Genomic DNA, 144,179 nt, shown 5'->3' with positions numbered 1-144,179 from the left:
TGCCCTGATGTCCCCTCACACACACCCAGCCCTCTGCCCTGAGCCTTGACCCCCCCAACACCCAGCCCTCTGGCCTGAGCCCTGTGCCCTGCACACCCCCCATGCCCTGAGCCCTGTACCCCCGTCATACACACCCAGCCCTCTGCTTGACTCCTTCACCCCCCCACAACCCTAGCCCTGACTCTGGCACCCCCACACATACCCAGCCCCCCCCTGCCCTGACACCTGCACCCACTCACATGCCCCCAGCCCTCTGCCCTGACTTTTGCACCCCCCCACATACCCAGCCCCCCCACACCCCCTGCACTCCCCACATCCTGACTCTTGCACTCCCCACATCCCCACCCCCACCCTGAGCACCAAACGGGAGCTCCTGCACCCCTGCCCCACACATTCCCACCTGCACCCCTCGTACCAAATTGGAGCCCAGGTAAGTGCCCCACACCCAAACCTCCTGCCCCAACCCTGAGCCCCCTCCCTCATTCTAGCTCCTGGCCAGACCCTTCACCCCCAGCCCTGTGCTCAGTGCACTCCCACCCTCAGCTCAGTGCAGAGAGAGGAAGAGAATGGGCCAGAACCAGGGAGAAGGTAGGTACCCACTGTATGTGGGCAGGGCCGGGACCCCAGACTGGCAGCGGGCTGAGTGGGTCCGGCAGCTGGGCTCCCGGCTGGCGGATGGAACCCCTGAGTGGCAGTGGGCTCAGCCCACTGCCAGTCTGGGGTCCCAGCAGCCGGCCCCACACAGCCCATTGCCGGTCTGGGGTTCTGGCTGCCAGACCCTTGCCAGCTGGGGTCCCGTCCGCAGGCCCAGCTCAGCCTGCTGCCGGCCTAGGTGAACCTGCAACGGGCTGAGCGGGCCGGAGGCGTAAAATCAACATTTTAATTTAATTTTAAATGAAGCTTCTTAAATATTTTTAAAACCTTGTTTATTTTACAATACAATCGTTTTTAGTTATATAATATATAGACTTATAGAGAGAGATACCTTCTAAAAAACATTAAAATGTATTACCGGCACACGAAACCTTAAAGTGAATAAATGAAGATTCGGCACACCACTTCTGAAAGGTTGCCGACCCCTGATCTAAACATATCAGAGGAGAGGGAGCTTGCAAACAGTGCTTAAGGAATTGAAGGTAGCATGGTATATGAGCAGTCCAAGCTAGGAATGTTGATGGGGATTGAGTGTCAGAGCTGTGTACAGGGGCTTCTGAAAGGTCCAGATATCCTAAGAGCAGTGGTTTTTGGCCCACATTTTTGCCTGGATTCTTGGGCTGCATATGATTAGCAGGGTGTGAGCCCTACCAGTTCCCCAGCCTTACAGATTCCTCCCCATAGAAGGGGGCATATGCTGGATTTGCACAAAAACTAAACCTGTAGACTAACTAAATCTTTCAAGCAAGGCTCATTTATGTGTGTTTCAAGACATCAGAAAGGGAAGCATATTTTGTAGTCTTTTGGTTTTATTTTTGACCACTTGTTTATTGAAATTCCTTTAACAATGACTGGTATCTAATAGGAGTAGAGATCTCGATCTCTCTCTTCCTCCTCCTCCTCTCCTGCTCCCACAATCCAAGCAGCAGTAAAATGTATCAAATATTTCTGCACTCACAGTGCTCTTTATAAAACATATGTATTCCCTTAATGGAAAGTGTTGTCTTCCTAATTTATGTTCTTTGAATTTCATTCTCAAGTGGATTCTTTAAAGAACTATCTGTTTATATTTGTAATACAGTACGTCATATTGCACACAGCAGTGTGTGAACAGAAGGATATTCCATCCAGTACAAAAACAACAATTAAAATACTGGTTTCAGAGTAGCAGCCATGTTAGTCTGTATCCGCAAAAAGAACAGGAGTACTTGTGGCACCTTAGAGACTAACAAATGTATTTGAGTATAAGCTTTCCTGGGCTACAGCCCACTTCATTGTAATTTTTAGTTTTTTTAGGCCATCAGTTAAATGAAGGCATATGTATGCCCACACACTCTAAAGCAGGGGTGGGAAAACTACGGCCTGCATCCGGCCTGTCAGACGTTTTAATCTGGCCCTCGAGCTCCAGCTGGGGAGCAGGATCTGGGGCTTGCCCCTGCTCCGGTGCTCCAGCCGGGGAGCAGGGTTGGGGCTGCTCCGCTCCCGGAATCAGCAGCATGTCTCCCCTCCAGCTCCTACGCATGCTGCCCCCACCCCAAGTGCTGCCCCCGCAGCTCCCATTGGCCGGGAATTGCGGCCAATGGGAACTGAGGGGTCAGTGCCTGCGGACAGGGCAGCATGCAGCAGAGCTGCTTGGCCACGCCTCCGAGCTGCCTGGCTGCACCTCCATGTAGGAGCTGGAGGGGGACATGCCGCTGCTTCCAGGAGCCTCTTGAGGTAAATGCTGCCCGGAGCCTGCACCCCTGAGCCACCTCCCCCACACCCCAAACACCCTGTCCGAGCCCTGATCCCCCTCCTGCCCTCTGAACCCCTCAGTCCCAGCCCGGAGCACCTTCCTGCACCCCAAACCTCTCATCCCCAGCCCCACCTCAGAGCCAGCACAGCCAGCCAGAGTCTTCACCCCCCCTGCACCCCACCCTCAGTGCCCCAGCCTGGAGCCCCCTCCCGCACCCTGAACTCCTCATTTCTGGCCCCACCCCGGAGCCTGCCGCCAGAGCCCTCACCACCTCCTGCATCCCAACCCCAATTTCATGAGCATTCATGGCCCGCCACACAATTTCCATACCCAGATTTGGCCCTCAGACCAAAAAGTTTGCCCTTCCCTGCTCTAAAGGTTTAACAGCAGTTTCCCCTGAGCACTCCTCCTTTCAGCCAGTGCAGGAATTATACTCTTTAGATGCTGTCTAATCTTGGAGTTGGAAGGAAAGGTCACTTGCATGTCTTGCAGGCTTCAAAATCATATTACGTTGAAGGATATGGTAATAAAGCTGGCTGCTCTGGGAGTGGCTCAGGGCCCGCAGCGCCACGGGGTGGCAATCACATGGGCCGAATCCGTCCCGCGGATTGTAGTTTGCCCACCCCTGATGTAAACATTTTATATCTACATATTACGTTGAAGGAAAGTGGGACTTTCCTGGTCAGTTGCTTTCTGAGTGGCTGAAAAACTGGAAACTTGAACTTGGTATTTTAGAAATTCATAATGAGACCAGGCTTTTCTTGTCAGTGTAACATTGTGGGCCTCCTGGACAAACCTGTTATCATTTCTTCTCTTCTTTTATTTTTCCATATCTGTTTTGATTTTAGCTATTTGTTTCCTCTATAGTTCTGTTATTACAACATAGCTCAGCAGTTTGAGCCTTGGCCTGCTTAAACCGAGTGTTGTGAGTTCAATCCTTGAGGCAGCCACTTCAGGATTAGGGGCAAAATCAGTACTTGGTCCTGCTAGTGAAGGCAGGGGACTGGATGACCTTTCAGGGTCCCTTCCAGTTCTGTGAGGGGGGTGTATATATATATATATTTCTTTTTAGCTGTCGGATGTGATCTCCCAGTTACCTTTTTGTTTGCTGCTTTTTTCTCATTCCTCCTTTTCCTCCTCCCATACTATCCCCCTCCCCCACTGCATAAATAAGAATTTGCTCCATTTTCATGGTGATCCCATTAATTGTTACAGATCATCAAGGATCTTGGGCCATTAATTTGCTTCCTCTGGAGATTAAAAAAACGTGTTCGTGTGCTGTTTGGGAAGCCCTTCCTTTCACTCACCTATCCACTGAAATTACAGCTTTATCATGGCAGTCAAGTTTGAAACTGAGCAATTTGCTGCTTGTTGCAGTTTTCTTGAATATTAGGTGTTTTGACCGGATTGGGTAAGATTTGCTATTGTACAGTGGTGCAAATTGAAAGGGTAGCCTTTATCTTATTGTGATAGGATCCACTGTCTGATACTGCATAATAGAAAAATAGAGGTACAGAAAATAAGTACTGTATTGTGCTTTCGCTAAAGGAGGATATATGTAAACTGATTTCAACAACTGTACTTTCGTGGGACATGACTCCTGAGTATCCATTCCAGAAATTGTTGTAGTGCCGCAAGGCAGTGCTGGTCAATTAGAAATATCTTTGTCGGACCATCTTAACTTAATAAATATGCATATCCCATTAATAAGGCAATTGTTTTAGGGAATTAAGCTTTCAACATAAAAATGAACTTGTTAAATCTAAGTTTCTATTTAAAGATCGTGGGATTTTTACCTTTAAAAACCGCTGTAAATGTACAGCGTTCTTTAAAGCCCTTTGTGGTGTTTGATTAAATCCGTCAGATTCAATAGTTGTCTAAGCAACTAATTTCAGCTTGGTTTAAAGTGGGATTTTTATCTGTTTGACTATTTTTCTATCCTGTGCAGTAACAGATGGTTTGCACTTAGTTCAGTGAACCAAGTGAAAGAAGAACAGAACTTGCAGCAAATTACTGTTGATACTGCATTTTTATTCACACTCAGTGGGTTAAATGAACTTTCTGAATATTTAACTGAATGTTTACACTAACCCACTGTTACTGACTAAATATATATACAAGGTTCATTATGTGAAAAAGGTAGCATTTTCCCTTTTGTGTGTGTATGTATGGTGTATATTGTCTCTTTTTAAGTGAAGCACATTGTGGGGCTTTGCAATGTTAGCTTTCCAATGGAAGAGGAATTGCTATCACAGACTCAGGGTATTTTCTAGTGTAACTTATCTACAAATTGTACACAAATCCCACTTGCTTCAATTTGAGCTGCTCAAAATTGCACATAGTTCCAATGGCAGAAAATCCAACTATCTGAGACATCTCTGTGTACAGCTTGCATCCGAAGAAGTGGGTATTCACCCACGAAAGCTCATGCTGCAAAACGTCTGTTAGTCTATAAGGTGCCACAGGATTCTTTGCTGTGTGTACAGCTGTGTATCACAAAATCAGCTCCATTTCTCTCTCTGCTACTTGGTCTCTCCTTGCTTTTAGCCCATTATCTGTTTCTCTCTCCTGTCTGTGCATTGCCCTTTTCACCTAAGAAATCCCTTAGCCCCAAGTCACTAACCATTAGCCACACGGAGTACTTTGTTCCCAAAATAGGTGGGCCTGAGTATTTACCCACTTGTGTTCAGCTGTTCTGCAACAAAAAGGAACGTCAGACAGGTAACCTGACGGGAAATGTCTGTACCTACTGTGGGCAGATCTATGGTTCCAGGATTGGACTTCTGAGTCATCTCAGGACCCATATGTAAATCTGTGGTAGAAATCATCCTCGAATCAAGGGATCGCTGATGATAATGACTAAAGATCCTTTGGAACTGGCTTTTTGCTAGTCCCTATCCAGAGAAAAATAATGTTTAGTCCACACAACCTCATTTACCAAGTGTGGTTGCTGGAGCGAGCCTTTATGGGCTCATTAAGATCCCTCTAAGCATAACCATTTTTTATGGAGAGTTTCATATTGAGTTTTTATATCAATATTTTATAGCATGCATTTAATTAGCATCTTTGCCATAACTATACCATTGTATTGCCACATGTACTACACACTGAGGCCAGGGCTACACTGGGCGGGGTGTGTGTGTTCAAACTAAGGCCTGGTCTACACTAAGGGGGGGGGTTGAACTAAGGTACGTGACTTCAGCTACGCGACTAGCGTAGCTGAAGTCGAAGTACCTTAGTTCGGGCTACTCACCCGTCCAGACGCCACGGGATCGAAGTCCACGGCTCCAAGGTCAACTCCAAGTTCCGGAGTCGACCGGAGCGCGTGGGGAGTTCGAACTATCACGTCTTGATTAGATGCGATAGTTCGAACTCCGAGAAGTCGAACCCTCCGCGTCGACCTGCGTGGTAAGTATAGACCTACCCTTAGATACGCAACTTCAGCTACGCTATTCACATAGCTGAAGTCGAAGCATCTTAGTTTGACTTACCTTGCCATCCTCACGGCAGCGAGTCGACCGCCATGGCTACCCTGTCGACTCCGCTTACTCCTCCTGCCGAGGTGGAGTATGGGTGTCGATTCGGGGATTGATTATCTAGACGTGATAAATCGATCCCCAATACATCGAACACTACTCGCCGATCCGGCGGGTAGTATAGACATACCCTTAGCCTGATTTTGATCACCTTTCTACTGGTGCAAATCAGGAATAATTCTGAGATGCCAGCTGAGTTACTAGAGTTCAGAACAAGGCACACAATAGTTAAGCTTTGTCTACACTATACAGCTGTCTTTGGGGCAGGTGGGGGGGTATTTAAGCACCTGTGAATGACAAAAGTTTTGTCACTCAATTGCCAGTGTAGACAAAGCCTTAGTTTTTAAAAGGATCTATCTTATCTTTGCCACCAGTAATATATAATGTTCTGATAGAACAAACATTTCAGTGTAAAATCTTAGGGCTAGTCTACACTGGCAATGCTAAATCACTGCTGCAGCAGCGCTTTAACATGCCTTGTGTGGTCGCGGCACAGCACTGGGAGAGAGCTCTCCCAGCGCTCTAAAAAAAACACCTCCATGAGAGGTGTAGCTCCCAGCGCTGCTATCAAATCCGCTCTCACTCTTCTCTTCTGCACAATAAATAAGCCCCATTCCCTCAGTCTCTCCTCGCTAGTCATGTGCTCTAGCCACCTAATCATTTTTGTTGTCCTCCACCGGACTCTCTCCAACTTGTTCACATCCTTTCTGCAATGGGGCGGGGGAGGAGGCCCAAAACTGGATGCAATGCTCCAGATGTGGCCTCACCAGTGCCGAATAGAGGGGAATAATCATTTCCCTCAATCTGCTGGCAATGCTCCTACTAATGCAGCCCAATATGCCGTTAGCACACTGTTGACTCATATCCAGATTTTCATCCACTGTAATCCCCGGGTCCTTTTCTTCAGTTGATCCCCAGCCTTTAGCAGTGCATGAGATCTTCCATTCTAAGTGCAAGACACTGCACGTGTCCTTGTTGAATCTCATCAGATTTCTTTTGGCCAATCCTCCAATTTGTCTAGGTCACTCTGGGCCCTATTCCTATCCTCCAGAATATCTACCTCTCCCCCCAGTTTAGTGTCATCCATGAACTTGCTGAGGGTGCAATCCGTCCCATCATCCAGATCATTAATGAAAATGTTGAACAAAAACGGCCCCAGGACCAATCCCTGGGGCACTCTGCTTGATACCGGCTGCCAACTAAACATCGAGCTGTTGATCATTACCTGTTGAGCCTGACGATCTAGCCAGCTTTCTATCGACCTTGTAGTCCATTCATCCAATCCATACTTCTTTAACTTGCTGGCAAGAATAGTGAGACACAGTATCAAAAGCTTTGCTAAATTCAAGGTATATCATGTCCACCACTTTCCCCATATCTACAGAGCCAGTTATCTCATCATAAAAGGCAATCAGGTTGGTCGGGCATGACTTGCCCATGTTGAATCCATGCTCACTGTTCCTGATCACGTCCTCTCCTCCAAGCGCTTAAAAATGGATTCCTTGAAGACCTGCTCCATGATTTTTCCAGGGACAGAGTTGTGGCTGTAGTTCCCCAGATTCTATTTCTTCTCTTCTTAAAAGATGGGCACTATATTGCCTTTTTCCAATCGTCCGGGACCTCCCCCGATCGCCACGAGTTTTCAAAGATAATGGCCAATGGTTGTGCAATCACATCAGCCAACTCCCTCAGCACCCTCAGATGCATTGCATCCGGCCCCATGGACTTGTGCATGTCCAGCTTTTCTAAATAGTCCTTAACCTGTTCTTTAACCACTGAGGGCTGCTTACCTCCTCCCCATACTGTGCTGCCTAATGCATGACACATGCATCTTCAGAAACACCGGCCTGTATAGAAATCTCCAAGCAGGGACTTTCCAGACTAGAGGAATTTCAAGGGGTGATGTTGAAATGCCCATAGTGATCCTGCAAGACCCAATGTACCCCTTACTCCCATGGCTCATGAAGCCTTACACTGGAAACCTGGACAGCAGCAAGGAGTGCTTCAACAGGCTGAGCAGGTGCAGAATGACAGTTGAATGTGCATTTGGCAGATTAAAAGCATGCTGGCACTGTCTTTATGGAAGATTAGATCTAAATCAGGGAAATATTCCCATGGTCATAGCAGCCTGCTGTGTGCTGCATAATATTTGTGAGGCAACGGGTGAAAAGTTTCCCTAGGGTGGAGCATGGAGGCGCATTGCCTGGTGGCTAATTTTGAGCAGTCAGATACCAGAGCTATTCAAGGAGTGCAACAGAGGTTATTTGAATCAGGGTGGCATTGAGGCACCATTTTGACAATGAGCACCAGTAATGTGTCTTTCTATAAAGCATTCTGCCATGCTTTGTTAACTTGCCGTCTTGCATGAAAATTTTGATGATTGCTTCCTGACCATGATTTGTAGTCTGCAAATGTGCCAGATGCCACAGTGTATTAATTCCAGCAGCAACTACCGTCTGTAGGAGACAAATAAAGATTGATTGTGCAGGGACCAAAGCGGCACACAGGCGAGCAGCACAGGGACCCATCTGAAGCAGCAATAAACACAAAATGCTTGGTTAAAAGGGAGATAACACCAAAAGGCAGTCTCCTGAGGGAGGCTTTCATGGCTTTGTTTTACTCCAGCTATCATTTTGGAAGTTGTCCAAAGGCATAGAGTTAACGGGGTACTGCGACAGGCCGGGAAGATGCAAGGAATGTGTGGGAGGAGTTTGGGGAGGGCATGGCAAGCAGTTCTGTATGGGCTGCAGGGAGGAGTGAGCACACATGTTCTGCCTGCAGCGCGATTAGGGATTTCAGCATCTCCATTTGTGCCTCCATCATTTTTATCATCTGCTCCTGGCCCATTAAAATTTGCTCCTCACCCTCCTTCTTCTCCTATCTATTTAAAAATTTTCATTAACTCTCTCTGTCCATGCCCTGTGTTCTTGTTCTGTGTTTTCAGAGAATTGGAGCATCATCTGAAACATGTACTCCTTTAAATAAATATATGGAGATATATCTATCTCATAGAACTGGAAGGGACCTTGAAAGGTCATGAAGTCCAGTCCCCTACCTTCACTAGGCAGGACCAAGTACTGATTTTGCCCCAGATCCCTAAATGCCCCCCCACGATTGAACTCACAACCCTGGCTTTAAGCAGGCCAATGCTCAAACCACTGAGCTATCCCTTCCTTATTCTGTCTTTGTTGCTTCCTTATCATAATAGTAAAATACACCTGTTTCTCGTTGACTGTTGGCAAGCGCACAGCTCGACGAATGCCTTAAACTTGGTGAGTTCAGCCGGGGGGGTGGAGTGGGCGTTCAAGATGGGGCAAAGGGTCTTGGTGGTTTTTTAAGGGGATCACTGCAAGCAACTAGGGACAATATTGTAAACTCTGCCAACATTTTCCACAGGCAGGAGTCTTTGAAGCTGATATTTCACTCCTGAGGGTAAGCCAGGATACAAGGGTGCATCTCCTGAATGCATGCGGCTTCAGACCTGGTCACTGTGCTGCTTGCCTTTGTGCAGTTTTGGTTGCTACACAAGTAATTGCCAATTGGCACAAGAAAGTTTCCTACAACGGGGGAAGGAACAATGCAGCTCTGCCAAGGAACTTTCGGCACAGGATTGACGAGTACTTTCTGGAAAGTTGCCTAGATATCTCTCTGGAGGATTCCTGTGAAATCTTGGTGTGCATTAACACACTTCTACCCCATTGTGTAGCTGCACAAGGGAATGTGAAGCAGACGCAAACACAGCTAGTCTTGTACATTTCTATCCCTTAATCTAGCATATAACAAAACAAAGGACAGCTCTGCCTCATGTAACTGAGCAGCATCAACTCTAAATGATCACTTACCAGAGCTCCCCTCTCCTGTTTCATGCATGCCAGAGAAAGAGTGGTGGGATGGACTTGAACCCTCCAGGGTCGAGAAGAGGTCTGATTCACCATGATACCAGCTGACCCTGTTGCCTGTCCCATCTCATCGTCCAACTCCACTTCCTCATCCACCACTTTGTCCTTGGAGTTGAGTCTACTGGCTACTGTCTCCATCCCGCCTCACCCCTCTCGAAGTATCTATGGGGCTCTTGGCAGTGGAGGTGGGGTCGCCACAAGGATGGTGTCCAGCTCCTTAAAGAAGTGACAAATCTTCAGCACAGCACCCGAATGACGGTTTGACTCTCTTGCTTTCTGGTATGCCCGCCTCAGCTACATTATCTTTGCACAGCACTGATGCATGTCCCATTCATAGCCCTTATCTGACATGCCACAAGAAACCTGACTGTAGGTATCAAAGTTCCTATGGCTGGAGCAGAGCTAGGACTGCACAGCCTCCTCTCTCCAGAGACCCAGAAGATTAAAAAATTCTGGTGTGTTCCAAGTAGGAGAGCATTTGCTGTGTGGAGTCACCATGGTCAGCTGGGAAGATCTGATGTGAGCTCTCCGTGCCAAGCAAACAGGAAGTAGAATTTCATAAATTCCCAGCCCTTTAAAGGGGGAGGGGCAGATGACTGTTTACCTGGGTGCAAGGCAGCGGAGTTTGAACAGCTGACCAGAGCAGTCAGAATGGGCATTGTGGGACACTTCCTGGAGGCAATTTATGGTGACATAATCAAGCACAGTGTCTACACTGACACTTCGTTGATCTAACTTTGCTGCAAAAAGCTCTACACTGCTCATGGAGGTAGTTTTATTTTGTTGGCAAAGCAGGAGAGTTTTGTTGGAGGGAGGAGCATTGTAGTGTGTACATGAAGTGGGTTAGCGGCAGCCCCTCCCCCTCTGGGTCAGTGGGAGGCCACTCCACCTCACTACGTCGGGGGGCGTTGCTCACGGTTGGAGAATTAGCTGAGTCACTCTAGGCCTGTAGCTCTGGTCGACAGTCCGGATAGAGCGTTAGGTAGTTATGGTCTCTAGCCTGCAATCAGGGCAATGAAGGGTCGGTGGCTCAGACCTGTACTCAGGGGCGAGTGGCAAATAAACAGTTAGTAAGTCCAGCCCTTAGTCAGGGTGGGGCGGTACAGAGTCTGGGTCTTGGGCCTGCACTCAGGGCCGAGCAGCAAACAAATAGTTCAGAGCCCAGGCCCTTAGTCAGGGTGGGCATCAGGTCCTCCGGGCTCAGGCAGGGTTAGAGTACCCAATCACAGTCTAGGGCAGGAGTAGAGCACCCAACCACGGGCTGTGGGGAGCTCAGGCAGGAGCAGAGCCTAGTGTCTTCACTCAGTGGACTGTAGGTGGGGTAGCAGGAGGGACGCGGGGATGCTCAACTCCACCGCGTCCCAGCCCAGGGCCCTAACAGTGCCGGAGGGACTGCCACTGGGTCAGCAGGGATCCTCCCACAATACGTTAACCTGCTTGCAGGCTAGCTCTCAACCAGATAGTTGTCTAGTTCCCCTGGGCTACTTCCTATCCCCCCCTCCGGGCATACCTGGGTCTGTAAGGGGTCCTCTATGTCGTCTGGGTACAAGGCCAATGGCAGTCCCGGCAACTCCTCCTCAGCTTGGTCAGTGTGTGGCTCCGGCAGCGTCGGCAAGTCCTCAGCGCGGCAGGGATCCGTGGCAGTATCCCAGTTTGGAAGCGGGAAGGAGGCATCTGGCTCCGTCAGCAGCTGCAGCCCAACTGAGGTCGCAGACCCGGCTTTTGTTCTTCCTGTCCCACCCACTGACTTCTGGTGGGAGGGGTGAGTATGGCCTGGCTCCACCCACCAGGGCTCTGTGAGTGACCCGTCCGCCTCTGGGTCAGTGGGAGGCCATTCCGCCTCACTACAGTACACCTCCACTGCTTTGTTGATGAAAGCTGACTTTTGTTGAAAAAATTCTGCTATATGGTAAACTATAATAAACTCATTTGCCTATTTTAACTTTTGAAAAAGCCCTTAATTTTGAAATATTTCAGACTATTCAGTTGTTCTGTATTCTTTGAACTGCAAGTATTAAAGATGAATTTTTTTCCTTTTTGAAGAAATAAATGCTGATTTTCCTTCACCCCTGCAGTTTTGGAGCTCTCGCAGCCTGGGAACAGTGTTTAAACGTGGTTCCAGTTAAGCCACTTTTGTAACATATTGGCTTGCCAGAATGGATTGAGGCCAAACTATGTTGGAACTATGTTTTAAAACCTAGTTCTAAGCTAGAATCATTGCTAGAGAACTTGTTTGGTCCCTCCTGCCCTGGACCAGCCAAGTTGTGTTAGAAGCTGGGTTTACCTGGAACTGCGTTCAGACTCTTCACACGGTCCCTTCTGTTTACGTTTTAGAGTGAATGGAGCGTTAGCCAGATTACTATTATTCTGAGAAGTCACTGAAATAATTTATTTTCTAATACATATTATCTAATAATGGGTCATGCTTTTATTTGGTCTAGAAACTGAGCACTTTGGAGCCAAGAACTTTCTGATTTTTTTTTGTTGCCTTGTTAGTTCTTTCAAAAGCATTTAATCAAAAGCTGTCTGTACGGCCCTAGAAACCTTTTGATCCTCTAAAAACACAACAATTTTTATGCTGCAGTGGTTTATCTTCTCTTTGCTTTAAAAATACAACTTGCAGTATAAAAGGATGACTGCAGGGTATGATTTTTAACAGTTTGTGTAAAAGTGATTGTGGATCCTTTTCCCACAGTGAAAATGTCTAGACTTCTCTGAACCTTTCTAAAGCTGATATCCAGACAAATTAGTTCCATGAATTTGAACCACCTCAGCCTTAAGAATTATCCAAATAAATTGGATCACCAAGTCACTTTTACTTTTCACTATAATACAAAGTACTGCTCAGAAGCATCAGCTGTCAGATATGAAAAGAAAATTGCTTGTCAGCAACTGTCCAACTCTTTCTTTAAAAGGAAGGATTTAAGTTATTTGTTGGTTTGAGTTCTCTAGGATAGTTCTCAGTGAAGCAGGAATTCTGTTGCGTAATAATGTGGCCTGTATTATAGCTGAAACCAAATTTAAAGTCCTGTATAGGGGTAATTAACTGCTACAATCTAGACCATTCAGGAATGTAACTGCATTCAGTTACACTTTTAGTGAGGTATTCCATTAATTTTGATGTAGTCTTTCATGGGCAAGTATCATAATCCACTTCCTGATCTTTTATACTATTTACTATGCTAAACTTTTATACTATTTCAGAATGCATGCTAATAGACAGTAAAAGTTTACTGTTCTTTCATATTGAATGCGTCTCATCTGTTTTTCATTGTACATCTAAATATCCTTTCATTCCACATACTTTTGCTCATTTGTGCCTTCTTAGAATGACACTTACTAATCTCAGTGCATTTTGAATAATGAAACTCGTACTAAACCAGAACGGATGGACTTTGTCTTTTGAGATAGTCATGACTCGAATGTTCTTCAGTATTTTTCTGAGGAAATATTCTTTGAATAATTTATTTGATTTAGGACTAAGGTTTAGGAAGAGTTAGGCAAATTATTTCCAGCAAATTTATTCAGTTAATTAAAAAAAATTCTTTATTCCTTTATTCTGTTAGCAAGCTGTTTTCAAAGAGATTACAACTTTTACTTTTGCTAAATATTTTATCTGAACCTGTATTTCAGAACTTTCTGCGAGTACTGCTTTAAGCACTCACCAGTCTCACTTCAAGCTCTTTTCATTCTCTTACACAGTCTTAGATTTTGGTTGTGAACAAATGCAAAGTGGTGCACATTGTATAAAGGAATGAGACCATGTGGCATATTTCAGTGGAATCTACCCTTTGTAAACCAATGAAGCTTTGCAGCTCTAGCCCGCTCTCCCTTCTCTACAAATTCTGGTCCGTTGTTGGAAGTTATGGACATGATAAAACTGGCCAAAGGCATGCTTTTGGTAGTGACTCCGTTCTAATTCAGATAACCAGTTGAATGTGAGGTCTGCCACAAGAGAAGAGTTTGTACATGTTAATTGTATGAAGTAAGCACTATATTGGTTACATTTTGCATGACCTACCCTCCAGCTCCTCCCTACACAAACACCACAGTCCTGGGTTGAGGAAGGGTAAAGATTTCCTTAGTCTTTTAGGTCTGAAACAGAAGCCTTAGGCTCATGATGTTTAATATATTTAATATCGAAGAGTTGCTTGTAGAAGCATTTACAAAGAACACTTAGCTTGTCTGTTCCTGAGCCTAAAAAACATTCCAAGGAGCTTCCCTTGGTGGCAGAGGAGAAACAGAGTTTTTCATGTGCACCTTGCTGCAGAAATTAAAGAGTAAAATATAACTAGATTCAGATATAAAATTTTAAATGGAGGAAATTGTATAGTTTATCTACAAACTGGGAGATTTTTTGGGGGAAAACTCCTAAGATGGAGAGGATGATAGGTTGTCTTTACCTGTTGAACACTATACGGTATACAGATTCAAAGATAAAAATGTAGACTGCCCTTTGAAGAAAATCATTCAATCTTGCTTCTACGCAGGAGGAATAAGAGGGAAATGAAACCTGTGACAATAAGGCACTCTTAGAGTGGCTGGAGTACATAAAGAAATTTTGGATTTCCAGGTCAACAAATTAGTCTTCAGTTTCCTTTTTCATCTAGAATTGGATTTCTTGAAATGGGTGGGAAGCAGTGTGGCTATCCATGTTGTGTAGCCAGAACAACTCCTTATTTTTTTAATTTATTTATTTTTAGGGCTCTGACTCTTTAGGTTAAGGTCTCAAGGATTTTGCCAAAGGTAATGAGGTTCTTTACTTTTCTCAACAAGCAACAATACTCTGTCCTCTTCACATTCTTCAGTCTTTCCTTTTATCCTTCCTACAGGGAGAGAGTGAAGATCACAAGCACAACCTACCTCTAACTGAAAACATTTCTGATTATCCAGGTGGAGCCTCTAAGGGTATGTCTACACCGCAAGCCCGGGCCAGCTGACTCGGACTTATGTGGCTTGGCCTGCAGGGCTGTTTAATTACAGTGTAGGCATTTAGGCTTGGGCTGAAGCCTGGGCTTTAGGACCCTGTGGGGTGAGAGGGCCCCAGAGCACATACTGCAGCTTGAATCCGAATGTCTACACTGCAATTAAACAGCCCCTTAGCCTGATCCCTAAGAACCCTAGTCAGCTGGCACGGGCCAGCCAAGTGTGTAATTGCAGTGCAGACATACCTTCAACAGCTCAAATTGAGAGCAGAGTCAGATTATTCAAAACACAATGGGTGGCCATTGCTGTATCACTTCAGTCAACTCACAGAAAGCATTCAAATTTTATTAATAGGGTCTATTCAAATACCCTTTTAGAAATTGGGTGTGGGGATGTGTCAGGAATCTGCTGCCCTATGTGAGAGAGGGTCTGCCAACTGTGCCCTAAGAAAGTGTCCTGCTGGAAATGAAGAGCAGTCAGTTTACACCTCTAGGAGTCACCTTAAGAGGCCTTCTGTGGTCAGTTGCAGGCAGTACCAACAAGAGTTGGTCTTCCAACCCTTAAAAGGGCCAAGAACAGGTGGAGGCAAATCTCAGCCCAGCAGGATAGATAAAAAGGGCTGTCTGCTTCTACTGGGAACCAGTTCTAGAGTGAAGCCAGGACAGGGAAGGAAGGCTCTCTGCCCTAACCCAAGGAGCATTGGTCCAGTAAAGGGTTTAATTTTGTTGATATTGGTCTTGGATCTGTGTGAAGGATTAGTGTTGATATTATGGACTTTAATGCCCAGATGGCTATTTTGAGTTCAGATTTAATTAGTTTTCTATTAACCCCTGAAAGGGGACTGGATCGGGTGCTGGAGGGGTAGGCCACGAAAGCGGCAAACCATTGTGGAATCAAGACACAGAGGAGGTTATGATGGGGTCTACAGTCCCCACGCTCAAGCAGTGCGGGAAATAGAGCAATACTGGGCAAGGGAAGCCTTGCTCCTAGTGGAGGAACAGTTTAAAAGGATCCTGGTAGCCCATGGGGAGAATGAGCTGCATGTGGTACCAGGAAGGAAGGCTGATGTTGAGAGCTGTACCAGGAGCGGCAACAGCTTTGTGAAGGCTGCTTTAGCAGCAGGGACTTGGATTCCTCCTCACTTCCCTTCTTTGGGAGTTGAAAGTCCTAAGAGTGATTGACTGACTGAAGAGACCAAGGAGAGCCTGCTAAGCCAGCCCTTGCCCCAAACGGAGGCGCTCCAGACTGATAGGAAATGACATGAGGGGGGAGGGGAGGGACATAATTTTGGGTAGTTCAATAACTGGATTGGATACTTTGATTAACCCCTAGGGACCTGGGTCAGGACCCAGTGGAGTGGGAGAGCCTGGGTCCCTCTACCTTTGCCCCCTCCCCACTTTTGTAGTGACTGAACTCTTGGGGAGCAATCGGAGCATAAAGAGTTGATTGATGCTGCTGCCGGGGCCCCTCTAGGATGACTGAACTGGCAGAAACTTTAAGGCCACGAGCTGACCATTGGATAAGCTGCTTATCAGACCTTTCCATTACTGCACGGGTGCTAGAGAGAGAGAACCTCTGCAGCACCATGTCCGGCCATAAGGGGTGCTCTGGTTGTGAGTGCACACTATAACATGGGGGGAAAGTGGCCCTTAGGCCCAACACAGCAGATGATTCTTTCAAGTTCCATGTGTATCAGAGAGAGTGTCTCCATTTTTTTTTTGGCCTAATCCTTCTAATTATAGAGTTCCTGCCATGCTCTTAATCTTAAAACTCTAAAACTTATTTGTCTAAGATCCATGAATCTGTCAAAATCTGAGCATTTTATTTTATAGGAAGGACATAGGAGTGGAATACTTCTAAAACCTCACTAACTGGGTAGCTCAAGGGGTATACTGATGATTCCAACAAATCCTAAAGAGCCCCATGCCCTTATAATTATGATGCAATTTAACTCATTCTCGGGGGCCTCCCTGGGCAAAGAGGAGAGATTCTGTCAGAGGAACTTTGCAAGGAAACTGGTCGGTTATCTGTGGATTCTGCTCTCAGTACAAATAACGCATTTGTGTTTTGAACTCCATGTCTTGATACAAGTGTCTTCCTAAGCTTTCTCACTGTTTTGCATCTGAGCTTGCTATTCCAGATTGATAAGCGTCTGACGATGTAGGCAAGAGAATCTTTATGTATTCATGATGGTTTTTAATCTCATGTCCATCAAACTGAAACAATCCATCCTGTTGCTTACTGGTATGTAGGGCGATGGTGGTCGTGGTGGTGTTTGGGGTGGGTCTCCCTGTGTCGCTTCACCCTCTTATTCAAAGTTATCCTGGTATGTTTTTGAGTTGATTCAGTGCTAATTTTAAAATAGCCTGAGAATAGCCTGAAAGTTGGGAAATTGTAGGGAATTTGCCAAAAAACTTCCATCTCACATTTTTATAGAATGAGAATTGGGGAAATCTAAAGTACAACAATAACATAAACCAGTAAACTCTAAATAGAGTAGAAAGAGGAATTTTTTTCTTCCTTGATTTTTTCAGATCGCTCAGAGATTCCAAAATCTGGTGAATTCTGTTTTTTTTGTTTGTTTGTTTGTTTTTAGAATCTTTTTTGGATTTTTGGTGCTAAAAATGACTTTTCCAATTTCAAAAAGATCCTAATAATCAAACTTAGAAACATAGTTTTCTAAATGGCTTTGCAATGTTTTAATAATGGAAAAATTGGTGAATGTTAGAGAAGTAGTCAAATTGGGAACATTCAGAAAATGCTCCCTGTTTGAATACTTAGCTACCTTTCATTAAATACAGTACAATGCTACAGATACATAAAAAACAAAGGCCTTCCTCTTTTTTTTTTAGGCTGAAGTTTGTATTAAAATTGATATATTTAGTATTCATCTTAAACGCACTGTGTTGTGTTCTACTTTTCATATTCTTATTGTTGAAATAGAAGTTTGTTAAAAAAATCTACTTTTAGAGATTCCAAATGCATATCTTCAAATGCTGTAGGAATGGCTCATGGGATCACTCTATTTACTAAAGTGGAGAGGAGAGAATATTAAAATGCACGTTACTTTGTCTGATGCAATGAGTGTGTGTCAACCTTTAAACTCTCTAGAACTCAAATCGATAACTTCTGATTTGAATAGGAGACAAATAATGTATTTCCTAGCATCTCTTGACACTTGTCCAAAATCACCTCTTGCTGGATTACATATATGTTTTTGCCTGGGTCACCTAGTGCTCACATTGCTGATAGCTGCTCTTTTCATGTGACAAGATGGACTTTGACACAAGCTGATTATCTACCTAAAACTTACATTTTTGGCATGTGACATTGCTCAGATGTTTCTTTTAAATACAAGCTAGATATTTAAATGGATATAAATATTGATTCAGTAAAAGAAGGGCCATATTTTAATGGGCGGGTCATAACAATAGATGTGGGCACAGAAGGAAATTTGGATGCTATAATGGCTATGTAATGTCATGGAAAAAAAAAGAGTTAGGGAGAAACTTCTGATAGCAAAGCAAACTTTTGAAGAGGTGAGAAAGGTAGAATAATAGTGGACTGGAGGATTGTCTGAAGGGCATTTTTATTCTAGTCTTCATGGGAGACCATGTTTAGGGCTGAAAGAGGGTATACAAAGGATTTATTTTGTAGCAAATATATATGTGAAGGATTTTATAGTGAAGCTTTGTTCTTCCACACAGAATAGATGAGACTAGTCAGCAAAGAACAAAGCTTTAATTTACAAGAACAAAAAATCTATACAAAGCTGTCTAAAATAGAGGTTCCAGGAAGTAACTGGATAAATGAGAGCATAAGAACTATTAGAAATAGGGGGATTCCCCTTTATCCTTTTTACGGTGGAAGTTTGAATTTCTCTGCTTGAGATATACAGGTGGGGAAGAACAGCCTCTTGGCGTGGAACTGGCAAAACTGGTCAGACAGAATGATACAGAAGAAGAGAATACAGAGACAATCTACAGAATGTTTTTCCTATATTGGTAGATAACAGCTCAGGCAAAGAAACCAATGCAGAGAAGAAATGTAGTTTCAAAATGGGGTTGTATCCAGTACAATTGTAGCTGTGTTAATCCCAGGATATTAGAGAGGCAAGAGGCAAGCCACTCTACCTTGAATGGTCCCTTAGAATATATGATGACTACCAGAGCTGTCCCTAGGGTACGGTGAATCGGGGCGACTGCTCCAGGCCCCGCGCTTTTGCATGTGAACCACTGACTGGGGGAGGCTAGCCCTCTGTGCTGCCCCTTCCACCTGAGGGAGAGCATGCCGGGAGGGAGAGTGCGTGGCAGCGCTGCTGCAGCTTCCCCAGCCCCAGAGTGCCGGAGGGAGAGCGCACGGTGGCACTGCAGCGTCCCTAGCCCCAGAAAGGCAGGCAGCATGGCGGGCCCTGGGGTGAAATGTGAGTGGATCCGCACCTGGCTGTTTGGGGAGGCACTGCTTCCCCTTCCTGGCATGGTCGGTCCTGGAAGTGACGGGTCCTGGACACGACGGATTTGTCATTTCCGCCCCGGGCCCTGCACCCACCTAGGGATGCCCTGATGACTACTTATGTTAAACAATCTGTTCCATTTTGCATTTAGCTGTAGGGTGACCAGACAGCAAACCAGACAGTCAGGAAAAAATCGAGACAGAGGGTGGGGGTAATAGGAGCCTATATAAGAAAAAGACCCCAAAATTGGGACTGTCCCTATAAAATCAGGACATCTAGTCACCTTATTTAACTATGACACTTGGAGTACCTTTCCCACACCTGCAGAAGAGCTCCATGTGGCTTGAAAGCTTGTCTCTCTCACCAACAGAACTTGGGCCAATAAAAGATATTACCTCACTCACCTTGCTTCTCAAAATGAGATTCTTATTAGACCAGCTAACAGTGCTCTTAGATTGAGTGTGACATGCTGCCCCCTTTCCTAATCCCACATATAAGAGCTGTGTAGCAGATATGCATTACAGATCATTATCAAGAAGGGGATATAGATTGGTGTCTGGATTTACTACCCCCACAAAAACTCCGCTGGAATAACACAGAAGGGGAATGACAGAATGTTGTTTGACTAACCTAAATAAGCATAGTGGTTCACACCATCTATGGGTTTTTTTTCAAGTGGAAATTGAAGAAAAGAATATCAGTACATTTTATGTACTATAGCATTCTGTTAAATCATAGAATCATAGAATCTCAGGGTTGGAAGGGACCTCAGGAGGTCATCTAGTCCAACCCCCTGCTCAAAGCAGGACCAAACCCAACTAAATCATCCCATCCAGGGCTTTGTCAAGCCTAACCTTAAAAACCTCTAAGGAAGGAGATTCCACTACCTCCCTAGGTAACCCATTCCAGTTCTTCACCACCCTACTAGTGAAAAAGTTTTTCCTAATATCCAGCCTAAACCTCCCCCTCTGCAACTTGAGACCATTACTCCTTGTTCTGTCATCTTCTACCACTGAGAACAGTCTAGATCCATCCTCTTTGGAACCCCTTTTCAGGTAGTTGAAAGCAGCTATCAAATCCCCCCTCATTCTTCTCTTCTGCAGACTAAACAATCCCAGTTCCCTCAGCCTCTCCTCATAAGTCATGTGCTCCAGCCCCCTAATCATTTTTGTTGCCCTCCGCTGGACTCTCTCCAATTTATCCACATCCTTCTTGTAGTGTGGGGCCCAAAACTGGACACAGTACTCCAAATGAGGCCTCACCAGTGCTGAGTAGAGGGGAATGATCACATCCCTCGATCTGCTGGAAATGCCCCTACTTATACAACCCAAAATGCCATTAGCCTTCTTGGCAACAAGGGCACACTGTTGACTCATATTCAGCTTTTCGTCCACTGTAACCCCTAGGTCCTTTTCTGCAGAACTGCTGCCCAGCCATTCGGTCCCTAGTCTGTAGCAGTGCATGGGATTCTTCCGTCCTAAGTGCAGGACTCTGCACTTGTCCTTGTTGAACCTCATCATATTTCTTTTGGCCCAATCCTCTAATTTGTCTAGGTCCCTCTGTATCCTAGCCCTACCCTCCAGCGTATCAACCACTCCTCCCAGTTTAGTGTCATCTGCAAACTTGCTAAGGGTGCAGTCCACACCATCCTCCAGATCGTTAATGAAGATATTGAACAAAACCGGCCCCAGCACCGACCCTTGGGGCACTCCACTTGATACCGGCTGCCAACTAGACATGGAACCATTGATCACTACCCGTTGAGCCCGACCATCTAGCCAGTTTTCTATCCACCTTACCGTCCATTCATCCAGCCCATACTTCTTTAACTTGCTGGCAAGAATACTGTGGGAGACTGTATCAAAAGCTTTGCTAAAGTCCAGAAATAGTACATCCACTGCTTTCCCCTCATCCACAGAGCCGGTTATCTCGTCATAGAAGGCAATTAGGTTAGTCAGGCATGACTTGCCCTTGGTGAATCCATGCTGACTGTTCCTGATCACTTTCCCTTCCTTTAAGTGGTTCAGGATTGATTCCTTGAGGACCTGTTCCATGATTTTTCCAGGGAATGAGGTGAGACTGACTGGCCTGTAGTTCCCTGGATCTTCCTTCTTCCCTTTTTTAAAGATGGGCACTACATTAGCTTTTTTCCAGTCATCCGGGACCTCCCCCGATCGCCATGATTTTTCAAAGATAATGGCCAATGGCTCTGCAATCTCATCGGCCAACTCCTTTAGCACCCTCGGATGCAGCGCATCCGGCCCCATGGACTTGTGCTCGTCCAGCTTTCCTAAATAGCCCCGAACTACTTCTTTCTCCACAGAGAGCTGGTCACCTCCTCCCCATACCGTGCTGCAGAGTGCAGCTGTCTGGGAGCTGACCTTGTCTGTGAAGACAGAGGCAAAAAAAGCATTGAGTACACTAGCTTTCTCCACATCCTCTGTCACTAGGTTCCCTCCCTCATTCAGCAAGGGGCCCACACTTTCCTTGACTTTCTTCCTGTTGCTAACATACCATAACAAATCTTGCTCTTCATATGTGTGGTAGGAATTTAGAATTCATCCATTTCTGCACAAATCTTTTGCTGATTTAAAAAACAAAACAAAACTATTGAACAATGTTAATAATATAGTGGATGCATCAGACTGAAGAAATGGCTCACTATTCCACACTGTACTAATATGGGCAGGAAGTGGCTCCAGATGCTCTTTCAGAACTGGATGTCTTATTTTATACTTTTTCTCTTTTAATGATCTACCAAATGCTAGTGAGAACCTGGCACACAATTAAGAGATTATCCTAGTCACCATATTAACCCAGCAGGTATTGGATTTCAGAGGTTGTTGGGTCTTTGTTCAGGCTTTCAGTACGATGAAACCTCTTCCATGGCTGAATTTTCCACTGAGGTTACAATAGATCATCCTTCTGCCTTATAGGCCTGAAAAAGAAAATTCAAAGAATACTCTGGTTCTGCATACACATAGTATTGGAAGCAGTTGGAAATCTCTTCCTAGTAATACCCGATCTTTTCCTGGTGGTCTTCACTCGGACACAGAGTCAGTTTTCACTATTCTGGCAGATTTTTATAACCAGGTTCTGAAAGTGTACTAGAGGCTAATGCTTCTGTAGCTTACCTGGAAGACGGTTCATCTATTTTGGGAATAATGTCAGAACAGTTTCTTCCTTCTGATACGCCTTCTGTCCTAGTGTCAAATAGACACCCTTTTCCTGAATGCAGTGTGAATCTGGTTTCCAGTGTTTCATGTCTTCTTAAATACTCTTATTTGGTTTCTATCTCTATTTCCGGACATTAGTCAATTGCCATAGTAGCTGTGTATTAGGGCTAACCAGTGAGTGAAATAAGTATAGACAGGGTGATCTCAACCAAATGGGCACTTATAGGCACATTAGTATTCCCTCAGATGCAAAAAGATTGCTAGACTCCTTGCCCAATATTGCAGCTCTTTCCCTGCCCTCCATCGCACCTCTCCTTTGCTGCGCACAGCTGGCATGCAGTTGATGCAGTTCCCTAGTCGAAGCTAGCACAGCTGTATCTGCTTAATGCATGCCAATCAGTTGGCCATTGATTAGGATCCCGCTGTCCCCCTCACTGACACTATTTCCCCAGCTCACCTCTTTTATCTTGGCTGTCCTCCTTGGTTTGACCGCTTAAAACTTATCAGGAAAGAAGTTAATAGTCTCTTTATTCCCCCTCTGTCTCCCCGAGGGAGATGGAAGAAACAGGCATGCCCACCAGTGTTGTGCCCTGGGCTGGACCTTATGGGCCTGTAATTGGTCTAGTCAACCACCCATACTCCCGAGAATTGGATTTAATCATGGACATAATTATACGGGGGAACCTCCGGCTTTCAATTTTTTATTATTCTTTTTAAAAGCATGATAATTTAATCCAATCTCTGGGCTCTTTGGGGCCTGACACAGGATTTTTGAATACTTGGGGTTGGCAATATGGAGATCTTTGTGTGTGTGTGGTGTTTTTTTTTTTTAAAGGGGGTTTACACATTCTCTCCTCTTAGATTGTTATGGGATTTTTCTTCCCTTGTATCCCTCCATATATAGCAGTGACGCAAACAGAAGTTACTCTAGCTTTTAGATAGAGTAACCCCCAGCTGGAAAAGATAGTGAGCTAATTTAGTAAGAAAAGAAGGGTGAAATATCTTTAAGTGATAAAGAGGTGCTTCACTGATATTAATGGGAAGGTAGAGGTCAAGAGAAGACCTGGAAAGATACTGGAGTAGATTATTTAACAATCAGTTTGTAAACACCTAGAAGATAATTGGATTATGAATAGCCAACATGGATTTGTCAAAAATGAATCAGACCAAACTGACCTAATTTCCTTCTTTGACAGGTTTATTGGCCTAGTGGATAGGTGAGAAGCTGTAGAAGTGATATATCTTAATTTTAGTAAGGCTTTTGATACAGTCCCACCTGACATTCTCATGAGCAAACCAGGGAAATGTGGTCTAAATTACTACATAGTGGGTGCACAACTCAAAGCATAATTATTAATGATTCACTGTCAAATGGGGGGGAGGTATCAGTGGGGTCCCTTTGGGTCAGGTACTAGTCAATATTTTCATTAATGACTTGATAAAGTAATAGAGATTATGCTTATAAAATTTGCAGATGATGCAAAGATGGGAGAGGTTGCTAACACTTAGGAGGACAGGATTAGAATTCAAAGTGACCTTGACAAATTGGAGAATTGGTCTGAAATCAATAAAATAAAGTCCGTTAAGACACATGCAAAGTAGTACACATAAGAAGGAAAAATAAAATGTACAAGTAAAAAATGGGGAATAAGTGTCTAGTCAATAGTACTGCTAAAAAGGATCTGGGAGTTATAGTAGATCACAAATTGAATGAGAGTCAATAATGTGATGCAGTTGCAAAAAATCCTTATATCATTCTGGGGTGTATTAACGGGAGTGTTGTATGTAAGACATGGGAGGGAATTGTTCCTCACTGTTCAGCAATAGTGAGGCCTCAGCTGGAGTCCCATGTCCAGTTCGGTGCGTCACACTTTAAGAAAGTAATGAAATAATTGGAGAGAGTCCAGAGCAAAGCAACAAAAATGATAAAAGGTTAATTAAATCTAACCTAACAAATTTATTTGGGTCTAAGCTTTCGTGGGCTAGAACCAACTTCATCAGATGCATGGAGTGGAAAATACAGGAGCAGGTATAAATACATGAAAAAATGGGAGTTGCCTTACCAAGTGTGAGGTCAGTCTAACGAGACAATTCAATTAACAGTAGGATACCAAGGGAGGAAAAATAACTTTTGTAGTGGTAATGAGAGTGGCCTGTTTCAAACACTCGACAAGAAGGTGTGAGTAACAGTAGGGGGAAATTAGTATGGGGGAAATTAGGTTTAGGTTTTGTAATGACCCAACCACTCTCAATCTTTATTCAAGCCTAATTTGATGGTGTCCAGTGTGCAAATTAATTCCAATTCTGCAGTTTCACGTTGGAGTCTGTTTTTGAAGTTTTTTTTGTTGAAGAATTGCCACTTTGAGGTCTGTAATTGAATGACCAGGGAGGCTGAAGTGTTCTCCGTCTGGTTTTTGAATGTTATAATTCCTGATGTCAGATTTGTGTTCATTTATTCTTTTGTATAGAGACTGTCCAGTTTGGCCAATGTACATTGCAGAGGGGCATTGCTGGCACATGATGGCATATATCACATTGGTAGATGTGCAGGTGAATGAGCCCCTGATGGTGTGGCTGATGTGGTTAGGTCCTATGATGGTGTCCCTTGAATAGATATGTGGACAGAGTTGGCACATGGGTTTGTAGCAGGGTTTGGTTTCTGGGTTGGTGTTTTTGTTGTATGGTGTGTAATTGCTGGTGAGAATTTGTTTTAGGTTGGGAGGCTGTCTGTAGGCGAGGTCTGTGAGAGTGAGGGATCGTCCTTCAGGATAGGTTGTAGATCCTTGATGATGCGCTCAAGAGGTTTTAGTTGGGGGCTGTAGGTGATGGCTAGTGGCATTCTGTTACTTTCTTTGTTGGGCCTGTCTTGTAGTAGGTGACCTCTGGGTACCCTTCTGGCTCTGTCAATCAATTCTTCACTTCACCAGGTGGGTATTGTAGTTTTAAGAATGCTTGATAGAGATCCTGTAGTTGTTTGTCTCTGTCTGAGGGATCGGAGCAAATGTGGTTGTGTCTTAGAGCTTGGCTATAGACAATGGATCATGTGATGTGGTCTGGATGAAAGCTGGAGGCATGTAGGTAAGTATAGCAGTCAGTAGGTTTCGGTATAGGGTGGTATTTATGTGACCATCACTTATTAGCACTGTAATGTCTAGGAAGTGGACCTCTTATGTAGACTGACCAGCGATGGTCACAAAACTTTGGATGCATTTGTTACTGTCTCTGTATTATTCTACTTGTTACTGTCTCTGTAAATTGAAGATGATGGAGTGCCATATTGACTGGGCAGGAGAGTGATACATAGACTAACCTCAACTTTTTCTCTGTTTTGGTCCTGTCAGTGTTCCCAGTTTTAGATACCCAGGGAAGGAAATGTAATTTAAATAATTTCCTCTGTGGAGATCCGGAACATGTAGATATTTGTTAATTGTCTTAATAAGCATCATGATAGTATAGACCCAGTTTTGATCTCCCTAACATTGTTTTTGTTCTGTACTCTCCTGAAGTAATTCCATTGACAATGATAACAATTATTCATGATTCTCACCAATGTGAGATTTGAATTGGCTTGCTTGGCCTGATTCTCCACTGTTTTGCACCTTATTTAGTTACTTATACCAGTACAAAGTGCTACTCACCACAGTGGTACTTTTCAACCACCAATTTGCACAAGTTGAAAGTGGTTGAATAAGACAAAAGAGTGGTGAACCAGGCCTGTGTCTTTATCAAGTAATTTGTAGCTCATTGAAGTGTCTTTAAAGGAACTACTGCAAAGCCTTGTTATAAGCAATGCAGTACTGTGCTGCAAAGCTGAGTGCTCTGTACTCTCTGTAGCATATGCTATGTAAGCAGTGTGGAAAGTTGCAACACGTGGGTTTGGGTTAACAGGGAGTGAACTTGACACTACCTTTGCTCTACCACTTGGAAATTCCTGAGCAACTTCCCAATTTATTTCATGAGGTACAACATAAAAAGTATGGCCATGTGTACCTTGTAATGTGCTGCATGCTCTTGATGACACCAGTATTGCAACATCAGTCCTATACTTTATTCCCATACTTCCAAGTCGTTGAGAAAGTTGAAGACTTTTCAAAATATATTTAAGTGGAAAGTGGTAATGAATTTCATACCCTGATACTGATGCAGTAACTGTAGAGCTGCTATTTAAAGCAAAGAATGTATCTTGAAAACAGAACTCTCTGGCATTAGTTGCCTCAGTTATAAATAAATGCTAGATGCTAGGATTTATATGATCTTGAAGTAGATATTATATATTCATAATGCCATAATGGCTTGAATACCTACATTTAATGTCAAAGGTTAACATTCTAAAAAGGGTTCTTACTGGGACTTCGTAGATTTATAATTATGGTGATTTCATGTTGAAAGAAGCATGTGGGACTATAAATGATAATTTGTTTCCCTGCTAATATAGATTTTGATTTTTCAAGGTGTGAGGTACAGTGTGCCTTCACCTTCTGCTAACTTCAAGGGAAGTGGTGGGTGCCCAAAACCTTGCAGGATTAAATGCATTTTACAAAGCCCTCTATGATTTTATATGGGTTAATCCTCCCTCACAAGGTTGTTTTATTGCACTTTTTATTTGTGAGGATAACAATTACTGTGGGGAGATTTTCCCAATAATTTTTTTTTTTTTTGTAAAATACATTTACAAAAAAACATGTACTCTACCAAGGAGGAAAAATGCTATTTTCATATGAAATTCAGAGGAATTCCTCTCCATTTATACTAAATGTAGCCAGAATTTTGGGATGCTTATGTTGGTTTCCAATGTAAAACCCTTGTAGTTATTTCAAAATCAGCATTTAAGTGTGTCTTTTTCTGATTAATGCTTAGAAAGCAAAATGTACATCTGGGAATTTTTGGAGCAGATTAATTGTGACAGTGCATAACATTTAATCCTTGATACTTTTGCTCAGTTAAATAAACCAGCAGTTATGAGCAAGCATTATAGTTAAAGGTCTGTCAGTCAGCACTTCCATTATAAACTTCAAATTTTAGGGATTGATATGCAATCCATTTCTTAATTTGAGAGGTTCTTCATTTCCCTGAAACCATGGAAGCCTGGTAACCTGCTGGCCTAAGATTATTCCTTTTTTACTATTTCCATTATTTGGAGGTTTTTTTATTCCAAATAGACTGTTTCCGTTTCACGGAGTTTCTTTTTATCCGTGTGTATCTTCCTCCCACTGTGTTTATTGCTGATTTCATTATCCACTGATGATCGTGTGGTGGTTTATGCACATGTAGACAATATTATACATAGAAACTCTCAAATGTTATCTGAAAAAATATTTGGAGTAGGAACTTGGCCTATTGTATCTCATGTAAAATAAGTTGATGATTTAAGTTCTAGAAAAAAACATGGAAATCTGTTTGTAGTTTGATTTTTTTGTATGTGTTTTTTGGAGAGTATGGAAAGAAAGTAAATAGAATTCAAAGCCCAGCTTTAATTGAAATCTAAAATTGTGCTAATAGTTGATAGTAGTAAATAACATGTATGTCATTTGATAACTGTTTTAGTTGTGGGGGAAGGGTTGGAGAGTGAATAGGTACATAGGTGAATAGGGTTGGAGAGTGAATAGCTTCATGTTTCTGTGACTTACTTTAGCTCAATTGCAAAGTAAATTAAATAGAACCTGTACATCAATAAATATCTAAACCAGAACAAAAATAGATATGCATTAAAATTCAAGGAGCATAACTGCTGAGGCGTATGTAAATTCTGGTTGTAACGTGACAGCTTTTTTTTCTTTAAACACAGATCATCTAAAACAGGAGATTCTTGAAACCAGCTAAAGACACTTCAAGTTTTTAATATAATTGCATTTGTGGAAAATGATGATTATATTTCAGTTTGGGGCATTGTTATGTTTAGCTGAGATGTGCTCAGTATAACTTCTCATATGTTCTGAATTTGTATTTATGAATTGTGTGAAGCAATATAGATAGTGCATGCAACTCCATATGATGCAACTGTGCTTTTTGCTTGCAGACAGACTGTTCCTGCAAATGAGACTTGTTGAAACCTTCCTATAAAAATATTTTAAATAAACTTCACTCTGTTGACTTGAGATAAATGAAATGTGGAATACAAACAATGGGTACATCCGAAAGGTTCTCAGCTTTCTGTTTGTGGGAGCTTATAAAAGCTGGGGGTTTTGTTGTTGGATTTTTTTGGTCATAATACTGTGAGGTCATCTATATATGCATGGTATAAAAAAAGCAAGAGAATGTTAGCAAGTTGCATTTTTTAAAATTCAGCAAATAGAAGATGATTCATTATAAATATTTAATTGTAAAATTGTCCAGCAGTACACAGCTGTTTTATCTCATGAATAGGGCCCTTCCAAAGGGCCCTATTTCAGGGCTGGCCTTACCATGAGACAAACTGAGGTGGCCGCCTCAGGTGCCAGACTGTGGGGGGGCACCACTAGGACCCAGAGTGTAGAAAATTGTGTCTGCTGCTGGTGCATATGTATTCTCTCTGCTCAAGATGCACAGAAATGGTGGAGTGCTATGCTGGAGGAAGGCGGGCACAAGAGACATAACCGGCAGGCAGGAGAAAAGGTGAGAGGGAATAGGGTGACCAGATGTCCCGATTTTATAGGGACAGTACCGATTTTGGGGGCTTTTTCTTATATAGGCTCCTATTAGCCTCCACCTCCCTGTCCTGATTTTTCACATTTGCTGTCTGGTCACCCTCTGAGGGAATAACAGAAAGCATCAGGAGCTGCAGGGAGAGAGAGGAGGAGGGGCCTCTTATGTACCTCTCTAGGACCCACAGGAGCCTGGACTGATTAACACCAGCTTCTCAGGGAGCTTCCTGTTTCCTGCTGCTTCCGTGAACCCACATGAGGAGAACAGGCAGTCAACTGAAGTAGTAGGAGCCAGTTAGGCCCTTAAGACACTGATATCATCTCACTCAGGCCCTGCTAACAGCCTGCTTATTTAGGGTTACCATATGTCCATATTTTCCCAGACATGTCTGGCTTTTTAGTTGTTAATCGCCGTCCGGGAGGATTTTTTAAATATATAAAACCATCCAGAAAATATGGATGTATGATAACCCTACCCACTGCCCCTCTCTCCTCTTGGGGTGTCAGCTCGCTGCAGCCTGCGGATTGCAACCCCCCCACCCCAGTGCTGCTGCAACCCTGCGCACCATGGCTAGGAGCAGTGGCGTCTCTGCAGCCAGCTGCGGGTGTGGGGGACCCGCAGCCGCTTCTCCCTCCTCTGAGCATCTCCCATGGCTCTGGCAGAGCCTCAGTCTCCTCCCTCTACCCCAGCCGGGCAAGGAGTTTAGTTCCTTAGGTCTAGATGATCCAGGACTGTGGACCCACTTGAGCAGTAGCCTGAGGGATTTCCTTGTACTGCATGGGCCACAGCAAGTGAAAAACTTCATGTTCCCCAAAGACAATGAAAATAGAAGTTTCCATCCAACACGTTACTGGCGTGAAATCCCCAATGGTGACAAAGTGGAGAGGCCATGGCTTATGTACTCAAAAACCCAGAATGCTGCATACTGTTTTTGTTGCAAACTCTTCCAGTCTAATGTTCCAGCCACATTGAGTTCTACAGGAACAAAGGACTGGAAAAATCTGGCTAGAAATCTGGCATGCCATGAGAAGGCAGCAAATCACCAGAGAGCATTTCATAGGTGGAAAGAGCTTGAGATGAGACTAAGGTTAAAGGCCACCATAGATGATCAGCATCAAGAGAAGATTGCATCAGAGTCTCTTTACTGGCAAAATGTTCTGAAAAGGCTCATTGCCATTGTGAGAATGCTTGCTACCCAAAACCTAGCACTGCGGGGCACTTCAGATCAGCTGCATGTGCCAAACAATGGAAACTTCCTTAAAATTGTGGAGCTGATGGCTGAGTTTGATTCTGTACTCCAGGAGCATCTAAGAAGAGTCACCACCCAAGAAATGGACATACACCACTACCTTGGCAAAACAATTCAAAATGAGATCATACAGTTACTGGCAACAAAAGTCAAACAGAAGATTGTGGCAGATCTGAAGTCAGCAAGATATTACTCTGTTATTTTGGACTGCACACCTGACATCAGCTATACGGAACAAATGACTTTAATGGTGCGTTTTGTAACAACAACAGACCCTAGTGAAAATGTCCCTGCAATGGTGACTGTCAGAGCATTTTCTAGAATGTATTGACATTGATGATACTACAGGAGCTGGTATGACTAATGTGCTTCTTAAAAAGCTGGAAGATACGGGAATTGCGATAGCTGACATGAGAGGTCAGGGCTACAATAATGGTGCCAACATGAGAGGAAAGAACAGAGCAGTGCAGACACGGATCCGAGAGTTAAACCCTCGAGCTTTTTTGTCTCATGCAGTTCTCATTCATTGAACTTGTTGGTTAGTGATGCAGCTTCAGCTTCTAGTGAGGCTGCTGAATTTTTTAATGTAATTCAAAGCATCTATGTATTTTTCTCTGCATCAACTCATCGATGGCAAATTTTGAAGCAATATCTGGGAACATCCTTTCTGACACTGAAATCACTGAGTGCCACATGATGGGAAAGTGGAGTGGAGGCGATAAAGCCTATCAAACACCAAATTGGGAAGATAGATGATGCCATAGTTGCCATTATGGAGGATAATGCTATGACAGGAACTGTTCGTGGGAGAACAGTGGCAGAGGGAAATGGGATCACCAGAAACATACATAACTTCAAATTGTTATGTGGCTTAGTGTTGTGGCGTGACATACTGTCTGAAATTAATGTTGTAAGCAAGAGACTCCAAGGTGTTGACCTTGATATATTTGGAGTGACAGAACAGCTGGACAAAGCAAAGTCAGACCTACAGTCTTACTGGTCAGATGAGGGATTTCAAAACGTTCTGAAGAGTGCACAGAAATTGGCAGAGGAACTTGACACTGAAGCTATTTCCGCCCCCCATTTAAGAATACAAGAGTCACCGAAGAAGAAGACGACATTTTGATTACAAGGCATGGGATAATCCCATAAGAGACCCCAAGCAACAATTCAAAGTTGAATTCTTTAACCAGGTGCTAGATAGTGAAATACAGTCAGTTGAAGAACATTTCATGCAGCTCAAAGAACACAGCAGTATATTTGGTATGTTGTATGATATTCCAAAACTCCTCATTATACCTGAAGACCACCTACACCAGCAATGCAGGGCACTAGAGACAGTGTTGACACATGATGACATATGCGCTATTGATGCGAGTGATTTAGGTGATGAATTGAAAGCCATTTCAAGATACATTTCAGCAGGATCAACTCCAAAGGCTGTTCTGGAATATGTGCGCACAAATAAGATGACCACCCTCTTTCCAAATGCTTTTGTTGCTCTGCACATACTTCTAACACTTCCTGTAACAGTTGCCAGTGGAGAACTCAGCTTCTCCAAGCTGAAGTTAAAAACACATTCACGCTCCACAATGACACAGGAGAGGCTGGTTGGCCTTGCAATCATCTCAACACAGCATGAGCTGGCCTAGACTGTGGACCTCCAGCAGGAAGCAGTTCAAATCTTTGCAACCAAGAAGTCACGGAAAGCACCACTTTGATTATTCAAACAGATAAAAATGCCAGTGTTTTCTACGCAGACAATAAAAGTTAAATTTGCTGTTCAGGCATTTGAAAGTTAAGTGTTACTTAAAATTTTTGAACAAGGCATTTTAAGTTGTTTGTTCTCCTTTATTGGGGTAGGTAGCAGAGCAGTACCATGAGAGGAGTAGAACAGGAAGAAGGCAGAATTGAGACCTTCCAAAGTTTTGGCCCAAGCGAGGGGGTATGGGGGCATCATTTGAGCTCCTCGCCTCAGGTGTCAAACTGTTGTGGGCTGGCCCTGGTCCATTTTGGTCAATTTCATGGTAATAGGATTTTAAAAATTGTAAATGTAATGATTTCAGTCTTTTTAAATCTGAACTTTCATGGGGTTGTAATTGTAGATTAACAAGAGGGACTTAGACACCAAACTGTCACTTAGACACCAAACAGAAATAATTGCCATAATCCTTTTTCTCCTTTGAAGATGTGTATACAGTACTATCTGAAAGAGGTTTAAAATAATATGACCTAACACTAATGAGGAAATTAATTCAGGCTGATAACAGGAATAATTTCTGAACAGTGAGAACAATTACATATAGAAAAAAGACTTTCCAAGCAAGAATACCAAAGCCCACTATTGGACTTCTTATCCCTTTCAACGGAGGATTAAATTTTAGTGGAAATGAAGCATGGAAACATCCTAAATAATGAAATATGGAAGGGGATCAGATTAAATGGCCTTAGTGGTTTACTTTTTTATCCTAAAATCTGATTCTAGAGATGCTACAAAACTGTTTGCCGACAACTAAATCGATCCCTGAGACTGTGTTGCAATTCTTCTAAAATAAAAGTTTCTTGGTCATCATGTGATGGACAGCAGTGAGGTAGTATTGTAAGGATCTTTTCCCCCAAAATCATACTTGGTAACATAATGCAGGCTAGCCTCAGGGGTGGCTCCAGGCTCTAGTGCAGCAAGTGCGTCCCTGGGGCGGCAAGCCACGGGGGGCGGTGTGCTGATCGCCATGAGGGCAGGAGTCAGGCATTTCTCTGGAAGGTCCACTGGTCCTGCGGCTTTGGCGGCAATTTGGCAGAGGGTGCTGAAGGCTCAGGACCATCAGATCACCTGCAGAAACACCACCGAATCCACGTGACCAGCGGACCGCCTGCAGGCACGCCACCGAAGACCACCTGACTGCCGTGCTTGGGGCGGCAAAAAACATAGAGGCGCCCCTGGCTAACGTCCTTCCTATTTAAATTACAATTCTACTCTCAAGTGAATAAGAAGCATCCCTCCCCTCCTCCTTGCATGTTGTATAACTTTTCCCACTTACTTCCTTGAGAAGTTAAGTAAAGTAGTCATCGTTAACATTTTAAAAGGATCTCTGGAGCATATTCTCTTAATGCAGTCTTTCACTGTGTGAGATACCTTCTCCATTCATGTAATTACTTGTATGAGAATGCAGGAAAGGGAAGATGTCATGTGCTCTAGAGCACAATTCCCAAGTACCTTTGAATGTTTATTGTAGTAGATCAGTTGGATTCAGGGAGGTTAGTAGTTCCCGGTACTTCAAAATGGGAAATGGAGCCAACATTACAGAGAAAAATAAAAGTGTATGAAAAGTAAGGTTGTTGAGTCCATTAGATCACAAGAGTTTAAAGGCTTCATTCAAGGGGAAGGAAATGGCTGCCCTGGGATTTTTGGGAGACCTGCAAAACATTTTTTTCCTACCATGATCGTATCACTATACTGTACGAATGGCTGGCTTGAGGATTTGGTTCAGGGTTAGTGAGATATTTTCCTTATGCTTCTAAGTGACTCATATTATATAAAAAAATGTTCATACGGGATCTCTGGCTTTCCCCATGTCCTCTTGCTGTAGAAGTAGGAGAAGCTGCATGTGGAGAAGGAATCAGTCTCAGAGCCAGGAGTAGAATGCAGTAGTTAGGGTGACCAGATGTCCTGATTTTATAGGGACAGTCCCGATATTTGAGGCTTTTTCTTATATAGGAGCCTATTACCCCCCACGATTTTTCACACTTGCTGTCTGGTCACCCTAGCAGTAGTGCTTAAACCACTAGATCATGCTACCTTTCATGCTATTGAGCTGCTGCCCCTCCTTGCAGCTAAAGTTTGCCTATCCCATTGGGAAGGGTCTTGTGGTGGAAATTGTGAAGCAGTGCAGGCAGATATAAAGTCATTCCAGAAATCAAGGGAACAGTGACTACAGTTTCCTCAACTTCAGAGGCCTACCCAGGACTAGGGCAGGTGAAGTGGGAGTCATGAGTAGGGTTGCCAACTTTCTACTCACACAAAACCGAACAACCTTGCCCTGCCCCCTGCCCTTCTTATGAGGCCCCACCCATGCCCCGCCCCTTCTCCGAATTACCACCTCCTGCTCACTCCATCCCCCCCTCCCTCTGTCGCTCGCTCTCCCCACCCTCATTCACTCACTCATTTTCACCGGGTTGGCTCAGGGGACTGGGGTGTGGGAGAAAGGGAGGGAGGGCTCCGGCTGGGGGTGTGGGCTCCTGGGTGGGGCCAGAAATGAGGAGTTCAGAGTGCGGGAGAGGGCTCCAGGCTGAGGAAGTGGGTTGGGATGCAAGAGGGGGTAAGGGCTTCAGCTGGGGGTGCAGGCTCTGGGGTGGGGCTGGGGATGAGGAGTTTGGGGTGCAGGAGGGTGCTCCGGGCTAGGACTGAGGGATTCAGAGAGTGGGAGGGGGATCAGGGCTCGGGCAGGGTTTTGAGGAGCGGGGGAGGAGTGAGGGCTCCGGCTGGGGGTGAGGCCTGGGGTGAGGTGTTTTCTGTGCAGGAGGGGGCTCTGAGGGCTGAGGGGTTCAGGGTGCAGGAGGGGGCTCTGGGCTGGGACAGGAGGTTGGGGTGCAGGGGGTGTGAGGGCTCTGGCTGGAGGTGCAGACTCTGGGGTGGGGCTGGGGATGAGGGGTTTGGGGTGCAGGAGGGTGCTCGGGGCTGGGATCAAGCGGTTCGGAGGGTGGGAGGAGGATCAGGGCTGGGGTTAGGGTGCGGGGGCGGGGTGCAGGAATGCAGGCTCCGGGCGGCACTTACCTCAAGTAGTTCCCAGAAGCAGTAGATGTCTCCCCTCTGACTCCTACGTGGAGGTGCAGCCAGGTGGCTCTGCACGCTGCCCTGTCCTCAGGCGCCATCCCTGCAGCTCCATTGGCTGCAGTTTCTGGCCAGTGGAAGCTGTGGGGGCGGTGCTTGGGGCAGGGGAAGCGTGTGAAGCCCCCTGGCTGCCCCTACACCTAGGTGCCGGAGGGGGACATGCTGGCTGCTTCCTGGGAGCTGCATGGCGTGTAGTCTGGGGTCAAGGCCCCACAGATGGGGTGGGTCTCAGAGCACAGGCTCCAGCCCAAGCCCAAATGTCTACACAACATGAGCCCTGAAGAGCTCGAGTCAATTGACCTGGGCTCTGAGACTCAGGTCTGTAATTTGTTTATTGCAGCTGTTGATGTACTCTAGGTGCCTACAGGGGGTAGGCAACCCCTGAGTGGTGGTTTTGTGAAAGTCAGTGGTGCCTAAATAGTGGACTTATTGTGCCTAAAGTGACAGTTTGGTGTCTAAGTCCCTCTTGTTAATCTAGTCTCCAGTGCCTACCTCTGCTGCCTATAGCTTTGCCAAGCAGCAGTAGGGAATGGACTTGATTCTGGACAGTTTCACTCCTGCAGAGGGATTTTGAATAGGCTTGGTGAAACTGACTAGAGTCTTCATTTCAGTCTCCTGCTGCTTGGCAAAAGAGGCTATTGTGCTTTATTTTATTTATTTTCTATAGTGGGAGAGTTAGCTTTAACTTTGACTTTCTTGGCTTTCATCTGTTTGTGTCACAATCTTTGCTATTTAAACTTTCTTCTTACATTTATACTTTCAAACTTTACTCTGTTATAGATTTTGGTGCCCCCCTGCCCCATTCCCAAAAAAGTTTATTTTGAGAGTATAGCTTTAAATAGCTAGTTCCTCCCATGGGCTGCTTTATAAATCAGTGCTGTGGAGAGGAGTTGGGGACAGCACTGTGTGGCAATGTTACAAGCAGTTTCTGTAGGTCTCTTGGGAATATCTGGGATTCAGATGATGATATATAGTCCTGCTGTGTAACAGTTTGGGATATCTTGAAGGTCAGATTAAATGACCAGTACTGGGGGCCAATAGAGCTATTAAGAGTTTGTTCCTAAGGAAATCTGTTAATCCTTCTTTGTTACATTTGAAGCTGCACACTATCATAACTACTCCATGTGCTTGCCATAGTCTAGTAGTGTCAGTGTTTTATCAACAGATAATTGAGCTGCTATAAAATTTTTTGGAAAACGGAGCTGTGCCTAGCCATTTTTTGTTTTGTATGATTTTTCTTCTAAAAACAAACTGAAAAAAGAATTAAGGAAAACTTGAGAGAATTGGTAAGTGATAATTCTGTTTAATATAGTATGTACTATAGGTTAAAGTAGAATGTCAGCAGTCTGGTTAGATCGTAAGACAACAAAACAAACTGAAACCAATATTTTTCTTGTCTTTATATATGTGTAAAAGACATTACATTTTTTAAAAAGGTATGAGAATTACATTTATTTTCCTGGAAAGTTAGTCTTCCTCCCTATTTTAGAATTATCCTATTCTTATTATATAATTGTAATTATGTAAATCATAATTATTGAGCTTTATTAATTTTTTTCTCTTCAAAATTTGTATGTGTATGTGCTTTTAGACATCCACATAAATAGCATTGCTGTATATTCTCACACTGTAACTGATATTTCTTTGCAGGAACCTGGTATTATTTTCAGAATTGTGTGTGTGTTAAATCACATTCTAAAGAATTATTCTTAATTTTATACACATTTTTCATTGGCGTCTTAAACATTATGTGAATCCTTTTTTATGACTCTGAGTATGGGGGAGTTATTGGGAGCTTTAAAGAACTCCCCCATAAAAAGTGCAACCTGCAGCTTTAGTCACCATGTCAAAAGCAAATGCTTGCTTACACTTCCCGATTAATCCTTGGTATCCAGATAAAGAGAAACAGGTGAGGGTCAACTTAAGTTTGTTTAAAATGTTTGAGCCTTACTTTTATTTTTGGTGTAGTAAATTGTTAACAAGAGCCTCTTTCACCTTCTATTCACCCTGTTTGTGGGCTAGACTTTGTCATTCTTATCCATGTTGAATAGTACTTTATTCCACACTGAAAGTAGTCCACGGCAACTCATAGACTAAGGTACTGCTCTGCATGAGCAAGGTGCGTAAAATCTGGCCCCAAATGAATCATAGTTGTAATTGGTTTTGTCTGTGTGTATTTTGTTGTTTTATTTTTTAAATCAGGTATTTGTTTAGTTTCCTGTTTCCTGATCCTACAGTCTTTACTCAGGCAAAACTTCCACTGATGTCTCTGGGAGACTTCAGCCCAGAGATTTCATTGGGAGTTTTGTGTAAGAGCTGCAGGATTGGGCCCAGAGTGTATGTGTGAGGTGTCACAAGAAACCAGATGTAGTATCTGAATTAGAACCCTGCATGGGATTAGTGTAGAGCCCTGCAGCAGGACCGGGATCCCCCAGGTCTCACAGGAGTTGCTGTCAAAATAGCAGGAGTGGGATTAAAAATAGTCCCACGCAGGACTCTAGTCTGGATTGCTGATTGTCAGTGTGTGCATTCCATGGTATGAGGGCTCAGACTTGAATTTCCACTAAAGTCAGTCTGAGTTTTGGTTGCTCAGCATCTCATTGGAAGGACTCATCATTATGCAGAACTGAGCCCGTTCAGTATGTGCCATAAAAGTGAGATAATAATGACATTTCAATAGGATGGTTTATTGGTAATGTTGATTAATGCATTTGAAAATGTGAGAGTTTAGAAAACATTGGCTGGTGCTGCCATTCTCTTCTCTTTGAGGGATCCCTATTGCAGTAAGATGTTCATTATTTTAGTTTGGAGACTGCCTCTCAGCTTGCACAACTTGAAATTTTACTTAGTGGCTTTGAATCATTGTAGTTAAGAAGTGTCCATTATTGCTGTTCAGAATAAAAATTTTAATTTTAAGCCAACATGGATATAAAATCTTGGAAACCAATAATATTTTAAAAGCTTCAAGGAGGTCTGGCACATTTAAAACTGCAGTGAACTAATGCCCTGCTATTTTATTGAGTTTTGAAATAATGTGACATTTGAAAATTTTACTTGTGTTTTTTCTATCAAGAGCCTTAAAACTAAAATGTGGAAGTAACTGTGTATTTAATTATCCTGGTCGGTAGCTCCTAAGCATGGGATCGTGCTAGAAGATTACATCAGATCTCTAATACTTTATTAATCTAGACATGAAAAAGGTTTTTGGTGGTATTGCATTAATCTATTCATGCAACACTAGCCAATGATACTTCTTTGATGGTATCAGAATGATCTAAAATTACAAACTGAGTCATAACTTTTCCCTGGGTATGGCAATGGTTGCAGTCATGTTACAGCTGTTAGTATGAGTTTGTCATATAATATAATTCCAAGAAAAACACGGAGGGCAAGTTACGCTGGAATAACATGGCGTAATGGTGGGTAATTGAGATCAGACTCTGCCCAAGTAAATTCCTAATTTTATTTCTTATCTTTTACTGTATTCTGCTTCTATATTTCTTAGTCTTCTGGAAGAATGCTGCCCCTAATGGTAAAAGTGTTCAATGTAATACACGTGTATATATACCATAGTGTATGTACTCTAATACTTATTTTGTTCTCTAGTCTCTGTAGATGTCAATAATCCCAAACCAAGAAGGTAATAAAACAAGAGGTCATAGTTCTGCTGACTTCCAGTGCAAGACAACCTGCTTTTCACAAAGTGCTGCTGGCAAAGAAGATTTTGGTTATTAACTTACAAGGGTAGGCCCCGATCATGCAAACACTTATGCACATGCTCAACTTCACATACGCTGAGTAGTATGTGAAATTAAGCACATGCATAAGATTTTGCAGAATCAGCTCTTTAGATGTTTAAACCTTTACAGATTTATCAAGGCAGCCCCTTACAGCCGTTCTGAGAGATTATACCTACCAGATCAGTCAACGGCAATAGCAGTGAGGCTGCAACTCTGTGTTCATATTTAGGAAAGTTTAACCTCCCTCCGTCCCTTCCCCCCAGTACCCTAATCGTGGTGTCCCTTGGATTACTCCTGTGTTTCATTTCCAGTCTATGTGAGAGTCTCGTTTCACAAGTAAATCAGGATGCAATGGTTTTTTTTCTACTTTAAGTTATTCGCTGACCATACATTTCTAGACTCATGAACTAAAAATTCTTCAATAGCCTCAAACTCGTCTACATTGACAACATGTCAAAACTGCTGAAAGAAGCCTTCCCCCCACAAAATATAAAATATAAGAGCTTTCACTGCTTCATCCATCCCCTCTGGAAAAGCCTGAGTAAACAGGCTTGGTAACATACTCTCAAGCTTACAAACTCAGCTAGGTCAAGGGGTGAAGCAAATTTCACATGGGAGGTCCCTCCAGCAAGAATGTCCTCCTGCCTGGCCCTGGGGTATACAAACCTAAGAACTGTTGCCCGAAGCAGCTGATGATTCCAAGCGGAATATGGTTGCTAGGGAAGAGAGAGGTAGCCTCTAAGGGCAGGACCCAAACCACAAAGCACTTTGTAGGTCAAAACCAATGCTGTGAATTATAACTGGACTTCAGTGTGCAAACTGATTATTAGAGTGCATTACAGAAATTTAGTCGGCAGGTGTCAAAGACACAAGTAAGGTGGGGATGTCCAGATCTGAAAAGAATAGTGGTAACCTATTAGCACTAGATAAAGATAGCTGTAGTATAAAAAATATGTTTTCTATCTGAAAATTCAGATGCAGCCGGGTATGCAACAGGACCTTTAAACTGCAAATCTTGTTAACAAAGGGTAGCTGTACCTTCCTCAAAGGAGCAGAAAAGGTGGTAGAACAGAGTTCCATGACAGTCCAAGTGGGACAGCGCTTGAAGCAAAACAGTGGTCATCTAATTCACATAATCATACTCCTCTCTGGATCAATTCTTAGAAAAGCAAAGTGAACCACATGATCAATCATGTCAAAGGCAACTGATAAATTTGAAAGAACCAGGGTGAAATCATGACCCCATTGAAATCAATGGGAGTTTTGCCATTGAGTTCAGTGGGGCCAGAATTTCAGCCTCTTATCTTTATGCATTGCTGTAAGGATATTATATAACCCACAAGACCAGCAATAGATTGTGTTGTACCCAATGCTGGAACCAAACGGACAGGGTCATAGAGCTCTGAGGACTCCAATTAGTACCAAAACTAACTTGCCATAATCTCCTTTCTATCACGGATGCTAGGTCAAAAGCAAATCCTATTTGTCCTAATGAATTCTCCCTAATGATAGCTTGGAAATCTTAGCCAGGCAAAAGAAGCAAGCTCCTGAGATGCATCCAAGAAGCATATGTGTATTCTGGAAGCCATGATGAGTGTTTGCAAGGCGGAGATCTCCCTAATGACTCTGGCCACACTGCTTTCTATTCTTCTTCATAAAGGGAAGGATTTGAGACCTCCTGTGTTTAGAAGAGGCAATCCTAGAAGACTAGTGTCTCAGATTTTGTAAGTGATGCTGAAGATCAAGAATCAGGGTAGCTCCAACTACCTATGAGGAAGAATAACTATACTTCCCTTTTCCTCCTTACAATGAGATACACTAAAGTGGTTTTGCAAACTCTATTCCTCTCACTGTCCACATAAACTGGGTATTTTCCACTGCGGCTTGCACTAATGTAGCATTTTTAAGCACTGCTTTTGAAATGTATTTTGTACTGCTTGAAAGCAAATATATTCTAGAAAAATGTTTTGTTTGGCTAAGTTTCTACATTCCTTGTAGGGTAAATCATCATAATCATGTATAAAGAGATAGTTGCCTTGCCTTGTCAAGATGACAACAATGACAAAGAAAAGAGATTTTTTGATAGAATGGAGTTGACAAGCTGGCAGTGGTGCCAGAGACTGTAGTGGATAAGGGTAAGGTTAAGAGTTCTAGAAGGAAAGCAATGGTCCCTTCTACAGATTGACCTAAAATACTTGTTACTGCTTTGGAAAAGTGTCAACAATCCTAGTAGGAGGAAACACCACATTTTCAAAGTACTTACGGTATTTTGTCTAAATCCTGACACCAGTAAAATCCCTAGGAGTTTCAATATGATTGGAAGTAATATTATGAAGTGTGGTTTTTCTCTTGGAATATTAGACTAAATATTGGTCTAGGTAGAATTTTAAAAACTCTCTGATGAAAATAATACAGTATAAACTATTATTGGTTCTTTTCATGAGTTAGGAAAAAAGTAAAAAACACTATTAGTTCAGTGTGCAGTGTCTGAATCATAGAATCATAGAATATTGGGGTTGGAAGAGACCTCAGGAGGTCATCTAGTCCAACCCCCTGCTCAAAGCAGGACCAATCCCAAATAAATCATCCCAGCCAGGGCTTTGTCAAGCCGGGCCTTAAAAACTGTTAAGGATGGAGATTCCACCACCTCCCTAGGTAACCCATTCCAGTGCTTCACCACCCTCCTAGAGAAATAGTTTTTTCTAATATCCAACCTAGACTTCCCCCACTGCAACTTGAGATCATTGCTCCTTGTTCTGTCATCTGCCACCAATGAGAACAGCCTAGCTTCATCCTCTTTGGAACCTCCCTTCAGGTAGCTGAAGGCTGCTATCAACCCCCTCCTCAGTCTTCTCTTCTGCAGACTAAATAAGCCCAGTTCCCTCAGCCTCTCCTCGTAAGTCATGTGCCCCAGTCCCCTGATCATTTTCGTTGCCCTCTGCCGGACTCTTTCCAATTTGTCCACATCCTTTCTGTAATGGGGGGCCCAAAACTGGACATAATACTCCAGAAGTGGCCTCACCAGTGCCAAATAGAGGGAAATAATCACTTCCCTCGATCTGCTGGCAGTGCTCCTACTAATGCAGCCCAATATGCCGTTACCCTTCTTGGCAACAAGACACTGACTCATATCCAGCTTCTCATCCACTGTAATCCCCAGGTCTTTTTCTGCAGAACTGCTGCTTAGCCAGTCAGTCCCCAGCCTATAGCAGTGCATGGGATTCTTCATTCCTACGTGCAGGACTCTGCACTTGTCTTTGTTGAACCTCATCAGATTTCTTTTGGCCCAATCCTCCAATTTGTCGAGGTCACTCTGGACCCTATCCCTACCCTCCAGCGTATCTACCTGTCCCCCCAGTTCAGTGTCATCCGTGAACTTGCTGAGGGTGCAATCCATCCCATCATCCAGATTATGAATATTTATATGATACTTGTATGGAGACTTGTTCACTTCCATAATTGTGTTTCCATAATGAAATGTAATTATTATACAAGACTATGGTGTGTATCAGGACTCAGAGAATTTGAACTGTCTTTCTGTTGTTATTTTTGTTGTTCCGTGCCTAAAATGGAAAAAAAGACTGCTCTAAAATCATTACAGAAATTGTACACAATTACACTCACAATTTATTATGAAAATTAACACAAACGAAACTTTTTTAAATCCTCCTTTCAGTTAAAGGAAGTGCTATTGTATATGTGGACTGAGGAAGAAAGCTTAAATAAATTGTTTGAAAAAAATCTCTAGTTTACTAGATATGTTTAACAGTTTAATAAAAGCAGTGTGCTGATGTGCTGTTAGCACTGACCCCCCACTTGGTAAGGCAACTCCCATCTTTTCATGTGTGGTATATTTATACCTGCTTACTGTATTTTCCACTCCATGCATCTAATTAAGTAGGTTTTATCCCACAAAAGCTTATGCCCAAATAAATTTGTTAGTCTCTAAGGTGCCGCAAGGACTCCTCATTGTTTTTGCTAATTTAGGTTGAGTTTGCCATAAATAGTTGTGGCTGTGCACATGTGACTCTTGCAGAGCTAACTTTAAAATGCAGTAGTTCTACTGAGTGCATTCTGAACGCTTAAACAGTTTTTTTTAGTTAGGTCACTAACGTCCCAATCTTGTGGTGTTCTCCATATAGGCAGACACAGAGCACGGTTGAAGTCACATGGGGCTCTGCACAGGTGCAGGGGTCTGACAGCAAAACACAGCACAGGATTGCTACTTAAATCAAATGCATTTACATTCACGTCTACCAACAAGGTGCCATGAACATAGCTATAAAATTCTAAAGGAAATACTCTTCTCTGCAGTAATATCAGTACCGTCAGTAGTCTTTTGATGTCAGACAGCTTGTATCTTTCCTGGGTGGTGAATGTTTAAAGTAAAGAAAACCCAGCTTACTATTGGTTTCATACAATGGGGCCACTGACCTGGGGGGCCGTTGTTCATGCTGACGTCAGAGGGAGTTGATGGCACTCAGCACCTTGCAGTTCTGCCACGTTTATTTTTAGAGGCTGAGCTTTTAGAAGAAAAATCAAAAGAAGAGGGACCCATATCTTCAGTGGAATATGAAGCAATTAGCTGTTGTCTTAAAAGCAGGAGTATTTTTAATTTTTATTGAATATTTTGAAGAAGTACACCTGCTGTTACAGGATTCTAGCTTTGGGGGTATTTTTACCCCAGGCTTTTGACTTCTGAGGGGCAGTAATATATGTTTCAACACCAGTTTCTAATTTACCTGGTTTAAAAATAATCCATATCGAACCTGGAGGACACGAGACAACACCCTAGGTGTATGTCCCCTGAGAACTGGAAAAGTTTCAAGGCTTTTGTGGAATCGCAGGAGGGCACTGTACTGGGAAAAGGAAAAGTGTTTAGCTTGCAGCAGGAGTAGGGGTAAGGTTCTTCAAGAGTAATTCTTGCCTCTCTCCTCCCAAGAATTCTTTTCCACTTAACAGTTTGCACTCCTGACATAATTGTACCCCCTTGCTGCTGGCCCCTCTCTCAGGCTGGGTACTAGCAGGGGAGGAGAGATCAGGCTGGGAGCATGGAAGAGCTGGGAGCATGGGGCAGCTAGGGTTGCTAGTTTTGGCTGGACATATTCCTGGAGCGGAGGTTTCATCACATGATATAATCTTTAAAGATTAATCTTTAGTCCCTGGACACGCCAGGACAGTGCTGGAGGGTTGGTAACCCTAGGGACAGCTAGGGAAGCAGGAGGGGAGTCACTTCAGGGGAGAGAGAACAGTAAATGGGAGGAAGGCAGAGCTCAAGTTAGCAAGGATGGAATAGGGGTGACGCGCAAAGTATTAATATCTACAGAAGTTTAAAGAGGTTCTTGTTTTCTTTTCAGAATAAAAATCCTTTACTCCTTTTTTACTTTTATAAAGGAATATCTTGTGTTGATATGGGAAATAATGTCTTGAGCCCCAGGCCTGCAATATTGTTCTACATAAGTGGATAATGTACCTTCAAGCAGTTGCCTTGGCTCCAGGATTGGGACTTACTTAGAATGGCTAAGGCCAGGTTGTTTCTGGCTCTTGTGTGTAGGAACAGAAGGAAAGGCTTGAGGGGCTTTCCATATCCCCATCTTACATAACTGCAGACCCTGCATATAGGGAGCAGAGGGACTGGTCCCACTTGGGGATGCAAACTATCCTCACAAGCGTGGGAAGAGGAGGAGTATGGCCCTCTCTCCTTCTCTACACAGGCCTCAAGAGCAGGCTAGTTGAAGCATCAGGAAGGTCCTGGAAGGACTGTGCCTCCCAGAGTATACTCTGAGATGGTGTATCTCCACCTCGGGGTGTGCACAATCTAGAGCGCTCTTCATTATGAGAAGTGTAGTGACACGATGCACTAAAAAAAAACAGTGTAAACAGTTGAATAAAAATGTTACTGCGTTTGGGGTTTGGTGTGTAGGGGTTGTATTGTTCATAGATTATTTTTTTGTCTGTCATTGGAAGCAATAAAACTGCTATACTTTTCAATTTAGTTCATTCTGGAAGATAATTTTTAACAAACTGAGGCTTGCTTATTGGTTATTTCACAGGAATATTTGGACTGTTATTCTAATTACAGTCCTTAGCACTTTTGTATTTCAAACCCTATGTAGGAGAATGTGCTGTACTGCATGTCTCTATCACAATTCAGCAGAACTGAGTATACTCTCTAGCTGCACTCCTTATTTTATTACAACACTGTTTTCAAAGGGGTGATTTCAGTTTTTTTTTTTTTTTTTAAATTACTTCAACTAATGCAGAAATATTTTAAACATTTCAGCATTAGATTGTGTGGGTTTGAAGCTTGGGTTTGTGAGTGCTTTATAATAGTACTGTAATGCTGGATCTTCCTTTTATAAGGACTGCAAATATGAAATCTGAAGATATTTCCCTTCCCCAGTAGGGCAGAGAATGTTTAGATGCTTTTTTTTTAATGCAAACATCTTTAAGGTAATGCAAGTCCCTATCTATGAGTGGTGGACAAAAATGCCCATTCAGGCCTTAACACCAATTGCGTGCATGTATGTGTGTGTGTTTAAATATGAAAAAAGAAGCTAAAAAAGATTTCACTTTGTGGCTATAATGAATATGATTTAAATGGAAAGGAGTAACACGGTCCCCCCCCCCCCCCCGGGTAAATAGCCCAGTCAGCTTCCTATCATCCAATCACCTGTGTTTACTGTGCCACCACCCCCAGGAACCAGCAGCTCCCACCTAACCCACAGTTTTAAAGAAGATAGTTTCGTAAAATCATATAGAACTGTTGCTGCTCACATTTAAGGATACAGAACTGCAGGACTCACTTATAAGAAAGGCAGAAGCTTGTCCAACAAAAAGTTGCATTGAACCAGAAGGTTAGTAATAAAGTTTCATGCTAAGAAACTCTTTAAAAAAAAAAAAGTCAGTTTCAGTACACACGAAGATTTTTAATATGTCAAAAAGATTATGGATTATCACATATATTAAAACAAATTACTCAAATTTTATATGCTTTTGAAAAGCAAGACCTGTGATAAATATATCATACCTTAAAGTATTAACCCTGTTAATGCTTCTCTAACTAGATGCCATACTGATCTCCTTTCAAATGTGTTAATCAAATAGAGATGGTTTCCACATTAACCTAAACAAAGACCATTTCTGTTTGAAGGAGTATTTAGGCATCTGTTCTGTTGTCTTGCTTTTCTTAAATATAATTACATTGGTTTTTCTTTTTTAAAAATATTAACAACTTCTATGAGGTTCTTATTCATAGCATCAGCATTTATAATGCACAAAATTAAAAGTACAGTTCATATAAAATCATGCATTGATATGTTACTCATGTATGTACATTTTGCAACTTTCAAATTTTTGTTCTCTTAATTTCATAGAGGATGAAGAAAACCAAAGTTAAACATCCTCATGCCAGGAAAGACAAATCAATGCTAATATTGAATTACGCCAAATTAACTGAAGTTGGCAGTAAGTTATAAGGAGAGCTGGTATTGTTGGAGAACATATTGGTACAATTTGTTTCAGGTTTTTTGAAGGAAACAGAGGCTGAGGAAGGATTACATTTTATCTGGAGAAGGTTTCCATATTTCTTACCATTCTGAATATTCTAGGGGCATTGGGGTCTGTAAAACAACATATTTGATAGATATGAACACTACTTTCTTTTAAAAAAAATGGCCTATCAGATGTAGTACTGTAAAATAATATGAAGTCAGCAAAATATATTTTAACAACAAAAAACCTCTTGAAAATAGATTTCTCCTGGAATATTTAAGCATATATGTTAACAATAAAATCACATTTTGGATTGCACATAGTGTTTGCTTTGTACAGTAAATACTTTTGTCATTTATATTCTAGTTTAAAAAAATGTAAAACTCAGGATGAAATATTTCAAGAGCCTAGCACAGGGCAGTAATTAAAGTGAAAGGTGTGTCTTCTACCACCCCCAGACTGGGGAGTGATTTGTAATTTTTATGTTATGTATTTAAAGCAAATTTTATTTCTCAGAGTGAAGGCAGAGATTACAATGTAAAAGGTAGTTTAAATTGTTTTTCTGTAGACATACAGACTCTGTCCATATGCACCTATTGATTTTTTTTCAGTTATTCATGAAGTTTTGCAACAAAATTAAGACCAAGTCCTGAAACACTTTACATGTCTGTGGAAGTGTCAAACCTATTTAAGAGCTGTATGGAGACTTTGTGGAAGGGGACTCTGTATTCCATGAGTACTGTGACAGTTTAGGGGTCTGCCTGTGTACAAGTTATTAATTTTTTGATATTATGAACTCTCTGTGTACTTTCTCCATATATCAAATTACAAACTCCAGTTTGTTTTCTGAGCACCATTTTGATTATAAGCTTGTTCTGTAGCCTACAAATATAGCTGAAACACACAGGAGGTGTCAGGAGAAAGTCTTGCACCTAGCAGAGGACTAATAATGGATGATTGTTAAACCTTAATGATCACCCGTTCAGATGGAAGCACCCTGGGACAAAGAGCTGGCTGTCACCCAGGATAAACCAGTTTTTCAAGTCTGGACTCTACATGGATGTTGACCAAGTAACAAAGCACCTGGTGGGCCACAATGATCACCTGATGGGGTTTGAGGCTGACAAGAGAGGTCATCTGATGGGGGAGGATTGGAAGCCTATAAAAAAAAAAAAGGGTCTTTCAATGGCCATTTTGGAAAAGACACCAGAAACATGCTCCCTCAGTGCTATCAGCATAACAACTATGCAGCCACCCACCCCTGCCCCCAGGATCCTAGAAGATAATGCCTGGAAAGAAATGTGCATGACAGTCAGCAGCAAAGCATTTAAGAGGCTGTTTACCTCTTACGGCATATCCTTCCGCATACTTCAGAGCAGTTATCCAAAAGGATAAAGACCATCAGGTTGCAGTGTTAGAGGGCTTTTTTTCTTCTGATTTCTTTCTGATAGAAATCAATTGGAAGAGGAATCAGGGGGCCTCCTCCTAACCGCTCCTACATCGCTAGGAAAGCATGTTCTGGGATACATCCTGATCTCATTCTCTCCCCTCCATGGCAGCTCTCCTCCCAGGGCTTCAGTAACCTCCTTAGGTCCCTGCCTGAAGAAAGAGGGTAGAGAAAACAGGCTCCACAGAGGGCTGCTTATGGGAGCAGGGGTTGCTTTTTTGGGCTTAGAGCTCCCTAGTGTACTCTTCCACATCAAACCATCCGTTCTCAAAATGGATCAGCCCAGTGTGGTGCTGGATAGGAATGAATGATTGACTGATGTGCCCCTTACACCTTCCGCAGGCTTGGGATTTGGCTTTTACAGTGTAACTCAATTGCATTTATATAGTAATCGTGGTAAATGTGTCTCTGTTGGAAAAATTCTTAAGTCATCCACAATCAGTTTGTCGAAATGCTGCCTCCAACAGTGATCTTATCTACTCTTATATGCTAAGCTGGGGCAGGCTGAAGTAAGAATTTAGATGGGAGATACCCTTCAGCCAGAGTGCTGCAGAAGGTTGTATTAGTGATTCAGTAGTACCTGACAGTCAGTACTGAACTGGGTGGATTTGATTTAAATTAATCACTAGTCAGGAAGACTTGATTTAATCATTGATTTCTACATAAAAGTGCATTCTTGTTGGTTGTTATAACCTTAATACATATTCTTCACAACTCAGGTAGATGTAGGTTTCATTTTTGGAAGGTACACACTATATATTTTTAAGTGATTTATTTTGAAAACTTTTCAGATTAGTTTTACAGCTGTATCAGAAAATTGAATGATTGTTTGGTTATTTCATTTAAATAACCAAACAAAATAATTGAATAATTGAAGCAGATATTTATGAAGTCATTGGGAGGTGAGCTATCTCCAATTCCACAGGTTAATCATTAATATTTGGAGGATTTTCTTGCCATGCTGTATTTTAGGAGGAGAACATCACCAGACAGACATTTAAATTGTTTTATTTAAGTAAAACAACAACGTTATGTATTCTGGATTTTTTTCTTCAACAGCAAACATATAATATTTTAACAAAACAAGCATATGAATTTTTGAATTTAGTTTAAACATTCAAGTTTTTTAAATCAGGTTTGTTTTTGTTTATATATAAATTAAATCGACTATGTCAGCCAGGTCAACATGAGAAACTTAAAATATTGGCTTCTGCAGCTAACTCAGTTGTCTTCATCCTCATTTTCCTGTTTGTTCATAATCTGGAAAAGAAAAACAAACTTTCCTGCTTTTTCAGGCCCCAAACAACTTCTCAGTTTGGAATGAATTAGTCCAAAGGAAGAAAACATTCTTACTACACCCACAGAAGAAACTACTGCTGTTAAAAGTGAGATTATCACTTCAACAGTCTCTGAATCCAAGTGTTTAAGTGACTTCCACCAGTTCACTGGTGTGACTTTTTCTTTAAAACATCATCAGCAAATATATATTTCTTGAATGGTTCACCCTTAGCTCTGAAGTTTATTATAGTTGGCGTTATGGTGGGATGATTGCTGGATGTCCACGTCATAGCCAACTCCTCTTCTTCAGCAATTAAGGTTTGACCCTGGTACTGAGTATTGAGAATATTTGCAAGAAAATGAGCTGGAGATAGTGCTTGTCCCATGTGTTTTTTTAATGCTTGCAATTTAACTCTGTCATTGCATATTTCTCTTTTTAAGATCTCACTCAGTTCCTTCCAAATTTCAACAGCGTCAGCAATAAAACAGCTATTTCCCTGCATTTCGTTCAAGGCTACAGAAGTAGGCTTCAGGGTACTCAGCATGTGTTCAACCATTCTTGTAAGCCCAATGTTGAGAACTTTGGTTGTGATAGTGCCATCTATTTTTTCACAATTTTGTTCACAAACTGTCATCAGATTAGGCCAATTCTTTCTATAGTGCTCAAAACAGTCCACTACTGAATTCCATCGTGCGTCTTGTGGTAGAGTTAGCTTGGTTCCTCCCACTTTTTTCAGAGCAGCTGTTGCAAAGTGGTTGTTACGGAAGTATTTTGCAATTTCAACAACATTAGCCTTTATTTCTGGAACACTGAAGTCTTTGGCTAGGAAATGCATCAAATGAGCACTGCAACCGTATGTTATTAGCTTGAGACTCTCTTCACTTTCTTTTAAATTTCTTCTCATCTTGGATACATTTGCAGCATTGTCTAAGACCAAGCTGCGTACTAGACATTTGAATTTTTTTTCAGTTTGTTATAGCTTTTACTGCTACTTCTTGTAAGTATTCTGCTGTGTGTGCATTTCCTGATGTATCAATTGTTTCTGTAAGGAAGACATTCCCTTCTTCTGTTGTCACACAAGCACATACAACCAGGGGCGGCTCTAGGAATTGCGCCGCCCCAAGCAGGGCGGCACGCCGTGGGGGGCGCTCTGGCGGTCGCCGGTCCCGCGGCTCCGGTGGACCTCCTGCAGACGTGCCTGCGGAGGGTCCGCTGGTCCCGCGGCTCCGGTGGACCTCCCACAGGCACGCCTGCGGATGCTCCACCGAAGCCGCGGGACCAGCGGACCCTCCGCAGGCATGCCTGCGGGAGGTCCACGGGAGCCGCCTGCCGCCCTCCCCCTGGGGTCTGGAGCCGGCCCTGCATACAACAGGATCATTGTGGACATTGCTCCACTCATGAAGACTCAGGTTAACAATCTTACCCTCTAGACCTTTTGCACACTGCTCAATTTCTCTTTCATACACTTTATCCAGCAATTTGCCTGCGACATCTGCTCTTGGGTGGACTAGTATCCTGGTCTTAATGACTGAACCATGTTAATGAAGTGTGGGTTCTCAATCATACGGAAAGGAGAGTTTGTTGCATAAACAAACTAGGTAATTTTTTCATCAGTTACCTCTTTTTGCAATCTGCTGGTTCTTATCACAACTATCTATGGCTGTTTCTGGATGATAGAGATTTTTTTTTCTTTTTGCCACCGGTGATATACTGTGACTATGTGACATATGTGATGTGACTGAAACACTATCATTGGCAGATAACTCTGAAACTATAGAAAATGATGGTGATCTTGAAGGTGGATAGTCTTCAGAATCCTGTATGTTGAGGATGGATTCTCCTAAACAACATAAGTCAGTGCAATTATTTAATTATTACCACCATACTGCTCATTTAGTATTACTCATTGCATTCACTGACACTCAGTACTACTTTAAAGGTGAAATTGTAAAAGGAAGATCTGCCTATTTATTTTTTATCACAGCCGCATCAAAATGATAATACCATAGAGTAACAACTATATTTTTTGCTCAAACATGAGAATTCAAGAATAGTCTAGATGGAAGACAGGCAGTCCTTAAGAAAGAAGTATGAAATAAAGAAGTTTACCAACCTGAAGATCCTGCATGTTCAGACATGTTCCTTTCATCATCTTCAACACAGCTTCCTCCTGAGAAGGAACACGTCTCATGATGTTCTTTCGTTCGGGCGACCAGGCCTTGCATTTCTTAGTTGTGCTGTTTGCATTTTGCACGCATGCCTGTCTTACCCACAGGTAGAGGAACTTCATTCAAATATTCCCAAACTGGGTCTCTTTTACGGCCTGCTGCCATTATAAGTTTTCTCCTCTAGTGAGAGAATGGTATGGTAGATCTCAAATCAATGAAGGCTACACTCAGAAAGACCTCAAAACTTCTGGAATATGCTGCTCAAACAGTTTTGCTTTTGTTTCTACTGCCTGTCCCTCCCTTCTCACATTTATCTCCAGACTTTCTCTCCTTGTCCAGATCTATTCCACCCCCGACAATCTTCTATTCACTGAACTTTTTGAAACTTTGCACTTTTAGAGAGAGGTAAGGGATTGACTCTGTGTAAACAAATTTGCAGAGAGACAATAGGGTTGAGGTCTGTTATTTCTCACCTCTATATATTATTTATTTATTTTAAACTAACTAAACATGTCTGATGGTATCTTCTAGGTTGAGTCCATTGGGTAGATAAAAAAGAGTAACCTAAATAATTTATACAGACGCCCCTGGAACTCCATAAAATTGGGTCCCTAATCCATGAACTATTGGAACTCATTTACAAAACTTTTCTTAAACATTACATGAATATATTGTCTCATACTATAGAGAATTAGAATTTATAATCCCTATTCCCTGATGAGATATCTTTGAGCTATAATGTATCTTAATTAAAACTATCTTTAGATAGGTTTTTTTCCTCAAAAAGCATTTTATAAAAAAAATCCTATTTTATTTATTTATTTATTTTTTAAAATCATTGATTTTTATCCATTCTGGTACTGAATCAGTGCCTCAGTATGTTTTTTAAACTGGGCTGGTTGGAGGTGCTATATTAAGGCATGTCTGTAGGAACAGTTAGTCTGCGGCAAGCTGTGGTGTAAATCTGTGTTGTGTTAGCCAGCCGCACACTAACAGTCTGTGTGGACCTTGCTGCTATTCACTAAAAGTCCCATAATGTGCTTTGATCTACCCCACTTTGAAATGAGAATAGATCGAATTCAGTACACTACAGGACTTTTAATGCACAGCAGCAGTATTCCATAGCACTTTAGTCTATTTCCATTTCACAGCAAGGAAGATCAGAGCACACCATGGAACTTTTAGTGTGCACCAGGCTGTGTGTGGTAGATGGACACCCCAGCTTGCTGCACACAAACAGTTCATATAGACAAGCCTTTATGGATAACACTTAAAACCAAGCTTCTGACTACTTGTGACGAATGGTCACTAAAGATCCTTTGGTACTTTAGTTGTGATTGGGGGTGTTAGTTTCAATGTGAAGGCCAAACTTCAACTTGAGCAAGTGTATTCTCCCTACCATGCTTTGCCTAAAGTCATATTCATTTTTTCTTCACTTCTATCCTATACTTTTGTTGCCATATGATGTTAAACAGTGTTTGTTTGCTGTCCCACATATAACTGCCTTTCAGTGGTCGATGCAACGATGGACATATATGCTGTAATTAGTTTGCAAAGCAATTTACGTTCATTTGAGTTGCAACCTTTTTTACAAATGTACATTTCTTCATTGAGTATATGTTAGTGTGGATCTCATCATGGGCTCATATGCATCTCATGTGTAGAAGATTGGATTTTTTTGGAATAGCAGTGTCTGGAGATGTCCTTGGTACCAAAGAGGCAGCCAGTCCCAGTCCCATACCATCCCTTGGCACTGCCCTTCAACGAGAAGATATATTCCTCCTTCTGAATGCCGCTGTATTCCTTCTCAATGGTATTTCACAAAGATCCCTTCACCCAGGAGGGAGAGTGATCTTTGGAAGTTGGTAGCTGAACCCCCTATATTACATTCCAGAGGAACAAGGAAGTGCTGCGACCTCACCTGACATTCATTCCTAAGTGGGTCTCAGAATTTCTTCTAAACCAGTCAATCAACCTGCCAGTTTTCTTCCTGAAGCCACATTTGCCACAGGATGTAAAGAAATTACACACACTACATATGTCCAGGATGCTGCTTTATTACATTGACAAAAACCGTCATCCCATCTGTTTATAGCCACATCCGGGCATTCTAAAGGTTAAGGCTTCTCCTTGCAGAGGATACCAAAATTGATATCATGATGTCTCTTGCCGAGTTACCAGTTGGTTGCTGAGTCTTGATGCTTGAACTCTGCTGTACCCTTCCTGTTCAACAACATCCTCTGCCTCCGTCAGAAATGTGCCTATTTCTGAGAGCTGCCAGGCAGCAACATGGAGTAATCCACTGACCTTTATAAAGCATTATGCATTGGACTTAGTGAGTAAAGCCCCGGGTGCCAGAACTGCAGGAGCCGGGGGGCCATGCTCACCCACTTTTAAACATGGGTGTAGTTTGGGGACAGGGAGCTGCATTGCCCCCCAAACTGCAAGCCTTGGGCAGAGGTAGAGTGGTGATAAGGTGATCAGCTCCCCCGCTTCAAAGTACAGCTCCTGCCAGCAGTGCCAGTCTCTTCCCGGTGGGCTGGGCTAAGGTGGGCGTTAACCCCCCTCGCCATGAGGCCCAGCACCTCTCTGTGGCCCCGCCCCTGTTCTGCCTCTTCCCCATGAGGCCCCACCCCCTTGCCAGGCTGGAAGTCGGAGCTGGGTGCAAGAGCTGCTCAGGCGGCGCTCTTGTGGGGAGCCCTGGACAGCATCCCAGGGGGAGGGGACACCAGGTATGGACTGCTCTTGGGCCCCTTGGCCTCCTGCCCATGGCAGGTGGAAGTTCTGGGGCTCTCCATAGCGGCCTGGGCTCCCTGGGTGGCTCTTAACACTGCCCGGCTCTGGCTTCCTGCCTGGCTTGGGGGCAAGGCCTCAGGGGGGATGAGAGGAGCAGGGGGCAGGATCTCATGGCACCCCCACTTCTACCAAGGTTCCAACACTCCTAGGTAGAGCAGATGTCAAATTCAGGATACCAAACTACAACCACTATTCAACTGATGCAGCTGAAACTCCTCGTTCCCACCATCCTGAAGGGATACAGCCTTCCAGTTCCTTGTAGTGAGATCCACATTGACATGTAATTAAGCCTGTCAGGTCAGTTTAAAGTACAGGCTACCAGCAGGAAATTAAGTAAACTGAGAAAAAGAAAGAAAAGAAAAGGATATAGTTAGCCTAAGAACAGGGCCTCAGACTCTCACAGTGAGAAAAGGCCCTATACAGGCAGACACTGATTTTGATTCTTTTTTATACCTCTATAACTAGCTAAATGATAAACATATACCTAAATTCTTAAAGTATAGGCCTTTACAGACAGGCCTGAATATCTATATCCTAACACTTGGTTCTTCGAGATCCCCACTACCTGCTCTTCTCTGTTTTTGGAGTTCTTGGCAACAAGGACTTTGAATTGTGAGGGAATGGAGGGAGGCTTGGGGCTGCTCCACCTTTAATGCCCAGGCATAGGAGCATGAGGAGGAACAGGGCATGTGCATTGCACCGACGGACATTGCTATTCAAAACAATCCAATCTCATGCATGCAAACCTGCAGTGTGATCCGTACTGACCACAACATCTTGAAGAACCACAGTTACTGTATGATAAATACATATTTTTATTGTGTTGTTTTTAATCTTCATTAGATAATTACAAGGTTAAATTCTTTGGTCGTATTCCAGAATTAATTATTTTTTGGCATGCTGTTGATAGGAGAAGGGAGAGAAACAAACGGTTCAAAAATTGACATTAAACCGCTTTCACTAAAGAGAACTTTAAAAGCAAATTTTGCCCTGGCTCCATCAAAATAGTTTTTATAAAAGATTGATATTTGTAGCCATGAATCTGAAAATACAAAATCCTTAGGAATATTAGTGCTGCTCCTGCTCCTAATTATATCATTGGTAAAGCAGTTTACAGGCTGTGTGATATGGTGGTGGCTGTCCGCTTTGATTCTGTTGTAGGGAAGGTTGAGGGGAAACCATCAATAATTAAAATACAAGTTATTTGCTCTCATTTTACCTTATGTTAAGTTTTAAATATGATGGAAATTTTCTGAAAAGTGTGTGTGAGCTGAAAACAAAAGTGGGGTAAGGTTGCTACCTCTTCTGTTTTATTGAGAAATCACTAATTCTGTTTTCTTTCATGGAACAGTGTACATGCATGAATGTGATCTATCTTGTAAGGAGGGTATGTTGAATCACATTCAGACAATTAATATTTCTTTAACAATCTTTCTCCTTGTCTTCAGATACCAAAACCCCTGTAGTATCTTTTGTGTGTCATCACAAAATCTTTCTAAAGTGTTTTTATTAGCTTGCAGACTCTCATCTTTTAGGGTTTTATTTTTAAAGTTAATTAAAACTGTAATCACAATCAGTTGTCATATAGTATATTTTACATTTCCAGTCAGTCAGCTAAGTCAGAAAGTAAACTGAATCTAACAAAGCAATGAAAAGAGGAGGTAGGGAGACATTTCTGGATAAACTATTTATTGCTAATGATCCACAATTTTGTTTAAATGCAAAATGTATTATCCATCAGTAAAGTGGCTTTTGGAAGGTTAAATTGTGACGGTTTGTTTATATTATGCCTACTATGTTTTTTAATGACCTATTTTATTTTTCTAGTTCTACATCCAAAATGATACCCTGTGGACCAGTTCTGTCATTTGTTCGGTGTCTGTTGCGAAGAAAAATTGTCACTATGGACAGTCTTGAGGATTCCAAGTTATGCCGATGTTTATCCACTCTGGACCTTATCGCTCTGGGAGTGGGAAGCACTCTTGGTGCTGGTGTTTATGTACTTGCTGGAGAAGTCGCAAAAGCAGATTCTGGACCTAGTATTGTTATTTCTTTCCTCATTGCTGCCTTGGCATCTGTGATGGCAGGTCTTTGCTATGCAGAGTTTGGTGCTCGTGTTCCCAAGACTGGTTCTGCATATTTGTATACTTATGTAACTGTTGGTGAACTGTGGGCTTTTATCACTGGCTGGAATCTCATTTTATCATATGTTATAGGTAAGTTTGAGAGACCAGTGTAAAACTGATGGGGTGACTGGGAAAACTAGAAATAAAATGTAGGTTTGGGCTCTTTCTTTTTTCTTAATTGCTACTACTTCAGACACACCCTGGAGTCTAATAGTCAAGCTGGGTTATTTCCTTCTCATGCATCATCCCCTCTAATAAAGCTTCTTCAAGCCAAAATAGGTACTTTGTGATGCCTTTGCAAACCAGTTCTCTTCAACAGCTTAAAGAAGTGTACCTAATTGGAAAATAGTGGCAAACAATTCTGTTGATGCAAAAGAAGAAATAGAACCTAATTCAGTTTCTCATTGCTGTGTTGGCTCCGCAGGGCTAGTTGGAGTAAAAGCAGTAAGTATAAATGTTTCTGGATACAAAAAGGTAGTAGATCTAGGGACGGTGCCATCAGTGTAGAACTACACTTGAAAACAAATCATGAAATGTAAGTATCAATTAATGTAACTCCATCAGTGATGTAGTGTCCTGCAGATATACCAGCTTTGGGCTGATATCCCATCATATATAAAGCTAATTGGGACCGGGAAATGTCAGTGCTTGGATTGGAGAGATTCAGAGAGACACCTTAGTAAGTCAGGAAGAGTGGAAGAAGTGATATTTGTGATTCAAGTATCATGCTTCCTTCCAGTACTGTGATCCTGCAACTAAGGCTTTGCACAGGCACAGGGTACCACCAGCACAGAGTCAATTAAGTTAATGATGTTCTGTGTGGGTGAACATATCCGCATGTGCAGGTTCAATTGCAGGACCATGGCTTATATCACAACTCACCCAGTACATCCAAGTATTATGTTAGGGGACTCTCTGCTAATGGGGATGTTGCTTTTTGAGAGTGATATAAAAATGTGGTCTTGATTGCATGTGGTCCTGCAGTGTTTTTTCAAGAGTTGGGGATTAACCTTTGCATGCTGGCTAAATGCAAACTCTGGCAATTTCATTCTGCCTACTAAAACTTCTGTAATTCAAGATGGAAAAATTATTCTTCAACTCCTGTCCTAAACTGTTGTGTGGTATTACTGTGCATTGCTAAAGACATAGCATGTTTCACCTTATAAGTGGCTGCATTCCAGCACAGAGGGAAGTTAATTTTATATCAGTTGTAATTTTCAGAATGTTTTGGGATTAAATAAAAGTATAATATGATGAAATAATATAATGAAAAGTACTCTAAATGAAAAATTATTATTGATTATTATACTATCAAAGTTAGCTATTATAGAAGAGTTTACTTGAACTCTTCTAATGCAGTAAATTAGGATATTGTTATTGTAGCTTAATATATTATACTATAATTTTGTAGATATGAATTTCTATAATAAAATCTATGGAGAAAAAGACCACTTGTTTAACAATAATTGTATCTTCCTAAATACAAATAGCAACATGTTATTTCTATAGTACTAACTGTTGTACCATTATGTTTGTGCAAAATCCTATTCATTTTTTGTATTTTATGAAGGTACATCCAGTGTAGCAAGAGCGTGGAGTGGCACCTTTGATGAACTCCTTGGAAAACAAATTGGCCAGTTTTTCAGAACCTACTTCAGAATGGATTTTTCTGGTCTAGCAGAGTATCCAGACTTCTTTGCAGTATGTCTGATATTGCTTCTGGCAGGTAAGAAGTAGAAATCTCTTTACATTAGGAATGTCATGGTGACTAATAATAGAGAATGTATTGGAGGGAGGGAACAGATTCTGCACCTATCTTTATACAAGCAATAAAAAAGGATGAATTATAGTTCTAATGTTTTGTCTTATCAAGATACTGTTTATATTTTAGAGAAATATAAATGCATACAGAACATTGATATAGTCGCTCTATAAATCAGAAGCAAATATATACACACATTTTTTTAACTTCATCTAAGTCATGAGGTAATCAGCTATGAGAACTTTTGTGTAAAATCCATAACGTAGAAAGGCCAATAAGAGAATAACTAGACAGCATCTGTATTTTTTTTTGGTTGTTCTAAAGGTGGATATTTGACTTAACTTTTCATTTAATCTTTTCCTCACAAGCTATTTCTTTAGTACAACTTAACTTTTTCCCACTTCCAGTCTTCAAAAGAATTATACAGGCTAGAATTTGTGTCAGCTAATAGGCAACTCCAAGACACAAGTACAGTCCATCCATCCCATGTGAACCTTCAGCACTTCAAGTCTGGAGAATGGATAGGTTGTTTCTGCATGCTGTTAGGTTACTACTTTCCAATACTCCTTGATACCAGTGGGAATTGGTAAAATTAACTGGATTTTTCTTTTGACAACAATAAATAATTTTATTTCTATTACATCTTTACTAATGCATCACTTTACAATAGGAAATCCCAGCCACTGGCACCAGACAACTGAACCATTAACCATAGTTTGTTCCCATGGGGGTCTGGTTCCCTCAGAAATGAAAATAAACATAGCTAGTTTTTACATTCAGAGTGGCTGTTCTGCATGAGAAAACGTCACTCATGTTTTGATGATGCAGCATATGAAACAGCATGCATATTTAGAAGGATAGTATTTGTTATTATTTATTTGCATAAAAAGTATGCTACATACTTGATAGATAGATGACTCAGTCCATGCCCTGAAGAGTTAGCAATCAAAATAGATACCTGACCCAACCAGTAAACTAAGGGCTTGTCTGCACTGGAAAGTTAGACTGGCATAAGCTAACGTGAATTTAAACCAATGTGGTTATATTGCTATAATCCCCTGCAAGGACACTTTTATTTTCAGACTAGAATAAGAGTGTATGCACGGGGTGGTATGACTGGTGAAACTTTCTCATGTAGACCAGGCCTAAAAAAAATAAGAATGATGTAGAGGGAATTGAGGATAAAGGTTTCAATAATGTAAGGATTTTGCTTATGTGGGTAAGTATGCATTTTTGATGCATTAATGTTCTCTGTCTTAATCGTTATTTACTTTTAATAGAAGATGATAGAAGATAAAATTTTCACAAGTGTCTAAGTCCTATTTTCAACAGAGACTTAGGCACTTAGAAGTTTAAGTCTCACTGAGCTTTGTCTCCTAAATCAATTAAGTATTTTTGGAAATTTTATCCAGAAGATTTTGAGGTTGTTGATAAAAATGAACAGCAGCGTATTTGCCTCTGCCGTAAGCAAGCAGCAAAAAATGAATCAGAGCCCTGAGGAAAGGATAGTTTTCAGTTTGGAACCTGATTGGGACTAATTTTCAAGCAGCAGTAGTTTTGAGTCTTGTAAATGTTTTTCCTTTGATTGTGAATTACTGACATTATCAGCAGTTATTGGAATTGCAGCATTATGGAGTCAGACTGCAATGAAGGTAATAGGATGACAATCATTGTCTGAATATCATCAAGTGTCATTTAGCCATTTACTGGCACATTTACTGTTTAGATCACCTGGCCCTAAGAAATTCCCCCTTTCTTTGTATATAAATTGTATAGGAATAATTTTCATTGCAAATTAAAATAAAACTTGGTCATCAGGAAGAAAACGGGTTTGGTCTGACAATGAGGCTAAGGAAATAAATAAAGACGAGTATTTACAGAACAGTAAATCATAAGGTTATTTCTTCCCACTCAGCTACCAGTACCTCTCGCTGCCAGTCGTTTACAGTGAATTTCTGTAGGTTTAACAAGCTAATAACCTATTTTTTTAATTATATGCATCTCTTTTTGTTTCAAATTAGTTGTTACAATTGCTACAGTCCCTTGAAAATTCTTTTCCAGTTGAATTTCTATTTGGGAATAGCCAAGCACTTCATTTCATGAAGCCCACTTAGCATACTCAAAATCCCCCTATAGGATTTCATTTTTTGAGCCGTGTTATATTGGGTGATTGAATTGGTTCAAAAGACATGCATGCTGCTGCTGAGAAGAGAACTGTAGAGAATGCTTAGCCTTTTTGCTAGTGGCCACAGAGCACTGCCTACTTTTTCCTTCTGAGCAGACACTATCCATCATGGCTGCTGATCTACGGAATGGAAATCAGACAGTTACATTTCCAGTTCAGTTTTTACTCTCTTACTATAGCTTCCTCCTTTACTCTCCTTTACTCTCTTACTATAGCTTCCTCCTTCCTTCAGTCTTCTAGTAACTGTTCATCTAGTGAACCTTAGTGATGAGAATCAGGGCTGTCTTGTGGTCAAACAGCTCTCAAGAAGACAAGAAATTGGGGCTCCCTTTTAATACATACACAGTTCCAGCTGCTGGAAGTTGAATGTCCCAGATTTGATGGCTCTGGTAGGAAGAAATTTCTAGAATCCATATTTTTGTATGTTTTTTTTAAAGTTGGTCATCTCAGCATCTTAGGGAGTGCAGAGAAAATTAATCAGTACAACTGATTGAGCCTGAAATACAAGAGAGTGTGAGAAATGCAAAGAGAATAAATTTAATTAGTAGCAATAATAATTCTAACTTGGATGATGGCCATGTGCTGCTGAGAGAGACAAATTCTGGAAAAGTCTTTAACTTGAGAGAATTTCAGTGATGAAAGGAATGATGCCTGGGTTTTTTGTTTTATTTTTTTTTTAATGTTTCCACTTATCTATATTTTCTTCTGTTTGCTTACGATTCTTCATTTGAAGTGGGCCTCCTAGATGTTGTCAATCAATCAGAAAACACTGCTTCTTAAAGTTAGGTAGTAGCTGCCAGGCCATTGTTTTTCTTTCTCTCTATCCCCCTCTTCATTTGCGTTCTCTCTGTGTCTTCTGTTCTTCCAAACCCTGTTGTCATTCTCCTTGTCTTAAACATCACTTCTCTCCTTCCCTTTCCCTCTCCATTTGTTTCCTCTTCTGCCCTCAAGTCACTTTCCCCAGAACAGCTGAACCAGCAATAAAATAACTTTGCAGATCTCTGCCACTGAGAGAGGAGGAGGAAGACTTGAATCTGGGGGCGTCTTGCAGTTCAGGTAGTGCCAGACACAGTTCACTAAGCAAAGTTTAGTGTCAGTGCTAAGCAAAGCCACAGCAGTGGGAGTGGCAAAGTGACAGGTGTTTCATGGATACTATCATATAGCACACTAGCCAATTGCTCAGGTCTCTTACTGTGAGAATGGCCTTCCATGGGAGCAGGAGACGTTTGTGAAGATCCCCACTCACACACTTTTATTTTTATTGTCCAAATGAATTGTCCATGGTAACCTGTTCCTTCATGTTTTCTTTCTACAGATGGAGATTCATTTTTAAGACATTTTGCATGCTGGATTTCATATCATTTTAGGTCCATTGAGAAACTTCTTTCTAGGAGGGTTGGGGTAAGAGGGAGATGTAAAGGTCTACAAAACAATTTACTTCTTCTGCCAATAAAAATACCACCAACAAAGAAAACTTGAGCAGCTCCTATAATAGTTCCTTAGTTTCTGAGAATGTCTCTTTTGTTCCATTAACAGAATCAGAAATTTCATTTAGACATTATCTTGATAAGCTTAACATTTTCAGAATTAATCTCTAAATAATGAGGAAAAGCATATAGGTGTGGCATTATTGGAAATACTTTTTTTCACAGAGAAATGGTGTGAGATTTTTCTACTGTATTTCATGTTTCCCCATCCCAATTTGTCATCTTGTATTCTGCTAAACTACAGACCAGGCTTCAACTGTCCTCTGTCTAACTTCACAGCAGGGACTCCCTTGGAAAATGTTCAGATTGTGCAAACAGAATAGTCTGCTATATAGAGATACATTTATTTTATATCCTGATTTGCACAACAATACAAAAGATCAAGAAACTTTCTAAATCAAAGTTGTTTAGGAGCTAAATTGATGGGTGTCCTTTAATTATTTTAATAATCTGTATCAGTGGTTTTCAACCTGCGGTCCATGGATCCCTGAGGGTCTGCAGACTATGTCTAAGATTTCCAAAGAGGTCCGTACCTCCATTCGAAATGTTTTAGAGGTCCACAAATGAAAAAAAGATTGAAAACTACAGACCTGCAGGATGGCCCCATTATTCTAGGAATTAGGGACAGTGCTGGGACGTGCACTGATAAAATTAGATTAGAGCTGGTCAAAACATGGAAGAAAAAACATGCATTTAAAATGTTTGACTTTTATTTTATCAAAAATTCTAAATTTAATTTTTTTACTCTTCTACATGAGATTCTAAAAATCAGCATGATGCCAGGTCCTGAACTATATGTACTGTAGACAGAGAATTCAAATAATTACAGAGAGAGAGAATGTCTCTTTTTTGCTAACTCACACACATGCTTGCAAGACTATATCCTACACATAGATGTATGGACTGGGGGCACAGGAAAGAAGTATGGTACACTTCCCATATATATTTTTTGCCTGCTGGATAAGAAATGGAATTGTCAGTCAAGAAGACAGTCATCAAACTTTGGAGGGAGAGAGGATTAAAAATCTCTATTTTACAGTTTTTATACAGTGCTTATCATATTGAAGTGCTTATTAACCTAGTACACCTAAAAGCCATAGATCTAGTATCAACTTAATACTAAAATTGGTATTAATCATGTTAGCATGTATACATTGTTAAAGATGCTATTTTACTCCCTAAAGGAGATGTTAATTCTTTAAAAACCCCTCTTGTATTTCATAGGTCTTCTGTCTTTTGGAGTAAAAGAATCTGCATGGGTGAATAAGATCTTCACTGCTGTTAACATCTTGGTTCTCCTCTTTGTTATGATTTCTGGCTTTGTGAAAGGAGATGCTAACAACTGGAAAATAAGTGAAGAATCTCTCATAAACCTCACAACACAAACAGGGTAATTGGTTTTTTTTTCTTTTCATCTGTCAATTTTCTTCCATTTTTCTTGGTCCTACTTTAAGCAGCTTCTGATGACAGCTCCTGCTGTACATGCATCTCTGGTATCCTATGCATTGTAGCAACAGGTTTAGATTTACTGTTTTGTTGGGAAATGTAGACTTGTGTCCTGAAACAGAATTAAATTTTATACTAATTACTTTTTTGCCTTTTAGTAATCTCAGCCTTAGCCACCTGGGAAGCTATCGGTGTATATTTCTAAAGATAGCTATTTAAATGCAGTACAGGATGTGATTAACAACAAGATATTGGACCCGATCCTGTACCATTAAAGTAAATGGGTGTTTTGCCATTAGTTCCAATGGGAGCAGGACCAGGGTTTATAATGTTTATTTGATAATCCATTTTTTTTTCTGTAAATGAATATCTGGTGATAGACGATCTTTATCTCAAACGTCATACAAAGATAGTTTGTACTGAGAGCTTTGTAAAAAGATCCTTATCCTGAGAATACTCTGCATTTCTTCTACTGTAAATTAAAAATGCTTTTTTTTCTGTTGTATTTCAATTTTCTATAGAAATTATTCTTCCTATAAGAACGTGACAAGCATATTTGGGGCCGGTGGTTTTATGCCATATGGTTTTACAGGAACATTGGCTGGTGCCGCAACATGTTTTTATGCCTTTGTGGGATTTGATTGCATTGCAACAACTGGTAAGATGAGGTTTCTCTCTCTCTCTCTCTCTCTGTATATTATATATATATTTGAAGTAAAAAGTTGGTGGTCAAAGTGTGTAACTATATATATTCTACTCTTCTTCCCTCTCTGCCTCTGTATCTGTCTGTCTATCTCTGCTCTGAAACTCTGTCACCATGTCTAGAAAGAGACTGAGATCACTCCTGAATGTGGCTTTCTCATTCCACAGAAAAACAAAATTACAGTGTGAATAAAATTCTCTTTGCCTGCAGTTAGCTACGATGGCAATGGCAGAGTGTGGAAACTGATCAGCACAAGTTCTTTCTACTAAGCTGATATGGCAGGCATCTTGCCTTTTTTTTTTTTTAAACTAGCTTCATTGTAGCTTTAAAAAAAACAAACTCAGAGGCTGCATATTCTTTAGAGCTTCTTTTAGACTAATGTGAAATTAATACTTATGAAGCTCAACACAGTAAAAGATCAACAACTTACTTATCCTCGGGGAAGGTATGGTGCAGGCAGTTCGCAGAGAACATAAGAACGGCCATACTGGGTCAGACCAATGGTCCATCTAGCCCAGTATTCTGTCTTCCAACAGTGGCCAATGCCAGGTGGCCCAGAGGGAATGAACAGAACAGGTAATCATCGGGTGATCCATCCCCTGTCACCTATTCCCAGCTTCTAGCAAACAGAGGCTAGGGACATTTCAGAGCAACTTTCCAAGACTAATTGTATTGATAAGTAGAAAATTCTAGATTTTGGCCTCTCTGAAGTAAAATATGTATTTTATTTATATATACGACATTATATATGAATTTTATCTATATATAGATAAAATTCCGTATATAATGTCATTTTGCTTAACTTAATTTTTTGTGCTATGGCTGGCTACAAAGTCCTGGTTTACATACTGTATCATTGATTTTACTCTATATGGAATATTAAAGCTATTATTCTTAATATTTAGACTGCAAAACTTACCTTTTTCTGTGTGTTGATGCACATTAAAGTAAAAGACGCAAAAGTTTTCCTAGATGAGTAAGAATGTTTGTTTGTTTTTCCTCCGTAGGGGAAGAAGTCAGGAATCCTCAGAAAGCTATACCTATTGGAATTGTGACTTCCCTGCTTGTCTGTTTTATGGCCTATTTCGGTGTTTCAGCAGCTTTGACTCTTATGATGCCATACTATCTTCTAGATGAGAAAAGTCCTCTTCCTGTAGCATTTGAATATGTTGGATGGGGTCCTGCAAAGTATATTGTAGCAGTGGGATCCCTCTGTGCTTTGTCCACAAGGTAAAGAAGAAAAAACTATGAATTTTATTGGAAAATAAGATAATTGAAAAATACAATATATTTCAATGTATGGTCACACTTTTTATATTGAGGGTACATTTTCTTAATGGTTAACATTTAATAAATATTATAAGCATGTTACAGACATGAGTAGTATGTGATCAGTATAAACTATCTGTAGGATTTGTGATTGTAAGTCATAATTATAAACAACCTGTTGGACTCTGTAACAATTGATGAAAACATCCATCAATAATTAACCATTGGTAAACTATAAATGTAATCTTAATATAAAGTGTGACCAAATATATTATTTTAGTTAGAAGAGTTGACTAGATTGTGAGATGTATTAATATGTATAGTACATGCATCTTCCTATATATTAGAGCCCACATGTAATGTGGTATAAGAACCTATTTAGAATAGAATAGTCTTCATACTTACATTTAGGAACAGCCTTAATATTCTCCTTTTCTGCTAACTGAGCTCATGTACATTACTAGAGTGGTTTAAAAAGAAGCAGGCTTGCCTATTTAAGGAGTACTGTTGATGTCACTGAGATAGTCCATGAGTAGTCATGTATAGAAGATAAACATACTGATTGTGGAAAATAATTGAGTGAAAAACTCTGGGGTGGGAGATTATAAAAAAGGAAAGAGCTCTAAATGACAAGCTAAAAGAATCTTAGGCCTGTGTATATAGACTAAGTTTGTGTTTGTACAGTTAGTTTTGGGACTATAATTTTCTATAGTGATGCCTGAAGTGGATTCTAGCAGTTTTATGATTTTTATACTTGTCTCCCATAAAATATAATAGCAAATGTTTAAATAGAAACTCGAGCAAAGAAAATAGCAATAGAGAAGTAAACTTTACATAGAAAGTAAAACCATTGGTTACCACATTTTAACTATTGATCTCCTAATTTTTCTTCCAAAGTATTTTAAAGCTTCTAACACCTGAGTTTATTCTGAGAGGGGTAATATCTCACTGTAATGTTTTTAATTAAAAGAAACCCTTTTACTTATAATTCCTTTACTTGGTGGTGTAGTAGGCTGATATGTTGGGAATATTGCTTTGATCCGAACACTTACCTATTCCTGGGCCATGTCATTTGAGATTAAAATGTTTACAGTATTTATAGATTTCCATTATTTACCGGAATGTAGTCTGGAGATGAGAAGACACATAATTAACTTCTACAAAGCCAGTACAATAAAAATATGTAGAGATTTTGGTGACACCAGTATAGAAATATTACTTATTCTTCAAGTTCAGATTTCTTGGCCCTGATTCAGGAAAGCATCTTTATTGGGCAAGGGCACTTAAGCACATGCTAACTTTAAGTAGATACTTCAGTGCTTTCCTGAATCAGCACCAAAACCAGGTAAAGTGTGAGTGATTGGTAGTGCTGCACATGCATTTAATTTTAATGCTACGTTTCACAAGCAGTGCTAAAGTGGCTTAGCTTCTGTGGAAAATAAAAGCTGCACACCCACTGAATATATGTAGGTGATGTAATATATGTAGCGAGAAAGGCAAACTGGCTGTATAGTAAAACCTTGGTTTCAGCTGGCTAAGAAGTTATATGGCTGTTGCAGAGGCTATACTGTGTGGGTTTTTTTGTTTATTTGTTTTGGTGGGGGTTGTTAGTATGGTTATTCTGATGTGAAGGGAAGAAACTCGATAAATTTAAAATGTTTTAAATACAGGAGGAGCTTTGAGTCATCTGTAGTTCAAAATGCTCTTCAAATTCTGAAAATATCAACTGTTTAAAATAAATAGTTTACCTTCAGTCCCTAAATAAAACCAAGAATAATAAGGTAGCTTGGCTATGGGTGCTTTAACTGAAAGAAATAATAGGATTAAGTGTAAACTGTATGGTGTTTACTTTGAGTTACTATTGATTAACATTGTCATAAGGAGCTGCAGAATGTGTTACTGCTTGTGTGATTCACTGTTGCTGACTGACAGAATCTTTCAAGGAACAATAATGCTTAATTGCATAGCTAGTGTTACCAGGGCCATCCTCCTGGTCCACTAGTATCCCAAGATCTACAGTGATGGCAAAAGTTGTTTAGCTATTTTACTACTGTTTCCAGTGAAGCAATTGCATTACCACAGAATTGTGAACAAAACTTCTAGTGGTTTTCAGAAACAAAATAAATCTATTTGTGTCCAAACTGTAGTATCTTTGGTCTATAATATTTTTACCATCATACATTTTGTTTTCAGTGAAACATGCCATTAATTAGCATTGTTTCTCTTTTCTATGATATAACCTTGCACGAATTGTGTTTTGCCATGTTGCATGTGTTTGCTTTTTACTCAGTCTTCTTGGATCCATTTTCCCAATGCCACGTGTAATCTATGCTATGGCGGAAGATGGGTTGCTTTTCAAATGTCTAGCTCAAATCAATTCCAAAACGAAGACTCCAGTTATTGCTACTTTGTCATCGGGTGCAGTAGCAGGTGAGACTGAGAGTTGATTATTGTAAGGAAAGGTGCACTGCTTCACACATTGCGTATGTGGAAATCCAGTACTGTCAGGCAAGTTTTGGTTTGCTTTTGACTGAAGGAATAAAATATGATTGTCTCAAGGTAAAATAACCTTTTTCCTACCACAGAGTGTATTTTTTGTGTTAACCTCAAGTGCTTTGGAAGCACAGGTTGAAAAGAACAAAACAACATGAAAATAAGCTTTTCCTAGCTTCCCATTTTAGTTGACTTTACCAGTAGAACACAGTACTTTTAATAATGTGTATTTGAACTTTAAATTTTTCTGTTCTAGTCTTCTCGGCTCTATGTTCCCTCTGCCCCGAATTCTGTTTGCCATGGCACGAGATGGTTTACTGTTTAGGTTTCTTGCCAAAGTGAGTAAGAGGCAGACACCAGTTGCTGCCACCTTGACAGCAGGGGTCATCTCTGGTAAGCTCTGAAAACATAGGTTTCTTCAAACTGGGATTTGAACCTTGTATGCACGTGCATGGATTATAAGAAGGGCCTGCTTGTTAACGTCTCATGCATGTAAGTTGGGAATAAAATTGCTGACTAATTGAAGGGCATAAGAATTCCAAATCATGGCAATCGTGGTGGTGGTGATGTCCTTGATGTCAATGAACTTGCAACTTTCTGTGCGTTCTAAGTTTGGCTTCTCTTGCATTACAAACAAAACAGTTATTTACTTTGGGCATCTGGAATGAAACTGTCTTTATAACTCAGCCATTGGACTATGCTCTGTTGTGAGGTTTGGGTATAGGAAATTTTAGTTCAAGATTAATGTATTTAATTGTTTAGAAATACTAGGGGGGAATGTGTTTTTGTTATAGGATACCAAAAAAAAAAAAAAGAAATAAAATCTTGAATAATTTTCAGTAATGCAACTACAAAACGGTTTTAAAAAAGAGGAAATTTTACACATTCTTCACCCGTAAAGAGCACTAATCCATTTTTGGTACAGATATTTTGCAAGGATCATTACATATGTGTGTATGTACACACATACAGAATGCATCAAAGCAATATTTCCAGGAGCTGTTACCATTTAGTGTGCAAATTCTTACACTTCGAACTGGAGATTTATTTATTTCTTTTTTAAATCTTTCATTGTTGTCAAGATGCATATCTCTTTTATTGCTTAATGTACCTGGAGCACAAATTATACCCTACTGATTTCAATTTAATGTCAGTTTTGCATGGAAAAGTGGGGGTAGGCTGGCTCAAGATGACAAAGACCAAGAGATTCAGACAAGACTAAAACATGTATTTATTATTTATCATACTGTCACATCTTCAAGCCATAGTCATGGTTGGGACCCTTTTGTTCAAAGAGCTTTACAAACATATACGAAGCCATGGTCATGCCTCAAATAGTTCAGAATCTAAAAAATTGCCTTAATTCATCTTTTTTGTATGTCAAAGTACAAATCTATAATGCAGAATTACTCTTTATAAAGAGACACTTAATATAATTTTCCAGATTGCTTTCATGTTGCACAGAACAAAACTTTTTGATACAGCAGGTAAATTTTTTTTTCTTTTTTCTTTAAGAAAATGTATCTAGTAACTTGTAGGTTTAAATTATGTTATGCTGTTTTGCTAGATCTGTTAAAAATGAATGCAGCATGAAAGTAATCTGGCATTCCTACTAAATCTTAGCATGGATAGTCTCACAGTTTTAAACAGTGTTAAGAAGATTAGATTTTGACCTTTTACTATGTACCAAGTCAAAACTACAGTTGAGGACAAGCATGATTACATGTATTTGCTCTTTTTCCCATATAATTATGATAATGAAATTCTGCGGACAGCAAAATGGTTTGCTTATAGTCCAATCGTATTTTATAAAAGGCAGCAGGCTAATGAGAGGTATTACCTGAATTCGTAGTGCTGCATACCTCCCTGAATTGTATTTGCACTTTAATGCAACAATATGGGATGTGCACTTAAAATGAATCAACAAAGTTTAGCTTCTGGTTTCCAACTATTTTGTGACAGGTTTGTCTTCTCTTCTGATAAGTAATGGTTAGAAGTTGAGTAAGCATCGATTATATAAAAGATTTATAGTTGTTTGCAATTTTTATATCTACTAAGGGGAAAAAATTCATCTGTATGAACCATATATATTAAAATTTTGAATACAATAAATATAAGCATGTGTCCATTTTGATAGTATTTTTCTCCAAGCATATATTTGGTAGTTTCAACACTGTTTAAAGTGAGATTGTCTGTCTTTTTTGTGGATGCTTTGTGTGCTTCAAAGCTCAACATCATTTAAACGCTGCATAAGCTTTTCATATATAAGGGAAAGGGAAATATAGAGATTGCATCAGATAGTATAAATATATTTACTTACCTTGCCAAAATGAATATATGTTCTATAGTCATGGTGATAACTATATTAAAGATGTACTATTTTTTGTCTTGCCACTAACAGTGTATTCAGAAATTTGAGATATTAAATGTTAATGTGGCTAACCTTCAAAAGCAGATTCTTGGCCATAAAGTCACACATCTTGTTGATCACAAATAATGCTGTAATTAAAAAGAATACAAAGTAAAAAGCTGTAATATTTTAAATATAATAATCATATGCTATAATTAGCTACAGTATGATAAAATTAACTTGTAATGTACAGGAACACTTTAAGACTGGAAGGATTAAAATTAAATCAAATTCCTTTATTTTGGTTTATGAACATATGCACATTCTGCTGTCCCTCAGCTTTGCCTGTCAGTGCTGGTCTCTGAGCACCCTAGGGAGTGAAATATATGAGAAATCTTCTCACTGAATGCTTCATAGTTTTTGTACAAACCTCCCTGTTCACAAGACTAGTAAATGTAGGATGCTTCTATGATCATTAAGGAAATTGTATTCCTTGGTTAGTTATTAGTCCAGCAGATTAACTGGTATTTTTCTGTTCTAGTATTTTTTGGTAATATTGCAGTCTTATTTTTGGGAATTAATCTTTTCTGTTTTTCTTCATGATCAAAAAGGTGTGTGTGTGAGTAATATATATAAAATCAAAAAGGTGGGGAGGGGTGTATGCTTTTTATAGATCTATCTATCCACACACACACACACACACACACACACACACACACACACACACACACACACACATATGTAATATAAAAATAATGCATACATTAGCATATACACACAATTTATTTATTGTGACTATGAAGAGCAGTAAAGATCAGTGACAGTCACTTTGGATTCATACCAGGCAAGTCAATAAAACAGTGGATGCTATCTTTGCTTGTGTAAAAATATAGAGAAAAGAGGAGAACACTGCACATAGTATTCATCAGTCTTGAGAAGGCGTATGACCACATTCCGAGAGAAGGCATCTGGTGTATGGGAATGAAACAGATGTATAAGACTATATCAGACTCCTCCAGGACATGTACAAGGGTGCTTTTATCACAGTCAGAAAGTCATCTGGAGGAACTGAACAGTTTCTAGTAAGAATTGGAGTACATCAAGGCTTGGCACTAAGCCCCTTTGTGTTCATGTCAGTGCTCAATGCACTTAGAGAGAACATCCAGAGAGGCACCCTGGTACATGCTTTTTGCAGATTATGAAGTGCTTGTGGAGGGAGCAAAGAGGAAGCGGAAGAAGATTTAGAGAGATTGAGGTGCATACTTGAAAGAAATGGCATAAAAATCAGCAGAAATAGAGTATATGGTCTGTTCATCCAGTGATAACTTGCAGGAGGACAACGGGTCTATAAAGTCTGGAGGGCCAGCCACTACCAAAAGTATAAAAGTTCAAGTTACCTAGGTTTGGTAGTACAGGATAATGGTGAACTCAGTGATGATCGTATAAGCAGAATAGGAAAGGAATGGAGAGAACTGAGCAGAATGATCTGCAATAGGAGGAAGCCTATCAAATTGAAAAGTAAGATATATAAGATGGTAATTAGGCCTGTACTTTTGTATGGCTCTGAATGTTGGACATTGAGGAAGAGACTTTGAAGGAACGATTTTGAATATAAGGGAAATGAAAATGTTAAAAGGGATGCTTGGAGTTATTAGGATGTACCATATTTGGAATGTATGAATTAGGGGAGGTTTGAAGGTGATATCAATTATAGAACACCTGACAGAAATGCAGGTGTAGATGGTTTGGGCATGTGAAAAGGTAATAGGAAGAATATATTAAAAACAGTGTGTTAAACTTAGAAGTGGAGGGTAAGAGGAGGATTAGAAGACCCAAAACTAGATGGATGGATGTCATACAGAAGGGTCTGGTTAGCTCTGACGTTTCTGAGGATCTGCTTCAAGCAAACTGGAAAGGAGAAGGAGGACTCAAACAGTCAATCCCATCTAGATGGGGCTAAGGCTAGAAGAAGAAACATGTTGGAAGTCACAGTGAAGTTGCTTTGCCAAAGAAGGCATAAAATAAGTCACTTTTAAAACAATGCTGTTTATTAAAAAGTCATGCAATCACCTGCAAAATACTAAGATTTTATTCAGCCTGATTTAACATTTAAATTTACTTACTCTTGTTTATAGGCTCCAATTCAGCAAAGCATTTAATGATGTGCTTAATGAGATTTAACCGGGTTCTCAAGTGGTTTGCTGAATTAGGGCCATAGTACACACAAATTACGTGTACTGGTTATAGATTAAAGTCCTGATCCAGTCTGTGTTGGATCAACATGCATGTCAGTAGATTGGATCCCACTGTCAGCTTGTGGTTTCAGGCTCTGACCATGCAAACCTCAGCCTGTAGAATTTGAGTAGGAGTTCTATGCACAGCATGCTTGCAGCATCTGGCTCTTTGATAATTAAATATTCTCCAAATTTTTCTACAATACCTTAGTAAAAATAAAGTGTTTTTTTTAAGTGAGAAATGTTTTCACATAGGGTTATGTTACATATCAGTTTTCATAGTTGGAAATGACGACATTTTTACATGACAGCAGTGAGGGGCTTCCTAAAATGTATTTTTCACTATGTTCCTTCCTAACTGTATTGTGTTTCCCCTTTGTCTTAAACTTAAGAACCATTCCTACTATACAACTAAATATATGTCCAAAATAACCATATTAAAAATCACACAGCAGGTATATAGAGAATTATGGCTGCAAGGTTTTCATTAGTGTTTCCTAGATGTTCTCTGGGTGTCTTATGTTTGAAAACAAAAAAGTAGGCCAAAATTTGTGAACTTGGTTGCCTAAAGTTAGTAGGCACCTAAATCCCTGTTTAGGTACACAAATAGGTACACTTTCAGGACTTGTTGAGCAACCACAGTGAGAGCTATGGGTGCTCAGGGTCACTGAAAAGAGACCAATTATATTTCAATGCCTACATATAGAGTTAGGTGTCTAACTCCAGGCAACCAAGTTTAAAAATGTGGGTCTTTACTTCGAGAATTCATTTTTATGCATTACCATGGTTTCATTTGTATTACTATTAGTAAGTCAACTACATAAAAACTCCATACATAGCCTCTTGAGCTGCCTTAAAAATCTTAACTCTCAATATGTAACTTTCATACAAACTCTGTATTTCTCTCTCCTTTTTTAGCTATAATGGCATTTCTTTTTGACCTAAAGGCTCTGGTGGATATGATGTCTATTGGTACACTTCTTGCTTACTCACTTGTAGCAGCCTGTGTTCTCATCCTCAGGTGAGCCCCACCTTCACCCCCCTGTTTGTTTTTCTGTATTTTATTTTGTCCTATGCAGAATACATTTAAAATACAATTTCTGTTTGTATAACTTTTACTCTATGTACATACATTTTGTAAAATTAGGTTCACTCTTCTAAAATGTTAATCCGTGTGTGGTTTCTTAATTTAATGATTACCAGAAGTGGTGTCCCTTCAAAGTTGGATGTACACTAGGAACAGACCCAGTGTAATGCCAGTGTGGGCACAGGTCAAATCCAAAACCTTATTTGAAATGTAGGAGGGTTTTCCTTTCTGAAAGATAACTTATATGATCTTCAACTCCAAATGGTATAGTAGGACCTCATGTCAAAGCTAGAAACGTATTTCTAATTTTACAATATAATTTGTTTTATCTCCTACTGTATACAGCAAGCACAGTAAATTGTGGGAGCTATATGTGAATAGTGAAATACTCTAATAAATTTGCTTCATAAGCCTAATCCTGACCTTCTAGTGTGTTTTCATCTTGTGAATCAATAAGTTAGGAGACTGAAAACAGATGCTTGGGATTTGCCCAATCTAGAATCAGCAAGGTCTGGACAAACCTGAGGAACTGTCCCAGAATGAGGTGTCATTAGAGGAGATTTGGGAACAAATTGATAAATTAAAGAGTAGTAAGTCACCAGGACCAGATGGTATTCACCCAAGAGTTCTGAAGGAACTCAAATATGAAATTGCAGAACTACTAACTGTAGTTTGTAACCTAGCATTTAAATCCGCTTCTGGACCAAATGACTGCAGGATCGCTAATGTGACGCCAATTTTTAAAAAGGGCTCCAGAGATGATCCAAGCAATTACAGGCTGGTAAGCCTGACTTCAGTACCGGGCAAACTGGTTGAAACTATAGTAAAGAACAGAATTGTCAGATACATAGATGAACATAATTTGTTGGGAAGTGTCAACATGGTTTTTGTAAAGGGAAACCAGGCCTCGCCAATCTACTAGATTCTTTGAGGGGGTCAACAAGCATGTGGACAAGGGGGGATCCAGTGGATATAGTGTACTTAGGTTTTCAGAAAGCCTTTGACAAGGTCCCTCACCAAAGGCTCTTAAGCAAAGTAAGTTGTCATGAGATAAGAGGGAAGATCTTCTAATGGATAGGAAACAAAGGGTAGGGATAAATTACCAGTTTTCAGAATGGAGAAAGGTAAATAGTGATGTCCCCCACGGGGTCTGTACTGGGACCAGTACTAGTCAACATATTAATGAATGATCTGGAAAAAGAGGTAAACAGTGAGGTGGCAAAATTTGCAGATGAAACAAAACTACTCAAGATAGTTAAGCCCAAAGCAGAATGTGAAGAGCTACAAAGGGATCTCACAAAACTGGGTGACTGGGCAACAAAATGGCAGATTAAATTCAGTGTTGATAAATGCAAAGTAATGCACATTGGAAAACGTAATGCCAACTATACATATAAAATAATGGGGTCTAAATTAGTTGTTACCACTCAAGAGAGAGATTTTGGAATCATTGTGGATAGTTCTCTGAAAACATCCACTCAGTGTGTAGTGGCAGTCAAAAAAGTGAACAGAATATTGGGAATAATTAAGAAAGGGATAGATAATAAGAGAGAAAATATCATATTGCATCTGTATAAATACATGGTACACCCACATCTTGAATACTGTGTGCAGATGTGGTTGCCCCATCTCAAAAAAGATATATTGGAATTGGAAAAGGTTCAGAAAAGGGCAACAAAAATTATTAGGGGTATGGAATAGCTTCCATATGAGGAGCTATTAAAAAGACTGGGACTTTTCAACTTGGAAAAGAGACGACTAAGGGGGGATATGATAGAGGTCTATAAAATCATGACTGGTGTGGAGAAAGTAAATAAGGAAGTGTTATTTACTCCTCATAACACAAGAGCTAGGGGTCACCAAATGAAATTATTAGGCAGCAGGTTTAAAACAAACAAAAGGAAGTATTTCTTCACACAACGCACAGTGTGTGGAATTCTTGCCAGAGGTGAAGGCCAAGACTATAACAGGGTTCAAAAAAGAACTAGATAAATACATGGAGGATAGGTCCATCAATGGCTAGTAGCCAGGATGGGCAGGGATGGACAGTGTCCATAGCCTCTGTTTGCCAGAAGCTGAGACTGGGCAACAGGGAATGGATCACTTAATGATTACCTGTTCTGTTCATTCACTCTGGGGCATCTGGCATTGGCCACTGTCGAAAGACAGGATACTGGGCTAGATGGACCTTTAGTCTGACCAGTATGACCACTCTTACGTTCTTATGTGATCCAGTGGATACAGTGTACTTAGACTTTCAGAAAGCCTTTGACAAGGTCAGAGAAATGTCTCAAGGCAAGGCATCCTTATAAGCTATAGAATGGTGCGCCTTTTGTGATCTAATACAGTGGTTCTCAACAAGGGTACGCACACCCTTGAGTGTATGCAGAGGTCTTCCAGGGAGTACATCAACTCGTCTAGATATTTGCCTAGTTTTACAACAGGCTACATAAAAAGCACTAGTGAAGTCAGTACAAATTAAAATTTCATACAGACAATGACTTTTTATACTGCTCTATATACTATTCACTGAAATGCAAGTATAATATTTATATTCCAATTGATTTATTTTATATTTATATGGTAAAAATGAGAAAGGAAGCAATTTTTCAGTAATAATGTGGCTGTGACACTTTTGTATTTTTGTCTGATTATGTAAGCAAGCACTTCTTAAGTGAAGTGAAACTTGAGGGTACGCAAGACAATTCAGACTCCTGAGAGGGGTACAGTAGTCTGGAAAGGTTGAGAATCACTGATCTAATAGCTGACACTTGTCTATAATTACAGCTAATCTAAAGGTATTTTTAATGTAAGGTAACTGAATAACAATGACACATTGGTATTGCAATGCATAAGACAGGGTTTTTTTAATTGTGTGTATTGCTGGTAGTTGGGGCAATAAATGAAGGTTAAAACTAATTAAGTAGTCAGAGGAACTCAAACTGGTAATTTTGAAAAATGTAACAATAATTCTGACAATAGTAACTTAAATTCATCTAATTTATCACTCACAGGAGAATATGCTCTTTCCCATAGTAAGGTTGCATGTATATAAAAACGTTACATTCCTTCCAAAGTTGGTGTTAAATCTCAGCCTTATTCAATCAGTGTTTCTTAGTGTTTTTTTCTCTAGACTGCCTCATGCTCAACTCAATGAAAGTTTATTGAAAATACCTACTGTATTTCAAGAAATCCTCTTCCGTATCTTTGCTTCATCTCATGAAGGGCTTTTATATTGTGTTGTGTTTTCTATTTCGATTATAAATATTTTTGCTGAAAAACAACTGCCTCCCACAAGATAGTTAAAAAATAAACAAAAAGCCTCTTCTAGTTTATTATTATCGCAGAAAAACTTAGGAGACATGGTGTTAGCTTTGTAAAAGTGGTTCTTCTTCGAGTGATTGCTCCTATGCATTCCAGTTAGGTGTGCGCGCCGTGCGTGCACGGCTCTTCGGAAGATTTTTTACCCTAGCAACTCCGGCTGGGCACCCCCTGGAGTGGCGCCGCTATAGCACTAGATATATACCCCAGCCTGCCCATCCGCTCCTCAGTTCCTTCTTCCCGCCTGTGACGGCCGTTGGAACAGTGGAGTGCTCCTTTGATCTCCACATCCCTAGCATATCTCTGGTTCTATTGTATAAGTGTTTATAGTTAGTTAAAATAGTTAAATAAGTTAGTTAGTTAGCGTCTTAAGGGGAATTAAGGGGGGCTAGCCCCTCTTTTTCCCGAAACCGTGCGGGCTCATGCCCAAGGCACCGGGGTTCAAGCCCTGTTCGGCTTGCCAGCGGGACATGCCGATCGGTGACCCTCACGACTCCTGCCTGCGCTGCCTCAGAGAGTCCCATCGAGCAGATAAGTGCCCGATTTGCAAGTCATTTAAGCCGCGGACTAAAAAAGAGAGAGACTTTAGGCTAAAGCAGCTCTTAATGGAATCGGCACTTAGCCCTACGGTCCGGATCCCGGTACTGCTCCCGGCACCGCTCATCGCGAAGCCGCTCCCGCCGACGTCGGTCGAGATCGCGGTCGACCTCCCGGCACCTGCACAGTCGATGGTCCCGCTCTCGCTCCCGGCACCGCGACGACCGGCACCGATCCCCGGCACCGTCCAGGGACAGACCGACGGCATCGACGGCGCAGTCCCTGAGCGCCTCTGCCCCCCCGTGGCCTTCTCGCCAACCTTCGGTCACCTCTCAAGCGGGCAGTGGTGGTGATCTCCGGGCCGACCCCCAAGGGCAAGACCACGGACCACAGCAGTGGGGCTTCTGGACCCCCTGGGCCTATCACGAGGCTCAAGGGGTCCCCTTCCCTCAGGGACCCAGGGCCTCCGACCACAGGGTGCCGGAAGCCACGGTCAACAGGCCTTCTCCATCACCGCCGGTTGAGGCTCCACCGCCTCCTGTAGCGGCAGAGCATCCCGAAGATGCGGAGGCTTCCCACCCCATGGACGAACCACCTCCAGAAGCCATGGGCCAGGACCTATCCTCGTCTTCCTCACCGGATGAGGCGGTGGCGGGGGCATCGACATCAGACCCCCCCACCGATTGACCTGCGGGCCCACCAGGACCTGCTTCGACGGATGGCACACGCCATTGCCCTCCCGGTCGAAGAGGTCGCTGAAGACGAGGACCCGGTGACCAGGGTGCTTGGAGCTGAGGCCCCGCTGCGGGTGGCCCTGCCCTTTATCAGGACTATCCAAAAGAATGCCACTATGATCTGGCAGTCGCCGGCGTCCATCCCTCCCACCGCTCGAGGGGTGGAACGGAAATACTCGGTTCCCCCCAGCGGGTACGAGTATCTTTACACGCACCCAACTCCGGACTCCCTCGTAATGACCGGGAGCGACATGGGCAACCCGCTCCGGCGCCAAAATCCAAAGACGCACGGAGAATGGATCTGTTGGGCCGGAAGGTCTATTCGGCCGGTGGCCTCCAGCTACGGATTGCAAATCAGCTGGCTCTCCTTGGTCGCTACACCTATGACACTTTGGTGTCCCTCTCTAAATTTACGGAGCTGATCCCAGCAGCCTCCCGACCGGAATTCTCGGCCCTTCTTGAGGAGGGCAAGAAAGCCTCCCAGTCCTCCCTCCAGGCCTCACTGGACTCAGCAGATTCAGGAGCCAGAACCCTGGCCTCGGGAGTCACCAGGTGGAGAATTTCCTGGCTGCAGGCCTCCACCTTGCCGCCCGAGGTCCAGTATACTCTGCAAGACCTCCCTTTCGACACTAAGGGCCTCTTCTCAGAGAAAACGGACTCGAGGATTCAGACCCTCAAAGATGGTCGAATCGCCATCCGCACCCTGGGTATGCACACACCGGCTACCCAGCGGAGGTCCTTCCAGCAGCAGCCGTACCGGCCATTTAATCAGGCCAGGTCACGGCCTGATAATGGGCGCAGAGGCAGGCTGAACTGCCGTAGACCATCGGGCAACCGGCGTAACCAGTCCCAGGCGCCCTCCAAAGCCCCTCAAGGGCCTAAGCAGGCGTTTTGATGGGACGCCCGAGGACGGCCCATCAGTCTCTTCACCGGATCCTTCCACGTTATTTTTCAACCGTCTTTCCCACTTCCTCCTGGCGTGGTCCCAGATAACAACGGACAACTGGGTTCTGCGCACGGTAGAGTCTGGTTACCGCCTTCAATTTGTTTCGCTCCCTCCCTCCCACCCACCCTCCCCGTCCCTCTTCAGGGACCCCTCTCACGAGCAATTCCTCTTGCAAGAGGTCGAGACTCTGCTGAGTTTGGGTGCCATAGAGGAGGTGCCGAACGACATGCGAGGCAGGGGATTTTATTCCCGATATTTCCTAATCCCCAAGGCGAAGGGAGGTCTCCGACCTATACTAGACCTCCGAGAGCTTAACAGATACCTGCTCAAGCTCAAGTTTCGCATGGTAACCCTGGGGACCATCATTCCCTCCCTGGATCCGGGAGACTGGTTTGCCGCCCTCGATATGAAGGACGCGTACTTCCATATCGCGATTTACCCTCCCCATCGACGCTACCTGCGGTTCGTAGTCAACAACGTGCACTACCAGTTTGCGGTGCTGCCCTTCGGCCTTTCCACCGCGCCGAGGGTCTTCACCAAGTGCATGGCAGTGGTTGCCGCAGCCCTCCGCCGTCGTCGCATGCACGTGTACCCGTATCTCGACGACTGGCTGGTCCGCGGGCCATCCCGCCAGCTGGTAGCAAGTCAAATGGCAGAGATCCTAGCCCTGTTTCAGTGCCTAGGCCTTCTGATAAACGCCGAGAAGTCCACTTTAGCTCCATCACAGAGAGTGGAATTTATCGGAGCGGTCCTGGATTCCAGTTTAGCCAGGGCCTGCCTCCCTCGACCTCGGCACCAGGCGATGGTCTCCTTTGTCCGGGACCTACAATCCTTTCCCACAACAACGGTGCGATCCTGCCTCCGCCTCCTGGGCCACATGGCGTTGTGCACGTTCATGACTACGTACGCGAGGCTGCGCCTTCGCCCGTTTCAAACTTGGCTTGCGTCGGTGTACCGGCCGCACCGCGACCCCATAGACATGGTAGTCACAGTCACGAAACCGACCCTCGCTTCACTCAACTGGTGGCTGGACCCAAAGGTCGTGTGTGCCGGAGTCCCATTCCGCCCTCCTCGCCCGTCCGTCACCCTGACCATGGATGCCTCGGAGTTGGGGTGGGGGGCACACCTCGGCGACCTACACACCCAGGGTCTCTGGTCGCCCCGAGAGCTCTCCCTACATATCAATGTCAGGGAGCTGCGGGCGATCCGCCTTGTGTGTCAAACCTTCCACGCCCATCTTCAAGGGCGCTGTGTGGCGGTGTTCACGGACAACACGACGGCGATGTTTTATGTCAACAAGCAGGGCGGGGCCCGCTCCTCCCTGCTTTGCACGGAAGCGATGCTCCTGTGGGACTTCTGCATAACCCACTCGATTCACCTGGTAGCGTCCTTTCTTCCAGGAGTGCAGAACACGCTGGCCGACCATCTCAGCAGGTCGTTCCTCTCCCACGAGTGGTCCCTTCGTCCAGATGTGGTGCACACAATTTTCCGAAGGTGGGGGTTTCCCCAGATAGACCTGTTTGCCTCCAAAGAGAACAGGAAGTGCCACCAGTTCTGTTCTTACCAGGGTCGCTCCCGAGGCTCCCTGTCGGACGCATTCCTTTGCTCCTGGACGGATCGCCTCCTATATGCCTTCCCTCCGTTCCCACTCGTACATCGGGTGCTACTCAAGCTTCGGAGGGACAGGGCCCGCCTCATACTCGTTGCTCCGGCCTGGCCGAGACAGCACTGATACACTCTGCTGCTCGAGCTCTCCGTACGGGATCCCATTCCCCTACCGTTATGGCCGGACCTGATAATGCAGGACTTTGGCAGGCTCCGCCACCCGGACCTACAGTCCCTCCATCTTACAATTTGGTACCTGCGTGGTTGACCCACGCGGAGCGTGACTGTTCGGCAGCGGTGCAGCAAGTCCTGATGGAAAGCAGGAAGCCTTCCACTCGCTCAACCTACCTCGCGAAATGGAAGCGTTTTGCACTCTGGTGCGATCAGAGAGGCCTTAATCCGTTCGTTGTCCCTATTCCAACAATCCTGGACTACCTCTGGTCCCTTAAGGAGCAAGGTCTCGCAGTCTCGTCTTTGAAAGTACACCTAGCGGCCATTTCCGCCTTTCGGCCGGCCGTAGGTCACCGGTCCATCTTTTCCGATCCGATGGTTTCCCGCTTCCTTAAGGGCCTAGATCGCTTGTTCCCGCCAGCACGACGCCTGGCCCCGTCCTGGGATCTGAACCTAGTTCTAGCCAGGCTCATGGGAGCCCCCTTCGAGCCCTTGGCCACGTGTTCCCTGCTCTATCTATCATGGAAAACGGCTTTTCTCGTCGCTATAACTTCAGCGAGACGAGTTTCCGAGCTTCATGCCCTAACGGCTGGTCCGCCATATACCATCTTCCGTGGAGACAAGGTGCAGCTTCGGCCACACCCGGCCTTCCTCCCTAAGGTGGTGTCGGCCTTCCATTTGAACCAGGACATTTTTCTCCCGGTCTTTTTCCCGAAGCCGCACGCCTCAAGTCGTGAACAACAGCTTCACACCCTCGACGTCCGCAGGGCCCTCGCATTTTACATACAGCGAACGAAACCCTTCCGACGTTCGCCCCAATTGTTCGTAGCGGTTGCTGATTGCATGAAAGGCAAGCCGGTCTCCTCTCAAAGGATTTCCTCCTGGGTAACTTCATGTAACCGGACATGCTACGAGCTTGCTCGAGTGCTGGCTAGCCGCCTCACCGCTCACTCTACGAGAGCGCAAGCCTCGTCTGCCGCCTTCCTGGCCCATGTCCCCCATACAGGACATCTGCAGAGCGGCCACCTGGTCTTCCGTCCACACCTTCGCTTCCCACTACGTGTTGGTGCAACAATCTCGAGATGATGCAGCCTTCGGCTCAGCAGTCTTACACTCTGCCACATCTCACTCCGACCCCACCGCCTAGGTAAGGCTTGGGAGTCACCTAACTGGAATGCATAGGAGCAATCACTCGAAGAAGAAAAGACGGTTACTCACCGTTGTAACTGTTGTTCTTCGAGATGTGTTGCTCCTATCCATTCCAGACCCGCCCTCCTTCCCCACTGTCGGAGTAGCTGGCAAGAAGGAACTGAGGAGTGGACGGGCCGGCTGGGGTATATATCTAGCGCTATAGCGGCGCCATTCCAGGGGGCGCCCAGCCGGCCCGCCGGAGTTGCTAGGGTAAAAATCTTCCGAAGAGCCGTGCACGCATGGCGCGCACACCTAACTGGAATGGATAGGAGCAACACATCTCGAAGAACAACAGTTACAACGGTGAGAAACCGTCTTTTATCTGTAATTGTTAACTTTTTAAGAGACTATATTACCTTTAGTAGTATCCTCTATACCCGTGGTTCTCAATCTTTTCCATTCCATGACTCCTTCAGGATTACCCTCCCATTTAGCAAAATGGAAAGGAAAGGGTGATTATGACCCCACTCCCCCGCAACACCTGTCTGCAATGCCCAGTTTGAGAGCTCCTACTGCATACAGTTCTTATGTGCTTCTCTTGTTCCATTCTAAACTGTGAAAGTCCAGGCTATGGGAAACCAGGTTACCAGGGTGTAATCTTCCTTTATTATTTTATATATGATAGGGCCCAGTATGGCAGGTGGTATTGGATGATAGGCCCCTTTCCAGAGAGTTTAGAGATTAAATAGACTACCTAGAAATAAAAGAAGATAGAAGGGATGCCACACAAATTTTGAAAGGGGAGACTTAATTTTTTATTGTGGCTACTAGTGTAAAGTGGAATCATTGGAGATTGCTGTGGTATTTATAACCATCCTCCTTCAACCCCCACCACAAGCTTAACTTCTTTACTTGTTGCAGTCTTGTATATAAATATCTATTTATTTGTGGATAGGTACCAACCCAATTTAACCTATGAGCAACCAAAATATTCTCCAGAGAAAGAGGCTCTGACCGGATCAGAAAGGGAATCTCAAATTAGTATGCTTCAAGGGCACCACTTCAGTCTTCACACATTGATGAATCCATCCAGTTTGCCTACAGAGCAGTCTGCCACTACCGTTAGCTTTTTGGTGGGTCTATTAGGTAAGTCTACAGTTACCCAAATAAGTACAATACATTCAAATCAAGTTCCATAAATAGTGGAATTTAATTAAGCAGAACAAAAGTTCAAATCCAATGGTAATATCTTAGAGTACCTTCTCATGAATGTCAAATATGAAGTATTCTGGTAGGAAAACAGATTTTTATAGTTTGTTCCATAATCTTATTTATTTTCCTTCAGTCAAAAATAAGGCAGAATAAAGTGTTTTCTTGTCAAAACAGACTTTTTTCATTTTAAAATCTGATGTCTCTATTGGTAAAGATCTGCGTTATCAGATTAAGTTGCATGTTTATTTAAACAGTTTTGAAAGGTTTGACTTCCTTCCAATTCTTATTTTCTTTTTCACACAGCTTTTCTGGTGTGCGGGTTGAGTGTTCTGACCACATATGGGATTCATTTTATTGCTAATATGGAGCCTTGGAGCATTGGTCTTCTTGCTGTGTTGGTAGTACTCTTCATAGTCATAGTTCTCACTATGTGGAGGCAGCCTCAGAATCAGCAGAAAGTAGCCTTTATGGTGAGTAAGATAACACAAATAATGCAGAGTTTAAATTTGTTTTAATAAAATTGTGTGTGTGTGTGTGTGTCTATGATTGTGTTTTTCAGACAGTGCCTCACCATTGCACTGTTGTATCTCCATTGGTGATAGTGACAGTGCTAGTGTAGACAGGTCATAGGCATTTTTACCACCGCGTTGTCTAAACTGTCTCAGATCAATTCTGGTATGATTTCACTGCAGACTAAATGAGGAGGCCTTGCATAGGGTGCACCGTCCATACCCCGTTTACACCACTGATTGTTGGATATGGCTGGTAAATTGTCTAGTACAGAGGTCCACCAGCTATTCTCTACCACTTGTGGGTGCTGGAGCAAGCAGCACAGAGGCTATTTCAGCCCTCAGGTTGGGATAGCAGTTGAAGAGTGGCTCCACTACTACAAAGCCTGTAACTTAGAGGGAAGAGTTCCTTCCTCCCAGCCCTGGAGGAGCAGTTTAGCACAAAAACCCAGTTACTTGGACTGTGTGCCATGATTCCTTGGAGCATGAATAAGTCTTTCACATACACTACAAGAATTTTTTTTTTTAATGGGCAGTTAGGAAAGTGGAGATGAGCTGAATGATGGGATGAGGTATGGGAAGTTATTTGGTAGGGTGATTGGGAAGGACATGGATATAAATTGTGTGCTTTTTTATTGAGGCGTTATCCTTTTTAATTATTTATAAAGTGTGCTGAGAGCTGTGGGTGAAGGATGTTGAATATAAATTTTAATCAATAAAATAAGTATTGTTTCAGGCTTCCACCTAGATTAATTCAGGAATTCAGCACTGCATTGCTGTATGTTCAGTGCAAATTGACAAGGTTTTCTCTGCAGCTGTAGAGACCAAAACTTTTTTTTTTAAATGAAAGCGTAAGTTTTGCAGAAACTAGTGATTAAACCTTACACTAAACAGGAAATGTGTCTTACTCTCACTGGTGAGTGGGGCTGTCAGTCCCTTTATTTGTGTTACAAAACTGAAATGTGCCATTTAGTGTGCGGAAAGGTTTGAAAAACATTACTATCTTATAAACTGTTTCCCCTTAGGTTCCATTCTTGCCATTTTTGCCATCCTTCAGTATCTTGGTGAATATTTACTTGATGGTACAGTTAAGTGGAGAGACTTGGATCAGATTTAGCTTCTGGATGGCTTTTGGTAGGTACTTTATAACAACTGTTTACATTAGGATTGATGGGTCCTCTCTTGTGGTTCTTTCTAGGAATCAGTTAATCATCTTCTTTTAACTATTCAAATAAAAAGCCTTCTTTCAATAAATGTCAAATGATATCACTAGTCAAAACAAAAACATACCTCAGAAGATGTATGCTTTTGCTGCTAAAACTGCACAAGCAGTTGTGAGGTAGCAGGAATCGTAAAAGCTACAGGACTAATTCAAGTTAGCTTATTGCTGTCTTCCAAATAGAGGTGATGTATATGTAGGCCTGGAAAGCATTAACATTGAGTCTGGTAAATCTTTTCTACCTGCCTACTCTATTTCAGAGGCAGCACTTTCAACTCACTTTGTGATACAAAATCCAAACAGGGAATATTTAACATATTCTCAGGATTTGTTTTGGAAAATTAGGGTGACCCAATGTCCTGATTTTATAGTAACGGTCCCGATATTTGGGGCTTTGTCTTATATAAGTACCTGTTACTCCCCACCCTTCCCAATTTTTCACACTTGCTATCTGGTCACCCTATGGTAAATATAAAATGAGAGCTGAAAGTGGTTGTTGTGTCAAAATGCTCCTGAAAGGTTAGCTGAGATTCAGTCAGCGTAGTGGTAGAGAATGAGAAATCTATGTAGGCTTTGTTCACACACACATATCAGTAGCACTGATTTTAACCAAAAAAAATCAGTGCAAATCATTTATATGGGCAGGTTTTTTTAAATTGGTTTAAGAAAGTGCTTTATATTGATGTAGCTTAAGTTGGTTAATCCAATTTAAGAGTATTCACATGAAGAGGTTGCACTGATTTAACTAGCTCAGTTCCTAAATCAATTTACTTAAGTTGGTACAGACTGTGTGTTTGTAAGCCAGACCAGAAAACATGGGGAGAAAAATATGTAAAATCGAGATCAATATTTTTCTAATAATTATAGTCAAAATTGTAGAGAGAGGAGTATTTGCAACTACTGTATCTATTTCCTACTACTCTATCATTCTCCTCTGAACTGCAGTACTTTACAATGATAGAAATATACATTAACTGCAAAGTCAGTTTTGGTGCTCCAGACTTGTATTGCAGTCATGAATTACAGGCAGCACTCACCATTACCAGAGCAGATAAGAGCATACGCAAATGACTGGGAAATAGAAATGTTGCACTGGAGCCCAGCACTGCCAGTTGTCTTTAATGTAGGGAAGAGCTACATTACCAGGAACAAAGGCCTGAAGAACTAGTAGTAATTTGCATACCAGAGACAGTGAACTGTTCAGGTAAACGGGTTCAGTTATCCAGGGGGTTGGGAATCACTTTTAATGCACTGTTTGCCTGAAAAAAAAATTAAGTATTTTTTTTTGTTTTGGAAGGCTTCTTTATTTACTTTGCATATGGCATCAGACACAGTCTTGAAGGTCATCCTAGAGATGAGGAAGATGAAGATACTTGCTCAGAAAATAGTGGAATACAGGAAAAGAACCCTGTGGAAGAAGCAGATGAACATACAAATGAAAACGCTCAGTTTATTACACATGAAAGGACAAGTGAATGTTAATGTTGCAAACAACCTTAACGTGCATGTCTCTTAAGTAGTAGTAAACTCTGACCGAATGTAGTTGCTGAACGAAATTGTCAAAAGGTAGCTGCCAGCAGATTAACAGTAATTTATATTTGTGCATCTTGAAAGTGCCTACCACAAAGCGTGACTGACGTGTTGAACTAGCTGCTAATACCTCTTGGATACTTCAGGTCCAATCACATGAAGACGTTCTTCAGTGAAAAATTGATATCCCAGGTGAAAACATCAAGGAAGATGAGAGGAAGGACAGACTTCCCAGGGGATAACCGTACCTTTGCTATGCTAAAATTTGGGGGTGTTTTGGTTGCACAATTATATACAATTAATTGGTGATGACAAAGTATAAAGAATTTTAGGATTGCTTACAAAAGAGGGCCCTGAACATTTTACATTTTATGAAGAAAGCAACTGCTTTTCATACGTTCTCCTTATCCCTATTTGTTAAAATACTTTGTCATGGTCTGATAGGGTATAATGAATAACAAAGTGACGATACTCTTTGATCATTAAAATATTGAATTCCGTCTTATTTCTTTACTGGGAACTAATGGGAGATTAATTGGGAGTAGGTCTAGAGCAGTGGTTTTCAACCCCTGGGGTCTGCAGACTATGTCTAACTAAAGAAAATAACGTTTCAGATGCCAGAAAAGGCATTCTGTTTTTCTGATCAATCAAAAGTATGTGAATATGCCCATCTACAGGTCAAAGCCTGGAAGTGTTACCGTTACCATAGAAACCCACAGTTTAGCGCCCTTCATGCGTCAAATACTGTGCCAAGCACATGCAACATTTATAGTTGAATTCTGTTCAGTCAGTTTTCAGTGTAAAACTTCTAGGGTAGGGATCCGTGGACCACAGGTTGAATTTCAAAAGGGGTCCACACCTCAATTCAAAATTTTTAGGGGTCTTTAAATGAAAAAAGATTGAAAACCACTGGTCTAGAGAATAATCTGGAAAGCTTGTTTACAAATGATAGCACAAATCAGACACTTTTAACAAAGTAGAGTACAGTATATTTATATCAAAGTAATAAGGAGATGTTCAGCTATTCTTACCAGTAAGCAAATATGCATAATTCAGACTATGAAGATGCTTATGAGCAATGATACACTGTAGGAACAGTATTCAAGAATATTATTTTGTTTCATATAAAGTCACATCTGAATTTTTTTCCTTCCAAAGTTACTCCAGGTGCTAAAAGAAAAATTCAAAAGCAGACTTACTCTTATTTGCCTGTAAATCAACTGGGACATAATGTGTGGGACATCATAGCGCAAAATCCTGGCTGTACTGAACTCAGTGGGAATTTCTGTAATTAGTACTTATGTATAGCTTTTAGAAATGCTTTCTTCTTCACAGCTAAATTCCCTCTTCCTCCTCGTCCATCATATGCATATTGTGTGTGGTGGGGGGAGGGTCGGGTCTATTTCATACGTTGCTTCTTGACAAGAAAACAAATGCCTATGGTACGAGAGTTCCTTGCACAGAGAGGAGGAGGGTGGACATACTTGGAGGCAAAGCTTTTATTTAAATATATTTATTTTCAATCCTGACAGGGTATCTTCAGAGATGATAGGATTTAAAATTTGAAATATATCTATTTGCAAAGTCTGGGTTTTCCCCCCTAAAACAAATGTTTCAGTTCTTTATTACCCTTTAAATAAATATCAATGATAGTAGAGCAAGCAATCATACATAATCAACACAGTGCACATGGGTCTGATGTCCAAAAGCCAGGAAGCAAGTTGTTATAACAATATTGAATAATTAATTTGAACATAATGAACGATATCTTGATGGTGTTCTTTTCAATGTAAAAGCAAAGATTTGTGTTACCTATCAAAGGTACATAATCATTTAAATATTTTTAGTGTATATAGGCTTAAATAGTTGAGAAGTGTCACTGTTAGTTATGGAGGATTTCAAAATGTGGAGTTATTTTGCCCAAAATGTGTGTTATTAATTAAAAATAAGTTCCCAATAGTAAGCAAAGAGCATCCGGAATACTGCCATTGACTAAAGGAAATAGGTAGTCCTACAATCTAAAGGACAAGATATCTCAGTGGTTTGAGCATTGGCCTGCTAAATCCAGTGTTGTGAGCTCAATCCTTGAGGGGGCCACTTAGGGATCTGGGGCAAAAATCTGTATTTGGTCCTGCTAGTGAAGGCAGGGGGCTGGACTCAATGACTCTTCCAGTTATAGGAGATAGGTATATCTCCATTTTTTATTATTATGCTGTTAGCTTTCTCCTTTACTCACTGTAAGGCAAGACCCAATGAACACAGTTTTGACAGGTGTCTTCAAAGACATATGTTGTCTGGTATTAAAAATCACCTTTATACTTCTACAACATCTGGAAGTTACAAGAAGGTGGAAAGCCATTTTCTATGTGTGTGCCTGTTAGCAGCATTGGATTCTTGCTACTTTTTAGATATAACTAGGGTGACCAGACAGCAAGTGTGAAAAATTGGGACGGGTATGGGGGATAATAGGAGCCTATACAAGAAAAAGACCCCAAAACTGGGACCGTCCCTATAAAATCGGGACATCTGGTCACCCTAGATATAACGTGCACAAACCCTGGTGAACACAAAAATGTGAAAGCTTCTTGGCACAGAACCAGAAATGTGTTGATACTGTACAGGGGAATTGGTTCTTAATGTTGAGCTTCCTTTACTCCTCAGTTTGGATTGGATTGTGGATATGTTGCAGTACCTGGAATGGAGGGAGGGGTGGATTTGTGCTGTTGCACCAGTGGCCCCTACTGGCCATTAACAACAAGAGGTTGCATGCTGAAAAGAACACTCCCTTTTTTCCTTGACTGGAAGGTACTTGGTTATCTAATGTACCCCAGTGAAATTTCCAGAGGACAGTTGCTGGGAGATGAGAGCCCTATTAGAGAAGCATATGCAAAAGAAAAATACCTTCCTCTTACTGAGACTTAGCTATTATTGTCCTAAGGATAAATACTCACCCTTATGTATGGTCAATCTTGGGAGGGTCTTGGTGTTAGGGACAAACCTGAGGGAAGCTGATTAGCAATGTAGTTTGGGTGGGGCGGAAGGAAAAGGGCTAGGAAAGTGGATGGAAAGCAAACAACCCAACAAAAGTTTGTGTGGGTAGGTAGGCGCAACTCTTATCTTCAAAGGAATGAATCTGACCCTATTTTAGATAACAACTTTTACTATTACTTTTCAGCAAAATAGAAATCAAAGTTCAGATGTTGGCTTCCTTTTTTTGGAAGCATTTTTTAACTTACATGATGGGATGTTTCTGAGTTAGAAGCAGTTTTATTTGGATATAAAGAAAGACGCTATTAGACTTCTGGCATCAGTGGAAATTCCTTTGTCTCAGCTTTAAGGATGTTACTACTAACTGGATTCAAAATACTATCTGTATAGAGGAAAACTGACATTATTCTCTGCTTATATTTGTTTCTATAGAATGTGCATGTAACTAATATATTTTAGAAAATGTAATAGTATTTACATTTTATTAATCATTGATACGTCAAGAGATTTTATCTTTTTTTTTTTTATAAAGTCCACTGATTTAAGGGAACCTTTGTGGGTAGAGAGACTTGCAGACTTGGGCTCCATATATTTATAAAATTTCTAATATGAAATCACAAAATATGAATACCTGTTTAGAAATCTTATTAGATGGTGTGTATTATAATGTTTGTCTTAATCCCTGAAATGCTAGGAATTATGTTTAACTGTGTGTCATGGGACAATCAGTGACCACCAGGATGGGTTTAATGTTTTTGTTTTTTTTTAATGTAACTGCTTTCTTCAGACTTTTAAAATCACGTATCATAGAGAACAGATTTTAGATGTAGTTTGATGGGTCTGTCACTCATTCAGAATGATGCAATTAAAGGAAAACTCCAGTGACTTATTACACTGATATAGATAGATAAATGTTTACTAAATAAGAATATTAACACAGGAATTTTCAGAGCTTTTTAGAAATACTGATCAGTTTCAATATCTTGTTAAATGAATGAAAAAAGGATGTCTGTCTCAGTTAGGTCTAACGTTTCAATTATACTTTCCAGCTGGGGCCCATTTTGATGCAGAGTAGGACAGAAACATCATATTCACCATTTGAAATGATTAGAAATACAAGACTCTCAAAGCTTTTGGGAGGAAGCTAGAAATAACTATTTTTAGAAAGAATTTATTCAGCTTTTTGTTTAATCACGTTTTTAAGTGTAGAACTTTTTTTTACAACAGCTCTGAAAGTTCAGCAGTTCTGTGACCTAGAGGGAGGAGTCATTTACTTCATTGCACTAAACGTGGTTGCTTGAAGAGGAAGAGGGGAATGTCTGTGTCTGTCTTTAGTCCTTGATAATTTAATCTTTGTAATTCAGTGTAGCGATTAAAATAATTTCTGTGTTGCACTTCAATTTTCCTTAAAAGGGACACTGTTAATAACACTTCTGACTGAAAAGTGTTACCTATTATTGCTACCTAAGATTTTGACAAATCTTGAAAGACTAAATTTTTTTTTCAGTTTGTTTAGTTTGTGTGTATTTGACAGCACTTTGTGTATAAACATTTTCCTCTTTTGTTTGCATAGATATTTTCCACAACAACAGGGGAGAAATAAAGACATTTAAAAAATAGTAAAATGTGATTGTACAGATATCACAGGGGGCTCAGAAGCAAGTATAGTACCGGAAATCAGTTTTAACTTATTATTTTAGTTGACTTAGTTTCAACTTAAACATCATCAGATAGTCTCAGTTCCGTTCTCTAATGTACAAAGATAATTCTCTGCCTTTACTATTAGGCAGCAAAGTAATATCACTGTAAGAATCAAGTTAAATATATGCATTAGGTTTGGTATCCAGTATAGGCCCAACACTGCAAGGTTCAAGCTGCCCTCAACTTACTTTTGCCTTGCAGGATCCAGCCATGTAAGGGACAATAACCATACAACTTCTTACATGTGAGAGGTGTTTAGATAGAAATATGTAAGAAATGGTATGTGGAAAACAAATACTGAATGTGTGTGTGCATGCGTTTCTTTATATTTACCTAGAGATGAACTGAAAACTCTAATCCTATGGAATGAAAACCTAGTCTACACATTGCTTTTTGAAAAACATGATTAATAGTTATTGTAACTTGTTCAGTATCTATGCAAATGATGTAGTATTGTCAAAAATCTGTTGTCGCATGTAGCTTTTATTTTTATGGAGAAAGCTATTGCTATATCTGCATTGGTAGGTTCTGTTGGTGCAAAATAGACTTATTCTATGTAACTGTTATCATGCCTATGTCACTGTAAGTTGCGGTTTCTTTATTTTAACTGCCAATAAAGTGTTAGTGGCAATACATCAAGGGATTGTTTTGGCAATATGGTTAGGTTAGGTTAGGTATTTAGACAATTATCCTTTACATTTAACTAAGGGATTGTACAGCTGTGCTGTGCAGTAGCTGCAAATAACATGAATAAGTCAGACACAACACAGTAGTTTTTATAGATATTTAATAAAGTCTTAGATTGTGAATGAATATGTTGTCACCCCTCACCCCCAAGCTGCATATGCAGCAGTATGCCTTTATAAAGGCAGAATTACTTTTTAAAGTAATAGGGCTCTACCATATGCCTATAATGGCTGCATACCATGCATCCTGGAATACTCAAAGCTTTAAGCAAAAGAGGTGAAATCTACCACAGTGCATTAAGCAAGCACAAGGCTCTGCATGCCACTTTAGTACATGATGCCTTCAACACTGGGATGCCTTTCATACTAAATTAATGTAATTCACATATGTATTTACAGATTACAGATTTTTTGGTTACAAATGCTTTAATGCTTTTAGGCCCGGATCCTACAAAGGGTACACATTACAATGTGCAATGTACACATTGAAGTCAGTGGGACTACTTGCAGTGTGTAAAGTTAAGCATGTGTGCCAGGATTTGCAGGATCACAGCCTTACTCCTCAACGGGTTATTCACATAATGTAGGATACTTATTTCTGTTTTAGTCTCCTGTAGCTTTAATATATTTCCTGAGATGTGCTTTTTGAGGGCCTCTTCATTTTCACAGTTGGCTTTTCCAAAACTAATTGCAGTCATGTCTCTTCTTCCCCCCTGAACACAGTTTATGATTTGATTCTAGGAATTATTCAGACACTAACCAAGTTAAAGGACATTTGTACAGGCATGCATAAGGCTGAACTGTATGTATAAATGCTGCTTTTTATTGTCTGCTGGGCAAATTCTCATGTCTTTAGAATGTTTTCACTCAGCCCGTCTCAGGCAAACTCCCACTGAAATCAATATAAGTTGGGCAGAGACTGGGTTAAGGTTAACAGGATTTGGCCCTGTATTGCTTAGGAGGATTTGTTTTCCTTTAGTGTTGGCAGATTGGAAAGCATTTAATATATTTGTTTAATACATTTTAAAATTTTGTGTGTTATCATTTTTGAAAATGCTAGTATTTCTGTCTTTTGGAACTCTGCTCTATCACTGTTTATATGTACATTGCAGTAATTATTTCAAGTGTATTTTATTTGCTGCTGTGCATTTAAATGTAGATAAAATGATGCAGCTTCATATACAAATTTAGATTTGTGTAATGCTTTAGTCTAAAAACCCTAATTTTTATTAATGTAAACGTGTTTAGAATGTATGTAAGAATTAAAATATTTTATGATGCTTGGGTTTTTCACTTTTGCAATAGAATATCATCAGTATTCTTAGTTGCTATAGAAGTTGTGATGGAAATTATACTGCTGCTGATTTATTCACTGTAATATATGCTTTATAGGACAACAGTCGTGCATTTGTTCTATATTTTTTTAAATAAAGTTAAAAATCACTTGCATGTACTGGATAGAAAACGTGTTCTAAAATGATTGCGGAGGTCTTTGTATAAAAAATACACCACAGATTTTACTAAGTAAGGTAGAATGATCTACAGTGACTGAAAACCATTCAGTGTGCATTATGTGACTCTTGTTATCAAATGTTACGACTTTATAAACTGCTTCCAGTGTAGCATAAACTCATCTATGATTTTAACATGTATTGCATAATAATATATATGAGCATTCTGTTGGACAATAAGCAGCTGTGGTTTTTTGCTAAAAGCTTTTATTTTTCAAGAAGGTAGATTGGATCAAAATGGGTACAACATGAAGTAGTCACAAGACCAGGCTACCATTCTGCCTCTATCACAGACTTACTACATAACATTCAGTTAAATACACATGGAGAGCTGTGACAATTAAACCAACCTGTTACCTCTCCAGTTGATTGAAACCCTGTTCTCAGACAGGGAACAACACGCTGCACCAACTCGAAGGTCTGCTCTTATTCTGGGGAGGAGTCCCACTCTTCTGGTCTGGGGTGCGACACTATCACTGTTCTCTCAACAATTCTTTTATGTCCTTACCGACAAATTTTATGTCCTTACTGAATGGAAGCATCAACGAGAAAGAGAGTCTAACACTAAGTAAATTCAGAAGTCCATCACTACACCTACTTCCTTGTCCATTTGATCATAGATCCTGGACCATGCTCAACGGGCTTCTCTCTAGCTCAACCACAATTGCCATAACTATGCACCAGCTTGGCCTGGTTTCCTCTCTGCACTGTGCCTCTGGGGCAGTGTTGCAGATAACAACTCATGCGGTGGAAGAATGCCTGACCTGATATCTGGAGGGTGGTCTATAACACCTAGTTTCTCCTGATACAGAAATCATCCTCTGCTTACAGAACCTGGTCATCAAGCTCTGCCTGCATATGAGAGAGAGAGAGAGAAGATCACAGGATAAAACTTACAAACATGGCCTCTGATTTTTGGTGCTTCTGTTTTGGGGTGCCCATCCTGAGACACCATGGGACTGATTTTCAGAGGTGCTGATCACCTACAGTCCCCATTAAACTTTAGCTGGTGGCCAGTGTACAACACTTCTAACGATGTCTCAAGTTGGGCACCCAAGCTTAGAGACTGCTTTTGAAAATTTTGGCCCTAAACTTGTGTCTCCATTTCCCTTTATTAAAAATGGAGACAGCATTTATTCAGCATAGTTAAGTGCTTTGAGTTCCTCAAATGAACAAATATATACAGCGTAAATACAATTTCACAGATCCTCATGCTTAAATCCCATTGAAACTGATGGAAGTTAGGTACCTAAAAACCTTTGAGGATCTGGGACAAAGTGTTTTCTAACATAAAAATGATCACTAGACAAAAGATTTATATTATTAAATTTTTGAAATACCTTTCTTCAAAAAATTTCTCAAAGTACTTTATAAGCTTTGTGAGTCTTCTGGGTAAAGGGTCTTACATAAATAAGAAAAATACATCTGGTTTCAATATCAAGCAAAAGAGTGAGCTAGATCTTCAACTGCTGTGAACTGTCAAAGCTCTATTGACTTCAACTGAGCTATGACAATTTACACAAGTTGAGGAGCTGGCCCAGTGTCTTCAGTTGCACAGCACTGTCTAATTCCATGAAGGGAGATTATTCTATTGCTGAATCAAATGGTGCAGTGCTACCTACTAATTGCCAGCATCACCTCCTTTAGCAAGTGGGATTTGCTTTGGAGTTTTGTCACCCAAGGCCAAGGTCCTGTAAGTCTGAATGAGATCATATTTCAAGGTAATATGGCTACAGCTGAAAATTGGTAATTAAAGGATATGGGCAGTTAAGACTCGTATATAGGAATTTCAAATGTTGAGAATGGTTCTCATTGAATATACTGAACCACAACCTCTTCTGCAGCTTCATCAATTGGAGTGTTGTAAAGAAGTATGACAGCTATTTTTATTTCTTTTAATGAATATTAAATCACAGATTGCATAGTCTTACCATAAAATTGTTCAGACATACATACAACAAATTAAAGAGAAAACACACCATAAAGAGTTGGCGCTAGGGACACAAAGTCTTGGCAGCAAATTTCCAGTGGTACACAAAGTTCTTAGACTCAGATAATTCCACATTAAATTATAGCTACTTATAAAATGGGTTGCAGTGTAGTTTGTAGATAAATTAAAGATTTAAGACAAAATATAATCTGTATCATATAGATATATTAGAGCTGATTATTCTTGAGCGTAATCCTGGCCCCACTGAAGTCAATGGGAATTAGGCCATTAATTTCATTGTGGACAGGATTCAACCCTTTGAATTGAGTCATTTTGCAAGTAGAAGATTTAAATTCTGATGCCACAAAGACTTCAGTATGACTATTTACATGCTTAAAGTTAATCATACATATAAATTGTTGCAGGATTGGGGCCATTGTGGGTGATTTATATTTATTACTAAAGTTCACTGCTGTTAACATAGTCCAGTATACTATGATCTTCCAAAAAAGCCTGGAAGCTTGAATTTATAAAACACTTTCTCTCTTGATGTGTCTGATCACTCTTTAATTCTTGCTTCAACTAAATGACATAGCAGATGCTTCAAAGTAATGGAGACATTACTTTTTACTTGGCCATTTTCATAAATAAAATAAAATCTGATTACAATACAACCTTTCCAAAGTGAATTTGCTGTGTTTAGTTTCATGTCTTTTGAGCTGTCAGATCCAGATCAATTGTCTGAAAGCTAAGGTTTATAATCCTTTTTAATAGAATATATGATACAAAAGGAAATGTGGATTTTACTTGATATGCTAGAGTGCCACATACGGCTCTAGCTATCTACAAACACAGTAGAAGCTTAAGGATCCTATTTTAAGATGTAGCAATGGGTTTTCTGAAATGCAAGTGTAACATAAAAAAATCCAAAAATATCAGAGCTTGTTTAGTTTAATACTGCTAGTAAATTTTGATGGCCAATGGGCATTGCATGTTTTGCATGTAATGGGAAGATTCTGATATGTCAAAAGTAAAAGACTTGTGCATCAGCAACAGTGTTTATAAGTTCCAATCAGTTACCAGTGCAAAACAACTGAAAGCAGTAGGCAGGTGTTACTGATGATAGAGTTTCAAGATAAAGGGGTTCAACAGGTGTCACCAAAAGACTAATTTGGCCTGCAGATCCTTTTTTACTGGTGGTGATTTGCAAGAAGGAAAGAACCCAGTATGACTTTCAGATTCTACATATTTATAGGGCTGTTAGAAACAAACCAAAGCAAAACAATTTTTGTACTTATGAACATAGAACCCTAATATGCCATTTTATAGTTACTTTTCAGACAAGACTTGGGCTTAAAGAAAACGGATGTCTCTCAGTGACTTGCTCAACACATTACAGCCTAAACTGCTGTGCTTGCCACTGGCTCTTTTAAAGGATCTTTACAATATAAGTTAACAGATGCCTTCTGTTTTCCATCTCTATCATTTTTAGTAGTATGTTACTGCTCAATCAAGCTATAGGTAACACAGGGATAAAATCTGCCCTTGCAGACAGTTATGTGGCTCCAAAGGGTGTGCCATGACATCTTTAGGGAACCGTGGCCAATGGGAGCTGCGGGGGTGGTGCCTGTGGGTGTGGGCAGTGCGTGGAGCCCCCTGGCTTCCCCTCCGCCTAGAAGCTGGAGGGACATGCCACCACTTCCCATGGACTTCCTCCAACCCTGGGAAATGCCAGGGCCACCTGAGGTCAGTACCGCCCAGAGCCCGCACCCCGAACTCCATCCAACAACCCAGCCCCCTGCCCCAGCTCATAACCTCTTCCTGAACCCACACCCCCTGCATCCCAAATCCCTGCCCCTATCCCAGATCCCTCACCTCCCGTGCACCCCAACCCCCCAGCCCAGTGCCCCCTCCCACACCCTGAACCCATCCCCAGCCTCACCCCAGAGCCTGCACCCCCAGCCCAGAGTCCATACCTCCTCCTGCACCCCAACCCTGTGCCTCAACCCGCAGCCCCCTCCCACACTCTGAATCCCTCAGCCCCACCCCCTGCCTAGAACTCCCTCCTACACCCCAAACCCCTCATCCCCAGCCCCACCCCAGAGCCCGCACCCCCCCCCAACCGCCTGCCTCAGCCTGGTGAAAATGAGTGAGTGATAGGGTTGCCAGGTGTCTGGTTTTCAACTGGAATGCCCGGCCGGAAAAGGACCCTGGCAGCTCCGGTCTGCACCACCGACTGGGCTGTTAAAAGTCCGGTCGGCAGTGCTGCAGAGCTAAGGCACGCTAGTCCCTGCCTGTCCTGGCACCAGCACTGCACCCCAGAAACAGCCAGCAAGTCTGGCTCCTAGGCAGGGGGGCCACGGGGCTCCACACATTGTCTCCACCCCAAGCACTGGCTCCACACTCTCATTGGCCAGGAACTGCAGCCACTGGGAGCTGGGGGGGGGGGGAGGCAGGGCCTGGCCATCACCCCCAGCTAAGAGATGGACCTGCTGGCTGCTTCTGGGGCACAGCACCAGTGCCAGGACAGGCAGGGAACCTGCCTTAGCCCTGGTGACCGGGAGTCACCTAAGGTAAGCCTGACCCCCCAAACTCTTGCCCCAGCCCTGAGCCCCCCCCAAACTTCTCATTCCTGCCCACACCCCCCATGGAGCCTCCTCCCACACCCTGAACCCCTCATCCCTGGCCCCACCCCAGAGTCTGCACCCCCCAGCTGAAGCCCTCACTCTCCAACTCCCTGCCCTAGCCCAGATCCCCCTCCCACACTCTGAACCCCTCATCCCTAGCCCTACCCCAACCCCCTGCCTCAACCCATAGTCCCCCCAATCCTTTTGCCCCAGCCCCTGCCTGGAGCCCCCTCCTGCATGCCAAATCCTCATTCCCAGCCCCACAGCCAGAGCCCTCACCTTCTCCTGCACCCATGCCCCAGCCCAGTGCAAGTGAGTGGGGCGGAGGAGTGAGCCACCTACAGAGGGGGAACGTGTTAAACTGGGGGTGGGGCCTCCAGGAAGGGGTGGAACTAGGATGTTTGGTTTTGTCTGATTAGAAGAAAGTTGGCAACCCTGGGGAGTGAGCGATGGAGGGTAGGAGGATGCAGTGAGTGGAGGCAGGGCCTCAGAGAAGGGTCAGGGGGCAATGGTATTGTTGATTTTCTGCAATTAGAAAGTTGGCAGTGGCAACCCTATTACTAAGACACACAAGAAGTTTTTACTGAACAATTTTTGCACTAAGCTGTTCCACCCTGATAGAGTTCATGCCCAAGCAGACTTCACGCCACCAGCTCTGTTCTCTCACTGACAGTTCAGTTCTACACGTTCAGGCCTTAGGCTGTGCCCCTTTCCCAGTGGGGCTCCCCAACAGCGGGTCATCCCTGCGGTGTCACCCCGCCCGTAGAGCGCACCAGGGGCGAGGACGCCAGTTAGTTCTACAGCGCGTCAGTGGCCAGACGGAATCGCCCCCGCGGCTGGATCCAGCCACCTGTGGGGCCAGATGTTTAAACTGAGTGTCCGGGGCACTGAACGCCCGCGTTGCACGTCAGCTGGGGACACAGGCGCACGTTCAAGGGAACAACGTGGCCCACGCTGCCGCTAGCCGGTACCGCTCCGTGTTTGCCAAGGTCTGACCCCGGGAGGCTGCCCGCGGAGACCCCTGCGCCGCAGGGTCACTCCACGCGCTGCAGGCCGGGGCAGCCCAGGTGAGCGACGCCCGGCGCGGCAGGTTTCAGCGGCGCTTTGATCTCGGGGGGCTGCCCCTGCCCCTGCCCGGCTCTCACGTGGATGCCGAACGGCCCCGCTCCGCAGCTGCCCGGGGCCCTCGGGCGTGGCAGGGCTGAGCGCGCCCCTCGCAGCCCTTCCCCGCGCGCTCACACTGGGGAGCTCGCTTGGTGCAGGGGCGGCGGGCTCTAGCGAGCTCCTCCTCCGGCTCTAGCTCCCCCCTCCCTGCACTGGGAGCTTTGCGGCGGACTTTCCACAGTCCTCCACCCCCCCATAGAGCCTGTCCGCGGCCGCTCCGACATGAGGCTGTGGGTCCTGCTGAGCCTCCTCCTGCTGCACGAAACGCTGCAAACTGGTGAGTCAGCGGGCTGGGGGCACACCGGCTCCCTCCTTCTCCCCGTTGTTCCCGCGGCCCAGCGAGCCCTGAATCTCGCGGCGGCCTAGCCCCACTGCCCTCGGGAGCGCAGCTTGGCTCGCTCCCCCACTGCTGCCCTTCCCCTGGTTAGCGGGCACAGCGGCTGTGTTTGCCTGGGGGGCATAGTGTATGGTGCTGTACAAACAGCTTGTCCACAGTCCTGCCGCGCCTCTCCTGCCGACATGCTGCCTTCAGCCCTTTCCAAACTTTTCTCCGCCCTTGTTGCCCCTGCTGCCTCATTTCATTTATTGCCTCCTCCGCCCCACTTTTCAGTGGCTCCCTTCCTCTCTTCTCATACTGCACAGACCGGGCAGCCTTCACCCTGCCTAGGGAACATTTGTCTCCCTCACTTTCCATAAATCAGATGCACTTCCTCCCCTTCTCCCTCAGACGTATTAATAGGTGTGGAAACAGGGCTGGGTTTGCAATTTGCTTGAATTCCTGCAGCCGGCATACTATTTCCAGGGCTTTGCAATTCATGTAAACGTGTCCACTTTTAGGTGGGAGGTGGGGTTATTTGGTATTCCCACCCATCTCCAGTAAGGAGTTGATTTCTATCTCACAGCAGCCCAGAAAGGACTTGAAATGGGAGAGAGAATCCTGGAGCTGTTAGCCATAGAAATGAGTTGTCAGGTTCAAAGAGTGCAATTCTCTGTGTCCCATCCAGCACAGCTACCAGAGCCCCAGCTTCTCCTCTTCCGTAGATGAAAAACAGATTATGCTATTATACAATCTCACTGTTGCTGCCAAAAACCTGGCTTTGGTTTTCTTGCATTCATGGATACTGACCAAAAATATGGCTTCTTTTGCACCAATCTTTTTGGGAAATAAAAAATGTTAGCAAAAATGCCAAGCCTTTTTTTAATTAAGCACAGAATATAAGTCATTATTTAAGATGAGAACAGAAATCCTTTATTTTATTTTTTTTTGTCCTGAAGGGGGGAAAAAAGTTAGTGCTGCACATCGTAAAGAAGAAATGCATTTAGTACATCTGTTGTGAGTGAAAACCAAAAAAGCATTGGTACAAGATGCAAATCTTAAAAGTTGCTAGCAAGATATTTTACTGCTAGCAGGCTCTGCTCAGATTTAAGGGATTCAGAAAACTAATTTATGTTTTGTATAGGCGCATACTAGGATACTGCCCCAATCCTCAAAGTTATTAAAATGTTTTCAATGTTGTTTTGCTGTCTTCCATATCAGTATTAAAGAGCAACAGCATTCTAGGTAAAGTATAGAGTTATTTTTTCAGGTGGTATTCACCCACGAAAGCTCATGCTGCAAAACGTCTGTTAGTCTATAAGGTGCCACAGGATTCTTTGTTATCTTAATATGGAACAACAATAATTGCAATATAATCATCTAAAACTTGTGGTTAACTAGCTCATTTGTTGTCCACAGAGATTAATTGCAATTAACTTGTTTCTTCACATAGTTTTTATGTACCATCCTTGTGAAAGGACATTAACTTTATTTTAATCAGATTTCCTTTTCAGGTTGTGGTGTTTGGTTTTTTTTAAGTCTGCAGCTGGGATAGGGAAATTCACAACCAGCCTTGTTGGGTAAATGGCCAAAGTGATGCTGCCCCTGTCATTCAGGGCTTGTCTCTCTGGGCATATTGTTTTGGATTAGTTTGACCATTCTAAATACACTGAATTAACTATATCGAACTAAAGCACGTTCATACTTTGTTATGATGGCTTAAGGTACTTCCCTCGTGTCCCATTGTGTCCATGGAGCTCCATGTGCTGTTTTGAATTAACCATGCAACGTTCTAGGCAGGTATCCCATAAGAACGGCCATACTGGGTTAGACCAAAGGTTGGTCTATCCCAGCATCCTGTCTTCCGACTGGCCAATGCCAGGTGCCCCAGAGGGAATGAACAGAACAGATAATCATCAAATGATCCATCCTCTGTCGCTCATTCCCAGCTTCTAGCAAACAGAGGCAAAGGACACCATCCCTGCCCATCCTGGCTAATAGCCATTGATGGACCTATTCTTCATGAACTTATCTAGTTCTTTTTTGAACTCTGTTATAGTCTTGGCCTTCACAACATCCTCTGCCAAGGAGTTCCACAGGTTGACTGCATTGTGTGGAAAAAAAACTTCCTTTTGTTTGTTTTAAGCCTGCGGCCTATTAATTTCATTTGGTGTCCCCTAGTTCTTGTGTTATGAGAAGGAATAAATAACACTTTTTTACTCTTTCTACACCAATCATGATTTTATGTGACTTTTTTTTATTATATATATAATGCATGCATGTACCATGCTATGTTCTTCTGCTCAGCTGTATGCATTATGGGATTCTTCTTGCAGTGAATTGTGGGCTGCCTACTGGAATCCACAGGAATTCTGGGACTTGGGACCCAACTCTCCAGGCAATGCATAATTAGGGTTGCCAACTTTCTAATTGCAGAAAACCAAACATCCAGGCCCTGCCCCTTCTCCCAGGCCCTGTCTCTGCTCACTCCATCTCCCCCTCTCTCTGTCACTTGCTCTCCCGCATCCTTGCTCATTTTCATGAGGGCTCCAGCTGGGGATGTGAGCTCTGGGGTGGGGCCGGGGATGAGGGTTTTTCGGTGCAGGAAGGGGCTCTGGGCTGGAAGGTGGAGTGGAGAGGTTTGGAGTGTGAAAGGAGACTCGGGGCTGGGGCAGGAGGTTGGGGTGTGGGAGGGGCATAGGTGCCAATTCTGTGGGTGCTCAGGGCTGGAGCACCCATGGGGGAAAAATTAGTGGGTGCTTTACACCCACCAGCAGCCAAGCTCCTCTCACCCCCTGTTCCTTCGCCTACCTCCCAGCACTTCCTGCCCGGCCGCCCCCAAACAGCAGTTTGGCAGCATTAGTATGCTCCGGGAGTGGGGGGAAGAGTGGGAATGTGGTGCATTTGGAAGGAGGTGGGGATTTGGGGAAAGAGTTGGAATGGGGCAGAGTTGGGGGGGGACTTTGGGGAAGGGGTTGGAATGGGAGTAGGGCAGGGGTGGAAAGAGGTGGGGCCTCAGGGAAGGGGTGGAGGAGACGTGGGGCTGGGGTAGAGGGGGTTGAGCACCCATGGGAAAGAGCGGAAGTTGGTGCCTATGGGAGAGGGGTGAGGGCTCTGGTGGGGAGTGCAGTCTTTGGGATGGGGCTGGAAAAAAGGGGTTCAGGGTGTGGAAGGAGGCTCTGGGCTGGGGCAGAGAATTGGGGTGAGGGTGAGGGCTGGTGGTGTGGGCTCTGGGATGGGGCCAGGGATGAGGGATTTGGGGTACAGGAGGGGGCTCCAGGCTGGGGCTGAGAGGTTCAGTGTGTGGGAGGGGGCTCCGGGCAGGGGGTTGGGATGTAGGGGTGCGGGCTCTGGGCGGTGCTGACCTCAGGCAGTTCCCAGCCAATGGGAGCTGCGGGGGCAGCGTGTGGAACCCCTGTGACTGCTCCTCCGCCTAGAAGCCAGAGGGATATGCCAGCCGCTTCCTAGGAACCGTGCAGAGTTGGGCAGGAAGCCTTCCAGCCCTGCTGCGCCCCCAACCGGACTTTTAATGGCCTGCTTAGCAGTGCTGACCAGAGCTGCCAGGGTCCCTTTTCAACTGGGTGTTTTGGTCTAAAACCGGATACCTGGCAACCCTACCCATTAATCATCTGTATTTTGCCAGTGCCATTTTCAAAATGCTGTCAGGCAGCATGGAGGACACATTGCTGACTGCCATGATCATGACAGTCGTCATTACTACGAGCAAAATGATGCACATGAATTAGCAGTTGAGTGGGCTTTGGTCTGGGTCTGTAGATGCAGCAATGTGGCTACAGCTGTTGCTAGAGGAAAAGGATGAAATCGAGCAGTTACTTCTGCAGGGCATCTTGTTAGAACAGCCTTACTTGGAGCGCTGTTTCTGGGCTCAGTCAATGAGCACTTTAGTGGGGCAGAACTGGGATGACCAGCCAAGGTGGCATAATTTCAGGATGTGGAAGGCTGTTTTCCTAGAGATCTATTCAGAACTGGAGCTGCAGTGGCAGAACATCAACATGAGAGTTCTCCTTAACATGGAGAAGTGTGTTGTCATCACTATCTGGAAGTTCACCACATGATTGCTACTGGGCATTAGCTAACTAATTTGGTGTTGGCAGATGAACTGCTGTTAGGGCTGTTTGCTGTGCTATTCAGAGGGTGCAGTTGTGCTGGGTCGTAAAGCTTGGCAATGCACAGGAAGTTGTTGATGGGGCTTCCAAACTGTAAAAAGGCTACTGCTGCAACTTCTATACCTAATTCCTTGCCCCCACAGCAGGCCCCAGACTTGCTCACCAGGAAGGAGTATTTTGCCTGGTTGATCACTATGGAAGGTTCACCAATATTCATGTGGGGTAGTATGGGAAGGTCCCTGGTGTCAGAATCTTTAGATACTCAGGCCAGTTTTCTGGAATGAGCAAAGGAATTTTTGCTCCCCAGTCTACTATGGACATTTGATAAGATCATGATTCCTTCCAGCATTCTGGGAGATCTAGCTTACCCTCTGCTTCCCTGGCTTATGAAGTCTTTTGCTGAACATCTGGGTAGGAGAACGGAGTTGTAGCTGCAAGAGAGAGGCTCCTGGATCTGTCCAACATAGTGCATGGGGGTGGGGGAAGTTGTTTAAATCCCCACATATGGTTGTATTGTAATACAGCACATGCTACAGATTCAGGCTGGCAGTATGCATATGGTTCTTGTGTAATCTGCCAATTCATATGATCTTGGCTGCCTCCTCCTGGTCTGACTGCATGATCTACATGGTGTGTTGAGTGCTTACCATGGTTCTAGGGCACTTTGTGGAAAACTGTTCACCACATAATTTAATAGATTCCAAGGCCAGAAGGTCTGACCTCCTGTAAAACCCAGGCCATAGACATTCTCCAAAATAGTCCCGAGAGCATATCTTTTAGACAAGCATCCTCTTGATTTGAAAATTGTCAGTGATGGAGAATCCATAACAACACATTAACCATGTTCCAGTGGTTAATTACCCTCACTGTTAAAAAAAATTATGCCTTATTTCCAGTCTAAATTTTTCTATTTTCAGTTTTCTGCCATTGGATCTTATTATATCTTTCTCTGCTAGACTGAAGATTTGTTCCCCATGTAGCTACTTGTAGACTGTAATCAAATCACCCCTTAACCTTCTCTTTGTTAGATTCAGCGCTCAATCTATTTTGCTCATCACTATGAGACATGTTTTCTAATCCTTTAATCATTCTCATGGCTCTTCTTTGAACCCTCTCTAATTTATCAATATCCTTCTTAAATTGTGGACACAGAACTGGACACATTATTCCAGCACCAGCAACGCTAGTGCTAAATACAAAGGTAAAACAGCTTCTTCTGCTCCTACTTGAGAGTCCCCTGTTTATGCATCCCAGGGTCACATTTGCTGTTTTGAGTGCAGTGGTGGCATCACATGCAAAAAACGTGGACCAAGTGCTCACAGTATGGGCAAATAGTGGGAGCATTACTAGAGGTCTTGTCCTTGTCTCCTATCTTCTGCTTGAGCACCTTTTGGTTTGACTCTGCCTTGGGACCGGCTCAGTGCCTTCATTTGCCCATAATGTTTGTAGATGTCTGCATTCTGGTGACTCTTCTCCTGGTGGGACTGAATATGCAGGTCTCCAAAGAAGGCAATCAAGCCAGGAGCTTGATGGAGGCCCACAAAGTACAGTGTTTCAGGGGATGTGACTACTGTAATGGGTATGTGGTACTGGCTGTGGATACAAGGTACTTTAAGTACAAACTATAGTAAAACTGGATTAACTTCCCCATGTTGATAAGACCTTAGACACAACAGTCATGAAGTCTGGGGGCTTCATTTCTAATCACCAAGCACCTCTCCCAAAAGATTCCTGTTGGCACAGTATTTGTCACGATGTCAATACAAGTAGTGTGACTATCATGCATTAGTTATTGACAGACAAAAAAGACGCTCTTCAGTGCAAAGAGGAGGTTAAACCTAAGGGATCCTGCAGAAAGCTAAATGGATTAATTGTACATCATTCTTGAGACAAGTAAAAATATGGTTCATGGGCAGGATCCCCTGGGAGGATAACAAGAGGGGGAAAGGAGTCCAGGAAAGCTGGCTGTATTTTAAAGAATCCTTATTGAGGTTGCAGGAACCAACCATCCCGATGTGTAGAAAGAATAGTAAATATGGCAGGCGACCAGCTTGGCTTAACAGTGAAATCCTTGCTGATCTTAAACACAAAGAAGAAGCTTACAAGAAGTGGAAGATTGGACAAATGACCAGGGAGGAGTATAAAAATATTGCTCAGGCATACAGGAGTGAAATCAGGAAGGCCAATCACACTTGGAGTTGCAGCTAGCAAGAGATGTTAAGAGTAACAAGAAGGGTTTCTACAGGTATGTTAGGAACAAGAAGGTGGTCAGGGAAAGTGTGGGCCCCTTACTGAGTAGTGACAGAGGATGTGGAAAAAGCTAAATGTACTCAATGCTTTTTTTTGCCTCTGTCTTCACGAACAAGGTGATCTCCCAGACTACTGTACTGGACAGCACAATATGGGGAGGAGGTGACCAGCCCTCTGTGGAGAAAGAAGTGGTTCAGGACTATTTTAGAAAAGCTGAACGAGCACAAGTCCATGGGGCCAGATGCACTGCATCCGAGGGTGCTAAAGGAGTTGGTGGATGAGATCACAGAGCCATTGGCCATTATCTTTGAAAACTCATGGCGATCCAGGGAGATCCTGGATGACTGGAAAAAGGCTAATGTAGTGCCCATCTTTAAAAAAGGGAAGGAGGAGGATCTGGGGAACAACAGGCCAGTCAGCCTCACTTCAGTCCATGGAAAAATCATGGAGCAGGTCCTCAAGGAATCAGTTTTGAAGCACTTTGAGGAGAGGAAAGTGATCAGGAACAGTTAGCATGGATTCACCAAGGGCAAGTCATGCCTAACCTAATTGCCTTCTATGATGAGATAACTGGCTCTGTGGATGAGGGGAAAGCAGTGGATGTGTTATTCCTTGACTTTAGCAAAGCTTTTGATACGGTCTCCCACAGTATTCTTGCCAGCAAGTTAAAGATGTGTGCGCTGGATGAATGGACTATAAGGTGGATAGAAAGCTGGCTAGATCGTCGGGCTCAACGGATAGTGATCAATGGCTCCATGTCTAGTTGGCAGCTGGTATCAAGCGGAGTGCCCCAAGGGTCAGTCCTGGGGCCAGTTTTTGTTCAAATCTTCATTAATGGTTGGAGGATGGCATGGATTGCACCGTCAGCAAGTTTGCAGATGACACTAAACTGGTAGATATGCTGGAGGGTAGGGATAGGATACAGAGGGACCTAGACACATTAGAGGATTGGGCCAAAAGAAATCTGATGAGATTCAACAAGGATGAGTGCAGAGAATCCCATGCACTGCTACAGACTAGGGACTGAGTGGCTAGGCAGAAGTTCTGCAGAAAAGGCCAGTGGGTTACAGTGAACGAGAAGCTGGATATGTGTCAACAGTGTGCCCTTGCTGCCAAAAAGGCTAATGGCATTTTGGGCTGTATAAGTGGGAGCATTGCCAGCAGATCGAGGGACATGATCATTCCCCTCTATTCGACATTGGTGAGGCCTCATCTGGAGTACTGTGTCCAATTTTGGGCCCCACACCACAAGAAGGATGTGAGAAAATTGGAAAGAGTCCAGCAGAGGGCAACAAAAATGATTAGGGGGCTGGAGCACATGACCTACGAGGAGAGGCTGAGGGAACTGGGATTGTTTAGCCTGCAGAAGAGAAGAATGAGGGGGGATTTGATAGCTGCTTTCAACTACCTGAAAGGGGGTTCCAAAGAGGATGGCTTTAGGCTGTTCTCAGTGGTACCAGATGATGGATCAAGGAGTAATGGTCTCAAGTTGCAGTGTGTGTGTGTGGGAGGGGGAGTTAGGAAAAACTTTTTCACTAGGAGGTTGGTGAAGCACTGGAATGGGTTACCTAGGGAGGTGGTGGGATCATCTTAGAGGTGTTTAAGGTCAGGCTTAAAGCCCTGGCTGGGATGATTTAGTTGGGGATTAGGTCCTGCTTTGACTAGGGGGTTGGACTAGATGACTTCCTGAGGCCCCTTTCAACCCTGATATTCTGTGATACTGAAAAGCATGCGAACTGAAGGCCTGCTTCTGTGAATACTTCTATACATGTGTGACTTTGTTCACGAGAGTATCTTATTCAGTTATTCACGTGTTTGCAGGATCAGAACCTAAAATGAACATGCCTCTAAAAGTTAGCTTCATAAACCGCCAAAGTGGCAATAAAATCATGTGGCTGCGCAAAGGCCCAATCCTGCAAGCATTTCTGTACAGGATAACTTTGTGTGAGTAGTACCATTTTTGCAAGATTGAGTCTGTAAGGCATGTACCCTTTGTGATTGTTACTGCTTTTGTTGGTTTAATAATCAATCCCAGGGTTTCTCAAACAGGGGTCGCTGCTTGTTTAGGGAAAGCCCCTGGCGGGCTGGGCCGGTGTGTTTACCTGCCCTGTCTGCAGGTCCGGCCGATCGCAGCTCCCACTGGCCGCGGATTGCTGCTCTGGGCCAATGGGAGCTGCTGGAAGCGGCAAGCCGCGGCCAGTGGGAGCCGTGATGGGCTGGACCTGCGGACGGGGCAGGTAAACACACTGGCCCGGCCTGCCAGGGGCTTTCCCTACACAAGCAGTGACCCCTGTTTTGAGAAACTCTGATTTATCCCCACTTCATTTAAGCTCTGTGGCAGAAGGAGTTTTTAGAAGGGATATGAAGGTAGCAAAGGCAGTGGTTTTTTGTTTTTTTTTCACTGACTTGATTTGCTGCTGCACTTCTACTGACTTTGCTTATGGTTCAAGTTTTTGTTTCATTAGATTAATATTTACTGGCCAGACATCCTCAGTCCAGAAATGTTCTTGAAAGTGGACACTTTAAAAACTGGCCACTAGTTTTGGGTGCTTCAATTTGAGACACCTTATTTTTAGAAGGTCTGAGCGCCCACAACTCCAGTTGAAGTCAATAGGAACTGAAGGTGTTAGATTCTCTATCAAGCACTAAGAATTTCCAGTTGGGCACCCTTGATTGATGGCCATTATTGAAAAATCTAGCTGTTGCCTTGGAGATTTTTAAATGCCAAATGTATTATCACTATAAAGAAACTCACACCATTTAACAAATGCACCGAAAAATCAGCAGTGATCTGTAAACTTCCTGATATTTGTTATGTGGCACCCTTCTTTTAACACACATTGTCTGCAAAATTAAACAGAGGTGTAGGAGTGGATGGCCACATATGATGACACATTTTAAGATGCAAGACTTACTTTCAGTTCACCACGTGACTGTGTGCATGACTGAACTGACAGTTTTGACTGAAATTATCTGAGACAAAGGTATTCGTTCCCATGTTACACTGAGTTCTGATACCTTTCATTTATTTGTCTATTCCTATTAACTGTGTTACACACGGACGGATTTTCCTAAATATTAAGAGCGTCTGTATTTTTCTGGAACATGTGACGGGTGTTTTAATACTTAGAATTCCAAACTTGTATGGAAATTTATGATCCCAGTCAATTTTTCTGTGCTTTCCTTGTATGAAGGCTGATCAAGGTGAGCTTCCAGGAGGGAAAACTAATTTTACATAAAGACTGTAGTAGTTATAGACACTTGCAGAGAAGAAACCTTTCAAAGATAATTAGACTGTATAATTTTTTGCTTGTTGAAAATCAGCATTAACACATTGCTTTTTTTCTTCACATTTTTATTAGTTACCGGACAACCTGCAAAGAGTAAGCGTCCAAAGGAACCAGGAGAAAACAAAATTAAACCTGCCAACAAAAAAATGAAGCCCAAACTCCCTAAATTAAAGGAGAGAGAATCCAGTGACTCATCCACAAAATCCCAATCCATAATGATCCAAGTGATGGATAAAGGCCGCTTCCAGAAACCTGCTGCCACTTTGAGTCTGCCTGTAGGGCAGAGCATAGAACTACGATGTAAAGGGAATAAAACTGGGTGGAGTTATCCTTCATACCTAGACACCTTTCAAGACTCCAGGCTCAGGTAAGTTTCCTTTAATTTGAAAGAAGCTAGAAACTTTATTTTCCAGTTTAAACACATTTTTATATTAATTTTTTGTTTTTATGGTCAGGCTATTTCATCTTGAAAAGAATACATCTTTTTTGATAATCATAAAAGATACGAACCTGGCATGAGTAGAAAAAAATTCTCTGTAGTTAAACCAATTTACTGTACTGGAAACTAATTATTTGCATAAGCAGGCAGTATTTGTTTTAGGTCTGTGTAGAAGTGTTCTCCCTTCTGTGACTTTAATTTCCATATCCAGTGCAGCTATTAACAAAAAAAGCATGTTGGAAGTCACAATTAAGAAGCATTAGCAGACTTTTATGGATAAACATACATAGGGTCTCATCACACTGTCTGGCCCTATCACTGCTGATTGCTAATGCTTGCCTACTTACATGACCATATATTTTTCAATACCTGTTTTAATATGGCCAAATCCTTCAGTCTTTACTCCTTATTTAGGCAAAACTCCTATTGACTTAATGAGAACTTTAAGTGAGTGTATAATGGCTGCAGAATTTGGCCCTTAAGGATTTATTGATTCATGTCAGCCCAGGGCCGCCCAGAGCGGGGGGCAAGTGGGGCAACTTGCCCCGCGCTCCACAGGGGCCCCCAAGAGAACAGCTGAAGCTCCCACCCCGGCCCCCTACCCCTGCCTTTGCCCCTCTCCCGGAGCCTCAGCGCATCAAGCAGTGTCCCCGGACAGCGCTGCAGTGTGTCTCCAGTGGGGCCCCTGAGCTCCACCCCGCTCAGAGCTGCGTGGTCAGGGGGCGGGGCTGCGAGCTCCAGTGGGGCCCTGAGCTTCCTCCGCTTGGCATGGAGGTCATAGACCCGCCCCCTGACCACGCGGCTCTGAGTGGGGCGGAGCTCAGGAGGCCATGCCGGAGACACCTGCAGCTGTTCAGCGACGGGCTGAGGGTCCAGGTGAGGGGAGGAGCCGGGGGTAAGAGGCTGAGGCCGGGAGGCTTGGCTAAGGGGCAGGGAATCTTGGGGACAGTCAGGGGACAAGGAGGGGACAGAGGTTGGGTGGGGGGGGCGGTCAGGGGACAGGGAACATGGGGGGCTGGATTGTGGGTGTTCCGGGGGTCTGTCAGGACTCAGCTGGGCAGTCAGGGAGCAGGGGTGGGGTCTCTGGGGGACGGTGAGGGGAAAAGGAGCAGGATGGGTTGGGGATTCTGAGGTGGGGGCAGTTGGGGGCAGGAAATGGGTGGGGGTCGGATAGGGGGCAGGGCCAGGCTGTTTGGGAGGCACAGCCTTCCCTACCCTAAAGCTCATTCAGCAGTTTGAGACTTGCAGAAGAGCCAAGCTGTTAGCTTTTCCATTAGGGCTACCATCCCTTCCACTTCTCAAATGCCAAATTATAGTCTATATTTAATTTCAGTGCCATAGGGAGATTCATGTCAAGGGAGGGTAGCTTCATTTAAAATTAGCCACTGGGGGAGGGATCACATGAGAAGAGCAATATCCTGCCCAACCCTACCAAGGGAGACCCCCTCCCCCTACATTTCCTGAGGCTCCAGAGGGGTTAACTCAGTGGTTCTCAAACTTTTGTCCTGGTGACCCCTTTCACATAGCAAACCTCTGAGTGCGCCCTCCCTCCCCCCCACTCCTTATAAATTGAAAATACTTTTTTATATATTTAACACTATTATAAATGCTGGAGGTAAAGCGGGGTTTGAGGTGGAAGCTGACAGCTCGCGCCCCCCAGTAATAACCTCGTGACCCCTGAGGGGTCCCGACCTCCAGTTTGAGAATCCCTGGGTTAATTTAATTTTAGCACCCTGTGTCCCTTCACATGCATGTGCTATTTTGAGCATTTCAGTTTTCACAACATAAGCTCATCCCAGATTCTGGAACAAGCTCAAATGCTCAGTTTGTGGAGTATGTACATATCTATACTAAAGACAAACCCACAGTAATCATCTTCAGTTTGTGAGGGACCCCATGGAGCCAGTCTCTAGGAAACAGATAAGTGCTTGGAGGTTAAGTCCATTAATGGCTATTAGCCAGGATGGGTAAGGAATGGTGTCCTTAGTCTCTGTTTGTCAGAGGGTGGTGATGGATGGCAGGAGAGAGATCACTTGATCATTGTTAGGTTCACTCCCTCTGGGGCACTTGGCATTGGCCATTGTCGGCAGACAGGATACTGGGCTGGATGGACCTTTGGTCTGACCCAGTATGGCTGTTCTTATGTTCTAACCTAAATGAACCCAAAGTTATGGAGACAGATATGAGACTCCGCTGGCTTCCTTGAATCAGAAACCTGGAAAAATCTCTGACTGGATGGGCTCAGGCGTTTGGTCACAAGCTGAGGTGGTTCAAAAGTTTTGGATTTTTTTTTTTTTAAGCAGAATTTTTTATTGTTTCTTTAAAACAGTCAACCACAGCAAGCAGAAAATATTTGGCCACACACTTATGAAACCTCAAACCATGTTCAGGTTTTGGCAGACTAATTTCAGCTTTTCAATTAAAAAAAAAAAAAAAAACACAACAAATTTTGAAGGAAAGCAGACATTGTCCGTGATTTTTTTTTCTGCTTTTTAAAAACCCCTAGTTTTCGATCCAAAAAAAGTTTTGATGGAAAATATTAAAAGGGTTGGGCAAATGAGCTTTAGTGCCTTTTAGCACTAGCTGATGCTGAGAACCAGTGATACCTTGTAAATAAATTTTCTCAAAACTGGGTTTGTACTGAGAAGCGGAAGGTTTATTTTTCCCAGGGCCGCCCATTGGGGGTGGGGGGGCAGTTTTCCCTGGGTCCCGCAGGGGCCCCCACGAGAATATAGTATTGCAATTTTTTTTAATGGAAGGGGCCCCTGAAATTGCTTTGCCCCAGGCCCTCTGAATCCTCTGGGCGGCCCTGTGTCAGCCACACATTTCAGTGAAACCTGTCTTAAAGGACTGAAAAAAAAAAATAGCTTAACTAAAATGATTTTCTAATAAAGGAAGAGTAGAATTGTAGCAGAGCAAAAATATCTTCAGTCCATTTGGGGCTGTTTTGGGTGCTTGCTTTAGGCAATAGTACATATGGCTGTTTATCTGTATATATTTTTAATATGGAATATGATTGTTGAATAATATGCAGAGTTGGAGGTGGGTAGCCACATGTGACATTAGATGTTAGAAAGACTAGTTGAGTGACAAGTATTGGTGTGTTTTAAAGTTTGAATTAAATCAAATATATTTAACAGTATGCAACACACAGGTGACCGAGAAGGAGTGGGACACAGATTTGAGGGATCAATGATAAAATTTATGGGTGTAGGTGGGGAGAGTCTGCTGAATTTGAGCTTGTCCTAGATTTAGCCATTTGCCTGCATTTTCAGAAAATGAGTATGGAATGTAGATCTATAGAAGATTAGAGTTCTGATCTGGGAAAGAAATATTGAGGGTCCTGTTTACATGAAGAGTAAGCCCACCAGTCAGGGGCGGCTCTAGGTTTTTGGCCGCCCCAAGCAGTCATGCCCGGGAGGCTCCCCCGAGCCGCGGGAGCAGCGGACCTCCCGCGGGCATGACTGCAGAGGGTCCACTGGTCGCGCGGCTCGGCTGGACCTCCCGCAGCTGCGGGCGGTTCGCAGGTCCGGCGACTCCGGTTGAGCTGCCACAGGCATGCCTGCGGGAGGTCCAGCCGAGCCGCGGGACCAGCGAACCGTCCGCAGTCATGCCTGCGGGAGGTCCACTGGAGCCGCCGGCCGAGCGTCCCCTCCGCAGTCATGCCTGCGGCAGGTCCGCTGCTCCCGGGGCTCCGGTGGACCTCCCGCAGGCATGACTGCGGCAGGTCCGCCGGCCCAGCCTGCCGCCCCCCCGGGAAAGGGCCGCCCCAGGCAGGGGCTTGCCCCGCTGGGCTCTGGAGCCGGCCCTGCCACCAGTGATCACAAACTTTAGTGGGCAACTTCTGTGTGTCAAGGGTAACAGACAATCATTATTCCACAGCATGTGGAAGTTGGCTTGTATTGGAGAGAACTCTTACCCTTAATGCCATGGGGTAGATCCTCAGCTGGTGTAAATTGACTACAGTGGTGTTATGACAATTTATACCAGCTAAGAAGGTGCCCCATCACTGGAGAATAAGAGAAGCCGTGTGGGGGAATTTTACAACTATTATTGACTGAAAAATTGTTAAATATTTCTGAAAACTCAGGTGAATAACTGAAATTGACCAGAAGATGCACCTATGAGTAAGTGAGAAACACTGGTTCCCAAATATGTTAAATTGTTGTTGAAATATTGTACATTTCCCAAAGCCCTAAACCAACCAACCAGGCAAGGGACTTAAGTTGTTTTTTTTTTTAGTTGAAATGTATTTTGATTTTTCTAAATATTTTCTAGACTAAAATACTAACAACTTTCCATGCCTCTCTCCACTGACACATTTTTCTTTCCTCTCCTCTGTTCTATGTTCTTTCTTTTGAAACATGACATTATCTTCCAAAAAGATAAGAACTAGATGGATAGAAACCTGTGTTTTGGCCCTCATGTACCTTTCAGTGGAAGTCCATTACATTCCTTAGTCTTCTAAACCTTTAACTAGGAAGAGGTACAAGGCCCACACCTGGTCCCATTTAAGTCAGTGGGAATTTAGCCATTGGCTTCCATGGAAGTAGAATTGGACTCATAACGTAAAAATGAAATATTTTCCATTTGAGTTAGGAATAAAGTTCTTCTTTTGTCTACCAGCTACAGTTTTATGCAGTCTTTTGTCTTTGATTAATGGAATTAATTCCATTAATCAAATATAATTTATAAATCATTTGAAAGATAATATTTTTGTAGCAATAGGTGCTTCCTTGATACAGTAGACAGTAAATCTACTGGGGGTTGGACTAGATGACCTCCTGAGGTCCCTTCCAACCCTGAGATTCTATGAAATCAATATTTATTCACCTGCTGGTAAAGCACTTGTTTTCCAAAGACCTCTTCAGTCTTTTTCCTGGTGTCAGGTTCCTGTCCGTTCTTGAGATCTAAATTTAACCTTTAGTAACATGGTGGGCTTTCCATTTAAACCCATAAATGGGAATTTTATTTTACTCTCATTCAAGATAGGCTTTCAAGGCAATTACCTCTGCCAGAAAGTGTCTGCTACCACTGCATTTATTTTTCAGCTAGTGGAATCCTGGGTTCACATTTCCACTTAAGTGTTTAAATGAGTTCATCAGTAATTTATACCATAGCTTGAATTTGGAAGTTCCCTTCACCTTTCAATATTTTGTTTAGATTATAATGAATTAAGATGTTTAAATGTTGAAAACGTAGGTTTCCAACAAAAATGGTATATGTTTGCCATTCCTCAAAGCTACGATAAAGAGAAGTGTTTCAGGTCCTGAAGTCTAATTCTCTTTAGTATGGATGTTGAAAAGTAGGGAGAGGTTTCAGAGAAGAGCTACAAGAATGAATAAAGGTCTTATAAACATATCTTGCAATGAGAGACAGAAGGAACTCAATTTGTTTAGTTTCTGACTGAAGATTTTAAGAGCTATCTTGATCACCGTTCATAATTACTGAACAGGTAGAAGATCGCTTTTTGCTAGATTTTTAAGAGCCTTCTTGTATAAAGACATAACAAGATCTAGTGGCTGGAAGCTGAAGATGGCAAAGTTAAAACTGGAAATAAGGCATGCTTTTAACAGTGAGGGTTATCAACTATTGGAATAGCTTATTAAGGAATGTGGTAAATTCTCCATCACTTTGGATTCTTTAAATCAAGGCTGAATGTCTTTCTCACTTGTGGTGGATTTAATTCCACCACAAGTTGTTGGATGTAATGCAGGAAACACTGGGTGAAATTCTATTACTTTTATTATGCAGGAAATTAAACTAGATTATCATAATAGTCTCTTCTGGCCTGAAAATCCGTGAATCTGTTCTTTAGTTTTCCATGAGGATAAGATAGTCCTTCAACCTTTTAACTTTCTTCATAAAGCAGTTTCAGATATTCAGCAGGATCTAGTTTTCAAAGGGTCATGCTGCCTTCATTGCTTGAATATAAGGAGAGGTTTTTACCTGAAAAAGCAATTTAATTAAAAAACCCTTGTTTTTTTTGTAGTAGTGGTGTTTTTCTGGCTTTGGGGGAAGGGGTCCAAAAAGAGAGACCATTTCCAAACAGCATCTTTCTAAATGAACCAAAGGATATATCAAACCATGCTACAAAAGTTAAATTGCCTCCTCCAGAAGTTACTACATTAGTTCTGATGGCTTCCCAGAAATGTTTGCAAAGCTCATTAATAAGAATTAGAGGCAGAGATCATAAGTCAAAGATGGAAAAGACCTTTATATCATCCATTTAATTTCCCTGCCAGTACATTATTTTCTGTAGTATACTTTATACTGCTGTGCCACTTGGCTTTCGCGTCACATTTTTACCCAATGTTACTGTTTTAAACCCAGAGGCTAAGTTGACATAGCTTGTTGGATAAGGCAGTCTCTTTAAACAGAAATGATCAGTTTACCTTCAAAGTGATTACTGATCAATAGTTTCCAAAAGTGGAAAAATTGGAGGAAAATATATAAAGGAAGAAAAAAGTGTTCCCAACCTACAGGTTCATTGCCCTTCCCAGCTCTCAAAAATAGTGAAAAAATATATTGCTTCTGTAGATGTACACTCTCCTTCCTTCCATCCCTGCTTGTTTTTTCCAGGAAAGCAGTCGGGGCTTATGAAGTCTACATACTTTCTTTATGCTGTCTAATGCATGTTAATTGCTTTAACTTCTCCTAGTGTGTAGATCTGTGGAGGCTGTATAATCAGAGAACTCTACTTACAGACAAATAATATTTTTAGCGTTAATACTGGATTTTTGTACGGTAGGAAATTACAGCGGCAAGCCTACTTCTATGAAGATGCTATAGCCAGGAAAACCTGCTGCTTTCAAATTTTACTGTTTCTCAACAGAACTTCTGGCTGCTATTTAGACAATTTGTGTATTTTCTTTTGCAGTTAATAAAGCTATAGCATCTTTGTCCAGAAGGTGGCATATGTCAGCTGTAAGATCAGTGTCTTTCACCTGAGTGAGTTAAGAATAAATAAAGTTATAATGTAACGAGTCTGATTTTTTTTTTAATGCAACCTTAACTAGGCCTCATTTTTCATGCAGGTGCAAATATTTGCTGACAAAGTGTAGATCATTTAGATGTCAAAATGCCTGACTATCTGCAGCTCAGGTTAGGTTTGTTTCCAGATCTTCTAGAAATGTGATTGGGTGGGTGCTCCTGAATCTGGAAGACAGTAGAAAAAAGGAACTAATTTTCATGGCTTTTTTTTTTTTTTTTGAAAAAAAGGGAATTTATGTAGCTGACCAAATTTGTTCAGAGAGGCTCTGACTAGGTACTTTTCACCTTCCCTTTTCCTGTGAAACATTGTTTTTCTTAAAAGGTGTGTGTGTGTATAAAATTATTATTAAATTATATTATATAAAATTATTAATATATATTAAAAACTAAAGCAAGGATGACCTTGTAAACTGGAGTAGTAGTAATAGGATGAAATTTAATAGTGAAAAGTGTGAGGTCAGGCATTTAGGGATTAATAACAAGAATTTTGCTTTTAAATTGGGGGGACATCAGTTGGAAGTAACAGAGGAGGAGAAGGACCTTGGAGTATTGGTTGATCACAGGATGACTGAGCTGCCAATGTGATATGGCCGTTAAAGAAGCTAATGCAGTTTTAGGATGCATCGGGCGAGGTATTTCCAATAAAGATAAGGTGGTGTTAGTACCATTATACAAGGCACTGGTGAGACCTCATCTGGAATAGTGTGTGCAGTTCTGGTCTCCCATGTTTAAGGAGTGTGCAGTTCTGGTCTCCCATGTTTAAGGAGGATGAATTCAAACTGGAACAGGTACAGAGAAGGGCTACTAGGATGATCCGAGGAATGGAAAACCTGTCTTATGAAAGGAGACTGAAAGAGCTTGGCTTGTTTAGCCTAACCAAAAGAAGGCTGAGGGGAGATATGATTGCTCTTTATAAATATATCAGAGGGATAAATATCAGGGAGGGAGAGGAATTATTTAAGCTTAGTATCAATGTGGACACAAGAACAAATAAATATAAACTGGACAGGAGGAAGTTTAGACTTGAAATTAGACGAAGGTTTCTAAGCATTACAGGAGTGAAGTTCTGGAAGAGCCTTCCAAGGGGAGTAGTGGGGGCAAAAGACATATCTGGCTTCAAGACTAAGGTTGATAAGTTTATGGAGGGGATGGTATGATGGGATCAATTAATTGCCAAAATTAGGTTCTTTGATTATTAGCAGGTAAATATGCCCAATGGTCTGTGATGGGGTGGGATCTGAGTTACTACAGAAAATTCTTTCCTGGGTGCTGGCTGGTGAGTCTTGCTCACATGCTCAGGGTTTAACTGATCACCATAAATTGGGGTTGGGAAGGAATTTTCCTCCAGGGAAGATTGGCAGAGGCCCTGGAGGGAGGTTTTTCGCCTTCCTCTGCAGCGTGGGGCACGGGTCACTTGCTGGAGGATTCTCTGCACCTTGGTCTTTAAACCACGATTTGAGGACTTCAGTAACTCAGACATAGGTTAGGGGTTTGTTACAGGAGTGGGTGGGTGGGTGAGATTCTGTGGCCTGCTTTGTGCAGGAGGTCAGACTAGATGATCATAATGGTCCCTTCTGACCTTAAGTCTATGAGTCTATTTAGTAAAATATTAAGGCTTAGATGTAAACAGACTATTCCTTTCAGCTAGAAAAGTTTGATACATACCTCCTAGCAGTGCATTTTAGAACAGTAGATTGGTTATAGCAAATTTATGGACATTTAAATACTAGAAGTACTTTCTCATGCAGAAATCTTGTATTGCAGTATTATAATTAGGGCCCTACCAAATTCATGGTCCATTTTGGTCAATTTCATGGTCATAGGATTTTAAAAATAAATGTCATGTTTTCAGCTATTTAAATCTGAAATTTCACGGTGTTGTAAGTGTAGGGGTCCTGACCCAAAAAGGAGGTGTGTGTGTTTGGGGGGGGGGTGTCAAAAGGTTATTGTAGAGGGGGTTGCAGTACTGCTACCCTTACTTTTGCACTGCTGGTGGTGGCGGCACTGCTTTCATAGCTGGGCAGCTGGAGAGCAGTGGCTGCTGGGTGGGAGCCCAGCTCTGAAGGCAGAGCCACCGCCAGCTGCAGCACAGAAGTAAGGATGGCATGTTATGGTATTGCCATGCTTACTTCTGCGCTGCTGCCTGCAGAGCTGGGCCCTCAGTCAGCAGCTGCCACTCTCTAGCCGCCCACCTCTGCAGGCAGCAGCACAGAAGTAAGGATGGCATAGTATGGTATTGCCACCCTTACTTCTGCGCTGCTGCCTTCGGAGCTGGGTACCCAGCCAATAGCTGCTGCTCTCTGGTTGCCCAGCTCTGAAGGCAGCGCAGAAGTTAAGGTACCAATATCGTAACCCCTTCCCCCTCGCCCCCCATTTTGGATCAGGGCCACCAATTTGAGCAATGCTGGTCTCCCCTGTGGAATCTGTATAGTGTAAGATAAAAACACACAAGACCAGTTTCACGGTCAGATGTGTTTGTCATGGCCGTGAATTTGGTAGGGCCCTAATTATCTTTGAGTGTGGTGGAAAAGGTGTAAACTAAAAATATTACAGTGGTATGCATTTTTACTATCTCTTAGAATATCTTCAGCTAAATCTCCTAAACTTCTTGCTATATTGCTAGTAGGCACAGATGTAAAACAAACTCAGTGTTTGTTTGTTTTTTAAATAGAATGTGAATTTTACTTCCTGGTTTTAGGAGAGCAGATGAAGGTTTTTTGAACTAGTACAGTAACTGAAAATGTGTCAGAGCTAGTTGTATTAATTAATAGATCAATCACTATTTGCAGAATGATTTGAGGGTAGAAAATGCTATTTATCTTTTAAAAGAGAGTGTATATTTCACTGTATATGGATTTGAAGCTAAGGACTACCTGCAATAAGCAGATTTGCTGTGCTAAGCATTCCCTTATTTTAAAAACAAATTCTTTCTATTCCATTTTAAAACACAATATTCCATGTGGAGAAATGCTAGCTGCTATTCATAAGCAGCAAAAATATCATCACTTTGTCCAGGACACAATTTCTAGATGTAACAGCCTCACTAGAAGTAAAGGAATATCTTTGTACAAGGAGTAATCATTTATTAATCTGTGGTAGTTTTTTCAGGGATGAAACAGAACCGATTATTAATGAAAAAAGAAAAACGTGAGAGGAAGGAAAAGAGAGAACTCTCATCACAAATTACTGACATTAAATGATGATTTTCAGCAGTTTTGTTGATAGACCTCTTATCCTTAGGAGACACTACTTCTCCATGAATTAATAATTTGGGTGCCTTAACATTTCCAAAATTCCCAGGAGGAGAGAGAATCACGAATAAGTTAACAACAAAAAGTTTAGAGTCCAGTTAATAAAACACAAGAGAGCATATAGACTTTATGAGCAGGACTGGTTCTGGAACTTGATACTTGCCCAGGTGTGGCTTGCGATAGCCCTGTACCCCATTTTGGATAGGACAAGACCAAAAATAGCACATCTGCTTGGTGACCTATGACGACTGTCGAGACTATTCCTTGTAAATGAATGGCAGTCATGACCTGATGGCACCAAGTGGCCCCCTTGTTCAATCACATGGCACCAATAACCACCCACCCACACGACAGGGTTTGTTTACATGGGGTAATGTGCCCTATGGGGGTGTGATTTTTTTAAAGCACCTACATGTTGTGCATTAATTGGTCCATGTAGCTCCTGCTGGTGGACAATAAATGTTCCCTAGCATGCTTTAACCTAGTGCTGTTTCCCAATACTAAGTTAAAGCATACTAGGGAGCCTTTAGTGTGTACCAGCAAGGGCTGATTAAATGTACCAATTAGTGCACAACATGTTAGTGCCATTTAAAAATCACACCGCCACAGGGGACATTACTCCACTGTGTAGAGCAGCCCTTAGATCCAACATAATGACAAATGATTAAAAAAAAATCCCAAACACTTCCGTGCCCTGTTTATGTCAGTGCATAAAATAAATGAGTTGTTGGAGGTACAGAACTATAAGAAGATATCTTATAGCCATTCTAGGTGGTGTCTTCATTTGCAACAGTCCCATCAATGTTTAGTTCGGTAGTTTTACTGTCAATAAAACTAGAATCTATCCACTTAGTCTCCCTGCAGTTTTGCAAGGTGAAGTCCCTGTGACTGATTTGTTGGCTAATGGACAGAATCACTTTCTCTTTGACTCAAATGCAGAAATATAATCGGGATACACTGTGTTGTAAATGTTGACAGATATGGGATTTTTAAAACTACCCAAGCAATACTTTTAGCTACTAATTACCCTTCCTGCTATTCTTTAATCCACAGAGAGAGAGAGAGAGAGGCCCAATCCAATGTCTCTGGGTATCTTATAACTCTGATAGTGAATTGTGTGGGTGGTTTTTTTTTCTTTAACAGCTTGAGTCCAGTAAAATGTATCCCATAATAAAAACTGTATATTGATACCATTTTTTAATGGAGGATATTAAAGCAGTCAGATCATTTTAGCCACCAGTGAAACGTAGCCACATTAGAGGTGTACAACACAAGCTTTATAAAACTACAATACAAAACTGAACAACACTATAGAACTGAAATTAAGATTACTATAGTTTATTGACCCTGTGGAGGGAATTTGTTTGCCCACTCCCTCTCATAAGAAAGTAAGGATGGCCTATTGGTTAGGGTCTGGACTGAAACTTGAGATGTAGGTTCAAGTCCTGCCTCAGCCACAGACTTGACCAAGTCACTTAATGTACCCTGGCCTCAGTTCTGTAACTGTAAAATGGGGATAATACGTCCCTACTTCAGAGTGCTGTGGGGTACTCATATTATGGTGATGAGAGCTATACATGTCCATAGATGGACAGACAGCACTGAAATTTTACCAAGAAACCAGGTTTAATTCCCCAATTCTTGTGAAAGGTGCCATTGGTTCTCCTAACTCTTGACTTTCTGACTACACAGGGCAGTTGAGGCTAAAATGCATTTAAAAAGATTGCATCTGATGAAGTGGGTATTCTCCCACGAAAGCTCATGCTCCCAAACGTCTGTTAGTCTATAAGGTGCCACAAGACACTTTGCTGCTTTTACAGATCCAGACTAACATGGCTACCCCTCTGATACTTTAAAAAGATTGTGAGGTACTCAGATACATATCTTAGTAAAGCACTAAGGCTGGCAAAAACATTCTGTGAAACAGAATTCTATGCAGAAACAATGGGTCTTTAGGGAATAGTTCAAACAGCTGTGCTGGAAAACTATAAAAATAAGAGTTTAAAAAATAAAGCTGAAAATTGCTCTTGGAGGGAGCCTGATCTTTAAGGTACTGATACCCTCAGCTTCCAGTAGCTACAAAAAGACTTGAGGGCAGTCAGCCCTGTTCAGAATTGAGTTTCTAGAAACAAAGTCTCTGGCAGCAACTCAAATCTTTTTGGGTCTTGAGGATATTATTGTAATAATGTACTTATTTGCTACACCGATACTAACTTGGACTCTTAATACATTCAATGGGTGGCGTACCCGAGCCCACTTATTCACTGACGCTCTTAAAAATCCTGCACCGCAATCTGGGTCTATGCTGGTTATGTGATATGTATGTATCTCTTCATCCTTGTAACCGATACCTGTAATCCCTCATAAATCAAGCCTGACCCCAGATGTACAGTACCTTCTTAACTTGTGTATATTTAATTTTAAACATTAAATTTTTTATTAAAGTTAAACCTGATCTGATGCCAACAGGGTGTTTTAACATGGGAGTTCTTGGGGGAGAGATCTCTCTTTGAAGATGAGTTATATTCCCTTTCTGTATACGATAAGGAGTTCCTTGGGAGGAGAGGAAGCCATGTGGTTTTGTGCTATTTTAAATTTGGCAATCACAAATTGTACCCACCCACAGAAAATATAAAAGTGAGCGGGGTGGGGATAAGAGCCAGACATTTTGGCTCCACTCTATTCTTATCAGGCATTCAACACACCAACATGATAAGGGGAAGACTGCAGCCTAGATGATATTTTAAAAGACAAAGGTGATTTATATGAAGGATATAATTATAAGAAGAAAAAAATGGTCATAATAGTGGATATGGCTTCTTAATTTTATAGATATAGTTCAGGCTTTGTAAATGCATTGTAATGAGTACACTTACGTTATGAGATGGAGGTGATTTTTTGCAGTTGGAAACTAGACACTTTTACAGTCTTGAATATTTCCACAACTACGAACATTTGTAACTTCTGCAATGAGAGAAAAAGAGAGAGGGAGAATTGTTGTCTCTTGGAGACATCCCTTCCAAATTCCAGAGCAGAGCATGGGCACGACAATAACAACAACACCACCACTTTCAGGTTTTACACTGATGTGAATGCTTGCTAAGACAGGACTTTAGGAGTTTAGTTTGTGCTGTGTGAATAATAGAACTCATTACATATCTTGCTATTGATTAATGATTTGTTTAAGGTGCTCCTGGTAAATGGGGATGCTACTTTTCAATATCTTATTCTACAACAGGTATATTTTGACACCTCATTTTTGACGATGTTTCCTTTAAAATACCCATTAAAATATAGATGGACACCTCATGTAAAATCCTTAAAGCAAAAACCAACCAACCAAAAAACCCCCAAATGACTGTAAAGGGACACTTCCAAGTCAAATTTGCCCTCAGATATTCAAATATAAATGTCTTGTAGTTTAAAATCTCTTTAAATATTTTTATTATTTCTTTTAAAATTAAATTGCACATATTTTTAACAAAGAAACATTCCCCTTTTAAGCATTTGTGACCCAAATATTACAGCATGGCACAACTGAGAACCTGAAAATGAAAAATTAGAATTTGACTGTAAACACAAGTGAAACTGACTAGTCAATTTCTAATGTCCAAGAATTCCCTTTCCCCTCCAGCAATTTAGTATTGATTAGTATTAACAAAGTATTAAATATCAAATTAGATTGTTAAAACTGAATTTTTAAAATCCAAAGTAACTTGTGACCGCTATGGATAATTTCTTTTTAAAACCATGATTTTTAACTTGCGAGTCCCTCTAATGCAAAACAGATGCTCGGGTGCAATGTGGGGTGACTGTGTCATGGAAACAGAACTGCCATTACATTCCTTTATGGATGGATTCTTCCATTTGTCAGAGCTCTACGCTGGAGGGCAGCTAGGAGGGCATCGCGGGGGGCAGTTACAGATTTCTGATTCTAGGGGCTGGTAGGTGCTGGCCCCAACATAACTTAGAGTGGTTGGACATCCATAAAGAATAAATCTGAATAAAACTAAATTCTATACAACACTTCACAAACAGTATCTTATGGTACATGCATGCTTCAGTGTTGAAAGGGCAGGAAGAAAATACTGAATTTAAATGTAGAGCCACAGCTATGGCGTGTGAGTGAAAATAAGGGATGGGGAAAGGGTGTGTGACAGAACTTTACTGGCAAACGCTCCCTGAGGCACCTAAGTCTGCTCTAATTTATCTTGGGGCCAGCACAGACCAGCCCCTAGAATCAGGAAGCTATAACTGGCTCCCTGGTGCCCTCCTAGCTGCCCTCGAGTGTGGAGCTCTGACAAAAGAGAGTATCTGTCTTTAAATGTCTATGCAATCTTGTGTCTCATGTGGTCACCAACTTCCAGTCCAGTTGTGGACAGATGGCCAGCCTGACACTGAAGAGGCTGTGGTTTAACATCATGGGTATATCTACACAGCATTTTGGAGTGAGCCTCCCAGCTGGAGATGACAGACTGGGGAGTGCTCTGAAAATAGCTGTATAGGCAGCACTTTGAAGATGTGGCTCTGGCTGGAGCCTAGGCATAGGCCTCAGAGCCCAAGCTCCAGCTGGAGCTGCAACTTCAAAGTACTGTCTATACCGCTATTTTTAGAGCACTAGTTCAAGCCCCCTAGCTGGAGTCTGCTGCTCAGCGCTGAGAGGCTTGCTCTGCAGTACTGTGTACACATACCCCTTATAGCATTCGAGAGGATTCACGTTCTTATAAATGGCCTAATAATAAATATAGGGGCTGATCTCACTCCCACTGAAATCAGTGCAAAACTCCAGTTCAGGGGTAGGCAACCTATGGCACGCGTGCTGAAGGTGGCACGCGAGCTGATTTTCAGTGGCCCTCACACTGCCTGGGTCCTGGCCACCGGTCTGGGGGGCTCTGCATTTTAATTTAATTTTAAATGAAACTTCTTAAACATTTAAAAATCTTATTTACTTTACATAGAACGATAGTTTAGTTATATATTTTAGACTTATAGAAAAACACCTAAAAACATTAAAATGAATTACTGGCACGCGAAACCTTAAATCAGAGTGAATAAATGAAGACTCGGCACAGCACTTCTGAAAGGTTGTTGACCCCTGCTCCAGTTGATTTCAGGCCTGCTTCTACTACAAGCTCTGCTTTGTTTTGTTTCCCCTAACCAGCAGGAGAAGTGCTGCTTTGTGCTTGTCTCTGCTTTTTTTTTTCTTTTTTTTTTCATGGATCTGTTAATAACAATAGTCATAGAATTACATATTTTATAGCACTTTTCATCTTAGGATCGTGAGATTTTTGTCATATATTTCTAAATCTCATGCTTCAGGGCTTCAGCTGGTCACCTGGAGGAGTCAGAAAGGGATTTCATCCCTCCTCCTCCTCCTCTCCAAATATATTCTGGGGTGGGTTTGTTTTTTTATTGGGTCACCTTCCTCTGAAGCATAAGAGATGGTGACAGCTAGAAATGAGCCATTTTCAGGTTCTCAGTTGTGCCATGCTGTAACCTAATCTGCATGCACAAATCTGTGTTGCAGGTGTTTAAAACATTGCTCTTGGGGGACTTCTGCACCACTGCACATGCATGGAATTTATATCCCCCCCCCCCCAAATTTATTTGTGTCCCCACAGAAAATGGTGGGGAAGCAAAGGGAAGTTGCGCAGGGGTGTGTGTCTGTGCGTTGGGGATGCCTGTGGTTGTAGTTTGGGGTGGTATCACCCCCCCAAACATGCATGGGGGGGCTAACAGAGTCACATGCTGCTGCCACCCTTCCCTCCATTTCTGCTAGCATGGAGCTGCCTGCCTGAAAGAGGCTGCTTCTCTCCTCACTGTAAGCCACCTCCTGGGTCCTAGTGCCAGTCATGCTCTCCTGTGTGCTGAGAGCCGTACAACAGTGAATGCCTGCAGTGCGGCATAGTAAAGGGGGTGGGTAGGTGGGAAGGAAGGAGGGTGGGAGAGGGAAGGGGGATATGGGAGGGAGAGGAGGGGGCAGGAGACAGTGGGGAAAGGAGGGGGGATGGTATAGGAAAGAGAAGGGGATAGAAAAATTGGGGTGGGGGAGCAGGAGCCCAGCATGTGGTGTTCCCTGAGCAGGAGCAGCAGCAGCTGGGGCTCCCCCTTAAGCAGGCCCATCAAACCCCCACCCGCCCCCTGCACCTTGATCCCCCATCCCGATGAGCCCCAATCAGCTGCACCTGGACGCCCACCCCACCGAGACCCACTCCCCCAGCACCCAGACCCCTGTGCTGAGCCTCCCACACCCAGACTCCCTTCTGGTGAGCACCATCCCACTGGACCCCCCACTGAGCTGCCCACACCCAAATTTCCCCACACCAAACCCTCTTACCCCATACCTGGTGTGCCTGGCCCAGAGGGGCAGGGCCCTGGGGTATTTCTGGAGCAGCTCTTGCCCTGTGTCAGGGTCTGGTGCAGCCTCACCCCTAAGTCTCTATCCTGGGAGACCGGGGGGGCGGGGGTCCTGCAGGGTGATCTCCCACCTCCATGCAGCCAAGGGCTTGTGCTCCCCCCGCCATGCTGGCGGGTCCACCTTTGTTTACTGCCAAATACAATTTGCAGAATTTTAAAATATTGTGCGCAGAATTTTTATTTTTTTTGGTGCACAATTCCCTCAGGAGTAAAACATGCACATTGAAATTTAGAGGTAGTTTTGAAAATTTGGTGTATGATGTTTACAGATCACCATAAGTTCTGAAATGTATGGTGATTACTTGATTTTAATAAGGTGACTTTATAGAATCAGCATAATGAACTAGGTTGGTTACTTTACTTTAAACTGTCCTGAATATTTTGAATAAAAAACATTTAGCTCATTTGATGTGGAATATAGCAAATATTTGAATCCTGATTGACTTTTACAACTCTAAAATCCATGCAAGTGAAGACAGCACATAAAGATTGTCCTATGAACTCTGATCAGTTATATATCAGTTGTCATTTATAGTTTATTTAATAAAAAACCCTATTTATTCTACTGCTGTTTGATAGTAATGTTACAAGTCTCAAAGCTTTAATTATTGCAGATATAATCAGATTTTAGGATTACATGTTTAATGTTGGCCATCTCACCAGGAAATTTCCATTGATTACTGGCTTATAGGCAATTAAATAGAACACATTGTATCATGAATTAATTAACATTGACCTTATTTCTTTTGATAGGCTGGGATTTCCAGCTGTATTTGGCAGTCTTCATTAACTGGCAGAGGTAAAGTTCCTCTGGCATAATTGCTTCTCGGTACTGTAAATGTTTAGTATTGAATATCTTACAGTTCATATGTTTATGTAATCACAAACTGTAATTAGTTGTTCACATCATCTCTAACTCTGCAACAGAAATGTATAGTGTCTGACAGTGGCTTAATGCAAATAATTTAATTCAGGCCTGGTCTACACTTAAAAATTAGGTCAACCTGGCTATGTTGCTCAGGGTTGTGAAAAATTTTGCACCCTAAATGGTATAGTTACGTAGACATAATCCCAGTTGTAGATGCAGCTAGCTCAATAGAAGAATTCTTCTCAACCTAGGAACTGCATCTTGGAAACCTGGATTAACTACATCAGTAGAAAAACTCCTTCTGTTGATGTAGAAAGTGTCTATATTACAACACTGCAGCTGTGCCACTGTATCTGCTGTAGTGTAGATGTGCCCTAAGAAGACGAAAGAGTTCAAAACTAGTGACATAATTTAACACCCCTCCCCCCCAGCACGTGTGTGTGTGTGTGTGTGTGTGTGTGTTTATATATAAAATCACACACAGGAAGGCCTGGTGTGCCATGGGGAGTTTACTTTCAATCAGAATAACAAACATATAACTTGACTTTTTGTGTATATAAGAGGTGTTAGTTCATTGGATGTTAACAGTAATTCTGTACTACTTTTCAATTATGTCACTTAAAATGTATGTTTTCTTTTGCCACCTTTTGGTAGATTATCACTGCACTATTGCCAGCCCCAAGCATTCAGAAGTAATGAATTGGGCCCCATAAAAAAATGAGAAAATGACAGTACCTTCGCTGTTAATATCTGTCTGCTTTCATAATACTTAAGGGCTCTAAGTACAAGTGGAGCTAATGATTGCACCAGACCACAAATAATTAACAAAAAGAACTTTTCTGTTTTGATGTCCCACTTTTTCACAAAACACCAGACTTTCAGCAGTGACTACTGGTGTCTTGAGCAACCAAATAGAATGCAAGGAGTGAACAGGATGCATTCTGCAATCCCTTTACATAGAAATTATCCTCACCTTCCTTGTGTGGAATCTCTTGGCAGTGTTATGATAAATAGCTTCCCCACAGGGATGTTATATCATGATTATGTAGAGGGTCATATCTAGGAGCTTAGAGATCTTTACTTTCAGGAAGTGCTTGATGACAGAGAATAGTATAGGAGGAATGAATAAAATCTGAATGTTGCATTCTTAGCGCTCTTTCTGTGCTTGTACACTGAATGTAGTGTCAGCAGTGAGTTGACCCCTGCAGCAATGTGAAATCAGAAATTAAAAATATTAAAAAAAACAAACCCAAACCAAATATTACAACACCAAGAAGATGTGATTTTGCACATATAACAATGTGCAAAACAGCAAAAATAAATGCTTTTAAAGTCAGACTAGCACCAGATACAAAAAAACATGGCATCTGTGCACAAACAGGACATTGAATTCCAACTGTGAATGTTGTAGGCTACAAACATTTCTTCAGCATTATCTAAGAGAAGAAAGCAAAATTGCAAAGCCAAATTAAAATTATATAGTTGCCTAGTGGCTGAAGCATTGGACTGGGACATGAGATCTGGGTTCTATACCTGAGTCTGTCACATGTCTTCTGGGTGACCTTGGGCAAGGCACTTCACTTTTCACTGTGCAGGTTCCCAGTCTGTAAAATGGGCATAATGATATTGATTTCCTTTGTGAAGAGCTTTGAGTTCTACTGATGAAAAATGCAATATAAGAGCACATTATTATTATTTTTATTTATTTACTAATACCAGTAGAATAATGTAAATACCAAGGAAAAAGTATACAGGCTGAAATTTCATGTAGTACAAACAGCACAGAAGCCACTGCTTAGAGTTAAAACAAATGAATGCATTAACCTAGTGACACTAAACCTGGAGCAAACTATTCATACAATAGACACACAAGCAAAACATCTGGAGCAAACAATACTCTGTGATGTTCCTGCAGCAAAGTTGCTTAGAGCTTACCAAGTTGTATTTGATGGACTGGCTTGTCTTCCAGGGATGATAAATCTGGAACTGTTTTTAAAATTGGGAAGATTAGACCCCAAGAGGAACCATCCCCATATAAGTCAGTCAGTGAATATACAAGTAGACTCAGTCTTTTGCTGTCCTTTGCCACAGTAAAAACAAGTTAAACGACAGTCATCATTTGGATACATCAAATGAACAAACAAAAAAAATTATAATAAACACTGAGCTCTCCAGTTAGAGAATGCCTGACTGCAAGGATCCACCTGATGCAGTGCAATAATGTATCTTGTACTAATACAGATGGTTGGCTAGTTCTAAAGAATTTAGGGCTTGTCCTACAAGGTGTTTGTAAACCCTTAATGTTCAGTTACTTCCATGGGAATTGGAGGTACTCAGCACTTCATAAAATAATCCTTTTAGTAAGACCGATGTCTTTTGGCTCCTCCAATGAGTCTATGCTCAATTTGCAGTCTTTGCTGTCTGTTCAGTGTGCAAACATAAAAGAAAGGGAGGGAGAGCTAAGTCAGTGCAATATTCAAATCTTATTTGTTGCTCCACGTATACTGGCCTCTCTCATCAAGCACTTCCTTAAATTAAAGTTGTTTAAATTCTTAGATGTGGCTGTATATAATCCTGCTATAATGCTCCCTCTGGAAAACTATTTATCATAACATCCCCTTTTCACACTTACTTAAGATAGCAAAAGTAGTCATGAATACTGTGATGGGTTCTCCCTGGGTGCTACCTGAGAGTGGGATAACACTGAGCCTGCTTGACCCACCAGCCTGGCCTCCCTTGACACTGTACTGCTGTGACAGGCCCTCAAGCTCCTCCCAGCACATGCAGAGGTAAGGACACACCCAACTGCAACTACACACACATGCTGAGATCAGCTCTGCAGGGGAAAGCTCAGCTAAAGCACCTCCCAGTTCCTAAGGCACTTCCCCCCCCCCCCGGAGCATAAACCCAAAATGATACCGTCTTGCGCTGCACAGACAACTGTACAGTGTAAGCTCATGAAATTCATCCCCTCCCTCAATGTGGAGAGGAATATACACAGCTTTCTGCCCCAAGTAATGATTTTCACACACTGGTTTTAGAGAAAACAAAACAAGTTTATTAACTACAAAAGAAAAATTTTAAGTGATTATAATGGATAGCAAACAGATCAAAGCAGATTACCTAGAAAATGAACAAAAACGCAATATAAGCTTAATATACTAAAGAGATTGGATATGAGTAGCAAATTCTCACCCTAATTGTTGTTTTAGGCAGTTTGCAGAGATTCTTGAGGCAAGCTGCCCTTGCAGCTTAAAACTGCAGGTATACCTTTCACAGGCTAGAAATCCCTCTTCTATGACCTATTGTTCTTCCTAATGGCCCTTCCCAGCCAGCCATCTAGACTGATTGCTTTCTGCCTAGAGGGCATTCCCCAGGTGTAAACACATTTGTAATAGATGCATAGACAATATTCCTAACATCAGATACCAAAATGATACATACATACAAATAAGATAATCCTATTCAGTGAATCATAACCTTTTCAATGATATCTTACATGACCTATCTTGCATAAAATATATCATAGTTATGCCATAATCCTATCATATATTACTATGAAGAATATGGATTCAGTGTCAAATACCATTACCTGCTTACTTATTTAACATTTTAATACACCTACATTAAAATCTATATCATCACACTTAACAACTCATTTTTTAATGGACTCTTAATTTGCATGGCAACTAAGGAGTTTTCTTCTGGTTTTGAGAAGATTGTTCCTTCATGTCTTAGTATTGTACTTTGCAGGTGTTTTGATGTGGGCGCAAACCTGAGTTGTCTTGTGATGATAGGAGACTGTCTTGCACTTGGTTCTATTTGTAGTATGGTGTTTTGAGAGTCACTTCTGATATCTATCAGTTGCTTATTGACCTGTGTTCCGTCATATCCTGCTGATCAGATCTCACCGTTTTTCACTCCTAGGAGGTACCCAGGGTGGCAAGGTACCATACCACTAACTCTCCTTAGCATGAAGTAGTCTGTGCCTGCTGTGGATAAGCTCCTTGAAACCACCAGCCTCTGGCAACTCGAGCACCACTTTCCAAACTTCTGGAGGCCTGGCTCTCTCTGTATAGGTATCAATAGGCACACACCAATCCCCCATTCTCTGTAATGTCTAACCCCTCTTCCACTGAATACTCACAGGATTACTAGCCGTGCTGTGCCCCAAGGAACAGACCACACCAGCTTGTAAGGACCCCCCACAGCACTTAAACTTATTCTTGTTTTAACTACAAGTATGTCTATTATAAAAGAATAGAGATTCAAGTGATCGTGAATAAGAATATTGGAACTAAACAGATAAAACTATTTTAGTCTCTAGAAGGCCTGTCGTGATTTTAACTAACATGGTTAACGTCCTCTCTATAGAAGTTTTGTCTCACCTGAAGTTTTATCTCACCCAAAGTTCTCTTCTTCATCTTCAACCAGCATTTCTCATGAAGCAAAATCACAGTTCTTTTGCATCCTCAGTGAAAGGAGCCTAGGTGTCTTCTCTGACCTCCAAATAGAGTCAAGTGAACGTCTGAAGTGCACCACCAGATAGGATTCCTGCATTCCGCCGCTCCTTTTCTCTTTGTTAGATTTTTTTCTCTGAAATTCTCACAATTCTTAATTCACATTCAGTTCAGACTGGTTATAGGTGAACCATTGTGAATGACACAATACTCAATGTACATGTAATCAGGTAGATGAATAAACATCTTTTGTCTGACAGAAAACCTGTTTCTCACCTTTAGTTGTGCCTTATACCTTGATACAGATGCTAAGAGTGTATTTTCAGTGTGTGTGTGTGTGTGTGTGTGTGTGTGTGTGTATATATATATATATATATATATATATATATATATATACACACACACACACACACCCCTCCTTACATAGTATCTGTACGTACATCTCACAGTGATACTAATAACCACTGTGATCCTGGCTTTCATTAGAGACCTCACATTACATTCTTTGAACCAGAATGTGCACAATAGAATCAGGATATTCCTGTAACCCCTTTGACAGTTGGCAGTCGGAGGGTTCTTGGCACACATCCACATCAAGCATTGTACTGGCTGCTATTAAGGCCTTCCATGGGAGTGTTTTTCCTTTTCAAAAATGGCTTATCATATTTTCTTTGCTTTTTGCAGCTTTCTTTAATACAGTCTTAGCAATGTTAACTGCTGATTTGGCTTTGTCTGAAGCAACATAGTTTGGGATGCCACACCCACTGAATTCCTTCACTGCTGTGTGCATGATAGGCACTGCAATAGAGTCTGACAGTTCATCTAGTTCCCAATAGCGGTCTACAATAATGAGAGAGTTTTTGTAGTTCATGGTGAAAAAGTCCATTCCTAATTTTCTTCAAGGTCTGTTGGGGATACTGTGTATTTTCATTGTCTCTTTTTGCTGCTTGGCCTGCATTGCCCCACATGTATGAAAACAGCTCACCAGGTCTCTGAAATCCTTGGCCATGTTGTCCATTATACAGCATCTCTGGGTTTCTGGATTCGGACTTCTGTCTAGAATGGCTCTGATGTATTCTTGAAAGAGTTTCTGTTCTGTGTGATCTAGGTATTAGGATTCAACTGCCTTTATATAAGAAGCTGTCTTGAATGCTCATTTGATCTTAATAGTTCCAGTATTTTTGAGAATAAGATGGATCATCTCCTCTGATGTTTGGCCATCCTGCCAGAACAATGGATGTGAGCATTTGTAAACCTTTGTCTTGGGTAGTTTGGTTTGTTCAATGACTTTGTCCATCTCCTGCCTTGAAACTGACACAGAAAGCATCAACCAAGTCAGTTGTGTTTTTCTATATTTCTATTAGATTGAGTATCTCATTCTTGTTCAGTGGCCATATTTTCATGCTGCAAGACTGGTCTAGATAAGAATTCAGCTTTGCAAATCTTAGTCCCTTTCTTGTAGTATACATCTAAGCTGTTGGGTTCTGTAGACTTTCAGAAGTATTTGCTGCAGCTGTTTTGGGATCACCAGCAGTAGCTTTTTAAAAATGCTGTCTAGTGATTTATGGTCATTTTCTACTCCAATGGTGTCCCAACTTTGAACATACTGGATGAAATTTTCATGTGCACACTATTGCAAGACATTCCTTTTCCATTTGAGCATGTTCCATTGGTGATAGTAATCTTGATGCAAAAGTGTCACTTTTGTCAGTTTTGTAGGAGTGATGCCCAATGCACCATCTCACTGGCATCATCTCTCTTTGTTCACGTAGTGGTATTTCAGGATGGGATAGTCAGTCTCTGACTCCTTGGTACATGTGATGGCTGCATCATGTTGAAGTAACCATGTGTAGGCTGCATCTTTGTCCAGTAGTCACCACAGGAGTCCACAAACACCTGAGATTCTTGGAAGAAGTATTGTCAGATAGCTTACAAATCCTAATAGTCTCTGAACTGATTATATCTTCAGGTATAGGCATCTGTTGCATTAGGGGGCCAGGTTGTAGCCCTTGGGAGGTCAGCAAGTGTCCCATGTCTGGTACTGCAGTCAATCACAATGCCATCTTATTTTTATGTCACTTTACATTTATTTGCCTGGCTTTTTCTAGTAGACAGATGAGGCTATGCTTATGATTATGATCTGTCACAGCCTCTGCCATGTGTCCCAGCATCCATGTACCAGAATGTCATCAGATACCACTCTGATCCCTGCTAGTCCTGTTAGTATGTCTTGCTGGCAGTGTTGATATTCTTTTGCTTCAGGTTTGATCCCAAATGGCGTTCTCAAATGTCTGTTTGTTTTTGTTTCTCTTCCTCACTCCTTTATTTACTTCCCCATTCCTCACCTCCCTCTAACCTTAACTTAAAACTAAAACCAACAATAGTAATAATACATATAACAAACAAAGCTTTGCCAGTTCTTCACCATGTGTTTGCTCTTACCTGTTATAACCTCATCCTCCACCCTTGAATTCAGGATCAGGGGTTTATGATGCCCCTGTTAGGGGAAGGATGCGGTAAATAGCCAGTTACAGAATGAAAGAGAGAAAAGCAAAAACAAATAGAAATGAAGTGAGAAAATGTACAAAGAAGTATATGTGTGCTTGGCTGTGTTTTATGTCTCTCTTCTCCCTAGCATTAAGCAGCTTGACAGATATGGTCAGCTGATCCTTGCAAATTCTACTGCAGCAGACACTGGTGAATATAGCTGCTGGCTTCTTCTGTGTAATGGCTCCAGCTGCAAGAAGGATGAGTCTAAAACAGGCTCAACATACATCTTTTTCACAGGTAATGGATTCATTGGGTTTATAAACTGAAATGCCTGGGTTGTCTGTCCATAAGGCAGGATTAGGGATACATTACTGGTGGAATGAGCAGGAAATTAAGCAAAGAATTAACAATAATGTGATTTATGTGCCTACTTCCCTGTGCTTTACTCTAAATATATACCCCAAACCATGTCTAGGGAAGCAGAAAGTGGATAGTTTGCAAAAATCAGATACAATATTCTAATTTTAGAATCTGCAATAAAACTTAAACAATGCAGGAGTGCTTCCCTTTTGTTTTATTTCCTTCTGAGAAAACTTCTGTGGGAGAAAATAAAGTAACATGTTAAGACGCATCTTCTCATGACATCCTAATGCAAATATGCTTCCCCCCCCCCCCCCCCAATGCATATTACATTCCCAGGGTGGAATCCTGGCCCCATTGAAGTCAGGATTTCACACAAGTTTTTTGCTTCTCACATATGAGCCTTATAAGATGCAGAGCCACTACTGTAAATATATGTACTAGCCCACAAAGCTTGAAGTTGATCGCTGCCCTAGTCCTTAGATATTTATGGTTTTTATTAGGGCTGTTGATTAATCGCAGTTAACTCATGCGATTAACTCAAAACTAATCTTGATTACAAAAATTAATCACAATCAGTTTTTTACTGGCACTGTTAAACAATAGAATACCAATGGAAATGTATTAAATATTTTGGATGTTTTTCTACATTGTCACATATATTGTATTCTGTGTTGTAATTGAAATCAAAGTGTGTGTTTTTTATTACAAATATTTGCACTGTAAAAATGATAAACAAAAGAAATAGTATTTTTCAATTCACCTCATAGGAGTACTGCAATCTCCTTGTCATGAAAGTGTAAGTTACAAATGTAGATTTTGTTGTTGTTGTTGTTACATAACTGCACTCAAAAACAAAACAGTGTAAAACTTCAGAGCCTGTAAGTCCACTCAATCCTATTTCTTGTTCAGCCAATTGCTAAGACAAACAAGTTTGTTTACATTTACGGGAGATAATGCTGTCCGCTTCTTATTTAAAATGTCACCAGAAAATGAGAACAGGCATTTGCATTGCACTTTTGTAGCTGGTATTGTAAGGTATTTACATGCCCTATATGCTAAACATTTATTTGCCCCTTCATGCTGCGGCCACCATTCCAGAGGACATGCTTCCATGATGATGACACTTTTTAAAAAAAAAAAAGCGTTAATTAAATTTGTGACTGAACTGCTTGGGGGGAAATTGTATGTCCCCTGCTCTGTTTTACCTGCATTCTGCCGTACAGGGCCGCCCAGAGGGGGGGGCAAAGGGGGCAATTTGCCCCGGGCCCCGGGCTCCGCAGGGGCCCCCAAGAGAAGAGCGGCGGCTCCCGCCTCCGCCCCTCTCCTGGAGCCTCAGCGCATCAAGCGCTGAGTCTCCGCCGGGGCCCCTGAGCCCCGCCCCGATCCGAGCCGCGTGGTGAGGGGGCGGGGCTGGGAGCTCCAATGGGGCCTGAGCCCCGCCCCGCTCAGAGCGGTGTGGGGAGAGGGCGGGGCAGCTGCCTCCACTTGGCGTGGAGCTCACAGCCCCGCCGGAGACGCGCTCAGGTAAGAGGCTGAGGCTGGAGCCGGGGCGGGGGGGAGAAGCGGGACCCGCCGCTGCCGAAGCGCAGCCCGGTCTTCGGCGGCGGGGGGCCCCTTCTGTTCCGGGACCCGCCGCCGAAGTGCCCCGAAGGCCCGCGGTGGGGACCCCCCCCCTCGCCACCGAATTACCGCCGAAGACCGGGCTGCGCTTCGGCGGCGGGGGGCTCCTGCCGCGGGTCTTCGGGGCACTTTGGTGGCGGGTCCCGGAACGGAAGGGCCCCCCGCCGCTGAAGACCCCGGGCCCCCGGAATCCTCTGGGCGGCCCTGCTGCCATATATTTCATGTTATAGCAGTCTCGGATGATGACCCAGCACATGTTCATTTTAAGAACACTTTCACTGCAGATTTGACAATACACAAAGAAGGTACTAATGTGAGATGTCTAAAGATAGCTACAGCACTCAACCCAAGGTTTAAGGATCTGAAGTGCCATCCGAAATCTGAGAGGGACGAGGTGTGGAGCTTGCTTTCAGAAATCTTAAAAGAGCAACACTCCGATGCGGAAACTACAGAACCTGAACCACTAAAAAAGAAAATCCGCCTTCTGCTGGTGGCATCTGACTCAGATAACGAAAATGAACATCTCTGTCCTCACTGCTTTGGATTGTTATTGAGCAGAACCCGTCATCAGCATGGATGCATGTCCCCTGGAATGGGAATACAGTGCAAATACTTGTAATCAAAAATAAATAAGTAAATATAAAGTGAGCACTGTACACTTTTTGTATTCTGTGTTGTAATTGAAATGAATATATTTGAAAATGTAGAAAACATCCAAAATATTTAAATAAATGGTATTCTGTTATTAACAGTGTGATTAATTGTGATTAATTTTTTTAATCGCTTGACAGCCCTAGTTTTTATGCAAGTCAAGTAACAATCTAGTGTTATTACCTAGTACACTATTGGTGATTAAAGGAAATGGTTAATTTGTTCTTCTAATGGAAAACATTAAGAATGATAAAAACAAACTTTGCAGCCTGATTAGAGCTAAACTGTTTTTGGCTGGCAAATGCTTCAGTGTTACAGCATAAGATGACTAAGATAAGATTGTTTGTAATAAGGTTCAGAAATAAGTTGGAGCCAGGGGATTATATGGAAGCCATTTATTGAAACAACCTTGGAACACTGACTTCTCTTTCTTTTCAAAAGGTTGGAATAATCAGATAAGCCACCTTACAACATACTGTGTTCAGGCTGGAAATATTAAGGCGTTTAAAAATTGCATTTATTAGCAATATGTCAACATATTAGAATACTGCTTGTTTTTGATACCTAACAGCACTAAAATGTTTGAATTGTTTAGTTACTTAATTGTTTTGAAACTCTATGTATTTCAGTCTGTATCTACAATCTTAGGTATTTCCAAGGGACCTTCCAGCTGGTACCCAAGCACAATACAAAATCAAATGCTGTCAGAAGCCATAATAAAACTCCTGGTGTTTTTCTACTTTCCCCTTTGTAAAAGGGTGGATGAATTTAAGTAGAGCCAGATAACTCATTAGGACTTTTTTGTGTAAGTCTGCATTGTTTCAAAACCTGATCCCAAAATTGGTGGTGGTATTTATTTTTTTAAAGATACAATCCCTCCCCCCATTTTATGAAACAGGCAAAGAAGGCTACATTTATTTGTTTCTAAATTTAGTGATTAAAGCCAAACTGCGTATTACTTTGTCCGTCAGACATGTTTTTACTTTTTTAAAAAACAAGTCCATGGTGACAGATTTAATTAATTGTAACGTATGTTAAAATGATTGTTGCCAGATACTCTGGACACAGAAATAAATTACTGCTAATGCAAAATCTGAACTTCATTATCGTTAGTAAATTTCTCCTCCCATAGGTTCATTTTTTATATATTATAAGATCATTTATATTTTTTTCTTTTTAGCTAATTATTATATTGCATTACCTTCTTATATAGATAAAGGGGAGCTCTTTGTACCTACTTCCAGTTATTTCGAGATTGTCTACCTGAACCCAGATAAACCAGCAGTAATCCCTTGCAGAGTGACCATCCCATCAGCAAAAGTAACTCTGCATAGGGAGTTTCCAGCAGAAGAAATCAAAACAGATGGAACTAATATTATCTATGATGTGAAGAAGGGTTTTATTTATCAACACCCCACCTCTGACCACAAAGGAGTGGTCTATTGTAGAGCAGAATCACGGGGAGCACCTCAGATTTCTATCAAGTATCAATTACTGTATGTGGAAGGTAAGATGAATGATTTCCATAGATTTACATTTAAGCCTATTTCTCTTGCTGGAGTTGCTTATGGGGCAAGATTTCAAATGTGAATTTGAAAAAACCAAACAAACTAATTGTAATTATGGAATTTTGCAAATTCAGTCTGATTTTTTTTTAAAATAAAAATGTACTTTTCAAATTGTCTGTTTGTAGAACATCTTGCCAGAATGTATGCTAATATAGGAAAGCATAAGGCTTATACTATTAAGTTAAAAACTAGGTGCACACTGGTAAGCCATTTTATTATGGCTGGATAGGAACCTGTGGTGCACAATAAATTCCGACAGCAATTGGAGCTAAAAAGGATAATAGAGAATGTGAAAGAGCCCAGATAAATCAAAGCAAAATTTGCCCACAGATAGTTTTGTTTGGTTGGGTTTTTTGTTAACATTTTTATTGATTTTTGGACATTTATTTCCTTCCTTCCACCCACACCTTTCATTCAGTTCCTAGTGGTCCACCATTGACAACAATTGTGGCATCATCCAACAAAGCAGAAGGTGGTGACAACGTTAATGTTCTCTGTATAGTTCTTGGGGAACCAGACATAGAAGTAGAATTCAGTTGGAAGTACCCAGGGGAAGAGGTAAGACACACAATTCTAAGGGGAAGGTGCATTTTTTCTTAAGAGTAAACTCTCACAACATTTTAAATACCAGTCAGTATTTTCTATCTGAGTAAGGCAAGGTGGATCCGAGTGCAGTGTCCGGCTCTCTAGTAGCAGGGTCACATCAGGAGGAAGCAACATACTATCTGGTTGATTTTTTTCAGCCCATTTTCCTCACTGAGGGCCAGAAGTTACTTGTAAAAATGCCCGCTAACCTGAGAGCTGTATCTGGGCTAGTAAAATCAAGCTGGGTGAGGTATGACGGGAAACAGTGAATGCTTACCAGGCCACCAGCTTCTCTCAGACAAGAAGTGATTTATCTCTGGCTTAAGAAAGTCTCTTGATGAGTCATTATTCTCCTTTTGGGGAAAAATTTAAGATATGGTGAAGTATAGTTGCATCGAGAGTTCTTTGCTATTCTTGGTCTGTTGTATTGGACTATATCAAATGCTTCTATGAGGGGCTACCATTGAAGAGCCATTTGGAAACTTTTCTGGTGGTGGTGGTTCTCACGTGGAGCATATTACATGTATGTGCCGTTTACTGTGAGGTTCCATTCAACAAACTCACTCTGATCTCTGTGTTCTAGCATTGGAGGCTATTCATGTTATCAGTAAGTACTCTTCCCCTTCTGTACCACACTGACAGTCGACAATAGCTTTTCACTTGCAAACCTGCCCTTGGTTTGAACTTCAGGTGGCAGGATGTTCTGGCAGTAATTTTCTCCACTGGTCTTACCACCCTGGCCATGAGGCCAAGGAGTTAAACGCAGTTGGTACATAATTGTAAACGATCCTGATGCCTCTCTGGCATGATCAGTATGTGATGAATTTAAGCTTCTATAAGGAAAAATAAAAGTTTTCTCCCAAGAAAACATCCTAAATATAAGCAGCTTCAGTGCTAGGCATAGTTTGCAGATTGACAAATACATGAATTTATCACTCTTGCTGTATATGGGCAGTCATGGTCAGCATGCATCCATGTATCTACTGCAACAAACAGTTTTGCTTACAGCAGTTATATCTGGAGCTGGAAGGGAACAATCCTGTTGTCAGTTTTCTGCCCAAGCAGAATGAATATTATAGATGTGTCTAAGTAGCTCTTATGATTTAGGTTGCATTGAGTTTTACACTTATAGCAGTGTTAACAATGTATGATATTGTCTTAGTTAAATATTTAACTTTTGGCAAAGGAAATATTTTAAGTACAACCTTTTTTAATTGTTTTCATTGAGTTCTTTCTTTCTTCTTTTGAGAACCCCGGTCCTTACAACCTCCAATGTTTTCAGGGCTAGTGCAGATAATTTTCTAGTTTAACAGTGTTCTTCCCATGATTTGATATATCCTGTGTTTTCTGAAAGAAAAAGCCACCAGAACGGTTGAGTTCCATCAGTTCTCTCCTCCTACCTGCCTGTCAGTTTCTGCAAAGCATAGAGGCTATTAAGAGAGAGGGCATATTGGACTCAGATCAGGGGAGTTGAGAGAGATTGTGAGGCCACAGAAAAGAAGTGGGGTTCAACCCTGCTTCTCAGAGTCCTCATTTCTTCAACCACCTTTCTTCCATCTACATGACTGCTGCCTCATGAATCTTTTATAAATAGGTACTGATCTATATTGACCTTCATACAAAGTAGAATGGGGAGAAAGGGCAGAATGTGGAGGAGCAGGTGACTGGGGGGAAGATGTGAAGGAACAGGGCTTGCTGGGGAAGGGTACTGAGAGGATAATATCAGCATCGATAGCTGTACAGGTTGAGAAATAGCTAATAAAATAACTGGAGAAGTCTTCCAGACTAAAACGTGATAGGATTTGAGTTAAGGTTGCTCTAGTACAAATCCAACAACCAAAGAATGTGAATGATAGCTGGCTTATCTGGTGTTTTCCTTGATTTTTTTGTAATTGTATTTGTGGAATTTGCACTTGGGCAACCGTAAGTGCTCATCAACACTTAAAACTTCTATCTGTTTGTATTTCTCAGGGATGTAATATTTTTGCTAACAAGTGAGTAGGAGATAGTTCTTAATGAAGAGACTCTCAAGTAGGCTTGGAAGCATTAGATTTTTATCAGTAAATGTCAGTAAACATTGATTTCACCATTCACACACAAACCGACAAAAATATTTCCATCAATAATACTTTTCCTATCTGGAAATTTTAATTAAGAAATGCTGCTTGAGAACTGATTTAAGGATTTTTACTTTGTAGATTTTGAATGTGATGTTGACAGTTTGGGTGTTAATGGTTATAGGGCTTTTAACTCTTCAATACCTACTGTCATTAAATGTTTGATCCCCTCATTGTCTGACTCCATAAATTCCCACAACTGTGGAAATTTAAAATCAATAAAAAAACAAAAAAAAGCAACAAACATGAAAATAAACATTGCTACTATCTGCTGAAATTATTACAAAAATCAAATTCTGCCAACCCTACTTACAGTATTTTCCAGTTGAGATTATTCATTTTGCAATGTTATTGCTGATCTAAGAATCTGCCAGTTAGTAGTTAACAGGTGACGTGCTGGCTCTTAAGCTAATAATTGACTGGCTTGATTGACTTGTTGCGAATAGCCTGGATAACTGACTAGAGTACACAGCTTCTTAGACACTGGCTCATTTTCCTGAGCATAAATGCAGATTGGACTCTCTTTGGATAATGTACTGGTCGTTGCACTCCATGACAGTTGCCTTTTTGCAAACTTTCTCCAATTTAACTAATCTGAAGGTGAATATGATGTCCCGAGGTCCTGTATAAATAATCTTAGCATTTGTAAATGGCTACTAAATTAACACTAGAAAGACAGTCTATTCTTAATCTACGTAACGTGTCTGTCTTTCCTTCCAAAGGTGCCTCACTCTTATGGAAGAGAGAAGCATACAGTTTAAACGTGTTTGGGTTTAATTTTCATTTTCTTTTTGGCATAAATATACTGCAGAGCTTGAAAATATTTTCATTTCCTACCAGGTTCATCCTGGTTGCCAAGGGAGCACAAGCCAACATGGTTAAAGTTTTGTTTCCCAGCACTGTGGATGCAAGCAGAAAAAGCTGTTGCCTTAGACATTTACATTGTAATCCAACAGCAGGATTTCTCTATATTGAACCCCCTCTCCCCCCCCCCACATATGTAATTTGGTACCAGAAACTTGTATTTTCAGTTCTTTACATCAAATTTTGCACATAAACATTTGGGTCAATTTCTGCCATGTCTCTAACCTCATTGGATGGTGGGGGTTGGGGTGAGAATCGAGGGAAATTCTATCTTGAAAAATCAGAATGTTAAAGGATTTTTTTGTACGCCAGTGTCCCCTATCAGATCAGCGAAATGGCTTTCCAACTCTCAGCTGTCTGTTCCCATGTATCTAAACATTCTTGCTTACATTTTAGATTGAATATATCAGAAACAGCTTAATGGAAGGCAACACAATAACTCTTTTTGATAGTATAATACTCTGCTGTCTAGAAAGTTCTTCATGAATACTGTTTCAGCTGTAAAATTAACACAAGGGTCATCTCTACACTACAAAAATGGTGGCAGTCTAACTAGACTAAACAGTTTTATCCTGTTTGGATAGAACAAATCCACAGCCACATTAGGGAACCAAGCTTTCACCCTAGTAGATTCCAAGTCTAAAACATGATTCTCTAAGATAGGTATCGTATCTGTTCACACAGGCATGGAAAAAGCATTAACATAAGTGGGCCACAACCATGATCTGACTGATATAAATGTGGCTATTTTCATAGTTTAGATAAGGCCAAAGTTGTAAATGTACTGGATCATCCAAATAGCCCAAACTTGCGTACCTGGGGATGAAAGTCTTCCTAGCCTTATCTAGCACAAGAGGGTACAAATAGCTGTGTTAACCCTTAAAGTGAAGGCATGAATGCAGAGGGAGAACATGCAGTTTGGTTGTGGCTTCAAGAGGAGACAAGATTAAACTCAAAGCGAATGTAAAACCGGGATTTCTAAATGGAAAAGCTAAGATGAATACAATGGTAGTGATCAACCGTGCCTGTAGCTTTTATTGTAGGAAAATTGCTGTAATGACCGCCAAACACCCTCAGCCTCCTCACTTAATTAATCCGACTTTCAGAATAGACTCGTATGTCTGAGCATTTGTTTTGGGTTTTGAAATGAAATACTGTTAACAATATACACCTCTACCCCAATATAACATGACTCGATATAACACAGTAAAGCAGAGCTCTGGGGGGGCGGGGCTTCACACTCCGGCGGATCAAAGCAAGTTTGATATAACGCAGTTTCACCTATAATGCAGTAAGATTTTTTTGGCTGTTGAGGACAGCGTTGTATTGGGGTAGAGGTGTACTGTCACTAAATAGTGTCTGCAGAATTATACATCATCATTTCCTTATGTGGGTGTTTTTAAAACAGCATGAAAGGCCTGTGATTATCCAAGATTCTTGGAGGCTGATCAACAGAGGAATTGGGCATACCACAAGAATTTCCAAGTGTGTTATTGCCATTGAAGATTTCGAAACCATTGATGCTGGCAACTACATTTGTACAGCTCAGAACCTACGAGGACAAACCACAGTAGCCACCCGTGTTGACCTGACCTGATATGTGGAGTCTGTGGACACAGAATGAACAAACAGTATGTTACTGGACACATTAACCCTTTAGTTTCTTTTTATTAATTCTGAGGTGGAGGTTTCTGTTAATATCTCTCTCCTCATGTCCTTACATTCCACTTCCATTACAGAGCAGTAGTCCAGGGCAGAGATCCTAATGCTTACTAATACGCAAGAGAATTGGATTGAAACCATATATTAAACCTCTGTAGCCTGATTATGCATGTGGCTACCAAGTGCTCCTAATAAAGTGATAAATCTTTGTCAGGGAGAGTCTATATACAAATAACTTTTATGTTAGGTAAATATAACTACTTGTAAAAATGTTGATTTTGCGTTATTTTCATGAATGCTGAGAGGAGGATATAAAATAACTTTTTAAGTAGACCCACCAGCATAGATATATTTTCTTCTTTGTCTGGGTGGTGATTTTAACACAGTGTACATGTAAAAAATATTAAAATTTAGTCATGATTCACTTCTTATAGAAAACTAGTCACCAGTGATTACTCTTCTGTGGTTTGGTAGACCTGTATTAAATTTCTTTACTGAATAGTGACAAAGTTGTATAAGTGTGTGGTTTTACTGTTTACTCTCATACCTGAGAGATGGTTAGGATTGAGTACCTGCGAACTTTAAATTGTGGTAGCACTAAACATTTTTTAAAAGGGAGGTACTTAAAAAAATTTGTAATTAAAAGGTAAAATATCTTGCTCTTGCCCCAATGTAGTTAATTTTAAAATGCTCACTCTCTTTAGCATGGGAGTTTAACTATTGCTACATAGTAGAGAGATGACTTAGCATTTATAAGCACTCTTTCACAGGAGAATATAAGCAGAACACATTGATTTACAGTACTGATTGAGAAAAGATCCTGTATCGGCCAGGTTAGTAACTACCTTGACTGGAGTAAATTCACTTAATACAATCTTAATATAAATGAAACACCTGAATCAAAAATGTACTAAATTAGAGAGAGAAGCTGCTAAGCTTCTCACTATGGAATGAGTTGCCAAAAATCAGGCTGTATAATATAATAGAAAAAAGAAACAGCCAAAGTTAGGTTATCCCATCCTAATCAATACTGAGGGTTATGATGTTCAAGAGTGACATTTCAATAGCTGGTGCCTTCCTCGGAGCCCACACAGACTGATATAAAGCTCAAACCAGCAACACAAGAACAACCCAGTAACATAACTGATTACAGTTGATCAGGATTAACCAAGAATTGCATTAA

The 144,179-nt window shown here is 41.9% G+C and overlaps 2 protein-coding genes across 8 annotated transcripts; both read left to right on the top strand.

Moving 5' to 3' along the window:
- Positions 1-35,972: 35,972 nt before the first annotated feature.
- On the top strand, positions 35,973-92,882 carry SLC7A2 (solute carrier family 7 member 2). Of its 4 annotated transcripts, XM_045018420.1 has the most exons (13): positions 45,565-45,674; positions 46,194-46,284; positions 55,829-56,217; positions 57,698-57,853; positions 62,786-62,951; positions 63,529-63,665; positions 64,718-64,940; positions 67,270-67,409; positions 72,975-73,077; positions 82,544-82,734; positions 83,104-83,270; positions 84,335-84,443; positions 85,826-92,882. In XM_045018420.1, the coding sequence occupies exons 3-13, from the start codon at positions 55,842-55,844 to the stop codon at positions 86,008-86,010; spliced, it is 1,953 nt and encodes a 650-aa protein (XP_044874355.1). In that variant the 5' UTR covers positions 45,565-45,674; positions 46,194-46,284; positions 55,829-55,841; the 3' UTR covers positions 86,011-92,882. The 4 variants fall into 4 exon arrangements, with proteins under 4 accessions (XP_044874354.1, XP_044874355.1, XP_044874356.1 ...); XM_045018419.1 differs by lacking the exons at positions 45,565-45,674; positions 46,194-46,284 and adding an exon at positions 35,973-36,363; XM_045018421.1 differs by lacking the exons at positions 46,194-46,284; positions 67,270-67,409 and adding an exon at positions 67,729-67,865 and having other exon boundaries at positions 45,577-45,674.
- A 3,317-nt stretch (positions 92,883-96,199) lies between these two features.
- On the top strand, positions 96,200-143,329 carry PDGFRL (platelet derived growth factor receptor like). 4 transcript variants are annotated; one of them, XM_045017234.1, is made up of 6 exons: positions 96,200-96,326; positions 108,721-109,015; positions 133,712-133,863; positions 137,414-137,707; positions 138,187-138,326; positions 142,743-143,329. In XM_045017234.1, exons 2-6 carry the CDS (start codon positions 108,795-108,797, stop codon positions 142,929-142,931), a joined length of 996 nt encoding a protein of 331 aa, XP_044873169.1. In that variant the 5' UTR covers positions 96,200-96,326; positions 108,721-108,794; the 3' UTR covers positions 142,932-143,329. The 4 variants fall into 4 exon arrangements, with proteins under 4 accessions (XP_044873169.1, XP_044873170.1, XP_044873168.1 ...); XM_045017235.1 differs by lacking the exon at positions 96,200-96,326 and adding an exon at positions 96,603-96,620; XM_045017233.1 differs by lacking the exon at positions 96,200-96,326 and adding an exon at positions 98,389-98,568.
- The last annotated feature ends 850 nt before the right edge of the window (positions 143,330-144,179 follow it).

The sequence above is a fragment of the Mauremys mutica genome, chromosome 5 (genome assembly GCF_020497125.1).
Source record: "Mauremys mutica isolate MM-2020 ecotype Southern chromosome 5, ASM2049712v1, whole genome shotgun sequence".
NCBI classification, from domain to species: Eukaryota; Metazoa; Chordata; order Testudines; family Geoemydidae; genus Mauremys; species Mauremys mutica.
Note: the sequence above shows the minus strand (reverse complement) of the source record. Positions and strands in the feature narration are given on the sequence as shown.

What these genes read in the sequence shown, in the direction of transcription:
- PDGFRL (XM_045017232.1), top strand. Translation starts at nt 98,888, where the DNA reads ATGAGGCTGTGGGTCCTGCTGAGCCTCCTCCTGCTGCACGAAACGCTG. An exon ending in GCACGAAACGCTGCAAACTG is followed by an intron (nt 98,943 to 108,720) that starts GTGAGTCAGCGG and finishes CATTTTTATTAG; the next exon opens with TTACCGGACAACCTGCAAAG. An exon ending in GGAAGTACCCAGGGGAAGAG is followed by an intron (nt 138,327 to 142,742) that starts GTAAGACACACA and finishes TTTTTAAAACAG; the next exon opens with CATGAAAGGCCTGTGATTAT.
- SLC7A2 (XM_045018419.1), top strand. Translation starts at nt 55,842, where the DNA reads ATGATACCCTGTGGACCAGTTCTGTCATTTGTTCGGTGTCTGTTGCGA. An exon ending in CATTTTATCATATGTTATAG is followed by an intron (nt 56,218 to 57,697) that starts GTAAGTTTGAGA and finishes TATTTTATGAAG; the next exon opens with GTACATCCAGTGTAGCAAGA. An exon ending in GTCATCGGGTGCAGTAGCAG is followed by an intron (nt 67,410 to 72,974) that starts GTGAGACTGAGA and finishes CTCCTTTTTTAG; the next exon opens with CTATAATGGCATTTCTTTTT.